The 129,865-nt window shown below is 44.9% G+C and overlaps 1 protein-coding gene and 52 non-coding genes across 56 annotated transcripts; all 53 read right to left on the bottom strand.

Annotated features, from left to right (window-relative positions):
• Positions 1 to 17,133: 17,133 nt before the first annotated feature.
• Positions 17,134 to 17,206, bottom strand: trnak-cuu (transfer RNA lysine (anticodon CUU)). The gene has a single exon. It is a non-coding gene; the product is annotated as a tRNA-Lys (tRNA).
• Positions 17,207 to 19,695: 2,489 nt separating this feature from the next.
• trnak-cuu (transfer RNA lysine (anticodon CUU)) lies at positions 19,696 to 19,768 on the bottom strand. The gene has a single exon. It is a non-coding gene; the product is annotated as a tRNA-Lys (tRNA).
• A 518-nt stretch (positions 19,769 to 20,286) lies between these two features.
• On the bottom strand, positions 20,287 to 20,359 carry trnak-cuu (transfer RNA lysine (anticodon CUU)). The gene has a single exon. It is a non-coding gene; the product is annotated as a tRNA-Lys (tRNA).
• Positions 20,360 to 21,258: 899 nt separating this feature from the next.
• On the bottom strand, positions 21,259 to 21,331 carry trnak-cuu (transfer RNA lysine (anticodon CUU)). Its single transcript has one exon. It is a non-coding gene; the product is annotated as a tRNA-Lys (tRNA).
• Positions 21,332 to 21,774: 443 nt separating this feature from the next.
• On the bottom strand, positions 21,775 to 21,847 carry trnak-cuu (transfer RNA lysine (anticodon CUU)). Its single transcript has one exon. It is a non-coding gene; the product is annotated as a tRNA-Lys (tRNA).
• A 416-nt stretch (positions 21,848 to 22,263) lies between these two features.
• On the bottom strand, positions 22,264 to 22,336 carry trnat-cgu (transfer RNA threonine (anticodon CGU)). Its single transcript has one exon. It is a non-coding gene; the product is annotated as a tRNA-Thr (tRNA).
• Positions 22,337 to 23,268: 932 nt separating this feature from the next.
• trnak-cuu (transfer RNA lysine (anticodon CUU)) lies at positions 23,269 to 23,341 on the bottom strand. The gene has a single exon. It is a non-coding gene; the product is annotated as a tRNA-Lys (tRNA).
• A 932-nt stretch (positions 23,342 to 24,273) lies between these two features.
• Positions 24,274 to 24,346, bottom strand: trnak-cuu (transfer RNA lysine (anticodon CUU)). Its single transcript has one exon. It is a non-coding gene; the product is annotated as a tRNA-Lys (tRNA).
• Positions 24,347 to 25,267: 921 nt separating this feature from the next.
• Positions 25,268 to 25,340, bottom strand: trnak-cuu (transfer RNA lysine (anticodon CUU)). The gene has a single exon. It is a non-coding gene; the product is annotated as a tRNA-Lys (tRNA).
• Positions 25,341 to 37,484: 12,144 nt separating this feature from the next.
• Positions 37,485 to 37,557, bottom strand: trnak-cuu (transfer RNA lysine (anticodon CUU)). The gene has a single exon. It is a non-coding gene; the product is annotated as a tRNA-Lys (tRNA).
• A 908-nt stretch (positions 37,558 to 38,465) lies between these two features.
• Positions 38,466 to 38,538, bottom strand: trnak-cuu (transfer RNA lysine (anticodon CUU)). Its single transcript has one exon. It is a non-coding gene; the product is annotated as a tRNA-Lys (tRNA).
• Positions 38,539 to 39,943: 1,405 nt separating this feature from the next.
• On the bottom strand, positions 39,944 to 40,016 carry trnak-cuu (transfer RNA lysine (anticodon CUU)). The gene has a single exon. It is a non-coding gene; the product is annotated as a tRNA-Lys (tRNA).
• Positions 40,017 to 40,921: 905 nt separating this feature from the next.
• Positions 40,922 to 40,994, bottom strand: trnak-cuu (transfer RNA lysine (anticodon CUU)). Its single transcript has one exon. It is a non-coding gene; the product is annotated as a tRNA-Lys (tRNA).
• Positions 40,995 to 41,419: 425 nt separating this feature from the next.
• Positions 41,420 to 41,492, bottom strand: trnak-cuu (transfer RNA lysine (anticodon CUU)). Its single transcript has one exon. It is a non-coding gene; the product is annotated as a tRNA-Lys (tRNA).
• A 416-nt stretch (positions 41,493 to 41,908) lies between these two features.
• Positions 41,909 to 41,981, bottom strand: trnak-cuu (transfer RNA lysine (anticodon CUU)). The gene has a single exon. It is a non-coding gene; the product is annotated as a tRNA-Lys (tRNA).
• Positions 41,982 to 42,406: 425 nt separating this feature from the next.
• Positions 42,407 to 42,479, bottom strand: trnak-cuu (transfer RNA lysine (anticodon CUU)). Its single transcript has one exon. It is a non-coding gene; the product is annotated as a tRNA-Lys (tRNA).
• Positions 42,480 to 45,372: 2,893 nt separating this feature from the next.
• On the bottom strand, positions 45,373 to 45,445 carry trnak-cuu (transfer RNA lysine (anticodon CUU)). Its single transcript has one exon. It is a non-coding gene; the product is annotated as a tRNA-Lys (tRNA).
• A 1,418-nt stretch (positions 45,446 to 46,863) lies between these two features.
• On the bottom strand, positions 46,864 to 46,936 carry trnak-cuu (transfer RNA lysine (anticodon CUU)). Its single transcript has one exon. It is a non-coding gene; the product is annotated as a tRNA-Lys (tRNA).
• Positions 46,937 to 47,361: 425 nt separating this feature from the next.
• Positions 47,362 to 47,434, bottom strand: trnak-cuu (transfer RNA lysine (anticodon CUU)). Its single transcript has one exon. It is a non-coding gene; the product is annotated as a tRNA-Lys (tRNA).
• Positions 47,435 to 48,852: 1,418 nt separating this feature from the next.
• trnak-cuu (transfer RNA lysine (anticodon CUU)) lies at positions 48,853 to 48,925 on the bottom strand. Its single transcript has one exon. It is a non-coding gene; the product is annotated as a tRNA-Lys (tRNA).
• A 425-nt stretch (positions 48,926 to 49,350) lies between these two features.
• On the bottom strand, positions 49,351 to 49,423 carry trnak-cuu (transfer RNA lysine (anticodon CUU)). The gene has a single exon. It is a non-coding gene; the product is annotated as a tRNA-Lys (tRNA).
• Positions 49,424 to 49,848: 425 nt separating this feature from the next.
• On the bottom strand, positions 49,849 to 49,921 carry trnak-cuu (transfer RNA lysine (anticodon CUU)). Its single transcript has one exon. It is a non-coding gene; the product is annotated as a tRNA-Lys (tRNA).
• A 908-nt stretch (positions 49,922 to 50,829) lies between these two features.
• Positions 50,830 to 50,902, bottom strand: trnak-cuu (transfer RNA lysine (anticodon CUU)). The gene has a single exon. It is a non-coding gene; the product is annotated as a tRNA-Lys (tRNA).
• Positions 50,903 to 51,327: 425 nt separating this feature from the next.
• On the bottom strand, positions 51,328 to 51,400 carry trnak-cuu (transfer RNA lysine (anticodon CUU)). Its single transcript has one exon. It is a non-coding gene; the product is annotated as a tRNA-Lys (tRNA).
• A 1,891-nt stretch (positions 51,401 to 53,291) lies between these two features.
• Positions 53,292 to 53,364, bottom strand: trnak-cuu (transfer RNA lysine (anticodon CUU)). The gene has a single exon. It is a non-coding gene; the product is annotated as a tRNA-Lys (tRNA).
• A 425-nt stretch (positions 53,365 to 53,789) lies between these two features.
• On the bottom strand, positions 53,790 to 53,862 carry trnak-cuu (transfer RNA lysine (anticodon CUU)). Its single transcript has one exon. It is a non-coding gene; the product is annotated as a tRNA-Lys (tRNA).
• A 425-nt stretch (positions 53,863 to 54,287) lies between these two features.
• On the bottom strand, positions 54,288 to 54,360 carry trnak-cuu (transfer RNA lysine (anticodon CUU)). Its single transcript has one exon. It is a non-coding gene; the product is annotated as a tRNA-Lys (tRNA).
• Positions 54,361 to 54,785: 425 nt separating this feature from the next.
• trnak-cuu (transfer RNA lysine (anticodon CUU)) lies at positions 54,786 to 54,858 on the bottom strand. The gene has a single exon. It is a non-coding gene; the product is annotated as a tRNA-Lys (tRNA).
• Positions 54,859 to 57,750: 2,892 nt separating this feature from the next.
• On the bottom strand, positions 57,751 to 57,823 carry trnak-cuu (transfer RNA lysine (anticodon CUU)). The gene has a single exon. It is a non-coding gene; the product is annotated as a tRNA-Lys (tRNA).
• A 908-nt stretch (positions 57,824 to 58,731) lies between these two features.
• trnak-cuu (transfer RNA lysine (anticodon CUU)) lies at positions 58,732 to 58,804 on the bottom strand. The gene has a single exon. It is a non-coding gene; the product is annotated as a tRNA-Lys (tRNA).
• Positions 58,805 to 60,212: 1,408 nt separating this feature from the next.
• trnak-cuu (transfer RNA lysine (anticodon CUU)) lies at positions 60,213 to 60,285 on the bottom strand. The gene has a single exon. It is a non-coding gene; the product is annotated as a tRNA-Lys (tRNA).
• Positions 60,286 to 62,665: 2,380 nt separating this feature from the next.
• trnak-cuu (transfer RNA lysine (anticodon CUU)) lies at positions 62,666 to 62,738 on the bottom strand. Its single transcript has one exon. It is a non-coding gene; the product is annotated as a tRNA-Lys (tRNA).
• Positions 62,739 to 64,134: 1,396 nt separating this feature from the next.
• On the bottom strand, positions 64,135 to 64,207 carry trnak-cuu (transfer RNA lysine (anticodon CUU)). The gene has a single exon. It is a non-coding gene; the product is annotated as a tRNA-Lys (tRNA).
• Positions 64,208 to 64,631: 424 nt separating this feature from the next.
• On the bottom strand, positions 64,632 to 64,704 carry trnak-cuu (transfer RNA lysine (anticodon CUU)). Its single transcript has one exon. It is a non-coding gene; the product is annotated as a tRNA-Lys (tRNA).
• A 913-nt stretch (positions 64,705 to 65,617) lies between these two features.
• On the bottom strand, positions 65,618 to 65,690 carry trnak-cuu (transfer RNA lysine (anticodon CUU)). The gene has a single exon. It is a non-coding gene; the product is annotated as a tRNA-Lys (tRNA).
• A 534-nt stretch (positions 65,691 to 66,224) lies between these two features.
• trnak-cuu (transfer RNA lysine (anticodon CUU)) lies at positions 66,225 to 66,297 on the bottom strand. Its single transcript has one exon. It is a non-coding gene; the product is annotated as a tRNA-Lys (tRNA).
• Positions 66,298 to 69,575: 3,278 nt separating this feature from the next.
• trnak-cuu (transfer RNA lysine (anticodon CUU)) lies at positions 69,576 to 69,648 on the bottom strand. The gene has a single exon. It is a non-coding gene; the product is annotated as a tRNA-Lys (tRNA).
• Positions 69,649 to 71,049: 1,401 nt separating this feature from the next.
• On the bottom strand, positions 71,050 to 71,122 carry trnak-cuu (transfer RNA lysine (anticodon CUU)). Its single transcript has one exon. It is a non-coding gene; the product is annotated as a tRNA-Lys (tRNA).
• Positions 71,123 to 72,043: 921 nt separating this feature from the next.
• trnak-cuu (transfer RNA lysine (anticodon CUU)) lies at positions 72,044 to 72,116 on the bottom strand. Its single transcript has one exon. It is a non-coding gene; the product is annotated as a tRNA-Lys (tRNA).
• A 1,402-nt stretch (positions 72,117 to 73,518) lies between these two features.
• On the bottom strand, positions 73,519 to 73,591 carry trnak-cuu (transfer RNA lysine (anticodon CUU)). The gene has a single exon. It is a non-coding gene; the product is annotated as a tRNA-Lys (tRNA).
• A 506-nt stretch (positions 73,592 to 74,097) lies between these two features.
• trnak-cuu (transfer RNA lysine (anticodon CUU)) lies at positions 74,098 to 74,170 on the bottom strand. The gene has a single exon. It is a non-coding gene; the product is annotated as a tRNA-Lys (tRNA).
• A 1,337-nt stretch (positions 74,171 to 75,507) lies between these two features.
• trnak-cuu (transfer RNA lysine (anticodon CUU)) lies at positions 75,508 to 75,580 on the bottom strand. Its single transcript has one exon. It is a non-coding gene; the product is annotated as a tRNA-Lys (tRNA).
• A 425-nt stretch (positions 75,581 to 76,005) lies between these two features.
• trnak-cuu (transfer RNA lysine (anticodon CUU)) lies at positions 76,006 to 76,078 on the bottom strand. The gene has a single exon. It is a non-coding gene; the product is annotated as a tRNA-Lys (tRNA).
• Positions 76,079 to 77,000: 922 nt separating this feature from the next.
• On the bottom strand, positions 77,001 to 77,073 carry trnak-cuu (transfer RNA lysine (anticodon CUU)). Its single transcript has one exon. It is a non-coding gene; the product is annotated as a tRNA-Lys (tRNA).
• A 262-nt stretch (positions 77,074 to 77,335) lies between these two features.
• On the bottom strand, positions 77,336 to 77,408 carry trnak-cuu (transfer RNA lysine (anticodon CUU)). Its single transcript has one exon. It is a non-coding gene; the product is annotated as a tRNA-Lys (tRNA).
• A 2,831-nt stretch (positions 77,409 to 80,239) lies between these two features.
• Positions 80,240 to 80,312, bottom strand: trnak-cuu (transfer RNA lysine (anticodon CUU)). Its single transcript has one exon. It is a non-coding gene; the product is annotated as a tRNA-Lys (tRNA).
• A 1,419-nt stretch (positions 80,313 to 81,731) lies between these two features.
• On the bottom strand, positions 81,732 to 81,804 carry trnak-cuu (transfer RNA lysine (anticodon CUU)). Its single transcript has one exon. It is a non-coding gene; the product is annotated as a tRNA-Lys (tRNA).
• Positions 81,805 to 83,223: 1,419 nt separating this feature from the next.
• trnak-cuu (transfer RNA lysine (anticodon CUU)) lies at positions 83,224 to 83,296 on the bottom strand. The gene has a single exon. It is a non-coding gene; the product is annotated as a tRNA-Lys (tRNA).
• A 506-nt stretch (positions 83,297 to 83,802) lies between these two features.
• trnak-cuu (transfer RNA lysine (anticodon CUU)) lies at positions 83,803 to 83,875 on the bottom strand. Its single transcript has one exon. It is a non-coding gene; the product is annotated as a tRNA-Lys (tRNA).
• A 1,004-nt stretch (positions 83,876 to 84,879) lies between these two features.
• trnak-cuu (transfer RNA lysine (anticodon CUU)) lies at positions 84,880 to 84,952 on the bottom strand. The gene has a single exon. It is a non-coding gene; the product is annotated as a tRNA-Lys (tRNA).
• A 923-nt stretch (positions 84,953 to 85,875) lies between these two features.
• On the bottom strand, positions 85,876 to 85,948 carry trnak-cuu (transfer RNA lysine (anticodon CUU)). Its single transcript has one exon. It is a non-coding gene; the product is annotated as a tRNA-Lys (tRNA).
• Positions 85,949 to 87,519: 1,571 nt separating this feature from the next.
• On the bottom strand, positions 87,520 to 87,592 carry trnak-cuu (transfer RNA lysine (anticodon CUU)). Its single transcript has one exon. It is a non-coding gene; the product is annotated as a tRNA-Lys (tRNA).
• Positions 87,593 to 103,852: 16,260 nt separating this feature from the next.
• On the bottom strand, positions 103,853 to 110,232 carry LOC110514251 (NXPE family member 3). Of its 4 annotated transcripts, none has more exons than XM_090228583.1 (7): positions 110,125 to 110,232; positions 109,741 to 109,818; positions 106,322 to 106,434; positions 105,489 to 106,244; positions 105,049 to 105,119; positions 104,704 to 104,946; positions 103,853 to 104,599 (listed from the first exon to the last, which is right to left on the bottom strand). In XM_090228583.1, the coding sequence occupies exons 3-7, from the start codon at positions 106,423 to 106,425 to the stop codon at positions 104,049 to 104,051; spliced, it is 1,725 nt and encodes a 574-aa protein (XP_090084709.1). In that variant the 5' UTR covers positions 106,426 to 106,434; positions 109,741 to 109,818; positions 110,125 to 110,232; the 3' UTR covers positions 103,853 to 104,048. The 4 variants fall into 4 exon arrangements, with proteins under 4 accessions (XP_090084709.1, XP_036828919.2, XP_090084707.1 ...); XM_036973024.2 differs by having other exon boundaries at positions 105,489 to 106,250; positions 106,333 to 106,434; XM_090228581.1 differs by having other exon boundaries at positions 105,489 to 106,250; positions 106,333 to 106,434; positions 109,741 to 109,860; positions 110,125 to 110,187.
• Between the last annotated feature and the right edge of the window lie 19,633 nt (positions 110,233 to 129,865).

Genomic DNA, 129,865 nt, shown 5'->3' with positions numbered 1-129,865 from the left:
GCCACCACAGGATCTGGAGCAGTCATCTCCCATTCAGACGTCTAGCAACACACAGGTCCCCTCTGATCCAGGAGAGAAACAATAAAACCAGCTTCCTGTTAGTCGACAGAGAAAAGGGTTTTCAAATATTTAACACAGAACGGTCTCTCTGGAACGAGGAGCTGGTTTGTTGTGTATTTTTTTTGGGGGGGGGGGGGTGATGTTTGTAAACTTCAGATGAACACCGCTCTTCCATTAAACGATGAGAGGCTCGGGAGTCAACGTAGATTCATAGTAACTGGGGAAGAGTTTTACATTTCTGTAGAAAATGAGGACGTTTCTCTCTGGCGTCCACAGGGGTTTCAGATCCGTATGTTGAGTCTATTATTCAAACGGAAACAGAACCGTTCCTTCTCTGAACACCAGGGGCCTTGCTGTTAGTAGATGGTGTTACGTAAAATGGTGTTTATTTTCCAACTCTGTACTCTTCTGCAGATAATAGACATTAGAAACAATCAAGTTTCATTTTGAGATAATCAATTCCCAGTAGTAATAACCAAACAACATTACAACCTGAGTGTTAGACTACCCAGACAACATTACAACCTGAGTGTTCGACTACCCAAACAACATTACAACCTGAGTGTTAGACTAACCAAACAAAATTACAACTTGAGTGTTAGACTACCCAAACAACATTACAACCTGAGTGTTAGACTAACCAAACAACATTACAACCTGAGTGTTAGACTAACCAAACAACATTACAACCTGAGTGTTAGACTAACCAAACAACATTACAACCTGAGTGTTAGACTAACCAAACAACATTACAACCTGAGTGTTAGACTACCCAAACAACATTACAACCTGAGTGTTAGACTACCCAAACAACATTACAACCTGAGTGTTAGACTAACCAAACAACATTACAACCTGAGTGTTAGACTACCCAAACAACATTACAACCTGAGTGTTAGACTACCCAAACAACATTACAACCTGAGTGTTAGACTACCCAAACAACATTACAACCTGAGTGTTAGACTACCCAAACAACATTACAACCTGAGTGTTAGACTAACCAAACAGCGTGTACAACCTGAGTGTTAGACTACCCAAACAACATTACAACCTGAGTGTTAGACTACCCAAACAACATTACAACCTGAGTGTTAGACTACCCAAACAACATTACAACCTGAGTGTTAGACTACCCAAACAACATTACAACCTGAGTGTTAGACTAACCAAACAACATTACAACCTGAGTGCTAGACTAACCAAGCAACATTAAAACCTGAGTGTTAGACTACCCAAACAACATTACAACCTGAGTGTTAGACTAACCAAACAACATTACAACCTGAGTGTTAGACTACCCAAACAACATTACAACCTGAGTGTTAGACTACCCAAACAACATTACAACCTGAGTGTTAGACTAACCAAACAACATTACAACCTGAGTGTTAGACTACCCAAACAACATTACAACCTGAGTGTTAGACTACCCAAACAACATTACAACCTGAGTGTTAGACTAACCAAACAGCGTGTACAACCTGAGTGTTAGACTACCCAAACAACATTACAACCTGAGTGTTAGACTACCCAAACAACATTACAACCTGAGTGTTAGACTACCCAAACAACATTACAACCTGAGCGTTAGACTAACCAAACAACATTACAACCTGAGTGCTAGACTAACCAAGCAACATTACAACCTGAGTGTTAGACTACCCAAACAACATTACAACCTGAGTGTTAGACTACCCAAACAACATTACAACCTGAGTGTTAGACTAACCAAACAGCGTGTACAACCTGAGTGTTAGACTACCCAAACAACATTACAACCTGAGTGTTAGACTACCCAAACAACATTACAACCTGAGTGTTAGACTAACCAAACAACATTACAACCTGAGTGCTAGACTAACCAAACAACATTTCAACCTGAGTGCTAGACTAACCAAACAACATTTCAACCTGAGTGTTAGACTACCCAAACAACATTACAACCTGAGTGTTAGACTAACCAAACAACATTACAACCTGAGTGTTAGACTACCCGAACAACATTACAACCTGAGTGTTAGACTACCCAAACAACATTACAACCTGAGTGTTAGACTACCCAAACAACATTACAACCTGAGTGTTAGACTACCCAAACAGTGTTTACAACCTGAGTGTTAGACTACCAAAACAATGTTTACAACCTGAGTGTTAGACTACCCAAACAACATTACAACCTGAGTGTTAGACTACCTATGAAGGACCCTTCCTTCCCATGGCTATGACTCTATCAGGAAGTAAATGATGAAGGACCCTTCCTTCCCATGGCTATGACTCTATCAGGAAGTAAATGCTGAAGGTCCCTTCCTTCCCATGGCTATGACTCTATCAGGAAGTAAATGATGAAGGTCCCTTCCTTCCCATGGCTGTGACTCTATCAGGAAGTAAATGCTGAAGGTCCCTTCCTTCCCATGGCTATGACTCTATCAGGAAGTAAATGATGAAGGTCCCTTCCTTCCCATGGCTGTGACTCTATCAGGAAGTAAATGATGAAGGACCCTTCCTTCCCACGGCTATGATTCTATCAGGAAGTAAATGATGAAGGACCCTTCCTTCCCCTGGCTATGATTCTATCAGGAAATAAATGATGAAGGAATCTTCCTAACCTCCTGCCAAATGTATGACAAATACTAGAGACACATATTTCCCTCAGATTACACAGACCCACAAAGAATTCGAAAACAAACCCACAAACCCAACCCACCCAGCAGCAAGATTTGTGACCTGTTGCCACAAGAAAAGGTCAACCAGTGAAGAACAAACACCATTGTAAATACAACCCATATTTATGTTGATTTATTTTCCCTTTTGTACATTAACTATTTGTACATTGTTACAACACTGTATATATACATAATATGAAATTTGTAATGTCCTTAGTCTTTGGGAACTTTTGTGAGTGTAATGTTTACTGGTCATTTGTATTATCTATTTCACTAGTAGTGTTAACATAAAGGCCAATAAAGCCCTTTAAATTAAATTGAATTGAGAGGAGACAAAGAGAGAAAGAGAGAGAGAGAAAGAGAGAGAGGGGAGGATAAATATATATATATATATATATATATATAGAGAGAGAGAGAGAGAGAGCGAGAGAGAGAGGAGGATAAATATATATATATTTATATATATATATATATATATATATATATATATATATATATATAGAGAGAGAGAGAGAGAGAGAGAGACAGAGAGAGAGGAGGATAAATATATATATATATATATATATATATATATATATATATATATATATATATATATATATATATATATATATATATAGAGAGAGAGAGAGAGAGAGAGAGAGAGACAGAGAGAGAGACAGAGAGAGAGAGAGTGTAATGCTCCGGGTGTCGTGGGTGTGGAGTCAAATGCAGGAGACAGAGAGTTCAATGCTGCGCGTCTTTTAATCGCACCAATGCACCACAGGGTGCTCACAAAAACGTTACGTTCCCAAAACACAGGGAAATCAAAATGTACAATGGGAAACAATCCCGACCGGACACTAACACGTGCCTATACCACAGAGCCGAAGGTTTACATAGAAATAATCCCGCACAACAACCAGGCGGGCCGGCTGTCTAATAAAGACAAACTAATCAAACATTCACAGGTGCTACCACTCAACATACAAGGAGGGGAAGGAAAAACAATCAGTGGCAGCTAATAGGCCGGTGACGACGACCGCCGAGCGCCACCTGCCCGGGAAAGGGAAACACCCTCGGTCGGACTCGTGACAGTACCCCCCCCCTGACGCGTGGCTCCCGCAGCGCGCCGACACCGGCCTCGAGGTCGCCCCGGAGGACGAGGCGCAGGGCGATCCGGATGGAGGCGATGGAAATCCCTCAACATGGAGGGATCCAAGATGTCCCCCACCGGTACCCAGCACCTCTCCTCCGGACCGTACCCCTGCCAGTCCACGAGGTACTGCAGGCCCCTCACCCCTCGATGTCCAGCGGGGGGGGAGGGACCTCCGGTACCTCACTGTCCTGCAGGGGACCAGCTACCACCGGCCTGAGGAGAGACACATGAAACGAGGGGTTAATACGATAATAGGAAGGGAGTTGTAATCGATAACACACCTCGTTTATCCTCCTCAGGACTTTAAAGGGCCCTACACACTGCGGACCCAGCTTCCGGCAGGGCAAGCGGAGAGGTAGGTTTCGGGTCGAGAGCCAGACCCTGTCCCCCGGTACAAACACGGGGGCCTCACTGCGGTGGCGGTCAGCACTCCTCTTCTGCCGTCCACTCGCTTGTCGTAGAGATTCCTGGACGGCCCTCCAGGTCTCCTTGGAGCGCTGTACCCATTCCTCCACCGCAGGAGCCTCGGTCTGGCTCGGATGCCATGGTGCCAGGACCGGCTGGTACCCCAACACACACTGAAAGGGGGACACGTTAGTAGAGGAGTGGCGTAGTGAGTTCTGAGCCATTTCAGCCCAGGGAATGTATCGTGCCCACTCCCCTGGCCGATCCTGGCAATACGACCGCAGAAACCTACCCACCTCCTGGTTCACTCTCTCCACCTGCCCATTACTCTCGGGGTGATAACCGGAGGTCAGGCTGACAGAGACCCCCAAACGTTCCATGAACGCTCTCCATACCCGGGACGTGAATTGGGGGCCCCGATCAGAAACGATGTCCTCCGGCACCCCGTAGTGCCGGAAGACATGGGTGAATAACGCCTCCGCAGTCTGTAGGGCTGTAGGGATACCGGGCAACGGGAGGAGACGGCAGGACTTAGAGAACCGATCCACAATTACCAGAACCGTGGTGTTCCCCTGAGACGGCGGGAGATCGGTTAGGAAATCTATGGACAGATGTGACCATGGCCGCTGTGGAACAGGGAGGGGTTGTAGCTTCCCTCTAGGAAGGTGCCTAGGAGCCTTACTCTGAGCGCACACTGAACAGGAGGAGACATAACCCTTAACGTCCTTAGCCAACGTAGGCCACCAATACCTCCCCTGAAGGCTCCCCACTGTCCTCGTCACCCCAGGGTGACCCGAGGAGGGTAGGACGTGAGCCCACCGAATCAGTTTGTCCCGAACACCAAGCGGCACGTACCTTCGCCCCACTGGACACTGAGGAGGCGTGGGTTCAGCCCGTAACGCCCGCTCGATGTCCGAGTCCACCTCCCATACCACTGGGGCTACCAGCTTCGAGGCGGGAAGGATGGGAGTAGGTTCGGTGGACCCATCCTCCGTGTCATAAAGGCGGGACAGTGCGTCAGCCTTCACGTTCTGGGAGCCCGGTCTATAAGACAAAGTAAATCGGAACCGGGTGAAGAACATGGCCCACCTTGCCTGACGTGGGTTAAGTCTCCTAGCTGCCCGAATATACTCCAGATTCTGGTGGTCGGTCCAGATGAGAAAGGGGTGTTTAGCCCCCTCAAGCCAGTGTCTCCACACCTTCAGAGCTCTAACCACCGCTAGCAACTCCCGGTCCCCCACATCATAGTTACGCTCCGCTGGGCTGAGCTTCCTTGAGAAGAAAGCGCAGGGTCGGAGTTTTGGTGGCGTACCCGAGCGCTGTGATAGCACGGCACCCACCCCAGCCTCGGACGCGTCCACCTCCACTATGAATGCTAGAGAGGGGTCCGGATGCGCCAACACGGGCGCATCAGTAAACAGCGCCTTCAACTTGTTGAATGCTCCGTCCGCCTCTGCTGACCACTGCAAACGCACCGGGCCCCCCTTCAGCAGTGAGGTGATGGGAGCCGCTACCTGGCCAAAACCCCGGATAAACCTCCGGTAGTAGTTGGCAAAACCCAGAAAACGCTGCACCTCCTTTACCGTGGTCGGAGTCGGCCAATTACGCACGGCCCTAATGCGGTCACCCTCCATCACTACCCCCGAGGTGGAAATGCGATATCCCAGAAAAGAGACGGCTCGTTTAGAGAACACGCATTTCTCAGCCTTGACGTATAGGTCATGCTCCAGCAGTCTACCAAGCACCTTGCGCACCAGAGACACATGCGCGGTGTGAGTGGCCGAGTAGATCAGAATGTCATCGATATAAACCACCACTCCCTGCCCGCACAGGTCCCTGAGAATCTCGTCTACAAAGGATTGGAAAACGGCTGGAGCATTCTTTAACCCATACGGCATGACGAGGTACTCATAGTGGCCTGATGTAGTACTAAATGCGGTTTTCCACTCGTCTCCCTTCCGAATACGCACCAAACTATACGCGCTCCTGAGATCCAGTTTTGTGAAGAACTGCGCTCCGTGGAACGATTCCACCGCCGTAGCGATGAGAGGTAGAGGGTAACTATACCCCACTGTGATGGCGTTTAGACCTCTATAATCGATACACGGACGCAAGCCTCCCTCCTTTTTCCTCACAAAAAAGAAACTTGAGGAGACGGGTGAAATGGAGGACCGAATGTACCCCTGTCCCAGCGCCTCCGTGACATATGTCTCCATTGCCAACGTCTCCTCCTGGGACAGCGGGTACACGTGACTCTTGGGAAGCGCAGCGTCTACCTGGAGATCTATCGTACAATCCCTTCCCGGTCGATAAGGTGGTAATTTAGTCGCTTTCACTTTACTGAAAGCGATTGCCAAATCGGCATACTCGGGGGGAATGCACACCGTGGAACCCTGGTCTGGACTCTCCACCGACGTGGCACCGATGGAAACTCCCAAACACCTTCCAGAACACTCCTCTGACCACCCCTGGAGAACCCCCTGTTTCCACGAAATTTTAGGATTGTGCCGGGCCAGCCAGGGAGTCCCCAGCACCACTGGAAACGCAGGCGAGTCAATAATAAAGAAACTGATACGCTCCCTATGATTCCCCTGCGTCACCATGTCCAGTGGGACCGTGGTCTCCCTGACCATCCCTGACCCTAATGGCCGGCTATCTAGGGAGTGCACGGGGAAAGGAGAATCTATCGGCACCAGCGGAACCCCTAATTTAAGGGCGAGTCCGCGATCCATAAAGTTCCCAGCTGCGCCTGAATCGACGAGCGCCCTATGCTGGGAAGAGGGAAAAAAGCGAAGGAAAAAAGTTAAGACAAACATGTGGCCAACAGGGGGTTCTGGGTGAGTTTGATGCTGACTCACCTGGGGTGACCGAGAAGCGTTCCGCCTGCCATCTCTACTCCCAGACGGACCCCCCCAGCACCGATCAGACGTGTGTCCTCTCCGACCACAGTTGGTGCAGGGAAGGCCTCCTCCTCTGGTACCCCTCGGCGCAGCCCCTCCCAACTCCATCGGAATGGGAGCGGAGGGGCTGGGTGGTGAAACGCACAGGACCCTCTCTGAACGCCCGCGGGCAGCCAGCAGATTATCCAGTCGAATGGACATGTCAATCAGCTGATCCAGTGACAGAGTGGTGTCCCGACACGCTAACTCCCGGCGGACATCCTCTCGGAGACTACACCTGTAGTGGTCCATGAGGGCCCTGTCGTTCCACCCAGATCCGGCTGCCAAGGTCCGGAACTCCAGCGCGTAATCCTGGGCGCTCCTCCTCTCCTGCCTGAGGTGAAATAGTCGTTCTCCCGCCGCTCGGCCGTCTAGAGGGTGATCAAACACGGCGCGGAAGCGACGGGAAAACTCTGGGTAGTGCTCCCGCGCTGAGTCTGGACCATTCCAGACCGCGTTCGCCCATTCCAGGGCACGACCCGTGAGGCAGGAGATGAGGACACTCACCCTCTCCTCTCCTGAGGGAGTGGGTCTGATGGTGGCCAGGTATAGCTCCAGCTGGAGCAAAAACCCCTGGCAACCCGCCGCCGCTCCATCATAAGCCCTCGGTAGCGTCAGACGGAGGGTGCTGGAGTCGGGAGATGGGGAGTCCGGAACCGTGGGTGCCGAAGGTGGAGAGAGGAGCCCACTCCTCTCCCATCTGTCCATTCTCTCCATCACTTGATCCATCGCGGATCCGATCCGATGAAGGACGGTGGTGTGGTGGAGAACCCGTTCCTCCATCGATGGGAGAGGGTTGGCTGCTGCTCCTGCTGACTCCATCAATTTGATAGGTGCGGGATTCTGTAATGCTCCGGGTGTCGTGGGTGTGGAGTCAAATGCAGGAGACAGAGAGTTCAATGCTGCGCGTCTTTTAATCGCACCAATGCACCACAGGGTGCTCACAAAAACGTTACGTTCCCAAAACACAGGGAAATCAAAATGTACAATGGGAAACAATCCCGACCGGACACTAACACGTGCCTATACCACAGAGCCGAAGGTTTACATAGAAATAATCCCGCACAACAACCAGGCGGGCCGGCTGTCTAATAAAGACAAACTAATCAAACATTCACAGGTGCTACCACTCAACATACAAGGAGGGGAAGGAAAAACAATCAGTGGCAGCTAATAGGCCGGTGACGACGACCGCCGAGCGCCACCTGCCCGGGAAAGGGAAACACCCTCGGTCGGACTCGTGACAGAGAGGAGGATAAATATATATATATATATATATATATAGAGAGAGAGAGAGAGAGAGAGAGAGAGAGACAGAGAGAGAGGAGGATAAATATATATATATATTTATATATATATATATATATATATATATATAGAGAGAGAGAGAGAGAGACAGAGACAGAGAGAGACAGAGAGAGAGAGAGGAGGATAAATATATATATATATATATATATATATATAGAGAGAGAGAGAGAGAGAGAGAGAGAGAGACAGAGAGAGAGAGAGAGACAGAGAGAGAGAGAGAGACAGAGAGAGAGAGAGACAGAGAGACAGAGAGACAGAGAGAGAGAGAGACAAAGAGAGAGAGACAGAGAGAGAGAGAGAGTATGTGTGCGGGGTTGTCTCAGGGGTGTTAAAGGGGGCTGATAATTTTCCTGCTTGCTAACTGGAAAATAGCTAATTAAAATCCACTTCAGCTAACAGGCTGTCTGGGACTGTGTTAATGACTGCTCTTGCCTGCTTCTCCTCAGGTTAGCCCTTTTCTACAGTCGTAGCTCTGCCTGCTTCTCCTCAGGTTAGCCCTTTTCAACAGTCAGAGCTCTGCCTGCTTCTCCTCAGGTTAGCCCTTTTCAACAGTCGTAGCTCTGCCTGCTTCTCCTCAGGTTAGCCCTTTCCTACAGTCAGAGCTCTGCCTGCTTCTCCTCAGGTTAGCCCTTTCCTACAGTCAGAGCTCTGCCTGCTTCTCCTCAGGTTAGCCCTTTTCAACAGTCAGAGCTCTGCCTGCTTCTCCTCAGGTTAGCCCTTTTCAACAGTCAGAGCTCTGCCTGCTTCTCCTCAGGTTAGCCCTTTCCTACAGTCAGAGCTCTGCCTGCTTCTCCTCAGGTTAGCCCTTTTCAACAGTCAGAGCTCTGCCTGCTTCTCCTCAGGTTAGCCCTTTTCAACAGTCAGAGCTCTGCCTGCTTCTCCTCAGGTTAGCCCTTTCCTACAGTCAGAGCTCTGCCTGCTTCTCCTCAGGTTAGCCCTTTTCAACAGTCAGAGCTCTGCCTGCTTCTCCTCAGGTTAGCCCTTTCCTACAGTCAGAGCTCTGCCTGCTTCTCCTCAGGTTAGCCCTTTTCTACAGTCAGAGCTCTGCCTGCTTCTCCTCAGGTTAGCCCTTTCCTACAGTCAGAGCTCTGCCTGCTTCTCCTCAGGTTAGCCCTTTCCTACAGTCAGAGCTCTGCCTGCTTCTCCTCAGGTTAGCCCTTTTCTACAGTCAGAGCTCTGCCTGCTTCTCCTCAGGTTAGCCCTTTCCTGCAGTCAAATGACCTAGTGGCCTCACGATATCAGAATTAATAAACATATATTTTTTAAACCTCCCAAAATACTATATTTCTACATCAAACAGTTGTGTTATATTTCAGTCTTCTGTGATGTTTATAAAGTGTATTTTTGGAATGCAAATCAAACTGGAATAAATGTCAGCTCTACGTCTGACGTTGTGTAGGTGTCTTCCTTCTTTAAGCCCATAACCATGCGTGTGAGGGGGATACTTCTGTTTCAAAGTAGATTAGACGACCAAGAAACACGCTGTGTGAGCCTGATTTAGCCCACTACAGTAAAATGTTAACTAGCATCACTGGCTGTCTCCCCCTCCTTCCTGCCATAGCAATAGATCCCAAAGCAGTAGATAGTGGCTCTACCCCCCCCCCCCCCTTCAGAAACTACTGTAATCAGTATAGAGATATTCACCTTCAGAGACTACTGTAATCAGTATAGAGATATTCACCTTCAGAGACTACTGTAATCAGTATAGAGATATTCACCTTCAGAGACTACTGTAATCAGTATAGATATTCACCTTCAGAGACTACTGTAATCAGTATAGAGATATTCACCTTCAGAGACTACTGTAATCAGTATAGATATTCACCTTCAGAGACTACTGTAATCAGTATAGAGATATTCACCTTCAGAGACTACTGTAATCAGCATAGATATTCACCTTCAGAGACTACTGTAATCAGTATAGAGATATTCACCTTCAGAGACTACTGTAATCAGCATAGATATTCACCTTCAGAGACTACTGTAATCAGTATAGAGATATTCACCTTCAGCGACTACTGTAATCAGCATAGATATTCACCTTTAGAGACTACTGTAATCAGTATAGAGATATTCACCTTCAGAGACTACTGTAATCAGTATAGAGATATTCACCTTCAGCGACTTCTGTAATCAGTATAGAGATATTCACCTTCAGAGACTACTGTAATCAGTATAGAGAGATTCACCTCCAGAGACTACTGTAATCAGTATAGAGATATTCACCTTCAGAGACTACTGTAATCAGTATAGAGATATTCACCTTCAGAGACTACTGTAATCAGCATAGATATTCACCTTCAGAGACTACTGTAATCAGCATAGAGATATTCACCTTCAGAGACTACTGTAATCAGCATAGATATTCACCTTTAGAGACTACTGTAATCAGTATAGAGATATTCACCTTCAGAGACATATCTAATCAGTATAGAGATATTCACCTTCAGAGACTACTGTAATCAGTATAGATATTCACCTTCAGAGACTACTGTAATCAGTATAGAGATATTCACCTTCAAAGACTACTGTAATCAGTATAGAGATATTCACCTTCAGCAACTACTGTAATCAGCATAGATATTCACCTTTAGAGATTACTGTAATCAGTATAGATATTCACCTTCAGAGACATCTCTAATCAGTATAGAGATATTCACCTTCAGAGACTACTGTAATCAGCATAGATATTCACCTTCAGAGACATCTCTAATCAGTATAGAGATATTCAACTTCAGAGACATCTCTAATCAGTATAGAGATATTCACCTTCAGAGACTACTGTAATCAGCATAGATATTCACCTTCAGAGACTACTGTAATCAGTATAGAGATATTCACCTTCAGCGACTACTGTAATCAGCATAGATATTCACCTTTAGAGACTACTGTAATCAGTATAGAGATATTCACCTTCAGAGACTACTGTAATCAGTATAGAGATATTCACCTTCAGCGACTTCTGTAATCAGTATAGAGATATTCACCTTCAGAGACTACTGTAATCAGTATAGAGAGATTCACCTCCAGAGACTACTGTAATCAGTATAGAGATATTCACCTTCAGAGACTACTGTAATCAGTATAGAGATATTCACCTTCAGAGACTACTGTAATCAGTATAGAGATATTCACCTTCAGAGACTACTGTAATCAGCATAGATATTCACCTTCAGAGACTCCTGTAATCAGTATAGATATTCACCTTCAGAGACTACTGTAATCAGCATAGATATTCACCTTCAGAGACTACTGTAATCAGTATAGAGATATTCACCTTCAGAGACATATCTAATCAGTATAGAGATATTCACCTTCAGAGACTACTGTAATCAGTATAGATATTCACCTTCAGAGACTACTGTAATCAGTATAGAGATATTCACCTTCAAAGACTACTGTAATCAGTATAGAGATATTCACCTTCAGCAACTACTGTAATCAGCATAGATATTCACCTTTAGAGATTACTGTAATCAGTATAGATATTCACCTTCAGAGACATCTCTAATTAGTATAGAGATATTCACCTTCAGAGACATCTCTAATCAGTATAGAGATATTCACCTTCAGAGACTACTGTAATCAGCATAGATATTCACCTTCAGAGACATCTCTAATCAGTATAGAGATATTCAACTTCAGAGACATCTCTAATCAGTATAGAGATATTCACCTTCAGAGACATCTCTAATCAGTATAGAGATATTCACCTTCAGAGACTACTTTAATCAGCATAGATATTCACCTTCAGGGACATCTCTAATCAGTATAGAGATATTCACCTTCAGAGACTACTGTAATCAGCATAGATATTCACCTTCAGAGACATCTCTAATCAGTATAGAGATATTCACCTTCAGAGACATCTCTAATCAGTATAGAGATATTCACCTTCAGAGACATCTCTAATCAGTATAGAGATATTCACCTTCAGAGACGACTGTAATCAGTATAGAGATATTCACCTTCAGAGACATCTCTAATCAGTATAGAGATATTCACCTTCAGAGACATCTCTAATCAGTATAGAGATATTCACCTTCAGAGACAGCTCTAATCAGTATAGAGAACACAGTTGAAACTAAAACATTGTTTCTTGAGTCGCTCTTTAAATTCCCCCTCATTCCACTGCATCTCCCCGAGGAAGAGACAGGAGGTACATGGGCCTCACCATGGTAACTAGAGATGTCAATCACAACAGACTTCCTCCTTCAAGATCTGTTATTCCTTTCTGACTGATCAAAGCCACGAACTAAAACAAAGACAGTCTCTTGATGTAAATATCAGAAGATGTTTATATCTGGCACATTTTTCATCTCCATCGTGTTGTTTCTGTATAATTAATGATTCAAAAAACTTTCAGCTCTTTATTTTTGTATCTTTTGTTTTCAGAACATTTCTACATTTGATCTTTTAGCGGTTCATTTCTTTAGCCTGGGTACCATTTTTTATTTTTTTATTTTAAAGCTAACACTCCACTCCATGAAGTCTGTGTCATATTCTTTGACAAAAGAAAGGAGAGGCAAGGAGTGGAATGTAGTAGCTGAACAGAGATGGTAACCAGGCTATAATTTATCAGGAGGACAAAGAGATAATTGTACCTGTTGTTAACCATAGATATCTGTGTTCTGTAACTATGAGATGTTATACAGTGCAGTCAGAGGTGATGGATGCTCTTTGTCGTTTCCTGCTGGATTGGGAGTTTTGTACTTGATATCTTCTTTCTCTAATCTCATATATTATAATGACATAAATTAGTTGGACTATTCTGTGTTCTTGCTATTCTCTCTATAGTGTAACTGGCTGATGAACCTGACTAGGAGGTCAGTAAACTACTGTCTCAGTCAGACTGTTGTCCTAGTCACCGATGAACCTGACTAGGAGGTCAGGAAACTACTGTCTCAGTCAGACTGTTGTCCTAGTCACCGATGAACCTGACTAGGAGGTCAGGAAACTACTGTCTCAGTCAGACTGTTGTCCTAGTCACTGATGAACCTGACTAGGAGGTCAGGAAACTACTGTCTCAGTCAGACTGTTGTCCTAGCCACTGATGAACCTGACTAGGGGGTCAGTAAACTACTGTCTCAGTCAGACTGTTGTCCTAGTCACTGATTAACCTGACTAGGAGGTCAGTAAACTACTGTTAATCAGACTGTTGTCCTAGCCTCCATAGGGAGAAAAGCTGTTATAACAAGACTACAATACAGACTGGACTCCATCGATCCAATGTGACAAATGGCCATGTTTTAAATGGTCTGGCTCTCTGTCTGAGTTAAACATCTCTGTGAGTTAGAAAAATCTATGATGAAAAAAAGACAAGAAGTGCCAACTCAGGTCTCTTTCGGAGCCAAGGGGTTGATTGTTCACCGAGACCTTTTCTGTTCAGCTGCCTGCCAGACTGGTTCTGAAAAGATGCCAGTTTCCCGAACCAACAATGTCTTTCCAACAGCACAATAACGACCTGTCGTCTGTCGAAAGCCACCAGCTTTCAGGAGTTAATTGGATTTTTTATATTTTTTTAAAAAGCAATATAAAATGGTCCTTGGTAATAATATGTCCTTATAGATTCTCATCTCTTCAGACAAAGCCGCTAATTGTTTCAGTCTGAATGTGAGAGTTCCTGTGATGTCACCTTGAGTCTGTGTCATAATATTCAGTGTTACTGTAGCAGAGAATAATACATTAGATTGTCAAACTCTAACGATATACGTGTTGTAATTCAGTTAGCAGACAGGCACTCAGAACGGTGGCATCCATACAACGTCAAAGAGAAGTCTCCTGGATTAAACAATACTTTCAGACATCAACTACCGCAACGACTAACACAGACAACAGTTAGTCTTTAGTTAAGAATGACAGATGAAGCCACGTTACTGTGTAGTATAGTACTGAACCATGTTACTGTGTAGTATAGTACTGAACCATGTTACTGTGTAGTATAGTACTGAACCATGTTACTGTGTAGTATAGTACTGAACCATGTTACATTACTGAACCACGTTACTGTGTAGTATAGTACTGAACCATGTTACTGTGTAGTATAGTACTGAACCATGTTACATTACTGAACCATGTTACTGTGTGGTATAGTACTGAACCATGTTACTGTGTAGTATAGTACTGAACCATGTTACATTACTGAACCACGTTACTGTGTAGTATAGTACTGAACCATGTTACTGTGTAGTATAGTACTGAACCATGTTACTGTGTAGTATAGTACTGAACCATGTTACATTACTGAACCACGTTACTGTGTAGTATAGTACTGAACCATGTTACTGTGTAGTATAGTACTGAACCATGTTACATTACTGAACCACGTTACTGTGTAGTATAGTACTGAACCATGTTACTGTGTAGTATAGTACTGAACCATGTTACTGTGTAGTATATTACTGAACCATGTTACATTACTGAACCACGTTACTGTGTAGTATAGTACTGAACCATGTTACTGTGTAGTATAGTACTGAACCATGTTACTGTGTAGTATAATACTGAACCATGTAACATTACTGAACCATGTTAATGTGTAGTATATTACTGAACCATGTTACATTACTGAAGCCACGTTACTGTGTAGTATAGTACTGAACCATGTTACTGTGTAGGATAATACTGAACCGTGTTACTGTGTAGTATAATACTGAACCATGTTACTGTGTAGTATAGTACTGAACCGTGTTACTGTGTAGTATAGTACTGAACCATGTTACATTACTGAACCATGTTACATTACTGAGCCATGTTACTGTGTAGTATAGTACTGAACCATGTTACTGTGTAGTATACTGAACCATGTTACTGTGTAGTATAATACTGAACCATGTTACTGTGTAGTATAGTACTGAACCATGTTACTGTGTAGTATAGTACTGAACCATGTTACTGTGTAGTATAGTACTGAACCATGTTACTGTGTAGTATAATACTGAACCATGTTACTGTGTAGTATAATACTAAACCATGTTACTGTGTAGTATAATACTAAACCATGTTACTGTGTAGTATAATACTAAACCATGTTACTGTGTAGTATAGTACTGAACCATGTTACATTACTGAACCCTGTTACTGTGTAGTATATTACTGAACCATGTTACTGTGTAGTATATTACTGAACCATGTTACTGTGTAGTATAATACTGAACCATGTTACTGTGTAGTATAGTACTGAACCATGTTACTGTGTAGTATAATACTGAACCATGTTACTGTGTAGTATAATACTGAACCATGTAACATTACTGAGCCATGTTACTGTGTAGTATATTACTGAACCATGTTACATTACTGAGCCATGTTACTGTGTAGTATAATACTGAACCATGTTACTGTGTAGTATAATACTAAACCATGTTACTGTGTAGTATAGTACTGAACCATGTTACATTACTGAGCCATGTTACTGTGTAGTATAATACTAAACCATGTTACTGTGTAGTATAGTACTGAACCATGTTACTTTACTGAACCCTGTTACTGTGTAGTATATTACTGAACCATGTTACTGTGTAGTATATTACTGAACCATGTTACTGTGTAGTATAATACTGAACCATGTTACTGTGTAGTATAGTACTGAACCATGTTACTGTGTAGTATAATACTGAACCATGTTACTGTGTAGTATAATACTGAACCATGTAACATTACTGAGCCATGTTACTGTGTAGTATATCACTGAACCATGTTACATTACTGAGCCATGTTACTGTGTAGTATAATACTGAACCATGTTACTGTGTAGTATAATACTAAACCATGTTACTGTGTAGTATAGTACTGAACCATGTTACATTACTGAGCCATGTTACTGTGTAGTATAATACTGAACCATGTTACTGTGTAGTATAATACTAAACCATGTTACTGTGTAGTATAGTACTGAACTATGTTACATTACTGAACCCTGTTACTGTGTAGTATATTACTGAACCATGTTACTGTGTAGTATATTACTGAGACATGTTACTGTGTAGTATAATACTGAACCATGTTACTGTGTAGTATAGTACTGAACCATGTTACTGTGTAGTATATTACTGAACCATGTTACTGTGTAGTATAGTACTGAACCATGTTACTGTGTAGTATAATACTGAACCATGTTACTGTGTAGTATAATACTGAACCATGTCACTGTGTAGTATAATACTGAACCATGTTACTGTGTAGTATAGTACTGAACCATGTTACTATGTAGTATAATACTGAACCGTGTTACTGTGTAGTATAGTACTGAACCATGTTACATTACTGAACCATGTTACTGTGTAGTATAGTACTGAACCGTGTTACTGTGTAGTATAATACTGAACCATGTTACTGTGTAGTATAATACTGAACCATGTCACTGTGTAGTATAATACTGAACCATGTTACTGTGTAGTATAATACTGAACCATGTTACTGTGTAGTATAATACCGAACAGTGTTACTGTGTAGGTAATAGGGATGTCATTGAGATGACAGGTCAGAGTGCAGGCAGAGATATAATACAAATTCATAGCCTTCTGTATCACCAACTATGCAGGGTGGCAAGCCTGCTCAAAATTCCAAGCGGATGGTTGTTTGCGAAGTGAGTTGGTGCTTCGGCAGAGAAAATAATCACCTAACGTGGGGCTCGAACCCACGACCCTGAGATTAAGAGTCTCATGCTCTACCGACTGAGCTAGCCAGGTACCTCAATGGTGATCTTGACTTGGTTTGAAAATCGTACATCCCAGTTTCTGCAAAATATGGTGATCAGTGAGTGTTGTTGATGGATCCTGTGGTGCAATCTGTTAGCGTGTTGTACTTATACAGCAGTATAAAGCAATTAGATGACAAGGTTATGAGTTCAAGCCCCACCAGGAGCAAGTATTCTTCTTGCCTGTCTATTTCTTGTCCGGAAAATAATAATTTATTCAAGCCATTTAGGAGTACAATTCATTGGTATTAGGTATGTCATTCAGATGACAGGTCAGAGTGCAGGCAGAGATAGAATACAAATTCATAGCCTTCTCTATCACCAACTATGCAGGGTGGCAAGCCTGCTCGAAATTCCAAGCGGATGGTTGTTTGCGAAGTGAATTGGTGCTTCGGCAGAGAAAATAATCACCTAATGTGGGGCTCGAACCCACGACCCTGAGATTAAGAGTCTCATGCTCTACCGACTGAGCTAGCCAGGTGCCTCAATGGTGATTTTGACTTGGTTTGAATATCGTACATCCCAGTTTCTGCAAAATATGGTGATCAGTGAGTGTTGTTGATGGATCCTGTGGTGCAATCTGTTAGCGTGTTGTACTTATACAGCAGTATACAGCAATTAGATGCGAAGGTTATGAGTTCAAGCCCCCCAGGAGCAAGTATTCTTCTTGAAGCCTCTGCCTGTCTATTTCTTGTCCAGAAAAGGAGCATTTATTCAATCCATTTAGGAGTACAATTCATTGGTAATAGGTATGTCATTCAGATGACAGGTCAGAGTGCAGGAAGAGCTAGAATACAAATTCATAGCCTTCTGTATCACCAGCTATGCAGGCTGGCAAGCCTGCTCGAAATTCCAAGAGGATGGCTGTTTGCGAAGTGAGTTGGTGCTTCGGCAGCGAAAACATTCACCTAACGTGGGGCTCGAACCCACGACCCTGAGATTAAGAGTCTCATGCTCTACCGAGTGAGCTAGCCAGGTACCTGAATAATATTTTTGACTTGGTACGAATATCGTACAGCCCCGTTTCTGCAAAATATGGTGATCAGTGAGTGTTGTTGATGGATCCTGTGGTGCAATCTGTTAGCGTGTTGTACTTATACAGCAGTATACAGCAATTAGATGACAAGGTTATGAGTTCAAGCCCCAAGCTTTGAAGCCTCTGCCTGTCTATTTCTTGTCCGGAAAATGATAATTTATTCAAGCCATTTAGGAGTACAATTCATTGGTAATAGGTATGTCATTGAGATGACAGGTCAGAGTGCAGGCAGAGATAGAATACAAATTCATAGCCTTCTGTATCACCAACTATGCAGGGAGGCAAGCCTGCTCGAAATTCCAAGCGGATGGTTGTTTGCGAAGTGAGTTGGTGCTTCGGCAGAGAAAATAATCACCTAACGTGGGGCTCGAACCCACGACTCTGAGATTAAGAGTCTCATGCTCTACCGACTGAGCTAGCCAGGTACCTGAATAGTATTTTTGACTTGGTATGAATATCGTACAGCCCAGTTTCTGCAAAATATGGTGAAAAGTGAGAGTGTTGTTGATGGATCCTGTGGTGCAATCTGTTAGCGTGTTGTACTTATACAGCAGTATACAGCAATTAGATGGCAAGGTTATGAGTTCAAGCCCCACCAGGAGCAAGTATTGTTCTTGAAGCCTCTGCCTGTCTCTTTCTTGTCCGGAAAATGATAATTTATTCAAGCCATTTAGGAGTACAATTCATTGGTAATAGGTATGTCATTGAGATGACAGGTCAGAGTGCAGGCAGAGCTAGAATACAAATTCATAGCCTTCTGTATCACCAACTATGCAGAGTGACAAGCCTGCTCGAAATTCCAAGCGGATGGTTGTTTGCGAAGTGAGTTGGTGCTTCGGCAGAGAAAATAATCACCTGACGTGGGGCTCGAAACCACGACTCTGAGATTAAGAGTCTCATGCTCTACCGACTGAGCTAGCCAGGTACCTGAATAGTATTTTTGACTTGGTACGAATATCGTATAGCCCAGTTTCTGCAAAATATGGTGATCAGTGAGAGTGTTGTTGATGGATCCTGTGGTGCAATCTGTTAGCGTGTTGTACTTATACAGCAGTATACAGCAATTAGATGACAAGGTTATGAGTTCAAGCCCCACCAGGAGCAAGTATTGTTCTTGAAGCCTCTGCCTGTCTATTTCTTGTCCGGAAAATGATAATTTATTCAAGCCATTTAGGAGTACAATTCATTGGTAATAGGTATGTCATTGAGATGACAGGTCAGAGTGCAGGCAGAGATAGAATACAAATTCATAGCCTTCTGTATCACCAACTATGCAGGGTGGCAAGCCTGCTCGAAATTCCAAGCGGATGGTTGTCTGCGAAGTGAGATAGAACACAAATTCATAGCCTTCTGTATCACCAACTATGCAGGGTGGCAAGCCTGCTCGAAATTCCAAGCGGATGGTTGTTTGCGAAGTGAGTTGGTGCTTCGGCAGAGAAAATAATCACCCAGCGTGGGGCTCGAACCCACGACCCTGAGATTAAGAGTCTCATGCTCTACCGACTGAGCTAGCCAGGTACCTCAATGGTGATCTTGACTTGGTTTGAATATCGTACATCCCAGTTTCTGCAAAATATGGTGATCAGTGAGTGTTGTTGATGGATCCTGTGGTGCAATCTGTTAGCGTGTTGTACTTATACAGCAGTATACAGCAATTAGATGACAAGGTTATGAGTTCAAGCCCCACCAGGAGCAGGTATTGTTCTTGAAGCCTCTGCCTGTCTCTTTCTTGTCCGGAAAATGATAATTTATTCAAGCCATTTAGGAGTACAATTCATTGGTAATAGGTATGTCATTGAGAAGACAGGTCATAGTGCAGGCAGAGATAGAATACACATTCATAGCCTTCTGTATCACCAACTATGCAGGGTGGCAAGCCTGCTCGAAATTCCAAGCGGATGGTTGTCTGCGAAGTGAGATAGAATACAAATTCATAGCCTTCTGTATCACCAACTATGCAGGGTGGCAAGCCTGCTCGAAATTCCAAGCGGATGGTTGTTTGCGAAGTGAGTTGGTGCTTCGGCAGAGAAAATAATCACCCAGCGTGGGGCTCGAACCCACGACCCTGAGATTAAGAGTCTCATGCTCTACCGACTGAGCTAGCCAGGTACCTCAATGGTGATCTTGACTTGGTTTGAATATCGTACATCCCAGTTTCTGCAAAATATGGTGATCAGTGAGTGTTGTTGATGGATCCTGTGGTGCAATCTGTTAGCGTGTTGTACTTATACAGCAGTATAAAGCAATTAGATGACAAGGTTATGAGTTCAAGCCCCACCAGGAGCAAGTATTCTTCTTGCCTGTCTATTTCTTGTCCGGAAAATGATAATTTATTCAAGCCATTTAGGAGTACAATTCATTGGTAATAGGTATGTCATTCAGATGACAGGTCAGAGTGCAGGCAGAGATAGAATACAAATTCATAGCCTTCTGTATCACCAACTATGCAGGGAGGCAAGCCTGCTCGAAATTCCAAGCGGATGGTTGTTTGCGAAGTGAGTTGGTGCTTCGGCAGAGAAAATAATCACCTAACGTGGGGCTCACGACCCTGAGATTAAGAGTCTCATGCTCTACCGACTGAGCTAGCCAGGTACCTCAATGGTGATCTTGACTTGGTTTGAATATCGTACATCCCAGTTTCTGCAAAATATGGTGATCAGTGAGTGTTGTTGATGGATCCTGTGGTGCAATCTGTTAGCGTGTTGTACTTATACAGCAGTATAAAGCAATTAGATGACAAGGTTATGAGTTCAAGCCCCACCAGGAGCAAGTATTCTTCTTGCCTGTCTATTTCTTGTCCGGAAAATGATCATTTATTCAAGCCATTTAGGAGTACAATTCATTGGTAATAGGTATGTCATTCAGATGACAGGTCAGAGTGCAGGCAGAGATAGAATACAAATTCATAGCCTTCTGTATCACCAACTATGCAGGGAGGCAAGCCTGCTCGAAATTCCAAGCGGATGGTTGTTTGCGAAGTGAGTTGGTGCTTCGGCAGAGAAAATAATCACCTAACGTGGGGCTCGAACCCACGACCCTGAGATTAAGAGTCTCATGCTCTACCGACTGAGCTAGCCAGGTGCCTCAATAGTATTTTTGACTTGGTACGAATATCGTACAGCCCAGTTTCTGCAAAATATGGTGATCAGTGAGTGTTGTTGATGGATCCTGTGGTGCAATCTGTTAGCGTGTTGTACTTAAACAGCCGTATACAGCAATTAGATGACAAGGTTATGAGTTCAAGCCCCACTAGGAGCAAGTATTGTTCTTGAAGCCTCTGCCTGTCTATTTCTTGTCCGGAAAATGATAATTTATTCAAGCCATTTAGGAGTACAATTCATTGGTAATAGGTATGTCATTCAGATGACAGGTCAGAGTGCAGGCAGAGATAGAATACAAATTCATAGCCTTCTGTATCACCAACTATGCCCACGACCCACGACCCTGCAACTATGCAGGGTGCTCGAAATTCCAAGCGGATGGTTGTTTGCGAAGTGAGTTGGTGCTTCGGCAGAGAAAATAATCACCCAACGTGGGGCTCGAACCCACGACCCTGAGATTAAGAGTCTCATGCTCTACCGACTGAGCTAGCCAGGCACCTCAATGCTGATCTTGACTTGGTTTGAATATCGTACATCCCAGTTTCTGCAAAATATGGTGATCAGTGAGTGTTGTTGATGGATCCTGTGGTGCAATCTGTTAGCGTGTTGTACTTATACAGCAGTATAAAGCAATTAGATGACAAGGTTATGAGTTCAAGCCCCACCAGGAGCAAGTATTCTTCTTGCCTGTCTATTTCTTGTCCGGAAAATGTTAATTTATTCAAGCCATTTAGGAGTACAATTCATTGGTAATAGGTATGTCATTGAGATGACAGGTCAGAGTGCAGGCAGAGATAGAATACAAATTCATAGCCTTCTGTATCACCAACTATGCAGGGTGGCAAGCCTGCTCGAAATTCCAAGCGGATGGTTGTTTGCGAAGTGAGTTGGTGCTTCTGCAGAGAAAATAAACACCTAACGTGGGGCTCGAACCCACGACCCTGAGATTACGAGTCTCATGCTCTACCGACTGAGCTAGCCAGGTGCCTCAATCGTGATTTTGACTTGGTTTGAATATCGTACATCCCAGTTTCTGCAAAATATGGTGATCAGTGAGTGTTGTTGATGGATCCTGTGGTGCAATCTGTTAGCGTGTTGTACTTATACAGCAGTATACAGCAATTAGATGACAAGGTTATGAGTTCAAGCCCCACCAGGAGCAAGTATTCTTCTTGAAGCCTCTGCCTGTCTATTTCTTGTCCGGAAAATGATAATTTATTCAAGCCATTTAGGAGTACAATTCATTGGTAATAGGTATGTCATTGAGATGACAGGTCAGAGTGCAGGCAGAGATAGAATACAAATTCATAGCCTTCTGTATCACCAAATATGCCCACGACCCACGACCCTGCAACTATGCAGGGTGCTCAAAATTCCAAGCGGATGGTTGTTTGCGAAGTGAGTTGGTGCTTCGGCAGAGAAAATAATCACCCAACGTGGGGCTCGAACCCACGACCCTGAGATTAAGAGTCTCATGCTCTACCGACTGAGCTAGCCAGGTACCTCAATGCTGATCTTGACTTGGTTTGAATATCGTACATCCCAGTTTCTGCAAAATATGGTGATCAGTGAGTGTTGTTGATGGATCCTGTGGTGCAATCTGTTAGCGTGTTGTACTTATACAGCAGTATAAAGCAATTAGATGACAAGGTTATGAGTTCAAGCCCCACCAGGAGCAAGTATTCTTCTTGCCTGTCTATTTCTTGTCCGGAAAATGTTAATTTATTCAAGCCATTTAGGAGTACAATTCATTGGTAATAGGTATGTCATTGAGATGACAGGTCAGAGTGCAGGCAGAGATAGAATACAAATTCATAGCCTTCTGTATCACCAACTATGCAGGGTGGCAAGCCTGCTCGAAATTCCAAGCGGATGGTTGTTTGCGAAGTGAGTTGGTGCTTCGGCAGAGAAAATAATCACCTAACGTGGGGCTCGAACCCACGACCCTGAGATTAAGAGTCTCATGCTCTACCGACTGAGCTAGCCAGGTGCCTCAAAAGTATTTTTGACTTGGTACGAATATCGTACAGCCCAGTTTCTGCAAAATATGGTGATCAGTGAGTGTTGTTGATGGATCCTGTGGTGCAATCTGTTAGCGTGTTGTACTTAAACAGCAGTATACAGCAATTAGATGACAAGGTTATGAGTTCAAGCCCCACTAGGAGCAAGTATTGTTCTTGAAGCCTCTGCCTGTCTATTTCTTGTCCGGAAAATGATAATTTATTCAAGCCATTTAGGAGTACAATTCATTGGTAATAGGTATGTCATTCAGATGACAGGTCAGAGTGCAGGCAGAGATAGAATACAAATTCATAGCCTTCTGTATCACCAACTATGCCCACGACCCACGACCCTGCAACTATGCAGGGTGCTCGAAATTCCAAGCGGATGGTTGTTTGCGAAGTGAGTTGGTGCTTCGGCAGAGAAAATAATCACCCAACGTGGGGCTCGAACCCACGACCCTGAGATTAAGAGTCTCATGCTCTACCGACTGAGCTAGCCAGGTACCTCAATGCTGATCTTGACTTGGTTTGAATATCGTACATCCCAGTTTCTGCAAAATATGGTGATCAGTGAGTGTTGTTGATGGATCCTGTGGTGCAATCTGTTAGCGTGTTGTACTTATACAGCAGTATAAAGCAATTAGATGACAAGGTTATGAGTTCAAGCCCCACCAGGAGCAAGTATTCTTCTTGCCTGTCTATTTCTTGTCCGGAAAATGTTAATTTATTCAAGCCATTTAGGAGTACAATTCATTGGTAATAGGTATGTCATTGAGATGACAGGTCAGAGTGCAGGCAGAGCTAGAATACAAATTCATAGCCTTCTGTATCACCAACTATGCAGGGTGGCAAGCCTGCTCGAAATTCCAAGCGGATGGTTGTTTGCCAAGTGAGTTGGTGCTTCGGCAGAGAAAATAATTACCCAACGTGGGGCTCGAACCCACGACCCTGAGATTAAGAGTCTCATGCTCTACCGACTGAGCTAGCCAGGTACCTCAATGGTGATCTTGACTTGGTTTGAAAATCGTACATTCCAGTTTCTGCAAAATATGGTGATCAGTGAGTGTTGTTGATGGATCCTGTGGTGCAATCTGTTAGCGTGTTGTACTTATACAGCAGTATACAGCAATTAGATGACAAGGTTATGAGTTCAAGCCCCACCAGGAGCAAGTATTGTTCTTGAAGCCTCTTCCTGTCTATTTCTTGTCCGGAAAATGATAATTTATTCAAGCCATTTAGGAGTACAATTCATTGGTAATAGGTATGTCATTGAGATGACAGGTCAGAGTGCAGGCAGAGATAGAATACAAATTCATAGCCTTCTGTATCACCAACTATGCAGGGTGGTAAGCCTGTCGAAATTCCAAGCGGATGGTTGTTTGCGAAGTGAGTTGGTGCTTCGGCAGAGAAAATAATTACCCAAAGTGGGGCTTAAACCCACGACCATGAGATTAAGAGTCTCATGCTCTACCGACTGAGCTAGCCAGGTACCTTAATGGTGATCTTGACTTGGTTTGAAAATCGTACATCCCAGTTTCTGCAAAATATGGTGATCAGTGAGTGTTGTTGATGGATCCTGTGGCGCAATCTGTTAGCGTGTTGTACTTAAACAGCAGTATACAGCAATTAGATGACAAGGTTATCAGTTCAAGCCCCACTAGGAGCAGGTATTTTTCTTGAAGCCTCTGCCTGTCTATTTCTTGTCCGGAAAATGATAATTTATTCAAGCCATTTAGGAGTACAATTCATTGGTAATAGGTATGTCATTGAGATGACAGGTCAGAGTGCAGGCAGAGATAGAATACAAATTCATAGCCTTCTGTATCACCAACTATGCAGGGTGGCAAGCCTGTCGAAATTCCAAGCGGATGGTTGTTTGCCAAGTGAGTTGGTGCTTCGGCAGAGAAAATAATTACCCAACGTGGGGCTCGAACCCACGACCCTGAGATTAAGAGTCTCATGCTCTACCGACTGAGCTAGCCAGGTACCTCAATGGTGATCTTGACTTGGTTTGAAAATCGTACATCCCAGTTTCTGCAAAATATGGTGATCAGTGAGTGTTGTTGATGGATCCTGTGGTGCAATCTGTTAGCGTGTTGTACTTATACAGCAGTATACAGCAATTAGATGACAAGGTTATGAGTTCAAGCCCCACCAGGAGCAAGTATTGTTCTTGAAGCCTCTTCCTGTCTATTTCTTGTCCGGAAAATGATAATTTATTCAAGCCATTTAGGAGTACAATTCATTGGTAATAGGTATGTCATTGAGATGACAGGTCAGAGTGCAGGCAGAGATAGAATACAAATTCATAGCCTTCTGTATCACCAACTATGCAGGGTGGTAAGCCTGTCGAAATTCCAAGCGGATGGTTGTTTGCGAAGTGAGTTGGTGCTTCGGCAGAGAAAATAATTACCCAACGTGGGGCTCAAACCCACGACCCTGAGATTAAGAGTCTCATGCTCTACCGACTGAGCTAGCCAGGTACCTCAATGGCGATCTTGACTTGGTTTGAAAATCGTACATCCCAGTTTCTGCAAAATATGGTGATCAGTGAGTGTTGTTGATGGATCCTGTGGTGCAATCTGTTAGCGTGTTGTACTTATACAGCAGTATACAGCAATTAGATGACAAGGTTATGAGTTCAAGCCCCACCAGGAGCAAGTATTGTTCTTGAGGCCTCTTCCTGTCTATTTCTTGTCCGGAAAATTATAATTTATTCAAGCCATTTAGGAGTACAATTCATTGGTAATAGGTATGTCATTGAGATGACAGGTCAGAGTGCAGGCAGAGATAGAATACAAATTCATAGCCTTCTGTATCACCAACTATGCAGGGTGGTAAGCCTGTCGAAATTCCAAGCGGATGGTTGTTTGCGAAGTGAGTTGGTGCTTCGGCAGAGAAAATAATTACCCAAAGTGGGGCTCGAACCCACGACCATGAGATTAAGAGTCTCATGCTCTACCGACTGAGCTAGCCAGGTACCTCAATGGTGATCTTGACTTGGTTTGAAAATTGTACATCCCAGTTTCTGCAAAATATGGTGATCAGTGAGTGTTGTTGATGGATCCTGTGGTGCAATATGTTAGCGTGTTGTACTTATACAGCAGTATACAGCAATTAGATGACAAGGTTATGAGTTCAAGCCCCACTAGGAGCAGGTATTGTTCTTGAAGCCTCTGCCTGTCTATGCCTTGTCCGGAAAATGTTAATTTATTCAAGCCATTTAGGAGTACAATTCATTGGTAATAGGTATGTCATTCAGATGACAGGTCAGAGTGCCGGCAGAGCTAGAATACAAATTCATAGCCTTCTGTATCACCAACCATGCAGAGTGGCAAGCCTGTTCGAAATTCCAAGCGGATGGTTGTTTGCGAAGTGAGTTGGTGCTTCGGCAGAGAAAATAATCACCTAACGTGGGGCTCGAACCCACGACCCTGAGATTAAGAGTCTCATGCTCTACCGACTGAGCTAGCCAGGAACCTGAATAGTATTTTTGACTTGGTACGAATATCGTACAGCCCAGTTTCTGCAAAATATGGTGATCAGTGAGTGTTGTTGATGGATCCTGTGGTGCAATCTGTTAGCGTGTTGTACCTATACAGCAGTATACAGCAATTAGATGACAAGGTTATGAGTTCAAGCCCCACTAGGAGCAAGTATTGTTCTTGAAGCCTCTGCCTGTCTATTTCTTGTCCGGAAAATGATCATTTATTCAAGCCATTTAGGAGTACAATTCATTGGTAATAGGTATGTCATTGAGATGACAGGTCAGAGTGCAGGCAGAGATAGAATACAAATTCATAGCCTTCTGTATCACCAACTATGCAGGGTGGTAAGCCTGTCGAAATTCCAAGCGGATGGTTGTTTGCGAAGTGAGTTGGTGCTTTGGCAGAGAAAATAATTACCCAAAGTGGGGCTCGAACCCACGACCATGAGATTAAGAGTCTCATGCTCTACCGACTGAGCTAGCCAGGTACCTCAATTGTGATCTTGACTTGGTTTGAAAATCGTACATCCCAGTTTCTGCAAAATATGGTGATCAGTGAGTGTTGTTGATGGATCCTGTGGTGCAATATGTTAGCGTGTTGTACTTATACAGCAGTATACAGCAATTAGATGACAAGGTTATGAGTTCAAGCCCCACTAGGAGCAAGTATTGTTCTTGAAGCCTCTGCCTGTCTATTTCTTGTCCGGAAGATGATAATTTATTCAAGCCATTTAGGAGTACAATTCATTGGTAATAGGTATGTCATTCAGATGACAGGTCAGAGTGCCGGCAGAGCTAGAATACAAATTCATAGCCTTCTGTATCACCAACCATGCAGAATGGCAAGCCTGTTCGAAATTCCAAGCGGATGGTTGTTTGCGAAGTGAGTTGGTGCTTCGGCAGAGAAAATAATCACCTAACGTGGGGCTCGAACCCACGACCCTGAGATTAAGAGTCTCATGCTCTACCGACTGAGATAGCCAGGTACCTGAATAGTATTTTTGACTTGGTACGAATATCGTACAGCCCAGTTTCTGCAAAATATGGTGATCAGTGAGTGTTGTTGATGGATCCTGTGGTGCAATCTGTTAGCGTGTTGTACTTATACAGCAGTATACAGCAATTAGATGACAAGGTTATGAGTTCAAGCCCCACTAGGAGCAAGTATTGTTCTTGAAGCCTCTGCCTGTCTATTTCTTGTCCGGAAAATGATAATTTATTCAAGCCATTTAGGAGTACAATTCATTGGTAATAGGTATGTCATTGAGATGACAGGTCAGAGTGCAGGCTGAGATAGAATACAAATTCATAGCCTTCTGTATCACCAACTATGCAGGGTGGCAAGCCTGCTCGAAATTCCAAGCGGATGGTTGTCTGCGAAGTGAGATAGAATACAAATTCATATCCTTCTGTATCACCAACTATGCAGGGTGGCAAGCCTGCTCGAAATTCCAAGCGGATGGTTGTTTGCGAAGTGAGTTGGTGCTTCGGCAGAGAAAATAATCACCTAAAGTGGGGCTCGAACCCACGACCCTGAGATTAAGAGTCTCATGCTCTACCGACTGAGCTAGCCAGGTACCTCAATGGTGATCTTGACTTGGTTTGAATATCGTACATCCCAGTTTCTGCAAAATATGGTGATCAGTGAGTGTTGTTGATGGATCCTGTGGTGCAATCTGTTAGCGTGTTGTACTTATACAGCAGTATACAGCAATTAGATGACAAGGTTATGAGTTCAAGCCCCACCAGGAGCAAGTATTGTTCTTGAAGCCTCTGCCTGTCTCTTTCTTGTCCGGAAAATGATAATTTATTCAAGCCATTTAGGAGTACAATTCATTGGTAATAGGTATGTCATTGAGATGACAGGTCAGAGTGCAGGCAGAGATAGAATACAAATTCATAGCCTTCTGTATCACCAACTACGCAGGGTGGCAAGCCTGCTCGAAATTCCAAGCGGATGGTTGTTTGCGAAGTGAGTTGGTGCTTCGGCAGAGAAAATAATCACCCAGCGTGGGGCTCGAACCCACGACCTGAGATTAAGAGTCTTATGCTCTACCGACTGAGCTAGCCAGGTACCTCAATGGTGATCTTGACTTGGTTTGAATATCGTACATCCCAGTTTCTGCAAAATATGGTGATCAGTGAGTGTTGTTGATGGATCCTGTGGTGCAATCTGTTAGCGTGTTGTACTTATACAGCAGTATACAGCAATTAGATGACAAGGTTATGAGTTCAAGCCCCACCAGGAGCAAGTATTGTTCTTGAAGCCTCTGCCTGTCTCTTTCTTGTCCGGAAAATGATAATTTATTCAAGCCATTTAGGAGTACAATTCATTGGTAATAGGTATGTCATTGAGATGACAGGTCAGAGTGCAGGCAGAGCTAGAATACAAATTCATAGCCTTCTGTATCACCAGCTATGCAGGGTGGCAAGCCTGCTCGAAATTCCAAGCGGATGGTTGTTTGCGAAGTGAGTTGCTGCTTCGGCAGAGAAAATAAACACCCAGCGTGGGGCTCGAAACCACGACTCTGAGATTAAGAGTCTCATGCTCTACCGACTGAGATAGCCAGGTACCTCAATGGTGATCTTGACTTGGTTTGAATATCGTACATCCCAGTTTCTGCAAAATATGGTGATCAGTGAGAGTGTTGTTGATGGATCCTGTGGTGCAATCTGTTAGCGTGTTGTACTTATACAGCAGTATACAGCAATTAGATGACAAGGTTATGAGTTCAAGCCCCACCAGGAGCAAGTATTGTTCTTGAAGCCTCTGCCTGTCTCTTTCTTGTCCGGAAAATGATAATTTATTCAAGCCATTTAGGAGTACAATTCATTGGTAATAGGTATGTCATTGAGATGACAGGTCAGAGTGCAGGCAGAGCTAGAATACAAATTCATAGCCTTCTGTATCACCAGCTATGCAGGGTGGCAAGCCTGCTCGAAATTCCAAGCGGATGGTTGTTTGCGAAGTGAGTTGCTGCTTCGGCAGAGAAAATAAACACCCAGCGTGGGGCTCGAAACCACGACTCTGAGATTAAGAGTCTCATGCTCTACCGACTGAGATAGCCAGGTACCTGAATAGTATTTTTCACTTGGTACGAATATCGTACAGCCCAGTTTCTGCAAAATATGGTGAAAAGTGAGAGTGTTGTTGATGGATCCTGTGGTGCAATCTGTTAGCGTGTTGTACTTATACAGCAGTATACAGCAATTAGATGACAAGGTTATGAGTTCAAGCCCCACCAGGAGCAAGTATTGTTCTTGAAGCCTCTGCCTGTCTCTTTCTTGTCCGGAAAATGATAATTTATTCAAGCCATTTAGGAGTACAATTCATTGGTAATAGGTATGTCATTGAGATGACAGGTCATAGTGCAGGCAGAGATAGAATACAAATTCATAGCCTTCTGTATCACCAACTATGCAGGGTGGCAAGCCTGCTCGAAATTCCAAGCAGATGGTTGTCTGCGAAGTGAGATAGAATACAAATTCATAGCCTTCTGTATCACCAACTATGCAGGGTGGCAAGCCTGCTCGAAATTCCAAGCGGATGGTTGTTTGCGAAGTGAGTTGGTGCTTCGGCAGAGAAAATAATCACCCAGCGTTGGGCTCGAACCCACAACCCTGAGATTAAGAGTCTCATACTCTACCGACTGAGCTAGCCAGGTACCTCAATGGTGATCTTGACTTGGTTTGAATATCGTACATCCCAGTTTCTGCAAAATATGGTGATCAGTGAGTGTTGTTGATGGATCCTGTGGTGCAATCTGTTAGCGTGTTGTACTTATACAGCAGTATACAGCAATTAGATGACAAGGTTATGAGTTCAAGCCCCACCAGGAGCAAGTATTGTTCTTGAAGCCTCTGCCTGTCTCTTTCTTGTCCGGAAAATGATAATTTATTCAAGCCATTTAGGAGTACAATTCATTGGTAATAGGTATGTCATTGAGATGACAGGTCAGAGTGCAGGCAGAGATAGAATACAAATTCATAGCCTTCTGTATCACCAACTACGCAGGGTGGCAAGCCTGCTCGAAATTCCAAGAGGATGGTTGTTTGCGAAGTGAGTTGGTGCTTCGGCAGAGAAAATAATCACCCAGCGTGGGGCTCGAACCCACGACCTGAGATTAAGAGTCTCATGCTCTACCGACTGAGCTAGCCAGGTACCTCAATGGTGATCTTGACTTGGTTTGAATATCGTACATCCCAGTTTCTGCAAAATATGGTGATCAGTGAGTGTTGTTGATGGATCCTGTGGTGCAATCTGTTAGCGTGTTGTACTTATACAGCAGTATACAGCAATTAGATGACAAGGTTATGAGTTCAAGCCCCACCAGGAGCAAGTATTGTTCTTGAAGCCTCTGCCTGTCTCTTTCTTGTCCGGAAAATGATAATTTATTCAAGCCATTTAGGAGTACAATTCATTGGTAATAGGTATGTCATTGAGATGACAGGTCAGAGTGCAGGCAGAGCTAGAATACAAATTCATAGCCTTCTGTATCACCAGCTATGCAGGGTGGCAAGCCTGCTCGAAATTCCAAGCGGATGGTTGTTTGCGAAGTGAGTTGGTGCTTCGGCAGAGAAAATAAACACCCAGCGTGGGGCTCGAAACCACGACTCTGAGATTAAGAGTCTCATGCTCTACCGACTGAGATAGCCAGGTACCTGAATAGTATTTTTGACTTGGTACGAATATCGTACAGCCCAGTTTCTGCAAAATATGGTGAAAAGTGAGAGTGTTGTTGATGGATCCTGTGGTGCAATCTGTTAGCGTGTTGTACTTATACAGCAGTATACAGCAATTAGATGACAAGGTTATGAGTTCAAGCCCCACCAGGAGCAAGTATTGTTCTTGAAGCCTCTGCCTGTCTCTTTCTTGTCCGGAAAATGATAATTTATTCAAGCCATTTAGGAGTACAATTCATTGGTAATAGGTATGTCATTGAGATGACAGGTCAGAGTGCAGGCAGAGATAGAATACAAATTCATAGCCTTCTGTATCACCAACTATGCAAGCCTGCTCGAAATTCCAAGTGGATGGTTGTTTGCGAAGTGAGTTGGTGCTTCGGCAGAGAAAATAATCACCCAGCGTGGGGCTCAAACCCACGACCCTGAGATTAAGAGTCTCATGCTCTACCGACTGAGCTAGCCAGGTACCTCAATGGTGATCTTGACTTGGTTTGAATATCGTACATCCCAGTTTCTGCAAAATATGGTGATCAGTGAGTGTTGTTGATGGATCCTGTGGTGCAATCTGTTAGCGTGTTGTACTTATACAGCAGTATACAGCAATTAGATGACAAGGTTATGAGTTCAAGCCCCACCAGGAGCAAGTATTGTTCTTGAAGCCTCTGCCTGTCTCTTTCTTGTCCGGAAAATGATAATTTATTCAAGCCATTTAGGAGTACAATTCATTGGTAATAGGTATGTCATTGAGATGACAGGTCATAGTGCAGGCAGAGATAGAATACAAATTCATAGCCTTCTGTATCACCAACTATGCAGGGTGGCAAGCCTGCTCGAAATTCCAAGCGGATGGTTGTCTGCGAAGTGAGATAGAATACAAATTCATAGCCTTCTGTATCACCAACTATGCAGGGTGGCAAGCCTGCTCGAAATTCCAAGTGGATGGTTGTTTGCGAAGTGAGTTGGTGCTTCGGCAGAGAAAATAATCACCCAGCGTTGGGCTCGAACCCACAACCCTGAGATTAAGAGTCTCATACTTTACCGACTGAGCTAGCCAGGTACCTCAATGGTGATCTTGACTTGGTTTGAATATCGTACATCCCAGTTTCTGCAAAATATGGTGATCAGTGAGTGTTGTTGATGGATCCTGTGGTGCAATCTGTTAGCGTGTTGTACTTATACAGCAGTATACAGCAATTAGATGACAAGGTTATGAGTTCAAGCCCCACCAGGAGCAAGTATTGTTCTTGAAGCCTCTGCCTGTCTATTTCTTGTCCGGAAAATGATAATTTATTCAAGCCATTTAGGAGTACAATTCATTGGTAATAGGTATGTCATTGAGATGACAGGTCAGAGTGCAGGCAGAGATATAATACAAATTCATAGCCTTCTGTATCACCAACTATGCAGGGTGGCAAGCCTGCTCGAAATTCCAAGCGGATGGTTGTTTGCGAAGTGAGTTGGTGCTTCGGCAGAGAAAATAATCACCCAACGTGGGGCTCGAACCCACGACCCTGAGATTAAGAGTCTCATGCTGTACCGACTGAGCTAGCCAGGTACTTCAATGGTGATCTTGACTTGGTTTGAATATCGTACATCCCAGTTTCTGCAAAATATGGTGATCAGTGAGAGTGTTGTTGATGGATCCTGTGGTGCAATCTGTTAGCGTGTTGTACTTATACAGCAGTATACAGCAATTAGATGACAAGGTTATGAGTTCAAGCCCCACCAGGAGCAAGTATTCTTCTTGAAGCCTCTGCCTGTCTATTTCTTGTCCGGAAAATGATAATTTATTCAAGCCATTTAGGAGTACAATTCATTGGTAATAGGTATGTCATTGAGATGACAGGTCAGAGTGCAGGCAGAGATAGAATACAAATTCATAGCCTTCTGTATCACCAACTATGCAGAGTGGCAAGCCTGCTCGAAATTCCAAGCGGATGGTTGTTTGCGAAGTGAGTTGGTGCTTCGGCAGAGAAAATAATCACCTAACGTGGGGCTCACGACCCTGAGATTAAGAGTCTCATGCTCTACCGACTGAGCTAGCCAGGTACCTCAATGGTGATCTTGACTTGGTTTGAATATCGTACATCCCAGTTTCTGCAAAATATGGTGATCAGTGAGTGTTGTTGATGGATCCTGTGGTGCAATCTGTTAGCGTGTTGTACTTATACAGCAGTATAAAGCAATTAGATGACAAGGTTATGAGTTCAAGCCCCACCAGGAACAAGTATTCTTCTTGCCTGTCTATTTCTTGTCCGGAAAATGATAATTTATTCAAGCCATTTAGGAGTACAATTCATTGGTAATAGGTATGTCATTGAGATGACAGGTCAGAGTGCAGGCAGAGATAGAATACAAATTCATAGCCTTCTGTATCACCAACTATGCAGGGAGGCAAGCCTGCTCGAAATTCCAAGCGGATGGTTGTTTGCGAAGTGAGTTGGTGCTTCGGCAGAGAAAATAATCACCTAACGTGGGGCTCAAACCCACGACCCTGAGATTAAGAGTCTCATGCTCTACCGACTGAGCTAGCCAGGTGCCTCAATAGTATTTTTGACTTGGTACGAATATCGTACAGCCCAGTTTCTGCAAAATATGGTGATCAGTGAGTGTTGTTGATGGATCCTGTGGTGCAATCTGTTAGCGTGTTGTACTTAAACAGCAGTATACAGCAATTAGATGACAAGGTTATGAGTTCAAGCCCCACTAGGAGCAAGTATTGTTCTTGAAGCCTCTGCCTGTCTATTTCTTGTCCGGAAAATGATAATTTATTCAAGCCATTTAGGAGTACAATTCATTGGTAATAGGTATGTCATTCAGATGACAGGTCAGAGTGCAGGCAGAGATAGAATACAAATTCATAGCCTTCTGTATCACCAACTATGCCCACGACCCACGACCCTGCAACTATGCAGGGTGCTCGAAATTCCAAGCGGATGGTTGTTTGCGAAGTGAGTTGGTGCTTCGGCAGAGAAAATAATCACCCAACGTGGGGCTCGAACCCACGACCCTGAGATTAAGAGTCTCATGCTCTACCGACTGAGCTAGCCAGGTACCTCAATGCTGATCTTGACTTGGTTTGAATATCGTACATCCCAGTTTCTGCAAAATATGGTGATCAGTGAGTGTTGTTGATGGATCCTGTGGTGCAATCTGTTAGCGTGTTGTACTTATACAGCAGTATAAAGCAATTAGATGACAAGGTTATGAGTTCAAGCCCCACCAGGAGCAAGTATTCTTCTTGAAGCCTCTGCCTGTCTATTTCTTGTCCGGAAAATGATAATTTATTCAAGCCATTTAGGAGTACAATTCATTGGTAATAGGTATGTCATTGAGATGACAGGTCAGAGTGCAGGCAGAGATAGAATACAAATTCATAGCCTTCTGTATCACCAACTATGCAGGGTGGCAAGCCTGCTCGAAATTCCAAGCGGATGGTTGTTTGCGAAGTGAGTTGGTGCTTCGGCAGAGAAAATAATCACCTAACGTGGGGCTCACGACCCTGAGATTAAGAGTCTCATGCTCTACCGACTGAGCTAGCCAGGTACCTCAATGGTGATCTTGACTTGGTTTGAATATCGTACATCCCAGTTTCTGCAAAATATGGTGATCAGTGAGTGTTGTTGATGGATCCTGTGGTGCAATCTGTTAGCGTGTTGTACTTATACAGCAGTATAAAGCAATTAGATGACAAGGTTATGAGTTCAAGCCCCACCAGGAGCAAGTATTCTTCTTGCCTGTCTATTTCTTGTCCGGAAAATGATAATTTATTCAAGCCATTTAGGAGTACAATTCATTGGTAATAGGTATGTCATTGAGATGACAGGTCAGAGTGCAGGCAGAGATAGAATACAAATTCATAGCCTTCTGTATCACCAACTATGCAGGGAGGCAAGCCTGCTCGAAATTCCAAGCGGATGGTTGTTTGCGAAGTGAGTTGGTGCTTCGGCAGAGAAAATAATCACCTAACGTGGGGCTCAAACCCACGACCCTGAGATTAAGAGTCTCATGCTCTACCGACTGAGCTAGCCAGGTGCCTCAATAGTATTTTTGACTTGGTACGAATATCGTACAGCCCAGTTTCTGCAAAATATGGTGATCAGTGAGTGTTGTTGATGGATCCTGTGGTGCAATCTGTTAGCGTGTTGTACTTAAACAGCAGTATACAGCAATTAGATGACAAGGTTATGAGTTCAAGCCCCACTAGGAGCAAGTATTGTTCTTGAAGCCTCTGCCTGTCTATTTCTTGTCCGGAAAATGATAATTTATTCAAGCCATTTAGGAGTACAATTCATTGGTAATAGGTATGTCATTCAGATGACAGGTCAGAGTGCAGGCAGAGATAGAATACAAATTCATAGCCTTCTGTATCACCAACTATGCCCACGACCCACGACCCTGCAACTATGCAGGGTGCTCGAAATTCCAAGCGGATGGTTGTTTGCGAAGTGAGTTGGTGCTTCGGCAGAGAAAATAATCACCCAACGTGGGGCTCGAACCCACGACCCTGAGATTAAGAGTCTCATGCTCTACCGACTGAGCTAGCCAGGTACCTCAATGCTGATCTTGACTTGGTTTGAATATCGTACATCCCAGTTTCTGCAAAATATGGTGATCAGTGAGTGTTGTTGATGGATCCTGTGGTGCAATCTGTTAGCGTGTTGTACTTATACAGCAGTATAAAGCAATTAGATGACAAGGTTATGAGTTCAAGCCCCACCAGGAGCAAGTATTCTTCTTGAAGCCTCTGCCTGTCTATTTCTTGTCCGGAAAATGATAATTTATTCAAGCCATTTAGGAGTACAATTCATTGGTAATAGGTATGTCATTGAGATGACAGGTCAGAGTGCAGGCAGAGATAGAATACAAATTCATAGCCTTCTGTATCACCAACTATGCAGGGTGGCAAGCCTGCTCGAAATTCCAAGCGGATGGTTGTTTGCGAAGTGAGTTGGTGCTTCGGCAGAGAAAATAATCACCTAACGTGGGGCTCACGACCCTGAGATTAAGAGTCTCATGCTCTACCGACTGAGCTAGCCAGGTACCTCAATGGTGATCTTGACTTGGTTTGAATATCGTACATCCCAGTTTCTGCAAAATATGGTGATCAGTGAGTGTTGTTGATGGATCCTGTGGTGCAATCTGTTAGCGTGTTGTACTTATACAGCAGTATAAAGCAATTAGATGACAAGGTTATGAGTTCAAGCCCCACCAGGAGCAAGTATTCTTCTTGCCTGTCTATTTCTTGTCCGGAAAATGATAATTTATTCAAGCCATTTAGGAGTACAATTCATTGGTAATAGGTATGTCATTCAGATGACAGGTCAGAGTGCAGGCAGAGATAGAATACAAATTCATAGCCTTCTGTATCACCAACTATGCAGGGAGGCAAGCCTGCTCGAAATTCCAAGCGGATGGTTGTTGGCGAAGTGAGTTGGTGCTTCGGCAGAGAAAATAATCACCTAACGTGGGGCTCGAACTCACGACCCTGAGATTAAGAGTCTCATGCTCTACCGACTGAGCTAGCCAGGTGCCTCAATAGTATTTTTGACTTGGTTTGAATATCGTACATCCCAGTTTCTGCAAAATATGGTGATCAGTGAGTGTTGTTGATGGATCCTGTGGTGCAATCTGTTAGCGTGTTGTACTTAAACAGCAGTATACAGCAATTAGATGACAAGGTTATGAGTTCAAGCCCCACTAGGAGCAAGTATTGTTCTTGAAGCCTCTGCCTGTCTATTTCTTGTCCGGAAAATGATAATTTATTCAAGCCATTTAGGAGTACAATTCATTGGTAATAGGTATGTCATTCAGATGACAGGTCAGAGTGCAGGCAGAGATATAATACAAATTCATAGCCTTCTGTATCACCAACTATGCAGGGAGGCAAGCCTGCTCGAAATTCCAAGCGGATGGTTGTTTGTGAAGTGAGTTGGTGCTTCGGCAGAGAAAATAATCACCTAACGTGGGGCTCGAACCCACGACCCTGAGATTAAGAGTCTCATGCTCTACCGACTGAGCTAGCCAGGTGCCTCAATAGTATTTTTGACTTGGTATGAATATCGTACAGCCCAGTTTCTGCAAAATATGGTGATCAGTGAGTGTTGTTGATGGATCCTGTGGTGCAATCTGTTAGCGTGTTGTACTTAAACAGCAATATACAGCAATTAGATGACAAGGTTATGAGTTCAAGCCCCACTAGGAGCAAGTATTGTTCTTGAAGCCTCTGCCTGTCTATTTCTTGTCCGGAAAATGATAATTTATTCAAGCAATTTAGGAGTACAATTCATTGGTAATAGGTATGTCATTCAGATGACAGGTCAGAGTGCAGGCAGAGATAGAATACAAATTCATAGCCTTCTGTATCACCAACTATGCAGGGTGGCAAGCCTGCTCGAAATTCCAAGCGGATGGTTGTTTGCGAAGTGAGTTGGTGCTTCGGCAGAGAAAATAATCACCTAACGTGGGGCTCACGACCCTGAGATTAAGAGTCTCATGCTCTACCGACTGAGCTAGCCAGGTACCTCAATGGTGATCTTGACTTGGTTTGAATATCGTACATCCCAGTTTCTGCAAAATATGGTGATCAGTGAGTGTTGTTGATGGATCCTGTGGTGCAATCTGTTAGCGTGTTGTACTTATACAGCAGTATACAGCAATTAGATGACAAGGTTATGAGTTCAAGCCCCACCAGGAGCAAGTATTCTTCTTGCCTGTCTATTTCTTGTCCGGAAAATGATAATTTATTCAAGCCATTTAGGAGTACAATTCATTGGTAATAGGTATGTCATTCAGATGACAGGTCAGAGTGCAGGCAGAGATAGAATACAAATTCATAGCCTTCTGTATCACCAACTATGCAGGGAGGCAAGCCTGCTCGAAATTCCAAGCGGATGGTTGTTTGCGAAGTGAGTTGGTGCTTCGGCAGAGAAAATAATCACCTAACGTGGGGCTCGAACCCACGACCCTGAGATTAAGAGTCTCATGCTCTACCGACTGAGCTAGCCAGGTGCCTCAATAGTATTTTTGACTTGGTACGAATATCGTACAGCCCAGTTTCTGCAAAATATGGTGATCAGTGAGTGTTGTTGATGGATCCTGTGGTGCAATCTGTTAGCGTGTTGTACTTAAACAGCAATATACAGCAATTAGATGACAAGGTTATGAGTTCAAGCCCCACTAGGAGCAAGTATTGTTCTTGAAGCCTCTGCCTGTCTATTTCTTGTCCGGAAAATGATAATTTATTCAAGCCATTTAGGAGTACAATTCATTGGTAATAGGTATGTCATTCAGATGACAGGTCAGAGTGCAGGCAGAGATAGAATACAAATTCATAGCCTTCTGTATCACCAACTATGCAGGGTGGCAAGCCTGCTCGAAATTCCAAGCGGATGGTTGTTTGCGAAGTGAGTTGGTGCTTCGGCAGAGAAAATAATCACCAAGAGTGGGGCTCGAACCCACGACCTTGAGATTAAGAGTCTCATGCTCTACCGACTGAGCTAGCCAGGTACCTCAATGGTGATCTTGACTTGGTTTGAATATCGTACATCCCAGTTTCTGCAAAATATGGTGATCAGTGAGTGTTGTTGATGGATCCTGTGGTGCAATCTGTTAGCGTGTTGTACTTATACAGCAGTATACAGCAATTAGATGACAAGGTTATGAGTTCAAGCCCCACCAGGAGCAAGTATTGTTCTTGAAGCCTCTGCCTGTCTATTTCTTGTCCGGAAAATGATAATTTATCAAGCCATTTAGGAGTACAATTCATTGGTAATAGGTATGTCATTGAGATGACAGGTCAGAGTGCAGGCAGAGATAGAATACAAATTCATAGCCTTCTGTATCACCAACTATGCAGAGTGGCAAGCCTGCTCGAAATTCCAAGCGGATGGTTGTTTGCGAAGTGAGTTGGTGTTTCGGCAGAGAAAATAATCACCTAACGTGGGGCTCACGACCCTGAGATTAAGAGTCTCATGCTCTACCGACTGAGCTAGCCAGGTACCTCAATGGTGATCTTGACTTGGTTTGAATATCGTACATCCCAGTTTCTGCAAAATATGGTGATCAGTGAGTGTTGTTGATGGATCCTGTGGTGCAATCTGTTAGCGTGTTGTACTTATACAGCAGTATAAAGCAATTAGACGACAAGGTTATGAGTTCAAGCCCCACCAGGAGCAAGTATTCTTCTTGCCTGTCTATTTCTTGTCCGGAAAACGATAATTTATTCAAGCCATTTAGGAGTACAATTCATTGGTAATAGGTATGTCATTCAGATGACAGGTCAGAGTGCAGGCAGAGATAGAATACAAATTCATAGCCTTCTGTATCACCAACTATGCAGGGAGGCAAGCCTGCTCGAAATTCCAAGCGGATGGTTGTTGGCGAAGTGAGTTGGTGCTTCGGCAGAGAAAATAATCACCTAACGTGGGGCTCGAACCCACGACCCTGAGATTAAGAGTCTCATGCTCTACCGACTGAGCTAGCCAGGTGCCTCAATAGTATTTTTGACTTGGTTTGAATATCGTACATCCCAGTTTCTGCAAAATATGGTGATCAGTGAGGGTTGTTGATGGCTCCTGTGGTGCAATCTGTTAGCGTGTTGTACTTAAACAGCAGTATACAGCAATTAGATGACAAGGTTATGAGTTCAAGCCCCACTAGGAGCAAGTATTGTTCTTGAAGCCTCTGCCTGTCTATTTCTTGTCCGGAAAATGATAATTTATTCAAGCCATTTAGGAGTACAATTCATTGGTAATAGGTATGTCATTCAGATGACAGGTCAGAGTGCAGGCAGAGATAGAATACAAATTCATAGCCTTCTGTATCACCAACTATGCAGGGTGCTCGAAATTCCAAGCGGATGGTTGTTTGCGAAGTGAGTTGGTGCTTCGGCAGAGAAAATAATGACCCAACGTGGGGCTCGAACACACGACCCTGAGATTAAGAGTCTCATGCTCTACCGACTGAGATAGCCAGGTACTTCAATGGTGATCTTGACTTGGTTTGAATATCGTACATCCCAGTTTCTGCAAAATATGGTGATCAGTGAGTGTTGTTGATGGATCCTGTGGTGCAATCTGTTAGCGTGTTGTACTTATACAGCAGTATACAGCAATTAGATGACAAGGTTATGAGTTCAAGCCCCACCAGGAGCAAGTATTCTTCTTGCCTGTCTATTTCTTGTCCGGAAAATGATAATTTATTCAAGCCATTTAGGAGTACAATTCATTGGTAATAGGTATGTCATTCAGATGACAGGTCAGAGTGCAGGCAGAGATAGAATACAAATTCATAGCCTTCTGTATCACCAACTATGCAGGGAGGCAAGCCTGCTCGAAATTCCAAGCGGATGGTTGTTTGCGAAGTGAGTTGGTGCTTCGGCAGAGAAAATAATCACCTAACGTGGGGCTCGAACCCACGACCCTGAGATTAAGAGTCTCATGCTCTACCGACTGAGCTAGCCAGGTGCCTCAGTAGTATTTTTGACTTGGTACGAATATCGTACAGCCCAGTTTCTGCAAAATATGGTGATCAGTGAGTGTTGTTGATGGATCCTGTGGTGCAATCTGTTAGCGTGTTGTACTTAAACAGCAATATACAGCAATTAGATGACAAGGTTATGAGTTCAAGCCCCACTAGGAGCAAGTATTGTTCTTGAAGCCTCTGCCTGTCTATTTCTTGTCCGGAAAATGATAATTTATTCAAGCCATTTAGGAGTACAATTCATTGGTAATAGGTATGTCATTCAGATGACAGGTCAGAGTGCAGGCAGAGATAGAATACAAATTCATAGCCTTCTGTATCACCAACTATGCAGGGTGGCAAGCCTGCTCGAAATTCCAAGCGGATGGTTGTTTGCGAAGTGAGTTGGTGCTTCGGCAGAGAAAATAATCACCCAGCGTGGGGATCGAACCCACGACCCTGAGATTAAGAGTCTCATGCTCTACCGACTGAGCTAGCCAGGTACCTCAATGGTGATCTTGACTTAGTTTGAATATCGTACATCCCAGTTTCTGCAAAATATGGTGATCAGTGAGTGTTGTTGATGGATCCTGTGGTGCAATCTGTTAGCGTGTTGTACTTATACAGCAGTATACAGCAATTAGATGACAAGGTTATGAGTTCAAGCCCCACCAGGAGCAAGTATTCTTCTTGCCTGTCTATTTCTTGTCCGGAAAATGATAATTTATTCAAGCCATTTAGGAGTACAATTCATTGGTAATAGGTATGTCATTCAGATGACAGGTCAGAGTGCAGGCAGAGATAGAATACAAATTCATAGCCTTCTGTATCACCAACTATGCAGGGAGGCAAGCCTGCTCGAAATTCCAAGCGGATGGTTGTTTGCGAAGTGAGTTGGTGCTTCGGCAGAGAAAATAATCACCTAACGTGGGGCTCGAACCCACGACCCTGAGATTAAGAGTCTCATGCTCTACCGACTGAGCTAGCCAGGTGCCTCAGTAGTATTTTTGACTTGGTACGAATATCGTACAGCCCAGTTTCTGCAAAATATGGTGATCAGTGAGTGTTGTTGATGGATCCTGTGGTGCAATCTGTTAGCGTGTTGTACTTAAACAGCAATATACAGCAATTAGATGACAAGGTTATGAGTTCAAGCCCCACTAGGAGCAAGTATTGTTCTTGAAGCCTCTGCCTGTCTATTTCTTGTCCGGAAAATGATAATTTATTCAAGCCATTTAGGAGTACAATTCATTGGTAATAGGTATGTCATTCAGATGACAGGTCAGAGTGCAGGCAGAGATAGAATACAAATTCATAGCCTTCTGTATCACCAACTATGCAGGGTGGCAAGCCTGCTCGAAATTCCAAGCGGATGGTTGTTTGCGAAGTGAGTTGGTGCTTCGGCAGAGAAAATAATCACCCAGCGTGGGGATCGAACCCACGACCCTGAGATTAAGAGTCTCATGCTCTACCGACTGAGCTAGCCAGGTACCTCAATGGTGATCTTGACTTAGTTTGAATATCGTACATCCCAGTTTCTGCAAAATATGGTGATCAGTGAGTGTTGTTGATGGATCCTGTGGTGCAATCTGTTAGCGTGTTGTACTTATACAGCAGTATACAGCAATTAGATGACAAGGTTATGAGTTCAAGCCCCACCAGGAGCAAGTATTGTTCTTGAAGCCTCTGCCTGTCTATTTCTTGTCCGGAAAATGATAATTTATTCAAGCCATTTAGGAGTACAATTCATTGGTAATAGGTATGTCATTGAGATGACAGGTCAGAGTGCAGGCAGAGATAGAATACAAATTCATAGCCTTCTGTATCACCAACTATGCAGAGTGGCAAGCCTGCTCGAAATTCCAAGCGGATGGTTGTTTGCGAAGTGAGTTGGTGCTTCGGCAGAGAAAATAATCACCTAACGTGGGGCTCACGACCCTGAGATTAAGAGTCTCATGCTCTACCGACTGAGCTAGCCAGGTACCTCAATGGTGATCTTGACTTGGTTTGAATATCGTACATCCCAGTTTCTGCAAAATATGGTGATCAGTGAGTGTTGTTGATGGATCCTGTGGTGCAATCTGTTAGCGTGTTGTACTTATACAGCAGTATAAAGCAATTAGATGACAAGGTTATGAGTTCAAGCCCCACCAGGAGCAAGTATTCTTCTTGCCTGTCTATTTCTTGTCCGGAAAATGATAATTTATTCAAGCCATTTAGGAGTACAATTCATTGGTAATAGGTATGTCATTCAGATGACAGGTCAGAGTGCAGGCAGAGATAGAATACAAATTCATAGCCTTCTGTATCACCAACTATGCAGGGAGGCAAGCCTGCTCGAAATTCCAAGCGGATGGTTGTTGGCGAAGTGAGTTGGTGCTTCGGCAGAGAAAATAATCACCTAACGTGGGGCTCGAACCCACGACCCTGAGATTAACAGTCTCATGCTCTACCGACTGAGCTAGCCAGGTGCCTCAATAGTATTTTTGACTTGGTTTGAATATCGTACATCCCAGTTTCTGCAAAATATGGTGATCAGTGAGGGTTGTTGATGGATCCTGTGGTGCAATCTGTTAGCGTGTTGTACTTAAACAGCAGTATACAGCAATTAGATGACAAGGTTATGAGTTCAAGCCCCACTAGGAGCAAGTAAGTATTGTTCTTGAAGCCTCTGCCTGTCTATTTCTTGTCCGGAAAATGATAATTTATTCAAGCCATTTAGGGGTACAATTCATTGGTAATAGGTATGTCATTCAGATGACAGGTCAGAGTGCAGGCAGAGATAGAATACAAATTCATAGCCTTCTGTATCACCAACTTTGCAGGGTGGCAAGCCTGCTCGAAATTCCAAGCGGATGGTTGTTTGCGAAGTGAGTTGGTGCTTCGGCAGAGAAAATAATCACCTAACATGGGGCTCGAACCCAAGACCCTGAGATTAAGAGTCTCATGCTCTACCGACTGAGCTAGCCAGGTACTTCAATGGTGATCTTGACTTGGTTTGAATATCGTACATCCCAGTTTCTGCAAAATATGGTGATCAGTGAGAGTGTTGTTGATGGATCCTGTGGTGCAATCTGTTAGCATGTTGTACTTATACAGCAGTATACAGCAATTAGATGACAAGGTTATGAGTTCAAGCCCCACCAGGAGCAAGTATTGTTCTTGAAGCCTCTGCCTGTCTATTTCTGGTCCGGAAAATGATAATTTATTCAAGCCATTTAGGAGTACAATTCATTGGTAATAGGTATGTCATTGAGATGACAGGTCAGAGTGCAGGCAGAGATAGAATACAAATTCATAGCCTTCTGTATCACCAACTATGCAGAGTGGCAAGCCTGCTCGAAATTCCAAGCGGATGGTTGTTTGCGAAGTGAGTTGGTGCTTCGGCAGAGAAAATAATCACCCAACGTGGGGCTCGAACCCACGACCCTGAGATTAAGAGTCTCATGCTCTACCGACTGAGCTAGCCAGGTACTTCAATGGTGATCTTAACTTGGTTTGAATATCGTACATCCCAGTTTCTGCAAAATATGGTGATCAGTGAGAGTGTTGTTGATGGATCCTGTGGTGCAATCTGTTAGCATGTTGTACTTATACAGCAGTATACAGCAATTAGATGACAAGGTTATGAGTTCAAGCCCCACCAGGAGCAAGTATTGTTCTTGAAGCCTCTGCCTGTCTATTTCTGGTCCGGAAAATGATAATTTATTCAAGCCATTTAGGAGTACAATTCATTGGTAATAGGTATGTCATTGAGATGACAGGTCAGAGTGCAGGCAGAGATATAATACAAATTCATAGCCTTCTGTATCACCAACTATGCAGGGTGGCAAGCCTGCTCGAAATTCCAAGCGGATGGTTGTTTGCGAAGTGAGTTGGTGCTTCGGCAGAGAAAATAATCACCTAACGTGGGGCTCACGACCCTGAGATTAAGAGTCTCATGCTCTACCGACTGAGCTAGCCAGGTACCTCAATGGTGATCTTGACTTGGTTTGAATATCGTACATCCCAGTTTCTGCAAAATATGGTGATCAGTGAGTGTTGTTGATGGATCCTGTGGTGCAATCTGTTAGCGTGTTGTACTTATACAGCAGTATAAAGCAATTAGATGACAATGTTATGAGTTCAAGCCCCACCAGGAGCAAGTATTCTTCTTGCCTGTCTATTTCTTGTCCGGAAAATGATAATTTATTCAAGCCATTTAGGAGTACAATTCATTGGTAATAGGTATGTCATTCAGATGACAGGTCAGAGTGCAGGCAGAGATAGAATACAAATTCATAGCCTTCTGTATCACCAACTATGCAGGGAGGCAAGCCTGCTCGAAATTCCAAGCGGATGGTTGTTTGCGAAGTGAGTTGGTGCTTCGGCAGAGAAAATAATCACCTAACGTGGGGCTCGAACCCACGACCCTGAGATTAAGAGTCTCATGCTCTACCGACTGAGCTAGCCAGGTGCCTCAATAGTATTTTTGACTTGGTACGAATATCGTACAGCCCAGTTTCTGCAAAATATGGTGATCAGTGAGTGTTGTTGATGGATCCTGTGGTGCAATCTGTTAGCGTGTTGTACTTAAACAGCAATATACAACAATTAGATGACAAGGTTATGAGTTCAAGCCCCACTAGGAGCAAGTATTGTTCTTGAAGCCTCTGCCTGTCTATTTCTTGTCCGGAAAATGATAATTTATTCAAGCCATTTAGGAGTACAATTCATTGGTAATAGGTATGTCATTCAGATGACAGGTCAGAGTGCAGGCAGAGATAGAATACAAATTCATAGCCTTCTGTATCACCAACTATGCAGGGTGGCAAGCCTGCTCGAAATTCCAAGCGGATGGTTGTTTGCGAAGTGAGTTGGTGCTTCGGCAGAGAAAATAATCACCCAACGTGTTAGCGTGTGGGGCTCGAACCCACGACCCTGAGATTAAGAGTCTCATGCTCTACCGACTGAGCTAGCCAGGTGCCTCAATAGTATTTTTGACTTGGTACGAATATCGTACATCCCAGTTTCTGCAAAATATGGTGATCAGTGAGAGTGTTGTTGATGGATCCTGTGGTGCAATCTGTTAGCATGTTGTACTTATACAGCAGTATACAGCAATTAGATGACAAGGTTATGAGTTCAAGCCCCACCAGGAGCAAGTATTGTTCCTGAAGCCTCTGCCTGTCTATTTCTGGTCCGGAAAATGATAATTTATTCAAGCCATTTAGGAGTACAATTCATTGGTAATAGGTATGTCATTGAGATGACGGGTCAGAGTGCAGGCAGAGATAGAATACAAATTCATAGCCTTCTGTATCACCAACTATGCAGAGTGGCAAGCCTGCTCGAAATTCCAAGCGGATGGTTGTTTGCGAAGTGAGTTGGTGCTTCGGCAGAGAAAATAATCACCTAACGTGGGGCTCACGACCCTGAGATTAAGAGTCTCATGCGCTACCGACTGAGCTAGCCAGGTACCTCAATGGTGATCTTGACTTGGTTTGAATATCGTACATCCCAGTTTCTGCAAAATATGGTGATCAGTGAGTGTTGTTGATAGATCCTGTGGTGCAATCTGTTAGCGTGTTGTACTTATACAGCAGTATAAAGCAATTAGATGACAAGGTTATGAGTTCAAGCCCCACCAGGAGCAAGTATTCTTCTTGCCTGTCTATTTCTTGTCCGGAAAATGATAATTTATTCAAGCCATTTAGGAGTACAATTCATTGGTAATAGGTATGTCATTCAGATGACAGGTCAGAGTGCAGGCAGAGATAGAATACAAATTCATAGCCTTCTGTATCACCAACTATGCAGGGAGGCAAGCCTGCTCGAAATTCCAAGCGGATGGTTGTTTGCGAAGTGAGTTGGTGCTTCGGCAGAGAAAATAATCACCTAACGTGGGGCTCGAACCCACGACCCTGAGATTAAGAGTCTCATGCTCTACCGACTGAGCTAGCCAGGTACCTCAATGGTGATCTTGACTTGGTTTGAATATCGTACATCCCAGTTTCTGCAAAATATGGTGATCAGTGAGTGTTGTTGATGGATCCTGTGGTGCAATCTGTTAGCGTGTTGTACTTATACAGCAGTATACAGCAATTAGATGACAAGGTTATGAGTTCAAGCCCCACCAGGAGCAAGTATTGTTCTTGAAGCCTCTGCCTGTCCATTTCTTGTCCGGAAAATGATAATTTATTCAAGCCATTTAGGAGTACAATTCATTGGTAATAGGTATGTCATTGAGATGACAGGTCAGAGTGCAGGCAGAGATAGAATACAAATTCATAGCCTTCTGTATCACCAACTATGCAGGGAGGCAAGCCTGCTCGAAATTCCAAGTGGATGGTTGTTGGCGAAGTGAGTTGGTGCTTCGGCAGAGAAAATAATCACCTAACGTGGGGCTCGAACCCACGACCCTGAGATTAAGAGTCTCATGCTCTACCGACTGAGCTAGCCAGGTGCCTCAATAGCATTTTTGACTTGGTACGAATATCGTACAGCCCAGTTTTTGCAAAATATGGTGATCAGTGAGTGTTGTTGATGGATCCTGTGGTGCAATCTGTTAGCGTGTTGTACTTAAACAGCAGTATACAGCAATTAGATGACAAGGTTATGAGTTCAAGCCCCACTAGGAGCAAGTATTGTTCTTGAAGCCTCTGCCTGTCTATTTCTTGTCCGGAAAATGATAATTTATTCAAGCCATTTAGGAGTACAATTCATTGGTAATAGGTATGTCATTCAGATGACAGGTCAGAGTGCAGGCAGAGATAGAATACAAATTCATAGCCTTCTGTATCACCAACTATGCAGGGTGGCAAGCCTGCTCGAAATTCCAAGCGGATGGTTGTTTGCGAAGTGAGTTGGTGCTTCGGCAGAGAAAATAATCACCCAACGTGTTAGCGTGTGGGGCTCGAACCCACGACCCTGAGATTAAGAGTCTCATGCTCTACCGACTGAGCTAGCCAGGTGCCTCAATAGTATTTTTGACTTGGTACGAATATCGTACATCCCAGTTTCTGCAAAATATGGTGATCAGTGAGAGTGTTGTTGATGGATCCTGTGGTGCAATCTGTTAGCATGTTGTACTTATACAGCAGTATACAGCAATTAGATGACAAGGTTATGAGTTCAAGCCCCACCAGGAGCAAGTATTGTTCTTGAAGCCTCTGCCTGTCTATTTCTGGTCCGGAAAATGATAATTTATTCAAGCCATTTAGGAGTACAATTCATTGGTAATAGGTATGTCATTGAGATGACGGGTCAGAGTGCAGGCAGAGATAGAATACAAATTCATAGCCTTCTGTATCACCAACTATGCAGAGTGGCAAGCCTGCTCGAAATTCCAAGCGGATGGTTGTTTGCGAAGTGAGTTGGTGCTTCGGCAGAGAAAATAATCACCTAACGTGGGGCTCACGACCCTGAGATTAAGAGTCTCATGCTCTACCGACTGAGCTAGCCAGGTACCTCAATGGTGATCTTGACTTGGTTTGAATATCGTACATCCCAGTTTCTGCAAAATATGGTGATCAGTGAGTGTTGTTGATGGATCCTGTGGTGCAATCTGTTAGCGTGTTGTACTTATACAGCAGTATAAAGCAATTAGATGACAAGGTTATGAGTTCAAGCCCCACCAGGAGCAAGTATTCTTCTTGCCTGTCTATTTCTTGTCCGGAAAATGATAATTTATTCAAGCCATTTAGGAGTACAATTCATTGGTAATAGGTATGTCATTCAGATGACAGGTCAGAGTGCAGGCAGAGATAGAATACAAATTCATAGCCTTCTGTATCACCAACTATGCAGGGAGGCAAGCCTGCTCGAAATTCCAAGCGGATGGTTGTTTGCGAAGTGAGTTGGTGCTTCGGCAGAGAAAATAATCACCTAACGTGGGGCTCGAACCCACGACCCTGAGATTAAGAGTCTCATGCTCTACCGACTGAGCTAGCCAGGTGCCTCAATAGTATTTTTGACTTGGTACGAATATCGTACAGCCCAGTTTCTGCAAAATATGGTGATCAGTGAGTGTTGTTGATGGATCCTGTGGTGCAATCTGTTAGCGTGTTGTACTTAAACAGCAATATACAACAATTAGATGACAAGGTTATGAGTTCAAGCCCCACTAGGAGCAAGTATTGTTCTTGAAGCCTCTGCCTGTCTATTTCTTGTCCGGAAAATGATAATTTATTCAAGCCATTTAGGAGTACAATTCATTGGTAATAGGTATGTCATTCAGATGACAGGTCAGAGTGCAGGCAGAGATAGAATACAAATTCATAGCCTTCTGTATCACCAACTATGCAGGGTGGCAAGCCTGCTCGAAATTCCAAGCGGATGGTTGTTTGCGAAGTGAGTTGGTGCTTCGGCAGAGAAAATAATCACCCAGCGTGGGGCTCGAACCCACGACCCTGAGATTAAGAGTCTCATGCTCTACCGACTGAGCTAGCCAGGTACCTCAATGGTGATCTTGACTTGGTTTGAATATCGTACATCCCAGTTTCTGCAAAATATGGTGATCAGTGAGTGTTGTTGATGGATCCTGTGGTGCAATCTGTTAGCGTGTTGTACTTATACAGCAGTATACAGCAATTAGATGACAAGGTTATGAGTTCAAGCCCCACCAGGAGCAAGTATTGTTCTTGAAGCCTCTGCCTGTCCATTTCTTGTCCGGAAAATGATAATTTATTCAAGCCATTTAGGAGTACAATTCATTGGTAATAGGTATGTCATTGAGATGACAGGTCAGAGTGCAGGCAGAGATAGAATACAAATTCATAGCCTTCTGTATCACCAACTATGCAGGGAGGCAAGCCTGCTCGAAATTCCAAGCGGATGGTTGTTGGCGAAGTGAGTTGGTGCTTCGGCAGAGAAAATAATCACCTAACGTGGGGCTCGAACCCACGACCCTGAGATTAAGAGTCTCATGCTCTACCGACTGAGCTAGCCAGGTGCCTCAATAGTATTTTTGACTTGGTACGAATATCGTACAGCCCAGTTTTTGCAAAATATGGTGATCAGTGAGTGTTGTTGATGGATCCTGTGGTGCAATCTGTTAGCGTGTTGTACTTAAACAGCAGTATACAGCAATTAGATGACAAGGTTATGAGTTCAAGCCCCACTAGGAGCAAGTATTGTTCTTGAAGCCTCTGCCTGTCTATTTCTTGTCCGGAAAATGATAATTTATTCAAGCCATTTAGGAGTACAATTCATTGGTAATAGGTATGTCATTCAGATGACAGGTCAGAGTGCAGGCAGAGCTAGAATACAAATTCATAGCCTTCTGTATCACCAACTATGCAGAGTGGCAAGCCTGCTCGAAATTCCAAGCGGATGGTTGTTTGCGAAGTGAGTTGGTGCTTCGGCAGAGAAAATAATCACCTAACGTGGGGCTCACGACCCTGAGATTAAGAGTCTCATGCTCTACCGACTGAGCTAGCCAGGTACCTCAATGCTGATCTTGACTTGGTTTGAATATCGTACATCCCAGTTTCTGCAAAATATGGTGATCAGTGAGTGTTGTTGACGGATCCTGTGGTGCAATCTGTTAGCGTGTTGTACTTATACAGCAGTATAAAGCAATTAGATGACAAGGTTATGAGTTCAAGCCCCACCAGGAGCAAGTATTCTTCTTGCCTGTCTATTTCTTGTCCGGAAAATGATAATTTATTCAAGCCATTTAGGAGTACAATTCATTGGTAATAGGTATGTCATTCAGATGACAGGTCAGAGTGCAGGCAGAGATAGAATACAAATTCATAGCCTTCTGTATCACCAACTATGCAGGGAGGCAAGCCTGCTCGAAATTCCAAGCGGATGGTTGTTTGCGAAGTGAGTTGGTGCTTCGGCAGAGAAAATAATCACCTAACGTGGGGCTCGAACCCACGACCCTGAGATTAAGAGTCTCATGCTCTACCGACTGAGCTAGCCAGGTACCTCAATGGTGATCTTGACTTGGTTTGAATATCGTACATCCCAGTTTCTGCAAAATATGGTGATCAGTGAGTGTTGTTGATGGATCCTGTGGTGCAATCTGTTAGCGTGTTGTACTTATACAGCAGTATACAGCAATTAGATGACAAGGTTATGAGTTCAAGCCCCACCAGGAGCAAGTATTGTTCTTGAAGCCTCTGCCTGTCCATTTCTTGTCCGGAAAATGATAATTTATTCAAGCCATTTAGGAGTACAATTCATTGGTAATAGGTATGTCATTGAGATGACAGGTCAGAGTGCAGGCAGAGATAGAATACAAATTCATAGCCTTCTGTATCACCAACTATGCAGGGAGGCAAGCCTGCTCGAAATTCCAAGCGGATGGTTGTTGGCGAAGTGAGTTGGTGCTTCGGCAGAGAAAATAATCACCTAACGTGGGGCTCGAACCCACGACCCTGAGATTAAGAGTCTCATGCTCTACCGACTGAGCTAGCCAGGTGCCTCAATAGCATTTTTGACTTGGTACGAATATCGTACAGCCCAGTTTTTGCAAAATATGGTGATCAGTGAGTGTTGTTGATGGATCCTGTGGTGCAATCTGTTAGCGTGTTGTACTTAAACAGCAGTATACAGCAATTAGATGACAAGGTTATGAGTTCAAGCCCCACTAGGAGCAAGTATTGTTCTTGAAGCCTCTGCCTGTCTATTTCTTGTCCGGAAAATGATAATTTATTCAAGCCATTTAGGAGTACAATTCATTGGTAATAGGTATGTCATTCAGATGACAGGTCAGAGTGCAGGCAGAGCTAGAATACAAATTCATAACCTTCTGTATCACCAACTATGCAGAGTGGCAAGCCTGCTCGAAATTCCAAGCGGATGGTTGTTTGCGAAGTGAGTTGGTGCTTCGGCAGAGAAAATAATCACCTAACGTGGGGCTCACGACCCTGAGATTAAGAGTCTCATGCTCTACCGACTGAGCTAGCCAGGTACCTCAATGCTGATCTTGACTTGGTTTGAATATCGTACATCCCAGTTTCTGCAAAATATGGTGATCAGTGAGTGTTGTTGACGGATCCTGTGGTGCAATCTGTTAGCGTGTTGTACTTATACAGCAGTATAAAGCAATTAGATGACAAGGTTATGAGTTCAAGCCCCACCAGGAGCAAGTATTCTTCTTGCCTGTCTATTTCTTGTCCGGAAAATGTTAATTTATTCAAGCCATTTAGGAGTACAATTCATTGGTAATAGGTATGTCATTGAGATGACAGGTCAGAGTGCAGGCAGAGATATAATACAAATTCATAGCCTTCTGTATCACCAACTATGCAGGGTGGCAAGCCTGCTCGAAATTCCAAGCGGATGGTTGTTTGCGAAGTGAGTTGGTGCTTCGGCAGAGAAAATAATAACCCAACGTGGGGCTCGAACCCACGACCCTGAGATTAAGAGTCTCATGCTCTACCGACTGAGCTAGCCAGGTACTTCAATGGTGATCTTGACTTGGTTTGAATATCGTACATCCCAGTTTCTGCAAAATATGGTGATCAGTGAGAGTGTTGTTGATGGATCCTGTGGTGCAATCTGTTAGCATGTTGTACTTATACAGCAGTATACAGCAATTAGATGACAAGGTTATGAGTTCAAGCCCCACCAGGAGCAAGTATTGTTCTTGAAGCCTCTGCCTGTCTATTTCTGGTCCGGAAAATGATAATTTATTCAAGCCATTTAGGAGTACAATTCATTGGTAATAGGTATGTCATTGAGATGACAGGTCAGAGTGCAAGCAGAGATAGAATACAAATTCATAGCCTTCTGTATCACCAACTATGCAGAGTGGCAAGCCTGCTCGAAATTCCAAGCGGATGGTTGTTTGCGAAGTGAGTTGGTGCTTCGGCAGAGAAAATAATCACCTAACGTGGGGCTCACGACCCTGAGATTAAGAGTCTCATGCTCTACCGACTGAGCTAGCCAGGTACCTCAATGGTGATCTTGACTTGGTTTGAATATCGTACATCCCAGTTTCTGCAAAATATGGTGATCAGTGAGTGTTGTTGATGGATCCTGTGGTGCAATCTGTTAGCGTGTTGTACTTATACAGCAGTATAAAGCAATTAGATGACAAGGTTATGAGTTCAAGCCCCACCAGGAGCAAGTATTCTTCTTGCCTGTCTATTTCTTGTCCGGAAAATGATAATTTATTCAAGCCATTTAGGAGTACAATTCATTGGTAATAGGTATGTCATTCAGATGACAGGTCAGAGTGCAGGCAGAGATAGAATACAAATTCATAGCCTTCTGTATCACCAACTATGCAGGGAGGCAAGCCTGCTCGAAATTCCAAGCGGATGGTTGTTTGCGAAGTGAGTTGGTGCTTCGGCAGAGAAAATAATCACCTAACGTGGGGCTCGAACCCACGACCCTGAGATTAAGAGTCTCATGCTCTACCGACTGAGCTAGCCAGGTGCCTCAATAGTATTTTTGACTTGGTACGAATATCGTACAGCCCAGTTTCTGCAAAATATGGTGATCAGTGAGTGTTGTTGATGGATCCTGTGGTGCAATCTGTTAGCGTGTTGTACTTAAACAGCAATATACAACAATTAGATGACAAGGTTATGAGTTCAAGCCCCACTAGGAGCAAGTATTGTTCTTGAAGCCTCTGCCTGTCTATTTCTTGTCCGGAAAATGATAATTTATTCAAGCCATTTAGGAGTACAATTCATTGGTAATAGGTATGTCATTCAGATGACAGGTCAGAGTGCAGGCAGAGATAGAATACAAATTCATAGCCTTCTGTATCACCAACTATGCAGGGTGGCAAGCCTGCTCGAAATTCCAAGCGGATGGTTGTTTGCGAAGTGAGTTGGTGCTTCGGCAGAGAAAATAATCACCCAGCGTGGGGCTCGAACCCACGACCCTGAGATTAAGAGTCTCATGCTCTACCGACTGAGCTAGCCAGGTACCTCAATGTTTATCTTGACTTGGTTTGAATATCGTACATCCCAGTTTCTGCAAAATATGGTGATCAGTGAGTGTTGTTGATGGATCCTGCGGTGCAATCTGTTAGCGTGTTGTACTTATACAGCAGTATACAGCAATTAGATGACAAGGTTATGAGTTCAAGCCCCACCAGGAGCAAGTATTGTTCTTGAAGCCTCTGCCTGTCCATTTCTTGTCCGGAAAATGATAATTTATTCAAGCCATTTAGGAGTACAATTCATTGGTAATAGGTATGTCATTGAGATGACAGGTCAGAGTGCAGGCAGAGATAGAATACAAATTCATAGCCTTCTGTATCACCAACTATGCAGGGAGGCAAGCCTGCTCGAAATTCCAAGCGGATGGTTGTTGGCGAAGTGAGTTGGTGCTTCGGCAGAGAAAATAATCACCTAACGTGGGGCTCGAACCCACGACCCTGAGATTAAGAGTCTCATGCTCTACCGACTGAGCTAGCCAGGTGCCTCAATAGTATTTTTGACTTGGTACGAATATCGTACAGCCCAGTTTCTGCAAAATATGGTGATCAGTGAGTGTTGTTGATGGATCCTGTGGTGCAATCTGTTAGCGTGTTGTACTTAAACAGCAATATACAACAATTAGATGACAAGGTTATGAGTTCAAGCCCCACTAGGAGCAAGTATTGTTCTTGAAGCCTCTGCCTGTCTATTTCTTGTCCGGAAAATGATAATTTATTCAAGCCATTTAGGAGTACAATTCATTGGTAATAGGTATGTCATTCAGATGACAGATCAGAGTGCAGGCAGAGATAGAATACAAATTCATAGCCTTCTGTATCACCAACTATGCAGGGTGGCAAGCCTGCTCGAAATTCCAAGCGGATGGTTGTTTGCGAAGTGAGTTGGTGCTTCGGCAGAGAAAATAATCACCCAGCGTGGGGCTCGAACCCACGACCCTGAGATTAAGAGTCTCATGCTCTACCGACTGAGCTAGCCAGGTACCTCAATGGTGATCTTGACTTGGTTTGAATATCGTACATCCCAGTTTCTGCAAAATATGGTGATCAGTGAGTGTTGTTGATGGATCCTGTGGTGCAATCTGTTAGCGTGTTGTACTTATACAGCAGTATACAGCAATTAGATGACAAGGTTATGAGTTCAAGCCCCACCAGGAGCAAGTATTGTTCTTGAAGCCTCTGCCTGTCTATTTCTTGTCCGGAAAATGATAATTTATTCAAGCCATTTAGGAGTACAATTCATTGGTAATAGGTATGTCATTGAGATGACAGGTCAGAGTGCAGGCAGAGATAGAATACAAATTCATAGCCTTCTGTATCACCAACTATGCAGGGTGGTAAGCCTGTCGAAATTCCAAGCGGATGGTTGTTTGCGAAGTGAGTTGGTACTTCGGCAGAGAAAATAATTACCCAAAGTGGGGCTCGAACCCACGACCATGAGATTAAGAGTCTCATGCTCTACCAACTGAGCTAGCCAGGTATCTCAATGGTGATCTTGACTTGGTTTGAAAATCGTACATCCCAGTTTCTGCAAAATATGGTGATCAGTGAGTGTTGTTGATGGATCCTGTGGTGCAATATGTTAGCGTGTTGTACTTATACAGCAGTATACAGCAATTAGATGACAAGGTTATGAGTTCAAGCCCCACCAGGAGCAAGTATTGTTCTTGAAGCCTCTGCCTGTCTATTTCTGGTCCGGAAAATGATAATTTATTCAAGCCATTTAGGAGTACAATTCATTGGTAATAGGTATGTCATTGAGATGACAGGTCAGAGTGCAGGCAGAGATAGAATACAAATTCATAGCCTTCTGTATCACCAACTATGCAGAGTGGCAAGCCTGCTCGAAATTCCAAGCGGATGGTTGTTTGCGAAGTGAGTTGGTGCTTCGGCAGAGAAAATAATCACCTAACGTGGGGCTCACGACCCTGAGATTAAGAGTCTCATGCTCTACCGACTGAGCTAGCCAGGTACCTCAATGGTGATCTTGACTTGGTTTGAATATCGTACATCCCAGTTTCTGCAAAATATGGTGATCAGTGAGTGTTGTTGATGGATCCTGTGGTGCAATCTGTTAGCGTGTTGTACTTAAACAGCAATATACAACAATTAGATGACAAGGTTATGAGTTCAAGCCCCACTAGGAGCAAGTATTGTTCTTGAAGCCTCTGCCTGTCTATTTCTTGTCCGGAAAATGATAATTTATTCAAGCCATTTAGGAGTACAATTCATTGGTAATAGGTATGTCATTCAGATGACAGGTCAGAGTGCAGGCAGAGATAGAATACAAATTCATAGCCTTCTGTATCACCAACTATGCAGGGTGGCAAGCCTGCTCGAAATTCCAAGCGGATGGTTGTTTGCGAAGTGAGTTGGTGCTTCGGCAGAGAAAATAATCACCCAGCGTGGGGCTCGAACCCACGACGCTGAGATTAAGAGTCTCATGCTCTACCGACTGAGCTAGCCAGGTACCTCAATGGTGATCTTGACTTGGTTTGAATATCGTACATCCCAGTTTCTGCAAAATATGGTGATCAGTGAGTGTTGTTGATGGATCCTGTGGTGCAATCTGTTAGCGTGTTGTACTTATACAGCAGTATACAGCAATTAGATGACAAGGTTATGAGTTCAAGCCCCACCAGGAGCAAGTATTGTTCTTGAAGCCTCTGCCTGTCTATTTCTTGTCCGGAAAATGATAATTTATTCAAGCCATTTAGGAGTACAATTCATTGGTAATAGGTATGTCATTGAGATGACAGGTCAGAGTGCAGGCAGAGATAGAATACAAATTCATAGCCTTCTGTATCACCAACTATGCAGGGTGGTAAGCCTGTCGAAATTCCAAGCGGATGGTTGTTTGCGAAGTGAGTTGGTGCTTCGGCAGAGAAAATAATTACCCAAAGTGGGGCTCGAACCCACGACCATGAGATTAAGAGTCTCATGCTCTACCAACTGAGCTAGCCAGGTATCTCAATGGTGATCTTGACTTGGTTTGAAAATCGTACATCCCAGTTTCTGCAAAATATGGTGATCAGTGAGTGTTGTTGATGGATCCTGTGGTGCAATATGTTAGCGTGTTGTACTTATACAGCAGTATACAGCAATTAGATGACAAGGTTATGAGTTCAAGCCCCACCAGGAGCAAGTATTGTTCTTGAAGCCTCTGCCTGTCTATTTCTGGTCCGGAAAATGATAATTTATTCAAGCCATTTAGGAGTACAATTCATTGGTAATAGGTATGTCATTGAGATGACAGGTCAGAGTGCAGGCAGAGATAGAATACAAATTCATAGCCTTCTGTATCACCAACTATGCAGAGTGGCAAGCCTGCTCGAAATTCCAAGCGGATGGTTGTTTGCGAAGTGAGTTGGTGCTTCGGCAGAGAAAATAATCACCTAACGTGGGGCTCACGACCCTGAGATTAAGAGTCTCATGCTCTACCGACTGAGCTAGCCAGGTACCTCAATGGTGATCTTGACTTGGTTTGAATATCGTACATCCCAGTTTCTGCAAAATATGGTGATCAGTGAGTGTTGTTGATGGATCCTGTGGTGCAATCTGTTAGCGTGTTGTACTTATACAGCAGTATAAAGCAATTAGATGACAAGGTTATGAGTTCAAGCCCCACCAGGAGCAAGTATTCTTCTTGCCTGTCTATTTCTTGTCCGGAAAATGATAATTTATTCAAGCCATTTAGGAGTACAATTCATTGGTAATAGGTATGTCATTCAGATGACAGGTCAGAGTGCAGGCAGAGATAGAATACAAATTCATAGCCTTCTGTATCACCAACTATGCAGGGAGGCAAGCCTGCTCGAAATTCCAAGCGGATGGTTGTTTGCGAAGTGAGTTGGTGCTTCGGCAGAGAAAATAATCACCTAACGTGGGGCTCGAACCCACGACCCTGAGATTAAGAGTCTCATGCTCTACCGACTGAGCTAGCCAGGTGCCTCAATAGTATTTTTGACTTGGTACGAATATCGTACAGCCCAGTTTCTGCAAAATATGGTGATCAGTGAGTGTTGTTGATGGATCCTGTGGTGCAATCTGTTAGCGTGTTGTACTTAAACAGCAATATACAACAATTAGATGACAAGGTTATGAGTTCAAGCCCCACTAGGAGCAAGTATTGTTCTTGAAGCCTCTGCCTGTCTATTTCTTGTCCGGAAAATGATAATTTATTCAAGCCATTTAGGAGTACAATTCATTGGTAATAGGTATGTCATTGAGATGACAGGTCAGAGTGCAGGCAGAGATAGAATACAAATTCATAGCCTTCTGTATCACCAACTATGCAGAGTGGCAAGCCTGCTCGAAATTCCAAGCGGATGGTTGTTTGCGAAGTGAGTTGGTGCTTCGGCAGAGAAAATAATCACCTAACGTGGGGCTCACGACCCTGAGATTAAGAGTCTCATGCTCTACCGACTGAGCTAGCCAGGTACCTCAATGGTGATCTTGACTTGGTTTGAATATCGTACATCCCAGTTTCTGCAAAATATGGTGATCAGTGAGTGTTGTTGATGGATCCTGTGGTGCAATCTGTTAGCGTGTTGTACTTATACAGCAGTATAAAGCAATTAGATGACAAGGTTATGAGTTCAAGCCCCACCAGGAGCAAGTATTCTTCTTGCCTGTCTATTTCTTGTCCGGAAAATGATAATTTCTTCAAGCCATTTAGGAGTACAATTCATTGGTAATAGGTATGTCATTGAGATGACAGGTCAGAGTGCAGGCAGAGATAGAATACAAATTCATAGCCTTCTGTATCACCAACTATGCAGGGAGGCAAGCCTGCTCGAAATTCCAAGCGGATGGTTGTTGGCGAAGTGAGTTGGTGCTTCGGCAGAGAAAATAATCACCTAACGTGGGGCTCGAACCCACGACCCTGAGATTAAGAGTCTCATGCTCTACCGACTGAGCTAGCCAGGTGCCTCAATAGTATTTTTGACTTGGTACGAATATCGTACAGCCCAGTTTTTGCAAAATATGGTGATCAGTGAGTGTTGTTGATGGATCCTGTGGTGCAATCTGTTAGCGTGTTGTACTTAAACAGCAGTATACAGCAATTAGATGACAAGGTTATGAGTTCAAGCCCCACTAGGAGCAAGTATTGTTCTTGAAGCCTCTGCCTGTCTATTTCTTGTCCGGAAAATGATAATTTATTCAAGCCATTTAGGAGTACAATTCATTGGTAATAGGTATGTCATTCAGATGACAGGTCAGAGTGCAGGCAGAGCTAGAATACAAATTCATAGCCTTCTGTATCACCAACTATGCAGAGTGGCAAGCCTGCTCGAAATTCCAAGCGGATGGTTGTTTGCGAAGTGAGTTGGTGCTTCGGCAGAGAAAATAATCACCTAACGTGGGGCTCACGACCCTGAGATTAAGAGTCTCATGCTCTACCGACTGAGCTAGCCAGGTACCTCAATGCTGATCTTGACTTGGTTTGAATATCGTACATCCCAGTTTCTGCAAAATATGGTGATCAGTGAGTGTTGTTGACGGATCCTGTGGTGCAATCTGTTAGCGTGTTGTACTTATACAGCAGTATAAAGCAATTAGATGACAAGGTTATGAGTTCAAGCCCCACCAGGAGCAAGTATTCTTCTTGCCTGTCTATTTCTTGTCCGGAAAATGTTAATTTATTCAAGCCATTTAGGAGTACAATTCATTGGTAATAGGTATGTCATTGAGATGACAGGTCAGAGTGCAGGCAGAGATATAATACAAATTCATAGCCTTCTGTATCACCAACTATGCAGGGTGGCAAGCCTGCTCGAAATTCCAAGCGGATGGTTGTTTGCGAAGTGAGTTGGTGCTTCGGCAGAGAAAATAATCACCCAACGTGGGGCTCGAACCCACGACCCTGAGATTAAGAGTCTCATGCTCTACCGACTGAGCTAGCCAGGTACTTCAATGGTGATCTTGACTTGGTTTGAATATCGTACATCCCAGTTTCTGCAAAATATGGTGATCAGTGAGAGTGTTGTTGATGGATCCTGTGGTGCAATCTGTTAGCATGTTGTACTTATACAGCAGTATACAGCAATTAGATGACAAGGTTATGAGTTCAAGCCCCACCAGGAGCAAGTATTGTTCTTGAAGCCTCTGCCTGTCTATTTCTGGTCCGGAAAATGATAATTTATTCAAGCCATTTAGGAGTACAATTCATTGGTAATAGGTATGTCATTCAGATGACAGGTCAGAGTGCAGGCAGAGATAGAATACAAATTCATAGCCTTCTGTATCACCAACTATGCAGGGAGGCAAGCCTGCTCGAAATTCCAAGCGGATGGTTGTTTGCGAAGTGAGTTGGTGCTTCGGCAGAGAAAATAATCACCTAACGTGGGGCTCGAACCCACGACCCTGAGATTAAGAGTCTCATGCTCTACCGACTGAGCTAGCCAGGTGCCTCAATAGTATTTTTGACTTGGTACGAATATCGTACAGCCCAGTTTCTGCAAAATATGGTGATCAGTGAGTGTTGTTGATGGATCCTGTGGTGCAATCTGTTAGCGTGTTGTACTTATACAGCAGTATAAAGCAATTAGATGACAAGGTTATGAGTTCAAGCCCCACCAGGAGCAAGTATTCTTCTTGCCTGTCTATTTCTTGTCCGGAAAATGATAATTTATTCAAGCCATTTAGGAGTACAATTCATTGGTAATAGGTATGTCATTGAGATGACAGGTCAGAGTGCAGGCAGAGATAGAATACAAATTCATAGCCTTCTGTATCACCAACTATGCAGGGAGGCAAGCCTGCTCGAAATTCCAAGCGGATGGTTGTTGGCGAAGTGAGTTGGTGCTTCGGCAGAGAAAATAATCACCTAACGTGGGGCTCGAACCCACGACACTGAGATTAAGAGTCTCATGCTCTACCGACTGAGCTAGCCAGGTGCCTCAATAGTATTTTTGACTTGGTACGAATATCGTACAGCCCAGTTTTTGCAAAATATGGTGATCAGTGAGTGTTGTTGATGGATCCTGTGGTGCAATCTGTTAGCGTGTTGTACTTAAACAGCAGTATACAGCAATTAGATGACAAGGTTATGAGTTCAAGCCCCACTAGGAGCAAGTATTGTTCTTGAAGCCTCTGCCTGTCTATTTCTTGTCCGGAAAATGATAATTTATTCAAGCCATTTAGGAGTACAATTCATTGGTAATAGGTATGTCATTCAGATGACAGGTCAGAGTGCAGGCAGAGCTAGAATACAAATTCATAGCCTTCTGTATCACCAACTATGCAGAGTGGCAAGCCTGCTCGAAATTCCAAGCGGATGGTTGTTTGCGAAGTGAGTTGGTGCTTCGGCAGAGAAAATAATCACCTAACGTGGGGCTCACGACCCTGAGATTAAGAGTCTCATGCTCTACCGACTGAGCTAGCCAGGTACCTCAATGCTGATCTTGACTTGGTTTGAATATCGTACATCCCAGTTTCTGCAAAATATGGTGATCAGTGAGTGTTGTTGACGGATCCTGTGGTGCAATCTGTTAGCGTGTTGTACTTATACAGCAGTATAAAGCAATTAGATGACAAGGTTATGAGTTCAAGCCCCACCAGGAGCAAGTATTCTTCTTGCCTGTCTATTTCTTGTCCGGAAAATGTTAATTTATTCAAGCCATTTAGGAGTACAATTCATTGGTAATAGGTATGTCATTGAGATGACAGGTCAGAGTGCAGGCAGAGATATAATACAAATTCATAGCCTTCTGTATCACCAACTATGCAGGGTGGCAAGCCTGCTCGAAATTCCAAGCGGATGGTTGTTTGCGAAGTGAGTTGGTGCTTCGGCAGAGAAAATAATCACCCAACGTGGGGCTCGAACCCACGACCCTGAGATTAAGAGTCTCATGCTCTACCGACTGAGCTAGCCAGGTACTTCAATGGTGATCTTGACTTGGTTTGAATATCGTACATCCCAGTTTCTGCAAAATATGGTGATCAGTGAGAGTGTTGTTGATGGATCCTGTGGTGCAATCTGTTAGCATGTTGTACTTATACAGCAGTATACAGCAATTAGATGACAAGGTTATGAGTTCAAGCCCCACCAGGAGCAAGTATTGTTCTTGAAGCCTCTGCCTGTCTATTTCTGGTCCGGAAAATGATAATTTATTCAAGCCATTTAGGAGTACAATTCATTGGTAATAGGTATGTCATTGAGATGACAGGTCAGAGTGCAGGCAGAGATAGAATACAAATTCATAGCCTTCTGTATCACCAACTATGCAGAGTGGCAAGCCTGCTCGAAATTCCAAGCGGATGGTTGTTTGCGAAGTGAGTTGGTGCTTCGGCAGAGAAAATAATCACCTAACGTGGGGCTCACGACCCTGAGATTAAGAGTCTCATGCTCTACCGACTGAGCTAGCCAGGTACCTCAATGGTGATCTTGACTTGGTTTGAATATCGTACATCCCAGTTTCTGCAAAATATGGTGATCAGTGAGTCTTGTTGATGGATCCTGTGGTGCAATCTGTTAGCGTGTTGTACTTATACAGCAGTATAAAGCAATTAGATGACAAGGTTATGAGTTCAAGCCCCACCAGGAGCAAGTATTCTTCTTGCCTGTCTATTTCTTGTCCGGAAAATGATAATTTATTCAAGCCATTTAGGAGTACAATTCATTGGTAATAGGTATGTCATTCAGATGACAGGTCAGAGTGCAGGCAGAGATAGAATACAAATTCATAGCCTTCTGTATCACCAACTATGCAGAGTGGTAAGCCTGCTCGAAATTCCAAGCGGATGGTTGTTTGCGAAGTGAGTTGGTGCTTCGGCAGAGAAAATAACCACCTAACGTGGGGCTCGAACCCACGACCCTGAGATTAAGAGTCTCATGCTCTACCGACTGAGCTAGCCAGGTGCCTCAATAGTGTTTTTGACTTGGTACGAATATCGTACAGCCCAGTTTCTGCAAAATATGGTGATCAGTGAGTGTTGTTGATGGATCCTGTGGTGCAATCTGTTAGCGTGTTGTACTTAAACAGCAGTATACAGCAATTAGATGACAAGGTTATGAGTTCAAGCCCCACTAGGAGCAAGTATTGTTCTTGAAGCCTCTGCCTGTCTATTTCTTGTCCGGAAAATGATAATTTATTCAAGCCATTTAGGAGTACAATTCATTGGTAATAGGTATGTCATTGAGATGACAGGTCAGAGTGCAGGCAGAGATAGAACACAAATTCATAGCCTTCTGTATCACCAACTATGCAGGGTGGCAAGCCTGTCGAAATTCCAAGCGGATGGTTGTTTGCCAAGTGAGTTGGTGCTTCGGCAGAGAAAATAATCACCCAACGTGGGGCTCGAACCCACGACCCTGAGATTAAGAGTCTCATGCTCTACCGACTGAGCTAGCCAGGTACCTCAATGGTGATCTTGACTTGGTTTGAATATCGTACATCCCAGTTTCTGCAAAATATGGTGATCAGTGAGTCTTGTTGATGGATCCTGTGGTGCAATCTGTTAGCGTGTTGTACTTATACAGCAGTATAAAGCAATTAGATGACAAGGTTATGAGTTCAAGCCCCACCAGGAGCAAGTATTCTTCTTGCCTGTCTATTTCTTGTCCGGAAAATGATAATTTATTCAAGCCATTTAGGAGTACAATTCATTGGTAATAGGTATGTCATTCAGATGACAGGTCAGAGTGCAGGCAGAGATAGAATACAAATTCATAGCCTTCTGTATCACCAACTATGCAGAGTGGCAAGCCTGCTCGAAATTCCAAGCGGATGGTTGTTTGCGAAGTGAGTTGGTGCTTCGGCAGAGAAAATAATCACCTAACGTGGGGCTCACGACCCTGAGATTAAGAGTCTCATGCTCTACCGACTGAGCTAGCCAGGTACCTCAATGGTGATCTTGACTTGGTTTGAATATCGTACATCCCAGTTTCTGCAAAATATGGTGATCAGTGAGTGTTGTTGATGGATCCTGTGGTGCAATCTGTTAGCGTGTTGTACTTATACAGCAGTATAAAGCAATTAGATGACAAGGTTATGAGTTCAAGCCCCACCAGGAGCAAGTATTCTTCTTGCCTGTCTATTTCTTGTCCGGAAAATGATAATTTATTCAAGCCATTTAGGAGTACAATTCATTGGTAATAGGTATGTCATTCAGATGACAGGTCAGAGTGCAGGCAGAGATAGAATACAAATTCATAGCCTTCTGTATCACCAACTATGCAGGAAGGCAAGCCTGCTCGAAATTCCAAGCGGATGGTTGTTTGCGAAGTGAGTTGGTGCTTCGGCAGAGAAAATAATCACCTAACGTGGGGCTCGAACCCACGACCCTGAGATTAAGAGTCTCATGCTCTACCGACTGAGCTAGCCAGGTGCCTCAATAGTGTTTTTGACTTGGTACGAATATCGTACAGCCCAGTTTCTGCAAAATATGGTGATCAGTGAGTGTTGTTGATGGATCCTGTGGTGCAATCTGTTAGCGTGTTGTACTTAAACAGCAGTATACAGCAATTAGATGACAAGGTTATGAGTTCAAGCCCCACTAGGAGCAAGTATTGTTCTTGAAGCCTCTGCCTGTCTATTTCTTGTCCGGAAAATGATAATTTATTCAAGCCATTTAGGAGTACAATTCATTGGTAATAGGTATTTCATTGAGATGACAGGTCAGAGTGCAGGCAGAGATAGAACACAAATTCATAGCCTTCTGTATCACCAACTATGCAGGGTGGCAAGCCTGTCGAAATTCCAAGCGGATGGTTGTTTGCCAAGTGAGTTGGTGCTTCGGCAGAGAAAATAATTACCCAACGTGGGGCTCGAACCCACGACCCTGAGATTAAGAGTCTCATGCTCTACCGACTGAGCTAGCCAGGTACATCAATGGTGATCTTGACTTGGTTTGAAAATCGTACATCCCAGTTTCTGCAAAATATGGTGATCAGTGAGTGTTGTTGATGGATCCTGTGGTGCAATATGTTAGCGTGTTGTACTTATACAGCAGTATACAGCAATTAGATGACAAGGTTATGAGTTCAAGCCCCACTAGGAGCAAGTATTGTTCTTGAAGCCTCTGCCTGTCTATTTCTTGTCCGGAAAATGATAATTTATTCAAGCCATTTAGGAGTTCAATTCATTGGTAATAGGTATGTCATTCAGATGACAGGTCAGAGTGCAGGCAGAGATAGAATACAAATTCATAGCCTTCTGTATCACCAACTATGCAGGGTGGCAAGCCTGCTCGAAATTCCAAGCGGATGGTTGTTTGCCAAGTGAGTTGGTGCTTCGGCAGAGAAAATAATTACCCAACGTGGGGCTCGAACCAAGACCCTGAGATTAAGAGTCTCATGCTCTACCGACTGAGCTAGCCAGGTACCTCAATGGTGATCTTGACTTGGTTTGAATATCGTACATCCCAGTTTCTGCAAAATATGGTGATCAGTGAGTGTTGTTGATGGATCCTGTGGTGCAATCTGTTAGCGTGTTGTACTTATACAGCAGTATAAAGCAATTAGATGACAAGGTTATGAGTTCAAGCCCCACCAGGAGCAAGTATTCTTCTTGCCTGTCTATTTCTTGTCCGGAAAATGATAATTTATTCAAGCCATTTAGGAGTACAATTCATTGGTAATAGGTATGTCATTCAGATGACAGGTCAGAGTGCAGGCAGAGATAGAATACAAATTCATAGCCTTCTGTATCACCAACTATGCAGGAAGGCAAGCCTGCTCGAAATTCCAAGCGGATGGTTGTTTGCGAAGTGAGTTGGTGCTTCGGCAGAGAAAATAATCACCTAACGTGGGGCTCGAACCCACGACCCTGAGATTAAGAGTCTCATGCTCTACCGACTGAGCTAGCCAGGTACATCAATGGTGATCTTGACTTGGTTTGAAAATCGTACATCCCAGTTTCTGCAAAATATGGTGGGGCTGAGATTAAGAGTCTCATGCTCTACCGACTGAGCTAGCCAGGTGCCTCAATAGTGTTTTTGACTTGGTACGAATATCGTACAGCCCAGTTTCTGCAAAATATGGTGATCAGTGAGTGTTGTTGATGGATCCTGTGGTGCAATCTGTTAGCGTGTTGTACTTAAACAGCAGTATACAGCAATTAGATGACAAGGTTATGAGTTCAAGCCCCACTAGGAGCAAGTATTGTTCTTGAAGCCTCTGCCTGTCTATTTCTTGTCCGGAAAATGATAATTTATTCAAGCCATTTAGGAGTACAATTCATTGGTAATAGGTATTTCATTGAGATGACAGGTCAGAGTGCAGGCAGAGATAGAACACAAATTCATAGCCTTCTGTATCACCAACTATGCAGGGTGGCAAGCCTGTCGAAATTCCAAGCGGATGGTTGTTTGCCAAGTGAGTTGGTGCTTCGGCAGAGAAAATAATTACCCAACGTGGGGCTCGAACCCACGACCCTGAGATTAAGAGTCTCATGCTCTACCGACTGAGCTAGCCAGGTACATCAATGGTGATCTTGACTTGGTTTGAAAATCGTACATCCCAGTTTCTGCAAAATATGGTGATCAGTGAGTGTTGTTGATGGATCCTGTGGTGCAATATGTTAGCGTGTTGTACTTATACAGCAGTATACAGCAATTAGATGACAAGGTTATGAGTTCAAGCCCCACTAGGAGCAAGTATTGTTCTTGAAGCCTCTGCCTGTCTATTTCTTGTCCGGAAAATGATAATTTATTCAAGCCATTTAGGAGTTCAATTCATTGGTAATAGGTATGTCATTCAGATGACAGGTCAGAGTGCAGGCAGAGATAGAATACAAATTCATAGCCTTCTGTATCACCAACTATGCAGGGTGGCAAGCCTGCTCGAAATTCCAAGCGGATGGTTGTTTGCCAAGTGAGTTGGTGCTTCGGCAGAGAAAATAATTACCCAACGTGGGGCTCGAACCAAGACCCTGAGATTAAGAGTCTCATGCTCTACCGACTGAGCTAGCCAGGTACCTCAATGGTGATCTTGACTTGGTTTGAATATCGTACATCCCAGTTTCTGCAAAATATGGTGATCAGTGAGTGTTGTTGATGGATCCTGTGGTGCAATCTGTTAGCGTGTTGTACTTATACAGCAGTATAAAGCAATTAGATGACAAGGTTATGAGTTCAAGCCCCACCAGGAGCAAGTATTCTTCTTGCCTGTCTATTTCTTGTCCGGAAAATGATAATTTATTCAAGCCATTTAGGAGTACAATTCATTGGTAATAGGTATGTCATTCAGATGACAGGTCAGAGTGCAGGCAGAGATAGAATACAAATTCATAGCCTTCTGTATCACCAACTATGCAGGGTGCTCGAAATTCCAAGCGGATGGTTGTTTGCGAAGTGAGTTGGTGCTTCGGCAGAGAAAATAATCACCCAACGGCTCGAACCCACGACCCTGAGATTAAGAGTCTCATGCTCTACCGACTGAGCTAGCCAGGATCCTGTGGTGCAATCTGTTAGCGTGTTGTACTTATACAGCAGTATAAAGCAATTAGATGACAAGGTTATGAGTTCAAGCCCCACCAGGAGCAAGTATTCTTCTTGCCTGTCTATTTCTTGTCCGGAAAATGTTAATTTATTCAAGCCATTTAGGAGTACAATTCATTGGTAATAGGTATGTCATTGAGATGACAGGTCAGAGTGCAGGCAGAGATAGAATACAAATTCATAGCCTTCTGTATCACCAACTATGCAGGGTGGCAAGCCTGCTCGAAATTCCAAGCGGATGGTTGTTTGCGAAGTGAGTTGGTGCTTCGGCAGAGAAAATAATCACCCAACGTGGGGCTCGAACCCACGACCCTGAGATTAAGAGTCTCATGCTCTACCGACTGAGCTAGCCAGGTGCCTCAATAGTATTTTTGACTTGGTACGAATATCGTACAGCCCAGTTTCTGCAAAATATGGTGATCAGTGAGTGTTGTTGATGGATCCTGTGGTGCAATCTGTTAGCGTGTTGTACTTAAACAGCAGTATACAGCAATTAGATGACAAGGTTATGAGTTCAAGCCCCACTAGGAGCAAGTATTGTTCTTGAAGCCTCTGCCTGTCTATTTCTTGTCCGGAAAATGATAATTGATTCAAGCCATTTAGGAGTACAATTCATTGGTAATAGGTATGTCATTGAGATGACAGGTCAGAGTGCAGGCAGAGATAGAATACAAATTCATAGCCTTCTGTATCACCAACTATGCAGGGTGGCAAGCCTGTCGAAATTCCAAGCGGATGGTTGTTTGCCAAGTGAGTTGGTGCTTCGGCAGAGAAAATAATTACCCAACGTGGGGCTCGAACCAAGACCCTGAGATTAAGAGTCTCATGCTCTACCAACTGAGCTAGCCAGGTACCTCAATGGTGATCTTGACTTGGTTTGAAAATCGTACATCCCAGTTTCTGCAAAATATGGTGATCAGTGAGTGTTGTTGATGGATCCTGTGGTGCAATCTGTTAGCGTGTTGTACTTAAACAGCAGTATACAGCAATTAGATGACAAGGTTATGAGTTCAAGCCCCACTAGGAGCAAGTATTGTTCTTGAAGCCTCTGCCTGTATATTTCTTGTCCGGAAAATGATAATTTATTCAAGCCATTTAGGAGTACAATTCATTGGTAATAGGTATGTCATTCAGATGACAGGTCAGAGTGCAGGCAGAGATAGAATACAAATTCATAGCCTTCTGTATCACCAACTATGCAGGGTGCTCGAAATTCCAAGCGGATGGTTGTTTGCGAAGTGAGTTGGTGCTTCGGCAGAGAAAATAATCACCCAACGTGGGGCTCGAACCCACGACCCTGAGATTAAGAGTCTCATGCTCTACCGACTGAGCTAGCCAGGTACCTCAATGCTGATCTTGACTTGGTTTGAATATCGTACATCCCAGTTTCTGCAAAATATGGTGATCAGTGAGTGTTGTTGATGGATCCTGTGGTGCAATCTGTTAGCGTGTTGTACTTATACAGCAGTATAAAGCAATTAGATGACAAGGTTATGAGTTCAAGCCCCACCAGGAGCAAGTATTCTTCTTGCCTGTCTATTTCTTGTCCGGAAAATGATAATTTATTCAAGCCATTTAGGAGTACAATTCATTGGTAATAGGTATGTCATTGAGATGACAGGTCAGAGTGCAGGCAGAGATAGAATACAAATTCATAGCCTTCTGTATCACCAACTATGCAGGGTGGCAAGCCTGCTCGAAATTCCAAGCGGATGGTTGTTTGCGAAGTGAGTTGGTGCTTCGGCAGAGAAAATAATCACCCAACGTGGGGCTCGAACCCACGACCCTGAGATTAAGAGTCTCATGCTGTACCGACTGAGCTAGCCAGGTACTTCAATGGTGATCTTGACTTGGTTTGAATATCGTACATCCCAGTTTCTGCAAAATATGGTGATCAGTGAGAGTGTTGTTGATGGATCCTGTGGTGCAATCTGTTAGCGTGTTGTACTTATACAGCAGTATACAGCAATTAGATGACAAGGTTATGAGTTCAAGCCCCACCAGGAGCAAGTATTGTTCTTGAAGCCTCTGCCTGTCTATTTCTGGTCCGGAAAATGATAATTTATTCAAGCCATTTAGGAGTACAATTCATTGGTAATAGGTATGTCATTGAGATGACAGGTCAGAGTGCAGGCAGAGATAGAATACAAATTCATAGCCTTCTGTATCACCAACTATGCAGAGTGGCAAGCCTGCTCGAAATTCCAAGCGGATGGTTGTTTGCGAAGTGAGTTGGTGCTTCGGCAGAGAAAATAATCACCTAACGTGGGGCTCGAACCCACGACCCTGAGATTAAGAGTCTCATGCTCTACCGACTGAGCTAGCCAGGTGCCTCAATAGTATTTTTGACTTGGTACGAATATCGTACAGCCCAGTTTCTGCAAAATATGGTGATCAGTGAGTGTTGTTGATGGATCCTGTGGCGCAATCAGTTAGCGTGTTGTACTTAAACAGCAGTATACAGCAATTAGATGACAAGGTTATGAGTTCAAGCCCCACTAGGAGCAAGTATTGTTCTTGAAGCCTCTGCCTGTCTATTTCTTGTCCGGAAAATGATAATTGATTCAAGCCATTTAGGAGTACAATTCATTGGTAATAGGTATGTCATTGAGATGACAGGTCAGAGTGCAGGCAGAGATAGAATACAAATTCATAGCCTTCTGTATCACCAACTATGCAGGGTGGCAAGCCTGTCGAAATTCCAAGCGGATGGTTGTTTGCCAAGTGAGTTGGTGCTTCGGCAGAGAAAATAATTACCCAACGTGGGGCTCGAACCAAGACCCTGAGATTAAGAGTCTCATGCTCTACCGACTGAGCTAGCCAGGTACCTCAATGGTGATCTTGACTTGGTTTGAAAATCGTACATCCCAGTTTCTGCAAAATATGGTGATCAGTGAGTGTTGTTGATGGATCCTGTGGTGCAATCTGTTAGCGTGTTGTACTTAAACAGCAGTATACAGCAATTAGATGACAAGGTTATGAGTTCAAGCCCCACTAGGAGCAAGTATTGTTCTTGAAGCCTCTGCCTGTCTATTTCTTGTCCGGAAAATGATAATTTATTCAAGCCATTTAGGAGTACAATTCATTGGTAATAGGTATGTCATTCAGATGACAGGTCAGAGTGCAGGCAGAGATAGAATACAAATTCATAGCCTTCTGTATCACCAACTATGCAGGGTGCTCGAAATTCCAAGCGGATGGTTGTTTGCGAAGTGAGTTGGTGCTTCGGCAGAGAAAATAATCACCCAACGTGGGGCTCGAACCCACGACCCTGAGATTAAGAGTCTCATGCTCTACCGACTGAGCTAGCCAGGTACCTCAATGCTGATCTTGACTTGGTTTGAATATCGTACATCCCAGTTTCTGCAAAATATGGTGATCAGTGAGTGTTGTTGATGGATCCTGTGGTGCAATCTGTTAGCGTGTTGTACTTATACAGCAGTATAAAGCAATTAGATGACAAGGTTATGAGTTCAAGCCCCACCAGGAGCAAGTATTCTTCTTGCCTGTCTATTTCTTGTCCGGAAAATGATAATTTATTCAAGCCATTTAGGAGTACAATTCATTGGTAATAGGTATGTCATTGAGATGACAGGTCAGAGTGCAGGCAGAGATAGAATACAAATTCATAGCCTTCTGTATCACCAACTATGCAGAGTGGCAAGCCTGCTCGAAATTCCAAGCGGATGGTTGTTTGCGAAGTGAGTTGGTGCTTCGGCAGAGAAAATAATCACCTAACGTGGGGCTCGAACCCACGACCCTGAGATTAAGAGTCTCATGCTCTACCGACTGAGCTAGCCAGGTGCCTCAATAGTATTTTTGACTTGGTTTGAATATCGTACATCCCAGTTTCTGCAAAATATGGTGATCAGTGAGTGTTGTTGATGGATCCTGTGGTGCAATCTGTTATCGGGTTGTACTTAAACAGCAGTATACAGCAATTAGATGACAAGGTTATGAGTTCAAGCCCCACTAGGAGCAAGTATTGTTCTTGAAGCCTCTGCCTGTCTATTTCTTGTCCGGAAAATGATAATTTATTCAAGCCATTTAGGAGTACAATTCATTGGTAATAGGTATGTCATTGAGATGACAGGTCAGAGTGCAGGCAGAGATAGAATACAAATTCATAGCCTTCTGTATCACCAACTATGCAGGGTGGCAAGCCTGTCGAAATTCCAAGCGGATGGTTGTTTGCCAAGTGAGTTGGTGCTTCGGCAGAGAAAATAATTACCCAACATGGGGCTCGAACCAAGACCCTGAGATTAAGAGTCTCATGCTCTACCGACTGAGCTAGCCAGGTACCTCAATGGTGATCTTGACTTGGTTTGAAAATCGTACATCCCAGTTTCTGCAAAATATGGTGATCAGTGAGTGTTGTTGATGGATCCTGTGGTGCAATATGTTAGCGTGTTGTACTTATACAGCAGTATACAGCAATTAGATGACAAGGTTATGAGTTCAAGCCCCACTAGGAGCAAGTATTGTTCTTGAAGCCTCTGCCTGTCTATTTCTTGTCCGGAAAATGATAATTTATTCAAGCCATTTAGGAGTACAATTCATTGGTAATAGGTATGTCATTCAGATGACAGGTCAGAGTGCAGGCAGAGATAGAATACAAATTCATAGCCTTCTGTATCACCAACTATGCAGGGTGGCAAGCCTGCTCGAAATTCCAAGCGGATGGTTGTTTGCGAAGTGAGTTGGTGCTTCGGCAGAGAAAATAATCACCTAACGTGGGGCTCGAACCCACGACCCTGAGATTAAGAGTCTCATGCTCTACCGACTGAGCTAGCCAGGTGCCTCAATAGTATTTTTGACTTGGTACGAATATCGTACAGCCCAGTTTCTGCAAAATATGGTGATCAGTGAGTGTTGTTGATGGATCCTGTGGTGCAATCTGTTAGCGTGTTGTACTTAAACAGCAGTATACAGCAATTAGATGACAAGGTTATGAGTTCAAGCCCCACTAGGAGCAAGTATTGTTCTTGAAGCCTCTGCCTGTCTATTTCTTGTCCGGAAAATGATAATTTATTCAAGCCATTTAGGAGTACAATTCATTGGTAATAGGTATGTCATTCAGATGACAGGTCAGAGTGCAGGCAGAGATAGAATACAAATTCATAGCCTTCTGTATCACCAACTATGCAGGGTGCTCGAAATTCCAAGCGGATGGTTGTTTGCGAAGTGAGTTGGTGCTTCGGCAGAGAAAATAATCACCCAACGTGGGGCTCGAACCCACGACCCTGAGATTAAGAGTCTCATGCTCTACCGACTGAGCTAGCCAGGTACCTCAATGCTGATCTTGACTTGGTTTGAATATCGTACATCCCAGTTTCTGCAAAATATGGTGATCAGTGAGTGTTGTTGATGGATCCTGTGGTGCAATCTGTTAGCGTGTTGTACTTATACAGCAGTATAAAGCAATTAGATGACAAGGTTATGAGTTCAAGCCCCACCAGGAGCAAGTATTCTTCTTGCCTGTCTATTTCTTGTCCGGAAAATGATAATTTATTCAAGCCATTTAGGAGTACAATTCATTGGTAATAGGTATGTCATTGAGATGACAGGTCAGAGTGCAGGCAGAGATAGAATACAAATTCATAGCCTTCTGTATCACCAACTATGCAGGGTGGCAAGCCTGCTCGAAATTCCAAGCGGATGGTTGTTTGCGAAGTGAGTTGGTGCTTCGGCAGAGAAAATAATCACCTAACGTGGGGCTCAAACCCACGACCCTGAGATTAAGAGTCTCATGCTCTACCGACTGAGCTAGCCAGGTGCCTCAATAGTATTTTTGAATTGGTATGAATATCGTACAGCCCAGTTTCTGCAAAATATGGTGATCAGTGAGGGTTGTTGATGGATCCTGTGGTGCAATCTGTTAGCGTGTTGTACTTATACAGCAGTATACAGCAATTAGATGACAAGGTTATGAGTTCAAGCCCCGTCAGGAGCAAGTATTGTTCTTGAAGCCTCTGCCTGTCTATTTCTTGTCCGGAAAATGATAATTTATTCAAGCCATTTAGGAGTACAATTCATTGGTAATAGGTATGTCATTGAGATGACAGGTCAGAGTGCAGGCAGAGATAGAATACAAATTCATAGCCTTCTGTATCACCAACTATGCAGGGTGGCAAGCCTGTCGAAATTCCAAGCGGATGGTTGTTTGCGAAGTGAGTTGGTGCTTCGGCAGAGAAAATAATCACCTAACGTGGGGCTCGAACCCACGACCCTGAGATTAAGAGTCTCATGCTCTACCGACTGAGCTAGCCAGGTGCCTCAATGGTGATTTTGACTTGGTTTGAATATCGTACATCCCAGTTTCTGCAAAATATGGTGATCAGTGAGTGTTGTTGATGGATCCTGTGGTGCAATCTGTTAGCGTGTTGTACTTATACAGCAGTATACAGCAATTAGATGACAAGGTGAGTGTTGTTGATGGATCCTGTGGTGCAATCTGTTAGCGTGTTGTACTTATACAGCAGTATAAAGCAATTAGATGACAAGGTTATGAGTTCAAGCCCCACCAGGAGCAAGTATTCTTCTTGAAGCCTCTGTCTGTCTATTTCTTGTCCGGAAAATGATAATTTATTCAAGCCATTTAGGAGTACAATTCATTGGTAATAGGTATGTCATTGAGAAGACAGGTCAGAGTGCAGGCAGAGATAGAATACAAATTCATAGCCTTCTGTATCAACAACTATGCAGGGTGGTAAGCCTGTCGAAATTCCAAGCGGATGGTTGTTTGCGAAGTGAGTTGGTGCTTCGGCAGAGAAAATAATTACCCAACGTGGGGCTCGAACCCACGACCATGAGATTAAGAGTCTCATGCTCTACCGACTGAGCTAGCCAGGTACCTCAATGGTGATCTTGACTTGGTTTGAAAATCGTACATCCCAGTTTCTGCAAACTATGGTGATCAGTGAGTGTTGTTGATGGATCCTGTGGTGCAATATGTTAGCGTGTTGTACTTATACAGCAGTATACAGCAATTAGATGACAAGGTTATGAGTTCAAGCCCCACTAGGAGCAAGTATTGTTCTTGAAGCCTCTGCCTGTCTATTTCTTGTCCGGAAAATGATAATTTATTCAAGCCATTTAGGAGTACAATTCATTGGTAATAGGTATGTCATTCAGATGACAGGTCAGAGTGCAGGCAGAGATAGAATACAAATTCATAGCCTTCTGTATCACCAACTATGCAGGGTGGCAAGCCTGCTCGAAATTCCAAGCGGATGGTTGTTTGCGAAGTGAGTTGGTGCTTCGGCAGAGAAAATAATCACCTAACGTGGGGCACGAACCCACGACCCTGAGATTAAGAGTCTCATGCTCTACCGACTGAGCTAGCCAGGTGCCTCAATAGTGTTTTTGACTTGGTACGAATATCGTACATCCCAGTTTCTGCAAAATATGGTGATCAGTGAGTGTTGTTGATGGATCCTGTGGTGCAATCTGTTCTTGAAGCCTCTTCCTGTCTATTTCTTGTCCGGAAAATGATAATTTATTCAAGCCATTTAGGAGTACAATTCATTGGTAATAGGTATGTCATTGAGATGACAGGTCAGAGTGCAGGCAGAGATAGAATACAAATTCATAGCCTTCTGTATCACCAACTATGCAGGGTGGTAAGCCTGTCGAAATTCCAAGCGGATGGTTGTTTGCGAAGTGAGTTGGTGCTTCGGCAGAGAAAATAATTACCCAAAGTGGGGCTCGAACCCACGACCATGAGATTAAGAGTCTCATGCTCTACCGACTGAGCTAGCCAGGTACCTCAATGGTGATCTTGACTTGGTTTGAAAATCGTACATCCCAGTTTCTGCAAAATATGGTGATCAGTGAGTGTTGTTGATGGATCCTGTGGTGCAATCTGTTAGCGTGTTGTACTTATACAGCAGTATACAGCAATTAGATGACAAGGTTATGAGTTCAAGCCCCACCAGGAGCAAGTACTCTTCTTGAAGCCTCTGCCTGTCTATTTCTTGTCCGGAAAATGATAATTTATTCAAGCCATTTAGGAGTACAATTCATTGGTAATAGGTATGTCTTGAGAAGACAGGTCAGAGTGCAGGCAGAGATAGAATACAAATTCATAGCCTTCTGTATCACCAACTATGCAGGGTGGCAAGCCTGCTCGAAATTCCAAGCGGATGGTTGTTTGCGAAGTGAGTTGGTGCTTCGGCAGAGAAAATAATCACCTAACGTGGGGCTCGAACCCACGACCCTGAGATTAAGAGTCTCATGCTCTACCGACTGAGCTAGCCAGGTGCCTCAATAGTATTTTTGACTTGGTATGAATATCGTACAGCCCAGTTTCTGCAAAATATGGTGATCAGTGAGGGTTGTTGATGGATCCTGTGGTGCAATCTGTTAGCGTGTTGTACTTATACAGCAGTATACAGCAATTAGATGACAAGGTTATGAGTTCAAGCCCCACCAGGAGCAAGTATTGTTCTTGAAGCCTCTGCCTGTCTATTTCTTGTCCGGAAAATGACAATTTATTCAAGCCATTTAGGAGTACAATTCATTGGTAATAGGTATGTCATTCAGATGACAGGTCAGAGTGCAGGCAGAGATAGAATACAAATTCATAGCCTTCTGTATCACCAACTATGCAGGGTGGCAAGCCTGCTCGAAATTCCAAGCGGATGGTTGTTTGCGAAGTGAGTTGGTGCTTCGGCAGAGAAAATAATCACCTAACGTGGGGCTCGAACCCACGACCCTGAGATTAAGAGTCTCATGCTCTACCGACTGAGCTAGCCAGGTGCCTCAATAGTATTTTTGACTTGGTACGAATATCGTACAGCCCAGTTTCTGCAAAATATGGTGATCAGTGAGTGTTGTTGATGGATCCTGTGGTGCAATCTGTTAGCGTGTTGTACTTAAACAGCAGTATACAGCAATTAGATGACAAGGTTATGAGTTCAAGCCCCACTAGGAGCAAGTATTGTTCTTGAAGCCTCTGCCTGTCTATTTCTTGTCCGGAAAATGATAATTTATTCAAGCAAATTAGGAGTACAATTCATTGGTAATAGGTATGTCATTGAGATGACAGGTCAGAGTGCAGGCAGAGATAGAATACAAATTCATAGCCTTCTGTATCACCAACTATGCAGGGTGGCAAGCCTGCTCGAAATTCCAAGCGGATGGTTGTTTGCGAAGTGAGTTGGTGCTTCGGCAGAGAAAATAATCACCTAACGTGGGGCTCAAACCCACGACCCTGAGATTAAGAGTCTCATGCTCTACCGACTGAGCTAGCCAGGTGCCTCAATAGTATTTTTGAATTGGTATGAATATCGTACAGCCCAGTTTCTGCAAAATATGGTGATCAGTGAGGGTTGTTGATGGATCCTGTGGTGCAATCTGTTAGCGTGTTGTACTTATACAGCAGTATACAGCAATTAGATGACAAGGTTATGAGTTCAAGCCCCGTCAGGAGCAAGTATTGTTCTTGAAGCCTCTGCCTGTCTATTTCTTGTCCGGAAAATGATAATTTATTCAAGCCATTTAGGAGTACAATTCATTGGTAATAGGTATGTCATTGAGATGACAGGTCAGAGTGCAGGCAGAGATAGAATACAAATTCATAGCCTTCTGTATCACCAACTATGCAGGGTGGCAAGCCTGTCGAAATTCCAAGCGGATGGTTGTTTGCGAAGTGAGTTGGTGCTTCGGCAGAGAAAATAATCACCTAACGTGGGGCTCGAACCCACGACCCTGAGATTAAGAGTCTCATGCTCTACCGACTGAGCTAGCCAGGTGCCTCAATGGTGATTTTGACTTGGTTTGAATATCGTACATCCCAGTTTCTTGTCCGGAAAATGATAATTTATTCAAGCCATTTAGGAGTACAATTCATTGGTAATAGGTATGTCATTGAGAAGACAGGTCAGAGTGCAGGCAGAGATAGAATACAAATTCATAGCCTTCTGTATCAACAACTATGCAGGGTGGTAAGCCTGTCGAAATTCCAAGCGGATGGTTGTTTGCGAAGTGAGTTGGTGCTTCGGCAGAGAAAATAATTACCCAACGTGGGGCTCGAACCCACGACCATGAGATTAAGAGTCTCATGCTCTACCGACTGAGCTAGCCAGGTACCTCAATGGTGATCTTGACTTGGTTTGAAAATCGTACATCCCAGTTTCTGCAAACTATGGTGATCAGTGAGTGTTGTTGATGGATCCTGTGGTGCAATATGTTAGCGTGTTGTACTTATACAGCAGTATACAGCAATTAGATGACAAGGTTATGAGTTCAAGCCCCACTAGGAGCAAGTATTGTTCTTGAAGCCTCTGCCTGTCTATTTCTTGTCCGGAAAATGATAATTTATTCAAGCCATTTAGGAGTACAATTCATTGGTAATAGGTATGTCATTCAGATGACAGGTCAGAGTGCAGGCAGAGCAAGAATACAAATTCATAGCCTTCTGTATCACCAACTATGCAGGGTGGCAAGCCTGCTCGAAATTCCAAGCGGATGGTTGTTTGCGAAGTGAGTTGGTGCTTCGGCAGAGAAAATAATCACCCAACGTGGGGCTCGAACCCACGACCCTGAGATTAAGAGTCTCATGCTCTACCGACTGAGCTAGCCAGGTACCTCAATGGTGATCCTGACTTGGTTTGAATATCGTACATCCCAGTTTCTGCAAAATATGGTGATCAGTGAGTGTTGTTGATGGATCCTGTGGTGCAATCTGTTAGCGTGTTGTACTTATACAGCAGTATACAGCAATTAGATGACAAGGTTATGAGTTCAAGCCCCACTAGGAGCAAGTATTGTTCTTGAAGCCTCTGCCTGTCTATTTCTTGTCCGGAAAATGATAATTTATTCAAGCCATTTAGGAGTACAATTCATTGGTAATAGGTATGTCATTCAGATGACAGGTCAGAGTGCAGGCAGAGATAGAATACAAATTCATAGCCTTCTGTATCACCAACTATGCAGGGTGGCAAGCCTGCTCGAAATTCCAAGCGGATGGTTGTTTGCGAAGTGAGTTGGTGCTTCGGCAGAGAAAATAATCACCTAACGTGGGGCACGAACCCACGACCCTGAGATTAAGAGTCTCATGCTCTACCGACTGAGCTAGCCAGGTGCCTCAATAGTGTTTTTGACTTGGTACGAATATCGTACATCCCAGTTTCTGCAAAATATGGTGATCAGTGAGTGTTGTTGATGGATCCTGTGGTGCAATCTGTTCTTGAAGCCTCTTCCTGTCTATTTCTTGTCCGGAAAATGATAATTTATTCAAGCCATTTAGGAGTACAATTCATTGGTAATAGGTATGTCATTGAGATGACAGGTCAGAGTGCAGGCAGAGATAGAATACAAATTCATAGCCTTCTGTATCACCAACTATGCAGGGTGGTAAGCCTGTCGAAATTCCAAGCGGATGGTTGTTTGCGAAGTGAGTTGGTGCTTCGGCAGAGAAAATAATTACCCAAAGTGGGGCTCGAACCCACGACCATGAGATTAAGAGTCTCATGCTCTACCGACTGAGCTAGCCAGGTACCTCAATGGTGATCTTGACTTGGTTTGAAAATCGTACATCCCAGTTTCTGCAAAATATGGTGATCAGTGAGTGTTGTTGATGGATCCTGTGGTGCAATCTGTTAGCGTGTTGTACTTATACAGCAGTATACAGCAATTAGATGACAAGGTTATGAGTTCAAGCCCCACCAGGAGCAAGTACTCTTCTTGAAGCCTCTGCCTGTCTATTTCTTGTCCGGAAAATGACAATTTATTCAAGCCATTTAGGAGTACAATTCATTGGTAATAGGTATGTCATTGAGATGACAGGTCAGAGTGCAGGCAGAGATAGAATACAAATTCATAGCCTTCTGTATCACCAACTATGCAGGGTGGCAAGCCTGCTCGAAATTCCAAGCGGATGGTTGTTTGCGAAGTGAGTTGGTGCTTCGGCAGAGAAAATAATTACCCCAAGTGGGGCTCGAACCCACGACCATGAGATTAAGAGTCTCATGCTCTACCGACTGAGCTAGCCAGGTGCCTCAATAGTATTTTTGACTTGGTACGAATATCGTACAGCCCAGTTTCTGCAAAATATGGTGATCAGTGAGTGTTGTTGATGGATCCTGTGGTGCAATCTGTTAGCGTGTTGTACTTAAACAGCAGTATACAGCAATTAGATGACAAGGTTATGAGTTCAAGCCCCACTAGGAGCAAGTATTGTTCTTGAAGCCTCTGCCTGTCTATTTCTTGTCCGGAAAATGATAATTTATTCAAGCCATTTAGGAGTACAATTCATTGGTAATAGGTATGTCATTGAGATGACAGGTCAGAGTGCAGGCAGAGATAGAATACAAATTCATAGCCTTCTGTATCACCAACTATGCAGGGTGGTAAGCCTGTCGAAATTCCAAGCGGATGGTTGTTTGCGAAGTGAGTTGGTGCTTCGGCAGAGAAAATAATTACCCCAAGTGGGGCTCGAACCCACGACCATGAGATTAAGAGTCTCATGCTCTACCGACTGAGCTAGCCAGGTACCTCAATGGTGATCTTGACTTGGTTTGAAAATCGTACATCCCAGTTTCTGCAAAATATGGTGATCAGTGAGTGTTGTTGATGGATCCTGTGGTGCAATATGTTAGCGTGTTGTACTTATACAGCAGTATACAGCAATTAGATGACAAGGTTATGAGTTCAAGCCCCACTAGGAGCAAGTATTGTTCTTGAAGCCTCTGCCTGTCTATTTCTTGTCCGGAAAATGATAATTTATTCAAGCCATTTAGGAGTACAATTCATTGGTAATAGGTATGTCATTCAGATGACAGGTCAGAGTGCAGGCAGAGCTAGAATACAAATTCATAGCCTTCTGTATCACCAACCATGCAGAGTGGCAAGCCTGTTCGAAATTCCAAGCGGATGGTTGTTTGCGAAGTGAGTTGGTGCTTCGGCAGAGAAAATAATCACCTAACGTGGGGCTCGAACCCACGACCCTGAGATTAAGAGTCTCATGCTCTACCGACTGAGCTAGCCAGGTGCCTCAATGGTGATTTTGACTTGGTTTGAATATCGTACATCCCAGTTTCTGCAAAATATGGTGATCAGTGAGTGTTGTTGATGGATCCTGTGGTGCAATCTGTTAGCGTGTTGTACTTATACAGCAGTATACAGCAATTAGATGACAAGGTTATGAGTTCAAGCCCCACCAGGAGCAAGTATTGTTCTTGAAGCCTCTGCCTGTCTATTTCTTGTCCGGAAAATGATAATTTATTCAAGCCATTTAGGAGTACAATTCATTGGTAATAGGTATGTCATTCAGATGACAGGTCAGAGTGCAGGCAGAGCAAGAATACAAATTCATAGCCTTCTGTATCACCAACTATGCAGGGTGGCAAGCCTGCTCGAAATTCCAAGAGGATGGTTGTTTGCGAAGTGAGTTGGTGCTTCGGCAGAGAAAATAATCACCCAACGTGGGGCTCGAACCCACGACCCTGAGATTAAGAGTCTCATGCTCTACCGACTGAGCTAGCCAGGTACCTCAATGGTGATCCTGACTTGGTTTGAATATCGTACATCCCAGTTTCTGCAAAATATGGTGATCAGTGAGTGTTGTTGATGGATCCTGTGGTGCAATCTGTTAGCGTGTTGTACTTATACAGCAGTATACAGCAATTAGATGACAAGGTTATGAGTTCAAGCCCCACTAGGAGCAAGTATTGTTCTTGAAGCCTCTGCCTGTCTATTTCTTTCCGGAAAATGATAATTTATTCAAGCCATTTAGGAGTACAATTCATTGGTAATAGGTATGTCATTCAGATGACAGGTCAGAGTGCAGGCAGAGCTAGAATACAAATTCATAGCCTTCTGTATCACCAACCATGCAGAGTGGCAAGCCTGTTCGAAATTCCAAGCGGATTGTTGTTTGCGAAGTGAGTTGGTGCTTCGGCAGAGAAAATAATCACCTAACGTGGGGCTCGAACCAACGACCCTGAGATTAAGAGTCTCATGCTCTACCGACTGAGCTAGCCGGGTGCCTCAATGGTGATTTTGACTTGGTTTGAATATCGTACATCCCAGTTTCTGCAAAATATGGTGATCCGTGAGTGTTGTTGATGGATCCTGTGGTGCAATCTGTTAGCGTGTTGTACTTATACAGCAGTATACAGCAATTAGATGACAAGGTTATGAGTTCAAGCCCCGTCAGGAGCAAGTATTGTTCTTGAAGCCTCTGCCTGTCTATTTCTTGTCCGGAAAATGATAATTTATTCAAGCCATTTAGGAGTACAATTCATTGGTAATAGGTATGTCATTGAGATGACAGGTCAGAGTGCAGGCAGAGATAGAATACAAATTCATAGCCTTCTGTATCACCAACTATGCAGGGTGGCAAGCCTGTCGAAATTCCAAGCGGATGGTTGTTTGCGAAGTGAGTTGGTGCTTCGGCAGAGAAAATAATCACCTAACGTGGGGCTCGAACCCACGACCCTGAGATTAAGAGTCTCATGCTCTACCGACTGAGCTAGCCAGGTGCCTCAATGGTGATTTTGACTTGGTTTGAATATCGTACATCCCAGTTTCTGCAAAATATGGTGATCAGTGAGTGTTGTTGATGGATCCTGTGGTGCAATCTGTTAGCGTGTTGTACTTATACAGCAGTATACAGCAATTAGATGACAAGGTTATGAGTTCAAGCCCCACCAGGAGCAAGTATTGTTCTTGAAGCCTCTGCCTGTCTATTTCTTGTCCGGAAAATGATAATTTATTCAAGCCATTTAGGAGTACAATTCATTGGTAATAGGTATGTCATTCAGATGACAGGTCAGAGTGCAGGCAGAGCAAGAATACAAATTCATAGCCTTCTGTATCACCAACTATGCAGGGTGGCAAGCCTGCTCGAAATTCCAAGAGGATGGTTGTTTGCGAAGTGAGTTGGTGCTTCGGCAGAGAAAATAATCACCCAACGTGGGGCTCGAACCCACGACCCTGAGATTAAGAGTCTCATGCTCTACCGACTGAGCTAGCCAGGTACCTCAATGGTGATCCTGACTTGGTTTGAATATCGTACATCCCAGTTTCTGCAAAATATGGTGATCAGTGAGTGTTGTTGATGGATCCTGTGGTGCAATCTGTTAGCGTGTTGTACTTATACAGCAGTATACAGCAATTAGATGACAAGGTTATGAGTTCAAGCCCCACTAGGAGCAAGTATTGTTCTTGAAGCCTCTGCCTGTCTATTTCTTTCCGGAAAATGATAATTTATTCAAGCCATTTAGGAGTACAATTCATTGGTAATAGGTATGTCATTCAGATGACAGGTCAGAGTGCAGGCAGAGCTAGAATACAAATTCATAGCCTTCTGTATCACCAACCATGCAGAGTGGCAAGCCTGTTCGAAATTCCAAGCGGATTGTTGTTTGCGAAGTGAGTTGGTGCTTCGGCAGAGAAAATAATCACCTAACGTGGGGCTCGAACCAACGACCCTGAGATTAAGAGTCTCATGCTCTACCGACTGAGCTAGCCGGGTGCCTCAATGGTGATTTTGACTTGGTTTGAATATCGTACATCCCAGTTTCTGCAAAATATGGTGATCCGTGAGTGTTGTTGATGGATCCTGTGGTGCAATCTGTTAGCGTGTTGTACTTATACAGCAGTATACAGCAATTAGATGACAAGGTTATGAGTTCAAGCCCCGTCAGGAGCAAGTATTGTTCTTGAAGCCTCTGCCTGTCTATTTCTTGTCCGGAAAATGATAATTTATTCAAGCCATTTAGGAGTACAATTCATTGGTAATAGGTATGTCATTGAGATGACAGGTCAGAGTGCAGGCAGAGATAGAATACAAATTCATAGCCTTCTGTATCACCAACTATGCAGGGTGGCAAGCCTGTCGAAATTCCAAGCGGATGGTTGTTTGCGAAGTGAGTTGGTGCTTCGGCAGAGAAAATAATCACCTAACGTGGGGCTCGAACCCACGACCCTGAGATTAAGAGTCTCATGCTCTACCGACTGAGCTAGCCAGGTGCCTCAATGGTGATTTTGACTTGGTTTGAATATCGTACATCCCAGTTTCTGCAAAATATGGTGATCAGTGAGTGTTGTTGATGGATCCTGTGGTGCAATCTGTTAGCGTGTTGTACTTATACAGCAGTATACAGCAATTAGATGACAAGGTGAGTGTTGTTGATGGATCCTGTGGTGCAATCTGTTAGCGTGTTGTACTTATACAGCAGTATAAAGCAATTAGATGACAAGGTTATGAGTTCAAGCCCCACCAGGAGCAAGTATTCTTCTTGAAGCCTCTGTCTGTCTATTTCTTGTCCGGAAAATGATAATTTATTCAAGCCATTTAGGAGTACAATTCATTGGTAATAGGTATGTCATTGAGAAGACAGGTCAGAGTGCAGGCAGAGATAGAATACAAATTCATAGCCTTCTGTATCACCAACTATGCAGGGTGGTAAGCCTGTCGAAATTCCAAGCGGATGGTTGTTTGCGAAGTGAGTTGGTGCTTCGGCAGAGAAAATAATTACCCAACGTGGGGCTCGAACCCACGACCATGAGATTAAGAGTCTCATGCTCTACCGACTGAGCTAGCCAGGTACCTCAATGGTGATCTTGACTTGGTTTGAAAATCGTACATCCCAGTTTCTGCAAACTATGGTGATCAGTGAGTGTTGTTGATGGATCCTGTGGTGCAATATGTTAGCGTGTTGTACTTATACAGCAGTATACAGCAATTAGATGACAAGGTTATGAGTTCAAGCCCCACTAGGAGCAAGTATTGTTCTTGAAGCCTCTGCCTGTCTATTTCTTGTCCGGAAAATGATAATTTATTCAAGCCATTTAGGAGTACAATTCATTGGTAATAGGTATGTCATTCAGATGACAGGTCAGAGTGCAGGCAGAGCAAGAATACAAATTCATAGCCTTCTGTATCACCAACTATGCAGGGTGGCAAGCCTGCTCGAAATTCCAAGCGGATGGTTGTTTGCGAAGTGAGTTGGTGCTTCGGCAGAGAAAATAATCACCCAACGTGGGGCTCGAACCCACGACCCTGAGATTAAGAGTCTCATGCTCTACCGACTGAGCTAGCCAGGTACCTCAATGGTGATCCTGACTTGGTTTGAATATCGTACATCCCAGTTTCTGCAAAATATGGTGATCAGTGAGTGTTGTTGATGGATCCTGTGGTGCAATCTGTTAGCGTGTTGTACTTATACAGCAGTATACAGCAATTAGATGACAAGGTGAGTGTTGTTGATGGATCCTGTGGTGCAATCTGTTAGCGTGTTGTACTTATACAGCAGTATAAAGCAATTAGATGACAAGGTTATGAGTTCAAGCCCCACCAGGAGCAAGTATTCTTCTTGAAGCCTCTGTCTGTCTATTTCTTGTCCGGAAAATGATAATTTATTCAAGCCATTTAGGAGTACAATTCATTGGTAATAGGTATGTCATTGAGAAGACAGGTCAGAGTGCAGGCAGAGATAGAATACAAATTCATAGCCTTCTGTATCACCAACTATGCAGGGTGGTAAGCCTGTCGAAATTCCAAGCGGATGGTTGTTTGCGAAGTGAGTTGGTGCTTCGGCAGAGAAAATAATTACCCAACGTGGGGCTCGAACCCACGACCATGAGATTAAGAGTCTCATGCTCTACCGACTGAGCTAGCCAGGTACCTCAATGGTGATCTTGACTTGGTTTGAAAATCGTACATCCCAGTTTCTGCAAACTATGGTGATCAGTGAGTGTTGTTGATGGATCCTGTGGTGCAATATGTTAGCGTGTTGTACTTATACAGCAGTATACAGCAATTAGATGACAAGGTTATGAGTTCAAGCCCCACTAGGAGCAAGTATTGTTCTTGAAGCCTCTGCCTGTCTATTTCTTGTCCGGAAAATGATAATTTATTCAAGCCATTTAGGAGTACAATTCATTGGTAATAGGTATGTCATTCAGATGACAGGTCAGAGTGCAGGCAGAGCAAGAATACAAATTCATAGCCTTCTGTATCACCAACTATGCAGGGTGGCAAGCCTGCTCGAAATTCCAAGCGGATGGTTGTTTGCGAAGTGAGTTGGTGCTTCGGCAGAGAAAATAATCACCCAACGTGGGGCTCGAACCCACAACCCTGAGATTAAGAGTCTCATGCTCTACCGACTGAGCTAGCCAGGTACCTCAATGGTGATCCTGACTTGGTTTGAATATCGTACATCCCAGTTTCTGCAAAATATGGTGATCAGTGAGTGTTGTTGATGGATCCTGTGGTGCAATCTGTTAGCGTGTTGTACTTATACAGCAGTATACAGCAATTAGATGACAAGGTTATGAGTTCAAGCCCCACTAGGAGCAAGTATTGTTCTTGAAGCCTCTGCCTGTCTATTTCTTGTCCGGAAAATGATAATTTATTCAAGCCATTTAGGAGTACAATTCATTGGTAATAGGTATGTCATTCAGATGACAGGTCAGAGTGCAGGCAGAGCTAGAATACAAATTCATAGCCTTCTGTATCACCAACCATGCAGAGTGGCAAGCCTGTTCGAAATTCCAAGCGGATTGTTGTTTGCGAAGTGAGTTGGTGCTTCGGCAGAGAAAATAATCACCTAACGTGGGGCTCGAACCCACGACCCTGAGATTAAGAGTCTCATGCTCTACCGACTGAGCTAGCCAGGCTTGGATCCTGTGGTGCAATATGTTAGCCCCACCAGGAGCAAGTATTGTTCTTGAAGCAGCTGCCTGTCTATTTCTTGTCCGGAAAATGATAATTTTTCAATCCATTTAGGAGTACAATTCATTGGTAATAGGTATGTCATTCAGATGACAGGTCAGAGTGCAGGCAGAGCTAGAATACAAATTCATAGCCTTCTGTATCACCAACTATGCAAGCCTGCTCGAAATTCCAAGCGGATGGTTGTTTGGGAAGTGAGTTGGTGCTTCGGCAGAGAAAATAATCACCCAACGTGGGGCTCGAACCCACGACCCTGAGATTAAGAGTCTCATGCTCTACCGACTGAGCTAGCCAGGTACCTCAATGGTGATCTTGACTTGGTTTGAAAATCGTACATCCCAGTTTCTGCAAAATATGGTGATCAGTGAGTGTTGTTGATGGATCCTGTGGTGCAATATGTTAGCGTGTTGTACTTATACAGCAGTATACAGCAATTAGATGACAAGGTTATGAGTTCAAGCCCCACTAGGAGCAAGTATTGTTCTTGAAGCCTCTGCCTGTCTATTTCTTGTCCGGAAAATGATAATTTATTCAAGCCATTTAGGAGTACAATTCATTGGTAATAGGTATGTCATTCAGATGACAGGTCAGAGTGCAGGCAGAGCTAGAATACAAATTCATAGCCTTCTGTATCACCAACTATGCAAGCCTGCTCGAAATTCCAAGCCTCAATGGTGATTTTGACTTGGTTTGAAAATCGTACATCCCAGTTTCTGCAAAATATGGTGATCAGTGAGTGTTGTTGATGGCTCCTGTGGTGCAATATGTTAGCGTCTTGTACTTATACAGCAGTATACAGCAATTAGATGACAAGGTTATGAGTTCAAGCCCCACTAGGAGCAAGTATTGTTCTTGAAGCCTCTGCCTGTCTATTTCTTGTCCGGAAAATGATAATTTATTCAAGCCATTTAGGAGTACAATTCATTGGTAATAGGTATGTCATTGAGATGACAGGTCAGAGTGCAGGCAGAGCTAGAATACAAATTCATAGCCTTCTGTATCACCAACCATGCAGAGTGGCAAGCCTGTTCGAAATTCCAAGCGGATGGTTGTTTGCGAAGTGAGTTGGTGCTTCGGCAGAGAAAATAATCACCTAACGTGCTATATATCGTATATATCGAATATCGTACATCCCAGTTTCTGCAAAATATGGTGATCAGTGCGTGTTTTTGATGGATCCTGTGGTGCAATCTGTTAGCGTGTTGTACTTATACAGCAGTATACAGCAATTAGATGCGAAGGTTATGAGTTCAAGCCCCACCAGGAGCAAGTATTGGTCTTGAAGCCGCTGCCTGTCTATTTCTTGTCCGGAAAATGATAATTTTTCAATCCATTTAGGAGTACAATTCATTGGTAATAGGTATGTCATTCAGATGACAGGTCAGAGTGCAGGCAGAGCTAGAATACAAATTCATAGCCTTCTGTATCACCAACTATGCAGGGCAGCAAGCCTGCTCGAAATTCCAAGCGGATGGTTGTTTGCGAAGTGAGTTGGTGCTTCGGCAGAGAAAATAATCACCTAACGTGGGGCTCGAACCCACGACCCTGAGATTAAGAGTCTCATGCTCTACCGACTGAGCTAGCCAGGTGCCTCAATGGTGATTTTGACTTGGTTTGAATATCGTACATCCCAGTTTCTGCAAAATATGGTGATCAGTGAGTGTTGTTGACGGATCCTGTGGTGCAATCTGTTAGCGTGTTGTACTTATACAGCAGTATACAGCAATTAGATGACAAGGTTATGAGTTCAAGCCCCGCCAGGAGCAAGTATTGTTCTTGAAGCCTCTGCCTGTCTATTTCTTGTCCGGAAAATGATAATTTATTCAAGCCATTTAGGAGTACAATTCATTGGTAATAGGTATGTCATTCAGATGACAGGTCAGAGTGCAGGCAGAGCAAGAATACAAATTAATAGCCTTCTGTATCACCAACTATGCAGGGTGGCAAGCCTGCTCGAAATTCCAAGCGGATGGCTGTTTACGAAGGCAGAGAAAATAGGCAGAGAAAATAATTACCAAACGTGGGGCTCGAACACAAGACCCTGAGATTAAGAGTCTCATCCTCTACCGACTGAGCTAGACAGTTACCTGATTTTGTCTGAATATCGTACAGCTCCGTTTCTGCAAAATATGATGATCAGTGAGATTGTTTGTTAATGGATCCTGTGGTGCAATTGTAACCAATGTGAAATTGCTTGCTAGTCAGCGGTGGTGCGTGCTAATAGCGTAACAATTGGTGACGTCACTTGCTCTGAGACCTTGAAGTAGTGGTTTCCCTTGCCCTGCAAGGGCCGAAGCTTTTAGGGAGCAATTGGTAACGATGCTTTGAGGGTGACTGTTGATGTGTGCAGAGGGTCCCTGGTTCACACCCGGGTAGGGGCGAGGGGACGGATTAAAGTTATATTGTTACATTGATGCTGTTGACCCGGATCACAGGTTGATATTACTATCACCTACCCTCCAGTATTTATAGTTCTGGGACTGAGTACTGATAGAACCATCAACTACCATCAACTACTACAGTATTTATAGTTCTGGGACTGAGTACTGATAGAACCAACTGGGTTCCTGACTGACTGACTGTCCTGATGTCACGTTATTATTAACATTATGATAATAACAGTATGATCAAAACAGTATGATCTCTGTGCTCCAATGGGAGTCTGGGTGGAGGATCCCCCCTGACCATCAGACCAATTAAATCTGCTCTCCACCAGGTCTGACCCCTCCGCCCATGAATATTCAGGAGGCAGAAGGCAAATGAAACCACCGCGGACACACAGTCGTGCACAACACACACGCACGCACACACACACACACACACACACACACACACACACACACACACACACACACACACACACGTGCACAACAAAGAGGTTGGGGGAGAACAAAGGAGGGAGGAACGTAGCCTCTCTCCTCCTCTCATCTCCTCTCCTCTCCTTTCCTCTCCTCTCCTCAGCCCCTTCCCTCCTGTCTTCCCTCTGCCTCCTCCCCCCTCTCCTCCTCTCCTCTCCTCTCCTCTCCTCTCCTTTCCTCTCCTTTCCTCTCCTGGCCCCTCCTCAGCCCCTTCCCTCCTGTCTTCCCTCTGCCTCCTCCCCACTCCTCCCCCCTTCTCTCCTTTCCTCTCCTCAGCCCCTTCCCTCCTGTCTTCCCTCTGCCTCCTCCCCACTCCTCCCCCTCCTCTCCCATCCTCTACTCTCCTCTCCTTTCCTCACTTCTGAAGGAGAACCAACACGGATGTCATCAGATCTAACACCATCACACTGAGAGGACAGAGGTTGAGTCTGAAATGATACCCTATCTAGCGCTGTGTGCCCTTCCTTTATAGAGCACTGTGGGCCCTTCATTCATAGAGCACTGTGGGCCCTTCCTTTATAGAGCACTATGGGCCCTTCCTTTATAGAGCACTGTGGGCCCTTCCTTTATAGAGCACTGTGGGCCCTTCCTTTATAGAGCACTGTGGGCCCTTCCTTTATAGAGCACTGTGGGCCCTTCCTTTATAGAGCACTGTGGGCCCTTTCTTCATAGAGCACTGTGGGCCCTTCCTTTATAGAGCAATGTGGGTCCTTCCTTTATAGAGCAATGTGGGTCCTTCCTTTATAGAGCACTGTGGGCCCTTCCTTTATAGAGCACTGTGGGCACTTTCTGCAATAGAGCACTGTGGGCCCTTCCTTTATAGAGCACTGTGGGCCCTTCCTTTCTAGAGCACTGTGGGCCCTTCCTTTCTAGAGCACTGTGGGCCCTTCCTTTCTAGAGCACTGTGGGCCCTTCCTTTCTAGAGCACTGTGGGCCCTTCCTTTCTAGAGCACTGCGGGCCCTTCCTTTATAGAGCACTGCGGGCCCTTCCTTTAGAGAGCACTGCGGGCCCTTCCTTTATAGAGCACTGTGGGCCCTTCCTTTATAGAGCACTGCGGGCCCTTCCTTTATAGAGCACTGCGGGCCCTTCCTTTATAGAGCACTGTGGGCCCTTCCTTCATAGAGCACTGTGGGCCCTTCCTTTATAGAGCACTGTGGGCCCTTCCTTTATAGAGCACTGTGGGCCCTTCCTTTATTTAGCACTGTGGACCCTTCTTTTATAGAGCACTGTGGGCCCTTCCTTTATAGAGCACTGTGGGCCCTTCCTTTATAGAGCACTGTGGGCCCTTCCTTTCTAGAGCACTATGGGCCCTTCCTTCATAGAGCACTGTGGGCCCTTCCTTTATTTAGCACTGTGGACCCTTCTTTTATAGAGCACTGTGGGCCCTTCCTTTATAGAGCACTGTGGGCCCTTCCTTTATAGAGCACTGTGGGCCCTTCCTTTATAGAGCACTATGGGCCCTTCCTTCATAGAGCACTGTGGGCCCTTCCTTTATAGAGCACTGTGGGCCCTTCCTTTATAGAGCACTGTGGGCCCTTCCTTTATAGAGCACTGTGGGCCCTTCCTTCATAGAGCACTGTGGGCCCTTCCTTTCTAGAGCAATGTGGGCCCTTCCTTTCTAGAGCACTGTGGGCCCTTCCTTTCTAGAGCACTGTGGGCCCTTCCTTTCTAGAGCACTGTGGGCCCTTCCTTTCTAGAGCACTGTGGGCCCTTCCTTTATAGAGCACTGTGGGCCCTTCCTTTCTAGAGCACTGTGGGCCCTTCCTTTCTAGAGCACTGTGGGCCCTTCCTTTATAGAGCACTATGGGCCCTTCCTTTCTAGAGCACTGTGGGCCCTTCCTTCATAGAGCACTGAGGGCCCTTCCTTCATAGAGCACTGTGGGCCCTTCCTTCATAGAGCACTGTTGGCCCTTCCTTTATAGAGCACTGTGGGCCCTTCCTTTCTAGAGCACGGTGGGCCCTTCCTTCATAGAGCACTGTGGGCCCTTCCTTCATAGAGCACTGTGGGCCCTTCCATCATAGAGCACTGTGGGCCCTTCCTTCATAGAGCACTGTGGGCCCTTCCTTCATAGAGCACTGTGGGCCCTTCCTTTCTAGAGCACGTTGGGCCCTTCCTTTCTAGAGCACTGTGGGCCCTTCCTTTCTAGAGCACTGTGGGCCCTTCCTTTATAGAGCACTGTGGGCCCTTCCTTTCTAGAGCATTAAAACAAGTCCTGCAGCAACAGAACATGTGAATCATTATGTGGATTATAATTAAAGGACCTTCTTGAAGGGGTTGATATATATTGTTCTTTAAGGCAAGTTTCAAAGTGGAAATGTCTTTAGAAGCATTTAAAAAAAACTCAAATACACTACTGCATTTCCTGCTGTGCACCACAACACATCAGGAGGGCCATAATCTCTGAATAAAAACCCTCAGAGCCTGTAAAATACACAGAGTCTCCCATTTTAAAAACCCCAGACAGGAGAGTAGAGAAGAGGATGTGTGTCGGTATGAAGCATTCATTTATTCAGTAAATAGTGGTGCTCTGGAAACAGGTTCTCCTCCTCAGGGGCAGAGACCCCATCAATATTAGATGAAGCAAGGGAACACCCTACAGACAGGAGACTGGTGAAACTGGCCAGAGACCCCGTCGTCAGAGGAACACCCTACAGACAGGAGACTGGTGAAACTGGCCAGAGACCCAGGCGTCAGAGGAACACCCTACAGACAGGAGACTGGTGAAACTGGCCAGAGACCCCGTCGTCAGAGGAACACCCTACAGACAGGAGACTGGTGAAACTGGCCAGAGACCCCGTCGTCAGACAGGAGACTGGTGAAACTGGCCAGAGGAACACCCTACAGACAGGAGACTGGTGAAACTGGCCAGAGGAACACCCTACAGACAGGAGACTGGTGAAACTGGCCAGAGACCCCGTCGTCAGAGGAACACCCTACAGACAGGAGACTGGTGAAACTGGCCAGAGACCCCGTCGTCAGAGGAACACCCTACAGACAGGAGACTGGTGAAACTGGCCAGAGACCCCGTCGTCAGAGGAACACCCTACAGACAGGAGACTGGTGAAACTGGCCAGAGACCCCGTCGTCAGACAGGAGACTGGTGAAACTGGCCAGAGACCCCGTCGTCAGACAGGAGACTGGTGAAACTGGCCAGAGACCCCGTCGTCAGACAGGAGACTGGTGAAACTGGCCAGAGACCCCGTCGTCAGACAGGAGACTGGTGAAACTGGCCAGAGACCCCGTCGTCAGAGGAACACCCTACAGACAGGAGACTGGTGAAACTGGCCAGAGACCCCGTTGTCAGACAGGAGACTGGTGAAACTGGCCAGAGACCCCGTCGTCAGACTGGAGACTGGTGAAACTGGCCAGAGACCCCGTCGTCAGAGGAACACCCTACAGACAGGAGACTGGTGAAACTGGCCAGAGACCCCGTCGTCAGACAGGAGACTGGTGAAACTGGCCAGAGACCCCGTCGTCAGACAGGAGACTGGTGAAACTGGCCAGAGACCCCGTTGTCAGACAGGAGACTGGTGAAACTGGCCAGAGACCCCGTCGTCAGACAGGAGACTGGTGAAACTGGCCAGAGACCCCGTCGTCAGACAGGAGACTGGTGAAACTGGCCAGAGACCCCGTCGTCAGACAGGAGACTGGTGAAACTGGCCAGAGACCCCGTCGTCAGACAGGAGACTGGTGAAACTGGCCAGAGACCCCGTCGTCAGACAGGAGACTGGTGAAACTGACCAGAGACCCCGTCGTCAGACAGGAGACTGGTGAAATTGGCCAGAGACCCCGTCGTCAGACAGGAGACTGGTGAAACTGGCCAGAGACCCCGTCGTCAGACAGGAGACTGGTGAAACTGGCCAGAGACCCCGTCGTCAGACAGGAGACTGGTGAAACTGGCCAGAGACCCCGTCGTCAGACAGGAGACTGGTGAAACTGGCCAGAGACCCCGTCGTCAGACAGGAGACTGGTGAAACTGGCCAGAGACCCCGTCGTCAGACAGGAGACTGGTGAAACTGGCCAGAAACCCCGTCGTCAGACAGGAGACTGACAGGAAAATAGTAACAGCTCCCATTGCATAAAGATATTATACTATATATATTAAACTATATTAAACTATATTAGCTAAGCTGTTTTTTTCTAAATATAATTGTAATTCGTAATTCTTTCATATTATATTTATTATTGTATGTCTATACTAAATATAATATATTTTAATCATAATTTGTTTAACAATGAATCAAGTAAAGAAATCCTGCATCCACAACACTAAATTTGGGGATTTTATACAAGAAGGGAACAAGACGGATTGGATATCTTTATCAAATGAGTTATAAAGTGCTGTCTTCATAGATAGTGACATTAGATGGTGGAGCGGTGTCAAGCCCGCGGGGTGCAGGGGGTCTTCTTGTAAATATAAAACATCTTTGGTCTTCATGTCTTCTTGTCAGTACAGACTTGGGGGGGGGGGGGGGGGGGGGGGGGGGCTTGTATCCTGGCAACGCGTCATTGTCTCCACATGGTGCAGGGAGAGGCCGGCCCTCAGAGGAGAGACAATCTACTGTAGCCAAGGTGGAGGGAGTGAAACGGTATGACAGACACACACTAATGTTAGGAACACTCTGTTTCCTTCCTGCTCCTCTCTGCCATGATGCATCTCCATCTCTGGTCACTCCTGGGTTCCTCCATGTTGTCTGATGACATGTACAGTACATGGGCTGATAGCAGAGGCAGACTACAGTACATGGGCTGATAACAGAGGCAGACTACAGTACATGGGCTGATAGCAGAGGCAGACTACAGTACATGGGCTGATAACAGAGGCAGACTACAGTACATGGGCTGATAGCAGAGGCAGACTACAGTACATGGGCTGATAACAGAGGCAGACTACAGTACATGGGCTGATAACAGAGGCAGACTACAGTACATGGGCTGATATCAGAGGCAGACAACAGTGATGGTCAGATATCAGAGGCAGACTACAGTGATGGTCAGATATCAGAGGCAGACTACAGTGATGGTCAGATATCAGAGGCAGACCACGGTGATGGTCAGATATCAGAGGCAGACTACAGTGATGGTCAGATATCAGAGGCAGACTACAGTGATGGTCAGATATCAGAGGCAGACCACGGTGATGGTCAGATATCAGAGGCAGACTACAGTGATGGTCAGATATCAGAGGCAGACAACAGTGATGGTCAGATATCAGAGGCAGACTACAGTGATGGTCAGATATCAGAGGCAGACTACAGTGATGGTCAGATATCAGAGGCAGACCACGGTGATGGTCAGATATCAGAGGCAGACTACAGTGATGGTCAGATATCAGAGGCAGACTACAGTGATGGTCAGATATCAGAGGCAGACCACGGTGATGGTCAGATATCAGAGGCAGACTACAGTGATGGTCAGATATCAGAGGTAGACTATGGTACATGGGCTGATAGCAGAGGCAGACTACGGTGATGGTCAGATATCAGAGGCAGACTACAGTGATGGTCAGATATCAGAGGCAGACTACAGTGATGGTCAGATATCAGAGGCAGACCACGGTGATGGTCAGATATCAGAGGCAGACTACAGTGATGGTCAGATATCAGAGGCAGACTACAGTGATGGTCAGATATCAGAGGCAGACCACGGTGATGGTCAGATATCAGAGGTAGACTATGGTACATGGGCTGATAGCAGAGGCAGACTACAGTGATGGTCAGATATCAGAGGCAGACTATAGTGATGGTCAGATATCAGAGGCAGACAACAGTGATGGTCAGATATCAGAGGCAGACTACAGTGATGGTCAGATATCAGAGGCAGACTACAGTGATGGTCAGATATCAGAGGCAGACTACAGTGATGGTCAGATATCAGAGGCAGACCACGGTGATGGTCAGATATCAGAGGCAGACTACGGTGATGGTCAGATATCAGAGGCAGACCACGGTGATGGTCAGATATCAGAGGCAGACTACGGTGATGGTCAGATATCAGAGGCAGACTACGGTGATGGTCAGATATCAGAGGCAGACTACGGTGATGGTCAGATATCAGAGGCAGACTACGGTTTGATGATCATACGTATGGTGATGGTTAAATATCATATACCTGCCTCCCCCTCTAACCACTAGGCTACCTGCCTCCTCCTCTAACCACTAGACTACCTGCCTCCCCCTCTAACCACTAGGCTACCTGCCTCCCCCTCTAACCACTAGGCTACCTGCCTCCCCCTCTAACCACTAGACTACCTGCCTCCCCCCTCTAACCACTAGGCTACCTGCCTCCCCCTCTAACCACTAGGCTACCTGCCTCCCCCTCTAACCACTAGGCTACCTGCCTCCCCCTCTAACCACTAGGCTACCTGCCTCCCCCCTCTAACCACTAGGCTACCTGCCTCCCCCCTCTAACCACTAGGCTACCTGCCTCCCCCCTCTAACCACTAGGCTACCTGCCTCCCCCCTCTAACCACTAGGCTACCTGCCTCCCCCCTCTAACCACTAGGCTACCTGCCTCCCCCCTCTAACCACTAGGCTACCTGCCTCCCCCCTCTAACCACTAAACTACCTGCCTCCCCCCTCTAACCACTAGGCTACCTCTAACCACTAGGCTACCTGCCTCCCCCCTCTAACCACTAGGCTACCTGCCTCCCCCCTCTAACCACTAGGCTACCTGCCTCCCCCCTCTAACCACTAGGCTACCTGCCTCCCCCCTCTAACCACTAGGCTCCCTGCCTCCCCCCTCTAACCACTAAACTACCTGCCTCCCCCCTCTAACCACTAGGCTACCTGCCTCCCCCCTCTAACCACTAGGTTACCTGCCTCCCCCCTCTAACCACTAGGCTACCTGCCTCCCCCCTTGTAGCCAAATTAAACATAGTTAGTTGATTGGATAAATAACAGTCTTCAGGTGAATGTTAAAAGTCAGTATGACTCAGGGGTTCGGTCCCATCCTGCTGTTGGACCTGGACCAGTCTGCTGTGAGACATCAGAGATCGTTTGTCACACCCTGACCTTAGAGAGACTTTTTATTTCTCTATTTGGTTAGGTCAGGGTGTGATTTTGGGTGGGCATTCTATGTTGTCTGTTTCTTTGTTTTTGGCCGAGTATAGGTTCCCAATCAGAGACAGCTGTCTATCGTTGTCTCTGATTGGGAATCGTACTTAGGCAGCCCTTTTTCCCACTTTCTGTTGTAGGATCTTGTTTTTGTTAGTTGCTGGTTTAGCGCTACAATACTTTACGTGTCGTTTATCTTTCTTGGTTTTTTTTGGAGTTCATTTGAATAATTTTCAAAATGTACGCCTACCACGGTGCACCTTGGTCTCGTTCCGATGACAGCCGTAACGCCGTTAAACACCGACATTCTGTCTGTGGTTCAGGTAATATGAATACTGAACTGTGCAGCTGCTCAAACTAACTCATTAGACGTCATTATTTTGCTTCCATATGAATAATCACCTCACAGGCAGGAGATTCCTACATTCATTCAATAATGAGGCAGGAAACTCTTCACATGATCACATCTCTGCTAAAAGCAAACGATACACATTTTTCATATAATTTGCACAAAAAAAAAAGCATTTTGCCTGGGTACCACTTTGAGATCAGCAGTTTCCTGAGTCCTAAGTGTGTAGTAATTTCAGTGATTAAATACTTGACAAAAGGCTCCCAGAATGCCCCTGTACTCAACTAGCAATGTCCACCTTGGACAAATAGGAAATATTGTTTGTGCTACAGAGAGATTGTGGAGATGGATCTAGCTAATGGAATTACATGTGTGTGTTGGCCTCTGGTTGTAAGTGCTGCTGCTTGCAGGCTGACTGACTGGGTGGCTGACTGACTTGCTGGCTGCCTGGCTGGCTAACTGTCTGGCTGACTGACTTGCTGGCTGGTTGGCATGCTAGTTATTGGAGCTGTGGATATGAAAGCCTCTCTCTGCCTCACAGCCTCTTGGGTCAGGCTAATTAAAATTAGAATGGCTTCTCAGTCAGATGCAGATGACTTTAATGGGGGAGAGTTGGAGCTGGGGGAGGAGGGGGAAGGGAGTTGGAGCTGGGGGAGGAGGGGGAAGGGAGTTGGAGCTGAGGTAGGAGGGGAGAGGGGGAAGGGAGTTGGAGCTGGGCTGGGGGGGGCGGAGGGGAGAGCGGGAATTGAGCTGGGCTGGGGGAGAGGGGGAGGAGGAGGAGAGAGGGGGAGATGGAGCTGGGCTGGGGGAGAGGGGGAGGGAGAAGAGGAGAGAGGGGGGAGGAGGAGAGGGGGGGGGAAGAGGAGAAAGGGGGGGAAGGGAGTTGGAGCTGAGGTAGGAGGGGAGAGGGGGAAGGGAGTTGGAGCTGAGCTGGGCTGGGGGAAGGGAGTTGGAGCTGTGCGAGGAGGGGAGGGGAGAGGGGGAAGGGAGTTGGAGCTGGGCTGGGGGAGAGGGGGAGGGGGAGGAGGGGAGAGGGGGAAGGGAGTTGGAGCTGGGGGAGGAGGGGAGAGTGGGAGGGAGTTGGAGGTGGAGAGAGAGGGGGGAGGAGGAGAGAGGGGGGGAGGAGGGGAGAGGGGGGAAGAGGAGAAAGGGGGGGGAGGGAGTTGGAGCTGGGCTGGGGGAGAGGGGGGAGGAGGAGAGAGGGGGAGGGAGATGGAGCTGGGCTGGGTGAGAGGGGGAGGGGGAGGGCGATGGTGCTGGACTGGGAGATTTTGTATGAGAGAGGGGGGAGGAGATATGGGGTCTGAGAGAGGTGGAGGAGATATGGGGTCTGAGAGAGGGGGGAGGAGAGCACAGGAGGCTGGTGCCTTAATTGGGGAGGACGGGCTCGTGGTAATGGAGCGGAATCAGTGGAATGGTATCAAACACATCAAAACACGTGGTTTCCATGGTTTCTAGGTGTTTGATGACATTCCATTTGCTCCCTTCTGGCCGTTATTATGAGCCGTTCTCCCCTCAGCAGCCTCCTGTGGAGGAGAGTGGGGAGGGAGATGGAACTGGACTGAGGGAGAGGGGGGAGGAGAGGGGGAGGGAGATGGACCGGGGCTGGGGGAGAGGGGGGAGGAGGAGACAGTGGGGAGGAGAGGGGGAGGAGGAGACAGTGGGGAGGAGAGGGGGAGGGAGATGGAGCAGGGCTGGGGGAGAGGGAAGAGTGGGGAGGGGAGGAGAGATGGAGCGGGGTCTGGGGAGAGTGGGGATGAGGGGAGGAGAGGGGCTGGGGAGATGGAGGGGGGCTGGGGGAGATGGGGGAGGGAGATGGAGCGGGTCTGGGGAGAGTGGGGATGAGGGGAGGAGAGGGGCTGGGGAGATGGAGGGGGGCTGGGGGAGATGGGGGAGGAGAGGGGGAGGGAGATGGAGCGGGTCTGGGGAGAGTGGGGATGATGGGAGGAGAGGGGGAGGGAGATGGAGCGGGTCTGGGGAGAGTGGGGATGATGGGAGGAGAGGGGGAGGGAGATGGAGCGGGTCTGGGGAGAGTGGGGATGATGGGAGGAGAGGGGGAGGGGATATGGAGCAGGGGGAATCAAGGGAGACAAGAGAGGAGGATGGGGAAGAGATGGAAGCACACAAAATTAAATTAGCATTTTTTGAAGAAAGTAAAGTGTGTGTATCACATTTTATTTAACCAGGAAAATAAGAACAAATTCTTCCACTGATGCCCTGGCAAGAGGCCTCCTGTGGGGACGGTGGCAGGGATAACAGACCAAACGGATAACACAGACAGAAGACTGGCAACAGCACAAATACACCAGCAAACAGACAGGGGATCTGTGTGTGTGCATGTAGGCGTCGGAGGTGTGTGTGTGTGTGTGTGTGTGTGTATGTGTGTGTGTGTGTGTGTGCACGCGCATGTAGGCGTGGGTGGTGTGTGTGTGTGTGTGTGTGTGTGTGTGTGGGTGGTGTGTGTGTGTGTGTGTGTGTGTGTGTGTGTGTGTGTGTGCATGTAGGCGTGGGTGGTGTGTGTGTGCGTCGGAGGTGTGTGTGTGTGTGTGTATGTGTGTGCATGTAGGCGTGGGTGGTGTGTGTGTGTGTGTGTGTGTGCCTGTGTGTGTGCATGTAGGCGTGGGTGGTGTGTGTGTGTGTGTGCCATGCTCTTCTGGGTCTGGATGAGAAGCTTATCTTCACTCAAAGCCCTTCAGCCTGACAAGAACAGCATTTAGACCCTTCAGTCTGACAAGGACAGCGTTTAGACTCTTCAGTCTGACAAGGACAGCATTTAGACCCTTCAGCCTGACAAGGACAGCGTTTAGACTCTTCAGTCTGACAAGGACAGCATTTAGACTCTTCAGTCTGACAAGAACAGCATTTAGTTGCCAGAATATTTTGTTTATTTTTTTCATGTAGGAAATCAGTGGTTATGTTCAGAGGTTTGGATGGCTTGGATGAATGGTAACGTCTGAATGCCTGAAGTCTGACCCAGTTCAACGAGTGGAAATGAAAAAGACGTTGTAGATATTTACCCTACTATCATCCTTTCTGTTGATATTTACTCTACTATCATCCTTTCTGTTGATATTTACTCTACTATCATCCTTTCTGTTGATATTTACCCTACTATCATCCTTTCTGTTGATATATACTCTACTATCATCCTTTCTGTTGATATTTACTCTACTATCATCCTTTCTGTTGATATTTACTCTACTATCATCCTTTCTGTTGATATTTACTCTACTATCATCCTTTCTGTTGATATTTACACTGCTCTCATTCTTTCTGTTGACATTTACTCTGCTATCATCCTTTCTGTTGATATTTACTCTACTATCATCATTTCTGTTGATATTTACACTGCTCTCATCCTTTCTGTTGACATTTACTCTGCTATCATCCTTTCTGTTGATATTTACTCTACTATCATCCTTTCTGTTGATATTTACTCTACTATCATCCTTTCTGTTGATATTTACTCTACTATCATCATTTCTGTTGATATTTACTCTACTATCATCTTTTCTGTTGATATTTACTCTACTATCATCCTTTCTGTTGATATTTACCCTACTATCATCCTTTCTGTTGATATTTACACTTTATCATCCTTTCTGTTGATATTTACTCTACTATCATCCTTTCTGTTGATATTTACTCTACTATCATCCTTTCTGTTGATATTTACTCTACTATCATCCTTTCTGTTGATATTTACTCTACTATCATCCTTTCTGTTGATATTTACTCTACTATCATCCTTTCTGTTGATATTTACTCTACTATCATCCTTTCTGTTGATATTTACACTACTATCATCCTTTCTGTTGATATTTACACTGCTATCATCCTTTCTGTTGATATTTACACTGCTCTCATCCTTTCTGTTGATATTTACTCTACTATCATCCTTTCTGTTGATATTTACTCTACTATCATCCTTTCTGTTGATATTTACCCTACTATCATCCTTTCTGTTGATATTTACACTGCTCTCATCCTTTCTGTTGATATTTACTCTACTATCATCCTTTCTGTTGATATTTACACTACTATCATCCTTTCTGTTGATATTTACACTACTATCATCCTTTCTGTTGATATTTACACTACTATCATCCTATTTTGATATTCAAATGGACAATAAATACATCTTAGTGAATAGGCTAGCAGAGATGTGAACCCCCCCCCCCCTCTCGTGTTAGGAGGGGAGGGGGGGCAGTTTTACAACTTAACCCCCACTTCATAAATCCCGTAAAGAGACTCTCCCTGGCTATGCAGTATGGAGAGAGAGAGAGTTTCACAGAAGAACAAAGAAACTCCCGCCAAATTCTACTACAGCCCAGAATTTGAGAATAGAACAATGCTCACATTTTGGAGAATGTGTAACTGGTCGGTGAAGAAGCCAGCTACAACATTGTCCGTTTTGTTTTATGTTTGTGACCTCTTGAAAGACAATCCAATCCCATTACCATAACTCTGTTTATATAGGTTCCTCAGTTATGAGGCTTGCATCTAATTATTGTATAAAATGAATGAGTAAAGATGAAACTATTTGCGAAATTATGTAATGGGATGTTAACCTTTTAAAATGAGGGAATTAGCCTTCATTGTAAAGGTTAACTGTCAGTAGCCACGCCCAAGTGAATAGGCATTGGTTGGAAATCATGAACCAACCCCTTTTCTACATTTCTATTAAAGCCCCCATGACCCAAAGGCACTTAAGTTCCCAATAATGGGAGGACTTGTCCTCATGTTTAAAAAGGGCTAATTCTAATTTCAACCCTACAGGCCAGGAAACGTGAGAGCTTGCACTACACGTGAAATGGTATGAACTCTGAACTAACTGATCACTTAAGAAGAAGTGAGTCCTAGTTGACAGCCTAACAGACTGCAGCTGGAAAGGTAGCAAATCTAGTACGAGAAAACTGATCGACGTGGACGAATCTCCAGAGTGAGATGAACCTCTCAGACCAGATAACCAACAATTTACCCACCTTCAGATGTGTAAGGGTTTTCCTCCTCTTCATCTGAAGAGGAGAGGCGAGAAGGATCGGAGGACCAATACGCGGCGTGGTAAATGTCCATGGTTCTTTTAATACGAAATACTTAACATGAACACAACTGAATACAAAAACAATAAACGTGAAAACGAACGAAAACCAAAACAGTACCGTGTGGTGAAAAACACGGACACGGAAACAAACACCCACAAACAAACAGTGAAACCCAGGCTACCTAAGTATGATTCTCAATCAGAGACACCTGCCTCTGATTGAGAACTATACTAGGCCGAAACATAGAAATCCCAAAATCATAGAAAAACAAACATAGACTGCCCACCCCAACTCACGCCCTGACCATACTAAATAAATACAAAACAAAGGAAATAAAGATCAGAACGTGACAAGATGAGACTGACGTGAGGTAAAGAATAATTCATTAACAGAAGACTAATTGATCAGATATTCAAACATTTGAAGAGTTATATTTGGAAACTTATAACTTTGTAATCTGAATATTTTCCGTGGTGCCCCGACTTCCTAAGTAATTAAATTGACGTGATTAGTTTAATCACGTAATAATAATAATTACAGATAATTGATTACATACAATAACAGTATTCCCCTTTAATGATGCCAAAGACAACACCAGACTCTGGAATTTCACAGATAATTGATTTCAGTGACTTTAGAAAGGATTGTATTACAGCCTGAATTGAAAAAATCTCACCCATCTACACAAAATACCACATAATGACAAAGTGACATTTTTATTTTTTGTATTTTTGTAAAATTATTGAAAATGTCTTAGAAATATCTAATTTACATAAGTATTCACACCCCTGAGTGTTAGAATCACATGTGGCAGCGACTACAGCAGCGAGTCTTTATGGGTACAGTACCAGTCAACATTTTGGAAACACCTACTCATTCAAGGGGTTTTCTTGATTTTATTTTTACTATTTTCTACATTGTCGAATAATAGTGAAAAATTAAAAACTATGAAATAACACCTACGGAATCACGTAGTAACCAAAAAGGTGTTACACAAATCAAAATAGATTTGATATTTTATATTCTTCAAAGAAGAATCTTCTTCTTCACCCTTTGCCTTGATGACAGCTTTGCACACTCTTGGCATTCTCTCAACCATCTTCATGAGGAATGCTTTTCCAACGGTCTTGAAGGAGTTACCACATATGCTGAGCACTTGTTGGCTGCTTTTCCTTCACTCTGCGGTCCAACTCATCCTAAACCATTTCAATTGGGTTGAGGTCTGGTGATTGTGGGGGCCAGGTCATCTGATGCAGCACTCCATCACTCTCCTTCTTGGTCAAATAGCCCTTACACAGCCTGGAGGTTTGTTTTGGGTCATTGTCCTGTTGAAAAACAAATGATAGTCCCACTAAGCACAAGCCAGATGGGATGGCGTATCGCTGCAGAATGCTGTGGTAACCATGCTGGTTAAGTGTGCCTTGAATTCTAAATAAATCACAGACAATGTCAACAGCAAAGCACCATCACACCTCCTCCTCCATGCTTCACGGTGGGAACCACACATGCGGAGAACATCAGTTCACCTACTCTGCATCTCACAAAGACACGGCGGTTGGAACCAAAAATCTCAAATTTGGACTTATCAGACCAAAGGACAGATTTCCACCAGTCTAATGTTCATTGGTTGCGTTTCTTGGCCCAAGCAAGTCTCTTCTTCTTATTGGTGATCTTTAGTAGTGGTTTCTTTGCAGCAATTCGACCGTGAAGGCCTGATTCACACAGTCTCATCTGAACAGTTGATGTTGAGATGTGTCTGTTACTTGAACTCTGCGATGCATTTATTTGGGCTGCAATCTGAGGTGCAGTTAACTTTAATGAACTTATCCTCTGCAGCAGAGGCAACTCTGGGTTTTTCTTTCCTGTGGCGGTCCTCATGAGAGCCAGTTTCATCATAGCGCTTGATGGTTTTTGTGACTGCACTTTAAAGAAACTTTTAAAGTTCTTGACATTTTCCGGATTGATTGACCTTCATGACTTAAAGTCATTCTGGACTATCGTTTCTCTTTGCTCATTTGAGCTGTTCTTGCCATAATATGGCTATCTTCTGTATACCACACCTACCTTGTCACAAAACAACTGATTGGCTCAAACGCATTTAGAAGGAAAGAAATTCCACAAATGTACCTTTAACAAGTGTCATGGTTGTCCTATGAGGATCACAATGGGTCAGATCAGCTTGACAATAGCTGATAATAACCAGACCCTCTCCCCCCTGCAAGGGGGGAGGAGGGCACTGGGCCGGTTTTGACACCCCCACACCCGGTCGTAAATTAAGCAGTAAATTAGGAGTACTCTCTCTACCCTCCAGTGTTGGCTAAAGGACTGTCCCTTTGTCTCCAGAGACTTTTGCCCGCCCAAAGACTCTAACGTCCAAAAAAGTGAAAAATGGAACAATAATTCTAACATAAAGAACGTAAATGGGAATGGTCAGTGGGGAGATATGGAAAACTAATGTCATATGGTTGATTGTTTTGTGATGCCATTAACCCTTGTGGTCAGACCCGCACAGTTTAAAAACACTCAAGGCATTCAAAGAATCAAGTAAAAACAGCCCAAACTTTATTTTGTCTCGTCAGACTTTTCAGGAAGAAGAAATACAAAAACGTTTAAGGACCAGAACCTTCCAGAACGAAGGGAACCTTCTGCTCCAGACTACATGACAAGTCATCAAAGAGACACGGACAACTAAGAAGAAGGACACTTTGTTGGTTACTACATTATTCAATATTTATATCATGTTCTTGATGATAGGGGGCAGACACCAGAGAGGATTGTGTTTATCATATTCTTGATGATGGGGGGGGCTGGGTGAAGATCATGGGGGAGGTGGTGGGCAAGGGTCATCTCCCAGGCATCCAGCAGCATCACATCCAGACCCCTGAACATGACCTTGAGCAACCTGTACAGCTGGGTCAAGATCCAGTCACTGTTGATGAAGTTGTCCTTCCTTTGGTCCAGGTTGGCAGAGCGCACAACTACTACGGTCCCCGGAGCTCGGTTCAGAAGGCGTACCACCGCCCTTCGAATACGTCGCAGTCGGCGAATGTAGGCCTGCAGAGGGAAAAAGCTGAAATGGGTCGAAACGCTGATGACGACAACAGTGTCTGAACCCCCGGCCAGGCCGTCCAGCTCATTAGCTACATAGTGCAGCTGACTGACACTGAGAGGGGGCCAGAATATGGGGGGGCCGTGGCAGCGGTACTTCAACAGGATGTTGTTGGGTATGTTCACTGCCATGAATGGCCCCGCTCTCACATGACTTCTAAGGTTGAACTTCTTCAGCTCTGTGAGAAAGAGAGAGATGAATGTTGAGAGAAAGAGAGATCATTTTTACCACCTGAGACACAGTCGGGTGTAAGATGTAATAGGTTTGGCAAACAACACTCACCTGGCACAAAGCTGGTGAGGTAGTCATAGTACTGTCTAACGGTGGAGTCTCCGTACATGTACACCTGCTTGCCCTTCAGACACTGAATAACGGCAGCGGGGTCGTTAAACTGGCGTATTACGACACCATCCAGCGCCCGCCATGACCCTTGGTAGTAATACCCAGAGGGAGGGGTCCTGGAGGGGAGGGGAGGGGTCCTGATAGGTGCTGCCGCCACACTGCTGCTTTCCTCATCTGGTTTGTCTGAAATGCAGAAGTTGCCGTGATGCACAAAGCTACCATCACTTTACAGATACAATCACATTTTTTCTTCACACTCTGCAATAATTTTAGCAAAATTCCCACCATTCTCCTTTGGCAGCACAGTGACACTGTCAGACCCCGTTGCATGAATATGCACGTTGATGTTGATGCCACTAAAAAAAAAAAGTTTTAATAGTTTTAATAATTTTACGTGATTAGAAAAAAAACTGTAGCAAGCAATACCATTCACCTGAACCACTGTATAATCTGGGGGGGAAGGGGGGGGGGGAGAGCATAAATACTGCATAGCAGCAAGATGAAACAGACAGTGCACTTTGGACTCGATTCAATCAGCCAAGTTCATCACTGTGAAATTAAAAGGTCATTTCCCACTGAGCCGACATATTGGCCGTGAATGCAGTCTTCGCTACCGCGGTAACATTGCCTTTCAATGTCAAATCGTGCTACAACGCTGAACTTCAGCCTTGCGGATTGAATCGAGTCCTTATTCACACACACATTATGTTTTACCTCCTACTAACCTCTGGAAGAACAGCGCTTCTTTGCTGGTCAGATGTTGCAGATATGTCTGGGAGTCTGCCTTGAAGTGGTTGATCCGCGTGTCACAAGCCAGCTGCTTGGGCTTGTAGCAGAACCAAGGTTCCCCCGAACGGGGGTCTGTGTAATCGCACAGTGGCTGCTGGTTGTTCGGCAGACACAGGTTACACTCGGTGGTCTCAGACAATAATCCAGAACGGAACAGGCTCTTGGAAGGCACCCAGTTTAGCCGTTCCTCTTGTAAGCGTCGTAGAAGAGAAACTGCCTCGCTAGGATGGACCAGTGTCACCTCCACCCATACAGACCCTTCCCAGAGTAACGGAAAAATAGCAGAGTAGGTCCCATTCAAGTGGTCTAGTACCTGTCCTGCAACGCCCGCACCCAACTCTGGGGTGTGCAGCCGGGCCAGCAGGAAGTCCCCGCCACGGCTCTTGGGACGCCCCTGGAAATCGTTCATAAGGACCAGAGCCTCTAGCTGGTCCCCGACGTGCCTCTCTCTCCCTCCCCCTGCTGGAAGGATTGCAAACAGACTGTGTGCAGGGTCACTGGTCTGGTCCAGGGGTGTCGTCACGGGCAGAGGCTCTGGCCCGGCGATGGACTCCAGGAGGGAACAATCTTCCAGAGCCTCCTGGGTAGAGGGCTCCTGGACCAGGTGGCTACAGAAGAAGCTCAGCTTGCGATCGAGGCAAGGAGGAGAGCCCTCTGAGTGGATGCTGCTTAGGTCCAAATGTACTGTTGAGCTTCCACTATGGAGGAGATTAGAGGTCACTAAAGGGGAGAGGTGTGTAGGCTGATGCAGGTAGATAGTGATAGAAGCAAGGTCCTCACCTCCAGAATGTTGATGTTACGGAACAGGAAGAAGAGGCCTGACAGAGCCAGCAGGAGGAAGATGCAGACATATTTCGACTGACAATTCCACATGGTTCCTGTCTAGGGTTCCAAAGGGAGGGTATTTTAATGGAATCTTTATTCGGAAGGTATTCAGACCCCTTCCCTTTCTCCACATTTTCTTATGTTACAGCCTTATTCTAAAATGCATTAAATATAATGTTTTCCTCATCAATCTACACACAATACCCCATAATGACATCACAATACCCCATAATCACATCACAATACCCCATAATGACATCACAATACCCCATAATCACATCACAATACCCCATAATCACATCACAATACCCCATAATGACAAAACGAAAACAGGTTTTTAGAAAAAACAGAAATAACTTATTTACATAAGTATTCAGACCCTTTTGCTATAAGACTCAACATTTTTGCTCAGGTGCGTCCTGTTTCCATTGATCATCCTTGAGATGTTTCGACAACTTGATTGGAGTCCACCTGTGTTAAATTCAGTTGATTGGACATGATTTGGAAAGACACACACCTGTCTATATAAGGTCCCACAGTTGACAGTGCATGTCAGAGCAAAAACCAAACCATGAGGTCTAAGGAATTGTCTGTAGAGCGCCAAGACAGGATTGTGCCGAGGCACAGATCTGGGGAAGGGTATCAAAACAATTCTGCAGCATTGAAGGTCCCCAAGAACACAGTGGCCTCCATCATTCTTAAATGGAAGATGTTTGGAACCACCAAGACTCTCCCTAGAGCTGGCCACCCGGCAAAACTTAGCAATCGGGGGAGAAGGGATTTGGTCAGGGAGGTGACCAAGAGCCCCATGGTTACTCTGACAGAGCTCCAGAGTTCCTCTGTGGAGATGGGAGAAAATTCCAGATGGACAACCATCTCTGCAGCACTCCACCAATCAGGCCAATATGGTAGAGTGGTAGAGACAAAACAACGCAGGAGTGGTATCGGAACAAGTCTCTGAATGTCCTTGAGTGGCCCAGCCAGAGCCTGGACTTGAACCCGATCAAACATCTCTGGAGAGACCTGAAAATAGCTGTGCAGCAACGCTCCCCATCCAACCTGATAGAGCTGGAGAGGATCTGCAGAGAAGAATGGGATAAACTCCCCAAATACAGGTGTGCCAAGCTTATAGTGTCATACCCAAGAAGACTCAAGGCTGTAATCGCTGCCAAAGGTGCTTAAAAAAAAATACTGAGTAAAGGGTCTGATGTAAATGTGATATCAGTTTTTTATTTTGAATACATTTCCAAAGATGTCTAAACCTGTTTTTGCTTTGTCATTATGGGGTATTGTGTGTAGATTTACGAGGAAAATAACAATTTAATCAATTTTAGAATAAGGTTTTAACATAACAAAATTTGGAAAATGTGAAGGGATCTGAATGCTTGATCTGAATGGATCCGAAAGACATAAATGGCTGTCTTACAATGATCAACATGTATGGCACTTACACAAATGACTGATGATCGGCTGAGAGAAATTGATTATAAAAAGATTATGGAGGCTGTTTTGTCATACTTCAGTGCGGCTTTTGACATTAAATCGACCATAGTCTGTTGACTATGAAAAACATGTTTTATGGCTTTACACCCTATATTGTGGATAAAGAGTTACCTGTCTAACACAACAGAGGGTGTTCTTTAATGGAAGCCTCTCACACAAAATCCAGGTAGAATCGGGAATTCCCCAGGGCAGCTGTTTAGGTCCCTTACTTTTTAAAATGTTTTACTAACGACATGCCACTGGCATTGAGTAAAGCCAGAGTGTCTATGATGACTCAACACTATACATTTCAGCTACTACAGCGACTGAAATGACTGCAAAACCTAACAAAGAGCTGCAGTTTAGTTTCAGAATGGGTGGCAAGGATTAAGTTAGCCCTAAATATTTTCTACAACTAAAAGCATTGTATTTGGGACAAAACATTCACTAAAACCATAAACCTCAACTAAATCTTGGAATAAATCATGTGAAAATGTAACAAGTTTAGGTGACTAAACTGCTTGGAGTAACCCTGTAAACTGTCATGGTCAAAACATGTTGATACAACAGCAGAAGTCTATACATTAAAAAAAGTGTTGCTCTGCATTCTTAACAGCACTATCAACAAGGCAGGTCCTACAGGCTCTAGTTTTGTCGCACCTGGACTACTGTTCGGTGCCACAAAGAGAGACCTCGGAAAATGTAATAAATACAACATACAAATGCAACATTGTATAAAATATTCTGGGCAGTTTCCCATCTCAGTGAGCTCAGGGACAGACAGCTGTAGAGGCTACTTGTGATTAGAAGTAATCAGATAGGCCTGTTTTATGACCAGACCAGTTTCCCTTTCACACTGAGTGGTTGTGGAAAGATCTGGAACGATGATCAGGGTGTAATCGCTGCCCAAAGTGCTTCAACAAATACTGAGTAAAGGGTCTGAATACTGATGTAAATGTCATATTTCAGTCTTTTACATTTTTATACATTTGCTAAAATGTCTATAAAAAACAGTTTTTGCTTTGTCATTATGGAGTATTGTGATGTCATTATGGGGTATTGTGATGTCATTATGGGGTATTGTGATGTCATTATGGGGTATTGTGATGTCATTATGGGGTATTGTGTGCAGATTGATGAGGGGGAAATCAATTTTAGAATTAGGCTGTAACATAACAGAATGTGGGAAAAGTCAAGGGGTCTGAATACTTTCCGAATGCACTGTAAACATATCGCCCAGAGAGAGAGAGAAGTAATTTGTTTTACAGGCTAGTTTTATTGGCTTTTTTTCTGGCCTAGTGTAGGTCTTATCTGATCTGTGTCTGGTGCAACAGAGTCATACATTTTACTGTGCATGCATGAGAACTGAGGACAGTCTCTGAAAACTTCTAGAATCTCGCCACGGCTTAACAGTAGCGCAAACTATGAAAGAACAGTGGTAACATGCACATACTGTACAGGCTACAGCAATTAACAGTCTCTAAACAATAACATCTACTGGGCATTCAATGCAATACAGGCACTATTATAATCAACATGCACATGTAGTATCTAAAATGTACATAATCTGTACTGTGGCAAAGAAGGGGGTCGAGTGATAAATGGCAGATATGTGAGAGCAGAACTAATAAACGGGCTCTGCCCGATCACTAAAATGGCCACCCCTGTCAGAACTACAGATCACACAATGGCCGACCGCCAAAACTACATGTCCCAGAAGCAAGGGGAACCCTCAGAAGGTGGAGCCGACCCACAGATAAAGGGCCAAGAAAAACCAACAAGAGGGAGAGAGAGTGCTGGAAGGATCTATGAACAATAGAGAAAGAGACAATAGAGATTGGCTGGATTTACCGTGTATGAGCTGGATTGTTTTGGACTTACCTGTTGGCGTTTGGACCTGGACCTACCGAGAACCCGATTCGCGTACCGAACCCTGCTATCCTTGACCTCGCCTACGGCCTGGGTGGACCAGGACGGAGAAACAAACACACAGGTACTGTCCTGTTCGAAAGAACTCTCATTCTTGGGTGATTTGGTGACAGTTTCCCACTTAATTTGTGACAAACGCTCCTAACCTTGAAGAGGTTTGCCACAGTACATTCAGCCTAAAAGTAACAGTTTGCAGTCGATCATCATTACGTAGCATTTACCCACCCAATAATAAACCCCACAACACATAATCTTCCTAAAATAAACACACTCAACTTGCCAAAAAGCTAGATAGAACTTACATCTTCTTCTTCCTTGCAACTAAAAAACACTGACCTGGATTGGGAAGGGTCCGAGTCAAAATGTGCATTCAGGCACACTGGTTGAAACCAGAAGACTGTGATAGACAGCTGGGGAATCACCCAAACAGAATTGTTGGTTAAAGTCACATGGTCTTCTTCTTCTTCTGTGGGTTTTATGGCGGACAACACCCCAAAAGGTTTATTGCCGCCACCAACTGGACGGTTTAAAAAATAAATAATAACCCACAGAAGTAAGTAAATAAGTAATAAAATAATATAATAAATAATAATAAAATAAATAATACGTAATAGTGAAACTAACTTAATCCGCCCTAATTAAAATAGTACAAACTCCCACTTCTTCCTTCTTGTAGTTCTCCATATATAATATATATATATAATGTTGCTGCTACTGTCTCTTATGACCGAAAAGAGCTTCTGGACGTCAGAACAGCGATCACTCACCTCGAACTGGAAGAAACTTTTTCCTTTTTCCTTTAAAAAGGGATTGGAACATCTCTGTTCTGTGTGTGTATACCAGAAGTAGCAGAACATCTCTGTTCTGTGTGTATACCAGAAGTAGCAGAACATCTCTGTTCTGTGTGTATACCAGAAGTAGCAGAACATCTCTGTTCTGTGTGTATACCAGAAGTAGTAGAACATCTCTGTTCTGTGTGTATACCAGAAGTAGCAGAACATCTCTGCTCTGTGTGTGTATACCAGAAGTAGCAGAACATCTCTGTTCTGTGTGTATACCAGAAGTAGTAGAACATCTCTGTTCTGTGTGTATACCAGAAGTAGCAGAACATCTCTGTTCTGTGTGTATACCAGAAGTAGCAGAACATCTATGTTCTGTGTGTATATACCAGAAGTAGTAGAACATCTCTGTTCTGTGTGTGTACCAGAAGTAGCAGAACATCTCTGTTCTGTGTATATACCAGAAGTAGTAGAACATCTCTGTTCTGTGTGTGTATACCAGAAGTAGCAGAACATCTCTGTTCTGTGTGTATACCAGAAGTAGCAGAACATCTATGTTCTGTGTGTGTATACCAGAAGTAGTAGAACATCTCTGTTCTGTGTATACCAGAAGTAGCAGAACATCTCTGTTCTGTGTGTATACCAGAAGTAGCAGAACATCTCTGTTCTGTGTGTATACCAGAAGTAGCAGAACATCTCTGTTCTGTGTGTATACCAGAAGTAGCAGAACATCTCTGCTCTGTGTGTATACCAGAAGTAGCAGAACATCTCTGTTCTGTGTGTATACCAGAAGTAGCAGAACATCTCTGTTCTGTATGTATACCAGAAGTAGTAGAACATCTCTGTTCTGTGTGTATACCAGAAGTAGTAGAACATCTCTGTTCTGTGTGTATACCAGAAGTAGCAGAACATCTCTGTTCTGTGTGTATACCAGAAGTAGCAGAACATCTCTGCTCTGTGTGTATACCAGAAGTAGCAGAACATCTCTGTTCTGTGTGTATACCAGAAGTAGCAGAACATCTCTGTTCTGTGTGTATACCAGAAGTAGCAGAACATCTCTGTTCTGTGTGTATACCAGAAGTAGCAGAACATCTCTGTTCTGTGTGTATACCAGAAGTAGCAGAACATCTCTGTTCTGTGTGTATACCAGAAGTAGCAGAACATCTCTGTTCTGTGTGTATACCAGAAGTAGCAGAACATCTCTGTTCTGTGTGTATACCAGAAGTAGCAGAACATCTCTGTTCTGTGTGTATACCAGAAGTAGCAGAACATCTCTGCTCTGTGTGTGTATACCAGAAGTAGTAGAACATCTCTGTTCTGTGTGTGTATACCAGAAGTAGTAGAACATCTCTGTTCTGTGTGTATACCAGAAGTAGTAGAACATCTCTGTTCTGTGTGTGTATACCAGAAGTAGTAGAACATCTCTGTTCTGTGTGTGTATACCAGAAGTAGCAGAACATCTCTGTTCTGTGTGTGTATACCAGAAGTAGTAGAACATCTCTGTTCTGTGTGTATACCAGAAGTAGCAGAACATCTCTGCTCTTTTTTTTTTCTTCTAAAACTCTGCAGCCGCCATTTAAAAAAACCCTCTTTACAATAAAAAAAATAAGGTTAACGTTGAAAGCCAATTTGGGATGTGTAGGAATAAATTAGACCTGCATTCAGTCCTAATATTAATGTAGCATAGGCTACGCTGCAGCAAATGTACCTGTCACAAAAACAATTCCAGAGCAGAGAATACAGATTCAGACATTACATATATAATTCAACATTTAACGTCATGCTGTTGATGTAAATCATTTATTATAATTTACCGGTTTCTCGCAGTTATTTCTAGGTGGTCCGTAGATGAGGACAAGAACATCGTCAGCTTCTAGGTGGTCCGTAGATGAGGACTGGAACATCGTCGGTTTCTAGGTGGTCTGTAGATGAGGACTGGAACATCGTCGGTTTCTAGGTGGTCCGTAGATGAGGACTGGAACATCGTCGGTTTCTAGGTGGTCTGTAGATGAGGACTGGAACATCGTCGGTTTCTAGGTGGTCTGTAGATGAGGACTGGAACATCGTCGGTTTCTAGGTGGTCCGTAGATGAGGACTGGAACACAGAACTTCGTCAGCTTCTAGGTGGTCCGTAGATGAGGACTGGAACACAGAACATCGTCGGTTTCTAGGTGGTCCCTAGATGAGGACTGGAACAGCGTCGGTTTCTAGGTGGTCCGTAGATGAGGACTGGAACATCGTCAGTTTCTAGGTGGTCCATAGATGAGGACTGGAACATCGTCAGCTTCTAGGTGGTCCGTAGATGAGGACTGGAACGCAGAACTTCGTCAGCTTCTAGGTGGTCCGTAGATGAGGATTGGAACACAGAACTTCGTCAGCTTCTAGGTGGTCCGTAGATTAGGACTGGAACACAGAACTTCGTCAGCTTCTAGGTGGTACGTAGATTAGGACTGGAACACAGAACTTCGTCAGCTTCTAGGTGGTCCGTAGATGAGGACTGGAACACAGAACTTCGTCAGCTTCTAGGTGGTCCGTAGATTAGGACTGGAACACAGAACTTCGTCAGCTTCTAGGTGGTACGTAGATGAGGACTGGAACACAGAACTTTGTCAGCATACAACATATACTATATAAATAGTAAGTCAACAGAAAAGTCTAGAGTAAAGCTGATTTACAGGGAGGATATACCATTTACAGAGGGGATATATCAATATATGGAGCCGTGACAAATACAGTATATCAAAGCATGCTGTGCAGAAGCTTTGGCAGTGACGATCTCAGGATCATCAATCCAACGTGTCAGAGAACGATTGCATTTAGTATACTGAGCTATACTCAAATTATCTTGTTGCTCACAGCGTCTCTGTTCCCTTCTGCTACGACAACAGAGCCTCAATTCTCCACTAAAAAATGGCTCTGAAAGAGAGACACACACCTTGGGTGTCCCACTAGTCTAAACAGAGACAATGTGACTAAGCAGGGATGTGAAGGGCCACTCAGACAGAAGGGATAGATAGATAGAAAGAGAAAGGAGGGCTGGAATTGTTTCCTGACCTCTACCTCTCCACTCTGCCTGCTACCCAGGGCCCTCTGGTCTCTAACATTGGGATTACACACAGTGGCGTTTTGTATTACGTTCTACATCACATCAGAGGAGCTGGAACGTTTGGTTGTTACCATTAGGTTACAAACCTCCGTTTCAGAACAACTGTTATGGAAAAGATACTAACTGAACAAAACATTCAAACAGAGTGAGCTGTTGTGTTTCAATTATATTTGGATCAACTTTCAAATATTCCTCAGCTCACCACAGAAACACATTCCCAGTTACCATGGTGAAGGAGAGCTGGGAAGCAGCATTCCATGACGAAGTTGGGGACTGGGGCACAGGGTACTTCCCATCATGCAGTCACAAAAAGAGGACTGTTTACTCAACATTTACAGAAGGAGAGAGAGAGCAAAAGAGAGAAAGAGGAAAGAGAGAGAGAGAGATGAAGAGAGAAAGAGAGAGAGAGAGATTCGAGTCTCAGAGATGAAAGAGTTGAGAGGGAATAAGAGAGAGGGTGTTGGTTTCACATGCAGTCTCTCTCTCAGCTTTCGATCCTGAAGAAGTAAAAGCAGCATATCTCTGCCAGCTCCTCACCATTCAGACTGTGGCGGAACTCCGGTTCCCTGACTGTGAGTGCAGCTGTGGTTGTCAAGTGTTGTTTCCTGAAGATCAGGCCAAACATTCCTCCCTCCCTCCCTCCCTCCCTGCTCTCTCTCCCTGCTCTCTCTCTCCCCGCTCTCTCCGGCCTTCACAATGAAAGCGACCAGGAAAAGCTCTTGGAGAGGTGGTGGCTTCATTCTCACACAGAGAGTCAATTATCAAAAGGTTCTATAGCTCCTCTGACCGCAGCCGACCTTTCCTCTTGTCCTGGAAACTCTATACAGTATGGTGGTTTGATGTCCCTGTTGTCTTGGTAACTCTATACAGTATGGTGGTTTGATGTCCATGTTGACTTGGTAACTCTATACAGTATGGTGGTTTGAAGTCCCTGTTGTCTTGGTAACTCTATACAGTATGGTGGTTTGATGTCCCTGTTGTCCTGGTAACTCTATACAGTATGGTGGTTTGAAGTCCCTGTTGTCCTGGTAACTCTATACAGTATGGTGATTTGAAGTCCCTGTTGTCCTGGTAACTCTATACAGTATGGTGGTTTGAAGTCCCTGTTGTCTTGGTAACTCTATACAGTATGGTGGTTTGAAGTCCCTGTTGTCTTGGTAACTCTATACAGTATGGTGGTTTGAAGTCCCTGTTGTCCTGGTAACTCTATACAGTATGGTGGTTTGAAGTCCCTGTTGTCTTGGTAACTCTATACAGTATGGTGGTTTGAAGTCCCTGTTGTCCTGGTAACTCTATACAGTATGGTGGTTTGAAGTCCCTGTTGTCTTGGTAACTCTATACAGTATGGTGGTTTGAAGTCCCTGTTGTCTTGGTAACTCTAAACAGTATGGTGGTTTGATGTCCCTGTTGTCCTGGTAACTCTATACAGTATGGTGGTTTGATGTCCCTGTTGTCCTGGTAACTCTATACAGTATGGTGGTTTGAAGTCCCTGTTGTCTTGGTAACTCTATACAGTATGGTGGTTTGATGTCCCTGTTGTCCTGGTAACTCTATACAGTATGGTGGTTTGAAGTCCCTGTTGTCTTGGTAACTCTATACAGTATGGTGGTTTGATGTCCCTGTTGTCCTGGTAACTCTATACAGTATGGTGGTTTGACGTCCCTGTTGTCTTGGTAACTCTATACAGTATGGTGGTTTGAAGTCCCTGTTGTCTTGGTAACTCTATACAGTATGGTGGTTTGAAGTCCCTGTTGTCTTGGTAACTCTATACAGTATGGTGGTTTGAAGTCCCTGTTGTTTTGGTAACTCTATACAGTATGGTGGTTTGAAGTCCCTGTTGTCTTGGTAACTCTATACAGTATGGTGGTTTGAAGTCCCTGTTGTCTTGGTAACTCTATACAGTATGGTGGTTTGAAGTCCCTGTTGTCTTGGTAACTCTATACAGTATGGTGGTTTGATGTCCCTGTTGTCCTGGTAACTCTATACAGTATGGTGGTTTGATGTCCCTGTTGTCCTGGTAACTCTATACAGTATGGTGGTTTGAAGTCCCTGTTGTCTTGGTAACTCTGTACAGTATGGTGGTTTGAAGTCCCTGTTGTCTTGGTAACTCTATACAGTATGGTGGTTTGAAGTCCCTGTTGTCTTGGTAACTCTATACAGTATGGTGGTTTGATGGTTTGAATAAAGATAAATAAATCAGCTTCAGAGAGACTCCTGGTACAAATCAAATCAAATTATATTTGTCACATTTTCCAAATACGACCTTACAGTGAAATGCTTAATTACAAGCCCTTAACCATCAGTGCTTTAAGAATTTGTTTTTATATAAATAAGTGTTAACTAAAACATAGATAAGAAAAAAAGTGAAAGTAGACAATAAAAGTAAGAAATCATTAAACTGCAGCAGTAAAATAACAAACGAGGCCGTAAACAGGGGGCACCAGTTAGTCGAGGTAATTGAGTTAATATGGTAAAGTGGCTATGCATAGATTATAAACAAAGAGAGGCAGCAGTGTGAAAGAGACGTCTGGGTAGCTGCTCAGGAGTCTTATGGCTTGGGGGTAGAAGCTATTTAGGAGTATCATGGCTTGGGGGTAGAAGCTCTTTAGGAGTATCATGGCTTGGGGGTAGAAGCTCTTTAGGAGTATCATGGCTTGGGGGTAGAAGCTCTTTAGGAGTATCATGGCTTGGGGGTAGAAGCTCTTTAGGAGTATCATGGCTTGGGGGTAGAAGCTCTTTAGGAGTATCATGGCTTGGGGATAGAAGCTCTCTCCTTCCTGACTGGCAGGTTGGCTTCCTCCACCTATTGGTTGATGGTCTGTTTTCACCAAACAACACTCTCTCTCCTCTTATCCACACCCTAACACAGTCTGACATCAGGAGACCCTACCACAGTCTGACATCAGGAGACCCTACCACAGTCTGACATCAGGAGACCCTACCACAGTCTGACATCAGGATACCCTACCACAGTCTGACATCAGGAGACCCTACCACAGTGGGACATCAGGAGACCCTACCACAGTCTGACATCAGGAGACCCTACCACAGTCTGACATCAGGAGACCCTACCACAGTCTGACATCAGGATACCCTACCACAGTCTGACATCAGGAGACCCTACCACAGTCTGACATCAGGAGAACCTACCACAGTGGGACATCAGGAGACCCTACCACAGTGGGACATCAGGAGACCCTACCACAATGGGACATCAGGAGACCCTACCACAGTCTGACATCAGGAGACCCTACCACAGTCTGACATCAGGAAACCCTACCACAGTCTAACATCAGGAGACCCTACCACAGTCTGGCATCAGAACACCCTACCACAGTCTGACATCAGGAGACCCTACCACAGTCTGACATCAGGAGACCCTACCACAGTCTGACATCAGGAGACTCTACCACAGTCTGACATCAGGAGACCCTACCACAGCCTGACATCAGGAGACCCTACCACAGTCTGACATCAGGAGACCCTACCACAGTGGGACATCAGGAGACCCTACCACAGTCTGACATCAGGAGACCCTATCACAGTCTGACATCAGGAGACCCTACCACAGTCTGACATCAGGAGATCAGGAGACCCTACCACAGTCTGACATCAGGAGACCCTACCACAGTCTGACATCAGGAGACCTTACCACAGTCTGACATCAGGATACCCTACCACAGTCTGACATCAGGAGACCCTACCACAGTCTGACATCAGGAGAACCTACCACAGTGGGACATCAGGAGACCCTACCACAGTGGGACATCAGGAGACCCTACCACAATGGGACATCAGGAGACCCTACCACAGTCTGACATCAGGAGACCCTACCACAGTCTGACATCAGGAGACCCTACCACAGTCTGACATCAGGAGACCCTACCACAGTCTGACATCAGGAGACCCTACCACAGTCTGACAACAGGAGACCCTACCACAGTGGGACATCAGGAGACCCTACCACAGTGGGACATCAGGAGACCCTACCACAGTCTGACATCAGGAGACCCTACCAAAGTCTGACATCAGGAGACCCTACCACAGTGGAACATCAGGAGACCCTACCACAGTCTGACATCAGGAGACCCTACCACAGTCTGACATCAGGAGACCCTACCACAGTCTGACATCAGGCGAACCTACCACAATCTGACATCAGGAGACCCTACCACAGTCTGACATCAGGAGACCCTACCACAGTCTGACATCAGGAGACCCTACCACAGTCTAACATCAGGAGACCCTATCACAGTCTGACATCAGGAGACCCTACCACAGTCTGACATCAGGATATCAGGAGACCCTACCACAGTCTGACATCAGGAGACCCTACCACAGTCTGACATCAGGAGACCCTACCACAGTCTGACATCAGGAGACCCTACCACAGTCTGACATCAGGATACCCTACCACAGTCTGACATCAGGAGACCCTACCACAGTCTGACATCAGGAGAACCTACCACAGTGGGACATCAGGAGACCCTACCACAGTGGGACATCAGGAGACCCTACCACAATGGGACATCAGGAGACCCTACCACAGTCTGACATCAGGAGACCCTACCACAGTCTGACATCAGGAGACCCTACCACAGTCTGACATCAGGAGACCCTACCACAGTCTGGCATCAGAACACCCTACCACAGTCTGACATCAGGAGACCCTACCACAGTCTGAAATCAGGAGACCCTACCACAGTGGGACATCAGGAGACCCTACTACAGTCTGACATCAGGAGACCCTACCACAGTCTGACATCAGGAGACCCTTCCACAGTCTGACATCAGGAGACCCTACCACAGTGGGACATCAGGAGACCCTACCACAGTCTGACATCAGGAGACCCTACCACAGTCTGACATCAGGAGACCCTACCAAAGTCTGACATCAGGAGACCCTACCACAGTGGAACATCAGGAGACCCTACCACAGTCTGACATCAGGAGACCCTACCACAGTCTGACATCAGGAGACCCTACCACAGTCTGACATCAGGAGACCCTACCACAGTCTGACATCAGGCGAACCTACCACAATCTGACATCAGGAGACCCTACCACAGTCTGACATCAGGAGACCCTACCACAGTCTGACATCAGGAGACCTTACCACAGTCTGACATCAGGAGACCCTACCACAGTGGGACATCAGGAGACCCTACCACAGTCTGACATCAGGAGACCCTACCCCAGTCTGACATCAGGAGACCCTACCACAGTCTGACATGCAGGAGACCCTACCACAGTCTGACATCAGAAGACCCTACCACAGTCTGACATCAGGAGACCCTACCACAGTGGGACATCAGGAGACCCTACCACAGTCTGACATCAGAAGACCCTACCACAGTCTGACATCAGGAGACCCTACCACAGTCTGACATCAGGAGACCCTACCACAGTGGGACATCAGGAGACCCTACCACAGTCTGACATCAGGAGACCCTACCACAGTCTGACATCAGGAGACCCTACCACAGTCTGACATCAGGAGACCCTATCACAGTCTGACATCAGGAGACCCTACCACAGTCTGACATCAGGAGACCCTACCACAGTCTGACATCAGGAGACCCTACCACAGTCTGACATCAGGAGACCCTACCACAGTCTGACATCAGGAGACCCTACCACAGTCTGACATCAGGAGACCCTACCACAGTCTGACATCAGGAGACCCTACCACAGTCTGACATCAGGAGACCCTACCACAGTCTGACATCAGGAGACCCTACCACAGTCTGACATCAGGAGACCCTACCACAGTCTGACATCAGGAGACTCTACCACAGTCTGACATCAGGAGACCCTACCACAGCCTGACATCAGGAGACCCTACCACAGTCTGACATCAGGAGACCCTACCACAGTGGGACATCAGGAGACCCTACCACAGTCTGACATCAGGAGACCCTACCACAGTCTGACATCAGGAGACCCTACCACAGTGGGACATCAGGAGACCCTACCACAGTCTGACATCAGGAGACCCTACCACAGTCTGACATCAGGAGACCCTACCACAGTGGGACATCAGGAGACCCTACCACAGTCTGGCATCAGAACACCCTACCACAGTCTGACATCAGGAGACCCTACCACAATCTGACATCAGGAGACCCTATCACAGTCTGACATCAGGAGACCCTACCACAGTCTGACATCAGGAGACCCTACCACAGTGGGACATCAGGAGACCCTACCACAGTCTGACATCAGGAGACCCTACCACAGTCTGACATCAGGAGACCCTACCACAGTCTGACATCAGGAGACCCTACCACAGTCTGACATCAGGAGACCCTACCACAGTCTGACATCAGGAGACCCTACCACAGTGGGACATCAGGAGACCCTACCACAGTCTGACATCAGGAGACCCTACCACAGTCTGACATCAGGAGACCCTACCACAGTCTGACATCAGGAGACCCTACCACAGTGGGACATCAGGAGACCCTACCACAGTGGGACATCAGGAGACCCTACCACAGTCTGACATCAGGAGACCCTACCACAGTGGGACATCAGGAGACCCTACCACAGTCTGACATCAGGAGACCCTACCACAGTCTGACATCAGGAGACCCTACCACAGTCTGACATCAGGAGACCCTACCACAGTGGGACATCAGGAGACCCTACCACAGTGGGACATCAGGAGACCCTACCACAGTCTGACATCAGGAGACCCTACCACAGTGGGACATCAGGAGACCCTACCACAGTCTGACATCAGGAGATCAGGAGACCCTACCACAGTCTGACATCAGGAGACCCTACCACAGTCTGACATGATTGAAATAAAATGTTTAAACTGAATGCAATATTCATTGAATACAGTTTCAAATCATGAAATATAAGTTAATGTTTGACTTTATTGATTTAATATGTGAATTACAAAATCCCTAAAACATTGAATTCAAATACAGGTTGTTTTGGCTCTTAAATAGCTGCACAGATTGTTACCTGACAGTGTGCGTGTGACTCTGCGATCACCTCTCCGTGACTCAGCGCTCGGCCAGGCTCTGCACTGTGAGCTCTGTGAGCATCAGCATCCCCTCTCTGTGACTCAGAGCTCGGCCAGGCTCTGCACTGTGAGTTCTGTGAGCATCAGCATCCCCTCTCCGTGACTAAGAGCTCGGCCAGGCTCTGCACTGTGAGCTCTGTGAGCATCCCCTCTCCGTGACTCAGGGCATGGCCAGGCTCTACACTGTGAGTTCTGTGAGCGTCAGCATCCCCTCTCCGTGACTCAGAGCTCGGCCAGGCTCTGCACTGTGAGTTCTGTGAGCTTCAGCATCCCCTCTCCGTGACTCAGAGCTCGGCCAGGCTCTACACTGTGAGTTCTGTGAGCTTCAGCATCCCCTCTCCGTGACTCAGAGCTCGGCCAGGCTCTGCACTGTGAGTTCTGTGAGCTTCAGCATCCCCTCTCCGTGACTCAGAGCTCGGCCAGGCTCTACACTGTGAGTTCTGTGAGCTTCAGCATCCCCTCTCCGTGACTCAGAGCTCGGCCAGGCTCTGCACTGTGAGTTCTGTGAGCTTCAGCATCCCCTCTCCGTGACAGCTCTGTGAGCTGTGTGAGCTCTGTGTAGTCCAAAATAACAGCAGCACACTCAGATATGGTCTTTGAAACAATCCCCTTGTTATTGGTGTAACTCAGGAGAAGTTTGGCAGGCCTGCCTTTGACCTAGTTCTGATTATAAGCAGCGGGGTGGATAGAGGAGGGATGACTTCACTCCTGTCAGAGCACAGAGGCTATTGTGAGTCACAAATGGTAACCTGCTCCCTAGTGAACAACGTTTGACCAGGGACCAGGGCTCTGGTCCAAAGTAGAGCACTATATGTATAGGAAATAGGGTGCCATTTCAGACACAGTCCATGTCTTTGTGAGGACAGAGCGGGTAGAACCAGGTCAGACTGGGGAGGTTAGTGGAGCATCAACACCATCAGGGTTCTGTGTATCTGGGCTCATCACTCAGTCTGTGGGCGTGCTGGGCGTACAGGGCTTGACCTCTAACCTCTGACCTGGCCAGCGGGAGGCCACAGAACAGAGGGAGTCAGGTGCTTCATGACATGATGATGAATCCACAGTCTGTCTGTCTGTCCTGTTGCCTCCACACTGCTCACCTCTCAACTGTCTGTCTGTCTGTCTGTCTGTCTGCTGCCCGTGTCCTCGGACTGTCTTTCATCTGTCAATCACGTTGTTCCCATTACCACACATGAATCCAGGGTTACACCACCAGACCAGTCAGTCAGTCAGCCAGTCAGTCAGTCAGTCAGTCACGTTGTTCCCATTACCACACATGAATCCAGGGTTACACCACCAGACCAGTCAGTCAGTCAGCCAGTCAGTCAGTCAGTCAGTCACGTTGTTCCCATTACCACACATGAATCCAGGGTTACACCACCAGACCAGTCAGTCAGCCAGTCAGTCAGCCAGTCAGTCAGTCAGTCAGTCACGTTGTTCCCATTACCACACATGAATCCAGGGTTACACCACCAGACCAGTCAGTCAGTCAGCCAGTCAGTCAGTCAGTCACGTTGTTCCCATTACCACACATGAATCCAGGGTTACACCACCAGACCAGTCAGTCAGCCAGTCAGTCAGTCAGTCAGTCAGCCAGTCAGTCAGTCACGTTGTTCCCATTACCACACATGAATCCAGGGTTACACCACCAGACCAGTCAGTCAGCCAGTCAGTCAGTCAGTCAGTCCAACATAGACCAGAAGTGGCTTCTAACACACAGGGGTTTAAGTTAGGAGATGTAACAGCGGTTTAAGTTAGGAGATGTAACACACAGGGGTTTAAGTTAGGAGATGTAACAGGGGTTTAAGTTAGGAGATGTAACACACAGGGGTTTAAGTTAGGAGATGTAACACACAGGGGTTTAAGTTAGGAGATGTAACAGGGGTTTAAGTTAGGAGAGGTAACAGGGGTTTAAGTTAGGAGATGTAACAGGGGTTTAAGTTAGGAGAGGTAACAGGGGTTTAAGTTAGGAGATGTAACACAGGGGTTTAAGTTAGGAGATGTAACACACAGGGGTTTAAGTTAGGAGATGTAACACACAGGGGTTTAAGTTAGGAGATGTAACACACAGGGGTTTAAGTTAGGAGAGGTAACAGGGGTTTAAGTTAGGAGATGTAACAGGGGTTTAAGTTAGGAGAGGTAACAGGGGTTTAAGTTAGGAGATGTAACACAGGGGTTTAAGTTAGGATATGTAACACACAGGGGTTTAAGTTAGGAGATGTACCACAGGCCAAGACATCCGCCATAAACAACTTATGTTGTCAGAATCAGACCAAACATTTTAGCCAAACGTCAACAGACTCATTTCAGAGAGTTGTCCAAATGTTGCTCCATTTAGAGGAACAAATGCTGCTCTGTTTAGAGGAACAAATTAGGCTCTTTTTAGAGGAACAAATGCTGCTCTGTTTAGAGGAACAATTGCTGCTCTGTTTAGAGGAACAAATGCTGCTCTGTTTAGAGGAACAAATGCTGCTCTGTTTAGAGGAACAAATGCTGCTCTGTTTAGAGGAACAAATGAGGCTCTGTTTAGAGGAACAAAAGCTGCTCTGTTTAGAGGAACAAATGCTGCTCTGTTTAGGTGTTTAGAGGAACAAATGAGGCTCTGTTTAGAGGAACAAATGCTGCTCTGTTTAGAGGAACAAATGCTGCTCCGTTTAGAGGAACAAATGCTGCTCTGTTTAGAGGAACAAATGCTGCTCTGTTTAGAGGAACAAATGAGGCTCTGTTTAGAGGAACAAAAGCTGCTCTGTTTAGAGGAACAAATGCTGCTCTGTTTAGGTGTTTAGAGGAACAAATGAGGCTCTGTTTAGAGGAACAAATGCTGCTTTGTTTAGAGGAACAAATGCTGCTCCGTTTAGAGGAACAAATGCTGCTCTGTTTAGAGGAACAAATGCTGCTCTGTTTAGAGGAACAAATGCTGCTCTGTTTAGAGGAACAAATGCTGCTCTGGTTAGAGGAACAAATGCTGCTCTGGTTAGAGGAACAAATGCTGCTCCGTTTAGAGGAACAAATGCTGCTCTGTTTAGAGGAACAAATGCTGCTCTGTTTAGAGGAACAAATGCTGCTCTGGTTAGAGGAACAAATGCTGCTCTGGTTAGAGGAACAAATGCTGCTCTGTTTAGAGGAACAAATGCTGCTCTGTTTAGAGGAACAATTGCTGCTCTGTTTAGAGGAACAAATGCTGCTCTGTTTAGAGGAACAAATGCTGCTCTGTTTAGAGGAACAAATGAGGCTCTGTTTAGAGGAACAAAAGCTGCTCTGTTTAGAGGAACAAATGCTGCTCTGTTTAGAGGAACAAATGAGGCTCTGTTTAGAGGAACAAAAGCTGCTCTGTTTAGAGGAACAAATGCTGCTCTGTTTAGGTGTTTAGAGGAACAAATGCTGCTCCGTTTAGAGGAACAAATGCTGCTCTGTTTAGAGGAACAAATGCTGCTCTGGTTAGAGGAACAAATGCTGCTCTGGTTAGAGGAACAAATGCTGCTCTGGTTATAGGAACAAATGCTGCTCTGTTTAGAGGAACAAATGCTGCTGTTTAGGTGTTTAGAGGAACAAATGCTGCTGTGTTTAGAGGAACAAATGCTGCTGTGTTTAGAGGAACAAATGCTGCTGTGTTTAGAGGAACAAATGCTGCTCTGTTTAGAGGAACAAATGCTGCTGTTTAGGTGTTAAGAGGAACAAATGCTGCTCTGTTTAGAGGAACAAATGCTGCTCTGGTTAGAGGAACAAATGCTGCTGTGTTTAGAGGAACAAATGCTGCTGTTTAGGTGTTAAGAGGAACAAATGCTGCTCTGTTTAGAGGAACAAATGCTGCTCTGTTTAGAGGAACAAATGCTGCTCTGGTTAGAGGAACAAATGCTGCTGTGTTTAGAGGAACAAATGCTGCTGTTTAGGTGTTAAGAGGAACAAATGCTGCTCTGTTTAGGTTTTTATAGGATCAAATGCTGCTCTGTTTAGAGGAACAAATGCTGCTGTGTTTAGAGGAACAAATGCTGCTCTGTTTAGAGGAACAAATGCTGCTCTGGTTAGAGGAACAAATGCTGCTGTGTTTAGAGGAACAAATGCTGCTGTGTTTAGAGGAACAAATGCTGCTGTTTAGGTGTTAAGAGGAACAAATGCTGCTCTGTTTAGGTTTTTATAGGATCAAATGCTGCTCTGTTTAGAGGAACAAATGCTGCTGTGTTTAGAGGAACAAATGCTGCTCTGTTTAGAGGAACAAATGCTGCTCTGGTTAGAGGAACAAATGCTGCTGTGTTTAGAGGAACAAATGCTGCTGTGTTTAGAGGAACAAATGCTGCTCTGTTTAGGTTTTTATAGGATCAAATGCTGCTCTGTTTAGGTGTTTAGAGGAACAAATGCTGCTGTTTAGGTGTTTAGAGGAACAAATAAACAAATAAACAGATCTGTAATTACAGACGTAATTAAACACTTGACTGGAGGACAGACAGCAGCCCTCTCAATTGATTCCTAATCAGCCCCCTGGTTCCTGTCACTTGGTACCCAGCCAGGGGGCACAGCGGTGCCAGTGTCAGCCCCTGGGCAGAGTCCGTATGCCAAGCAGGCCTCTCTGGTGCCAGACAGGCCAGCAGAGCCCCAGGCCTCTAGTGTCTGATGGGGAGAGTGGGGGGAGACAGCCTATCAGCCTCTCCAGCCTCTCCTCCTCTCCTCCTCTCAGCCTCTCAGCCTCTCCTCCTTCTCTCAGCCTCTCCACCTCTCCTTCTCTCCAGCCTCTCATCCTCTCAGTCTCTCCTCCTCTCAGCCTCCTCCTCTCAGCCTCTCCAGCCTCAGCCTCTCCTTCTCTCCTTCCTCTCAGCCTCTCCTCCTATCAGCCTCTCCGCCTCTCCTCCTATCAGTCTCTCAGCCTCAGCCTCTCCTCCTCCTCTCAGCCTCTCCAGCTTCAGCCTCTCCTTCTCTCCTCCTCTCAGCCTCTCCTTCTCTCCTTCTCTCCTCCTCTCAGCCTCCTCCTCTCAGCCTCAGCAGCCTCTCATCCTCTCAGCCTCTCCTCCTCTCAGCCTCTCCTCCTATCAGCCTCTCAGCCTCTCCTCCTATCAGCCTCTCCTCCTCTCAGCCTCTCCTTCTCTCCTTCTCTCCTCCTCTCAGACTCCTCCTCTCAGCCTCTCCAGCCTCAGCCTCTCCTCTCCAGCCTCTCAGCCTCTCCTCCTATCAGCCTCTCCTCCTCTCAGCCTCTCCTCCTCTCCGCCTCTCCTCCTATCAGACTCACAACCTCTCCTCCTCTCAGCTTCTCCTCCTCTCAGCCTCTCCTCCTCTCAGCCTCTCCTCCTCTCAGCCTCTCCTCCTCTCCGCCTCTCCTCCTATCAGACTCACAACCTCTCCTCCTATCAGCCTCTCCTCCTCTCCGCCTCTGTCTCTCCTCCTATCAGCCTCTCAGCCTCTCCTCCTCTCAGCCTCTCCTCCTCTCAGCCTCTCCAGCCAACAATATTACAATCCATTTAGCAGACACTTTTATCCAAAGTGATTTACATTCACGTGTATCTATTTTACGTACCGGTGAACCCAGGAATCGAACCCACTATCCTGGCATTGCAAGCACCATGCTCTAACAACTAAGATGCAGAGGACCACATGAGCAATGACTCCAGATGTGATCTACTGAACATCAGGCAGAGTAGTGTTCTCAGTACTCAGATGTGACCTACTGAACATCAGGCAGAGTAGAGTGTTCTCAGTACTCAGATGTGACCTACTGAACATCAAGCAGAGTAGAGTGTTCTCAGTACTCAGATGTGACCTACTGAACATCAGGCAGAGTAGAGTGTTCTCAGTACTCAGATGTGATCTACTGAACATCAGGCAGAGTAGAGTGTTCTCAGTACTCAGATGTGACCTACTGAACATCAGGCAGAGTAGAGTGTTCTCAGTACTCAGATGTGACCTACTGAACATCAGGCAGAGTAGAGTGTTCTCAGTACTCAGATGTGACCTACTGAACATCAGGCAGAGTAGAGTGTTCTCAGTACTCAGATGTGACCTACTGAACATCAAGCAGAGTAGAGTGTTCTCAGTACTCAGATGTGACCTACTGAACATCAGGCAGAGTAGAGTGTTCTCAGTACTCAGATGTGATCTACTGAACATCAGGCAGAGTAGAGTGTTCTCAGTACTCAGATGTGACCTACTGAACATCAGGCAGAGTAGAGTGTTCTCAGTACTCAGATGTGACCTACTGAACATCAGGCAGAGTAGAGTGTTCTCAGTACTCAGATGTGACCTACTGAACATCAGGCAGAGTAGAGTGTTCTCAGTACTCAGATGTGACCTACTGAACATCAAGCAGAGTAGAGTGTTCTCAGTACTCAGATGTGACCTACTGAACATCAGGCAGAGTAGAGTGTTCTCAGTACTCAGATGTGTTCTACTGAACATCAGGCAGAGTAGAGTGTTCTCAGTACTCAGATGTGACCTACTGAACATCAGGCAGAGTAGAGTGTTCTCAGTACTCAGATGTGACCTACTGAACATCAGGCAGAGTAGAGTGTTCTCAGTACTCAGATGTGACCTACTGAACATCAGGCAGAGTAGAGTGTTCTCAGTACTCAGACATGACCTACTGAACATCAGGCAGAGTAGAGTGTTCTCAGTACTCAGATGTGACCTACTGAACATCAGGCAGAGTAGAGTGTTCTCAGTACTCAGATGTGACCTACTGGACATCAGGCAGAGTAGAGTGTTCTCAGTACTCAGACGTGACCTACTGAACATCAGGCAGAGTAGTGTTCTTAGTACTCAGATGTGACCTACTGAACATCAGGCAGAGTAGAGTGTTCTCAGTACTCAGATGTGACCTACTGAACATCAGGCAGAGTAGAGTGTTCTCAGTACTCAGACGTGACCTACTGAACATCAGGCAGAGTAGTGTTCTTAGTACTCAGATGTGACCTACTGAACATCAGGCAGAGTAGAGTGTTCTCAGTACTCAGATGTGACCTACTGAACATCAGGCAGAGTAGAGTGTTCTCAGTACTCAGATGTGACCTACTGGACATCAGGCAGAGTAGAGTGTTCTCAGTACTCAGATGGAGCTCAGTGATGATAGATTCTCACCACTACCTGCATGTCTGTCTGTCTGTCTGTTGTAGGAGAGGAGAGGAGGGGAGGGGAGAGGAGATGAGGGGAGGGGAGAGTAGAGGAGAAGAGGAGGGGAGTTGAGCAGAGGAGAGGATGGGAGGGGAGAGGAGAGGAGGGGAGGGGAGTCGAGAGGAGGGGAGAGTAGAGGAGGGGAGCAGAGGAGAGGAGGGGAGAGTAGAGGAGGGGAGTCGAGCAGAGGAGAGGAGGGGAGAGTGGAGGAGGGGAGTCGAGAGGAGGGGAGAGTAGGAGGGGAGTCGAGCAGAGGAGAGGAGGGGAGAGTGGAGGAGAGGAGACGAGGGGAGAGGAGAGGAGAGAAGAGAAGAGGGGTGGAGGAGGGGAGAAGAGGAGGCTACAGCTCAGTAGCAGCATGAGAAGACACAGGAGGGGAGCACAGCACTGGGTTTGATGGTGCTACTGTTGTCTCAGGCCCTAATTTACCACCACAGATGCATGGCTTTCAACAGAACAGTAATGATTATGAATTGTACCTGTGGAACAAACACACAGGAATATTCCACAATATACAATACTGATGAGACAAACACACTGATACAGACCAGACCCCTTCCCTACAAGCCCCTCACGCCTCAACAACACGGCTCCCATCACGCCTCAACAACACGGCTCCCATCACGCCTCAACAACATGTCCACCATCACGCCTCAACAACACGGCTCCCATCACGCCTCAACATGTCCACCATCACGCCTCAACAACATGTCCACCATCACGCCTCAATAACATGTCCACCATCACGCCTCAACAACACGGCTCCCCTCACGCCTCAACAACACGGCTCCCATCACGCCTCAATAAAAAGGCTCCCATCACGCCTCAATAACATGTCCACCATCACGCCTCAATAACATGTCCACCATCACGCCTCAATAACATGTCCACCATCATGCCTCAATAACATGTCCACCATCACGCCTCAATAACATGTCCACCATCACGCCTCAATAACATGTCCACCACCACGCCTCAACAACACGGCTCCCACCACGCCTCAACAACACGGCTCCCACCACGCCTCAACAACACGGCTACCATCACGCCTCAACAACACGGCTCCCATCACGCCTCAACAACATGTCCACCATCACGCCTCAACAACACGGCTCCCATCTCGCCTCAACAACACGGCTCCCATCACGCCTCAACAACACGGCTCCGATCACGCCTCAATAACACGTCCACCATCACGCCTCAATAACACGGCTCCCATCACGCCTCAATAACATGTCCACCATGTTGTAGCTGTGTGTTCCTGTCTGTTGCTATAGAGAGAGAGGTCAGGAGCATGTTGTAGCTGTGTGTTCCTGTCTGTTACTATAGAGAGAGAGGTCAGGAGCATGTTGTAGCTGTGTGTTCCTGTCTGCTACTATAGAGAGAGGTCAGGAGAACAGCACCTCCAGTAGCAACATCTGTTCGCTACACTACCTAGTGTCTCTCCAGCAGGCTCTGACATTAACACGTCTCACCTCCAACATGTCTCCTTCCCATTAACTTTGGAGCAGATGGCCGGTTCCTACTCTCCCTCTGCTCTCACTGTGTCAGGTTGACTGACAGGGACTCTCTCTCTCTCTCTCTCTCTCTATCCAGTCTCTTTCTCTCTCCAATCTCTCTCTTTCTTTATTTCTTTCTTCCCCCCCCCCCCCTCTCTCTCTCTTTCTATCCAGTCTCTCTCTCTCTCCAGTCTCTCTCTCTCTCGCTCTCTCTCTCTCTATCTCTAGTCTCTCTCTCACACAATCTCTCTCTCTCTCTGTCTATCTATCTCTCTCTATCCAGTCTCTCTCTCCCCAGCCCCAGCCCCCTCCCATTTTTCCATTGTGGCTGAGGGAGAAGAACAAAACAGACGTCTCTCTAAGTTTCCACCTCCACTTCCTCCTCTCTCTCCCTGACCTGCAGGGCCAAGACAGGGAGATGTCCTTCTTTGCCCACCCACCATCCAGAGGTGTAGAGGAGCTCCCCAGCTAACAGAATGTTTCCTGTAATGTTACCCTCGTGTTTGAGTGTGCAGTTTTCCGTTAGTTAGGGGCAACATTCCATATACGTTAGCAAACACCTCTGAGA

This window comes from Oncorhynchus mykiss, unplaced genomic scaffold (assembly GCF_057628025.1).
Source record: "Oncorhynchus mykiss isolate SJ-2025 unplaced genomic scaffold, ASM5762802v1 scaffold93, whole genome shotgun sequence".
NCBI classification, from domain to species: domain Eukaryota; kingdom Metazoa; phylum Chordata; class Actinopteri; order Salmoniformes; family Salmonidae; genus Oncorhynchus; species Oncorhynchus mykiss.
Note: the sequence above shows the minus strand (reverse complement) of the source record. Positions and strands in the feature narration are given on the sequence as shown.

Excerpts from the sequence above, each read along its gene's own strand:
- LOC110514251 (XM_090228583.1), bottom strand. The coding sequence starts at position 106,425 with ATGTGGAATTGTCAGTCGAAATATGTCTGCATCTTCCTCCTGCTGGCT. Across the intron at positions 104,947-105,048 it reads TGTGCTGCCAAAGGAGAATG|ACAAACCAGATGAGGAAAGC; the intron begins GTGGGAATTTTG and ends TCTGCATTTCAG. Across the intron at positions 104,600-104,703 it reads CCTCACCAGCTTTGTGCCAG|AGCTGAAGAAGTTCAACCTT; the intron begins GTGAGTGTTGTT and ends TCTTTCTCACAG.